General features: G+C 36.5%; 2 long non-coding RNA genes and 1 pseudogene across 2 annotated transcripts; 2 read left to right on the top strand and 1 right to left on the bottom strand.

Moving 5' to 3' along the window:
• Positions 1-37,154: 37,154 nt before the first annotated feature.
• On the bottom strand, positions 37,155-81,974 carry LOC143660337 (uncharacterized). Its single transcript, XR_013163964.1, has 3 exons — positions 81,910-81,974; positions 39,065-39,107; positions 37,155-37,219 (listed from the first exon to the last, which is right to left on the bottom strand). It is a non-coding gene; the product is annotated as an uncharacterized LOC143660337 (long non-coding RNA).
• On the top strand, positions 39,624-80,307 carry LOC143660336 (uncharacterized). Its single transcript, XR_013163963.1, has 2 exons — positions 39,624-39,871; positions 80,058-80,307. It is a non-coding gene; the product is annotated as an uncharacterized LOC143660336 (long non-coding RNA).
• A 42,832-nt stretch (positions 81,975-124,806) lies between the features above and the next one.
• On the top strand, positions 124,807-126,001 carry LOC143660335 (obg-like ATPase 1; annotated as a pseudogene).
• Positions 126,002-144,179: the final 18,178 nt, after the last annotated feature.

Below are 144,179 nucleotides of genomic sequence, written 5' to 3'. Positions count from 1 at the left end.
TAATTATGCAGTTCAACGAATGTCACAAAATGAATACATTTATGACAACAGCATCAGGTGAAAAAAAAAAGAGAGAATATTACAGCTAGCAAGAATTTCCCCACTCTTCCTTTCAAGCTCTATCAATTACCAGGATAAGCTCTATCCTGGCTTCTAGAAGCATGGCTTATTTTTGCCTATTTTTTTAATTTATAAAAGAAATCATACGTTATTTGCTCTTGTGTCTAGCTGCTTTCTCCCAAAATTATGTTTGGAGGATTCATCTGTATCCTTGTATTTAATTGTACATTGTTCATCCTTGTTGCTGTATAATATTTAATTGTTGTGAATTTATTACAATTTATTTATTCATTCTACTGTCAGTGGGCATTTGAGTAGCTTCCAATCTTGTACTATCACAAATGGTGCTCTATGAGAGATTTAATACATGCATTTTGGCAAACATGTATGTATTGCTTTTATGCATATGTAGAGATTTAGTATATAATTCCCCCAGCTTTTTTTTATTAATTAAAGAAAAAAAAGAAATTAACACAACATTTAGAAATCATTCCATTCTACATATGCAATCAGTAATTCTTAACATCATCACATAGATGCATGATCATCATTTCTTAGTACATTTGCATCGATTTAGGAAAAGAACTAGCCCCCCAGCTTTTTGAAAGTGACTGTATTAATTCACTCTTTCATTAGCAATGCATGAAGGTCCCAATGCTTCACATCCCCATCAGTATATGGTATTGTATGGTATTGTCAGTTTTTATCGTTTCAACCACTTTGACAGGTTTGTATTGACATCTAATGGTGATTTAACTATGAATTTCCGTGATGACTATTTAAGGCAAGCACTTTTCCGTGTAGACTAACCATTAGAATAGCTTTTTTTTATGAAGTACATTTTTAAGTCTGCTGCCCCTAGTTTGTCCTTTTCTTATTAGTTTGTTGAAGGTTTTTAAACATATATTTAGTATTCTCAAATTAGTGAGTGTGTGTGTGTGTGTGTGAGAGAGAGAGAGAGAGAGAGAGAGAGAGAGAGAATATGTTCTTGCTGCTCTGTGGATTGCATCTTCAAACTTTTGATGGTGTCTTTTGATGAATAAAAATCTTTGATTTTAGTAAAATCCAATTTATCTTAAAAAAATTATGATAGCAGTTTTTTCTTTGGATTAAGTAATCATTACCTACTTGAAGTTTATGACACATTTGAGAATGAAAAGTGGTGCTATAATATTCAAGGATAAAAAGGATAAACTGTATTTTACTAGACAAGTTCCCACTAAGTTCTCCCTGATTTGAATTCTACCAGACTGCTGGTCTCAACCCAGTTGGCAACATTAAAATTACCTGGGAAGCTTTTAAATATTATTTCCACCAGGGTTTCCACCCCATACCAGTGAATCAGAGTCTTCATGGGTACGGCAAGATGTGGGTGCTTTTTGTTTTCATTTGAGGATTCCCTTGGTGATACGGGGAAGCTGTTAGTGTGGGGAACCAGCATTCTATATACTGAGTATAGGAATCCACTGGAATCTTGTTCAAATGCAAATTCTGATTCAGTTGGGGAGGTGATGGCTCTAAACCCAAATTTCTAATATGCTCCCAGGCAATGTTGATGCTGCTGGTCCATGTCTATACATTGGGTAGGAGGGCTCTAGACCAGAGTTTCTCAACTGCTCTAGACCAGGGTTTCTCTACTGCTCTAGACCAGAGTTTCTCAACTTGGATACTTTTGATATTTGGAGGCCCCCAAATTCTTTCTTGTGGGGGGTGCTGCCTGTGTGTCATAGGGTGTTTAACCATAATCGTTGGCCACGATTCACTAGGTGCCAATAGAATCCCCCAAGTTTTGACAATTGAAAATGTTGCCAGACATTGGGAAATTCCTCTCAGGGGCAAAAACAGACCCATTTGAGGATTTTAGGAGCCAGGTCCAAACTGATGAGAAACCTAGGAGAGCCCTAGGATACATCCTGGGCAACATTATTACATAGTTGATTAGATCTATTGTATGGCATTTTCTTCATTCAAAATGTCAAAGCATGCAAGCCAAATCTGGATTGGTTGAGCTGCTTAGATATTCGATTATTTCCTCTAAGTAAGGGGACAAAACATGGCCCCTGATATGTGGATATTTCTTCATTTGTGTCCCAGGTATAACAGATGCTCTTGAGCAGTACAGGGGGAGAAGAGAGGTGGGGATGCAGACAACCATTCCTTTTCAATGGCTTCAAAACGAGCAGACAAAACAATATCTGAGTGTCTATCCCAAGATACAGAAAATGCCTTTCGTATGTGCCTGCTTTGGCACATAATCACTTCAAGACATCAGAGTTTCAGACTCCAGAAAGCAATTTTAATTATATAAAGCTCAAGGTCCTATAGATGACAAGATGCAGCTCTGCTTTGTAGGCTGGGGAAGACTTACACTATACACTTTTTCCTACTATTGAAATTGTCTGCCTTGTGGTTCATATTATATCTCTGTTTCCTTAGTCACTCTTCTTCCTTTACTTCCCTGGGACAGCATAGCTGGCTTCTTGTTCATTCCATCCGTATTTGAAAACAGGATGCTCTGGTACCTAGAGGAATAATAACTCACCTTCTTTGCTTCCTTGCACTTTAATTTTCTAGAGATCAGAATTCAAGCAAGTTCCAAATGATGTAGCACAACGGACATCTTAACAGCCACAATTATTATCATTAGATATCTACTATCTTTTTCTCTTACAAGAATGCTTTTTGCTACATTTATTTTACGGTTCTAAAGAAAGAAAGAATATGCCAGAGAGAAGAGAAATAATCAGAATTCTGAATGCCAAATGGGATTCAAAATACCTATGAATAATCTCAGCTTAATATGTTCTTAGCTTTGCACTTAGATAAGAGGTCCTGGCCATAAAATAGTACAAGTAAATTGACGTAAAGAAATTGCTCAAAATGTAAAGCCTATATCTTTTGCATTTGCAAGCCTTCCATTATCCTTACCCTGGTAGTTTCCAAAGCTACAATCTATCTTTGAAAGATGGAGAAAAGGTCTAAAGAAGAGTTTCATTTTGCAATGAAAACACATCTGAAGTTTCAAACACCTAATATACCAGGGACCTCGAATGCTTTGTTTGCATTTTCTCAATGCTTCACTTAATCTAATTCAACCAACATTGTCAATCACCTGCTATGGGCCACTCAGCATGCTAAATATTAACATATACTTAGCTCCTCCTTTAATAACTTTACTACTTAATATTGACAGTGACATGCAACTAAATCATCATCATCATCACCATAGTAATGATAGACATTGAAATGTGTTGTGTCATAAGAAATGGACAGATAGAGGACTTCAGGGTCATAGTTATTATTATTTTAATTTTAGTATTGTGTGCAAGTTAGCTTATAGATGCAAAATTCAGGAAAACCTTTTGAAAGAGTTGCTATTTTAGAAGGATGTTCATGTATCATGGGAGTGCCAAAATGAAGGGAAGAAAGACATTTGGGCAAATCAGGAATTGTTAGCAACAAGGACAACAACAACAACCAAGAGCTTATGCAATGCATGGGGAGACGGGAAAAATGGTAGGCAAGGCTGCCACATTGTTCAGAGGGACTAGAGGGTGGGATATAGATAGGGCATAAAGACAATCAGAGGGCTTTGGGCACATATTCTTGGGACCTTCAACACCTGGATGCATAGACTTTTATGTGTTGGTCCCTCTGAGTGACATACAATGTGAAGCTCACAGATGATCTGGAACATGCATAGAAAGTGCCTAACATGAAACCAAACCCGTTAGTCACTGTGTTTCTCCAAACCGCCTGGTCTTGCAGGTACGCCCCCTAACAAGCTCTTGTGAAAAACTCTCCCATGCCACTTCTCTGAAAGGCAGTGAATTGGGCTCTCACCTTTGAAGAAAAAGGTTCTGGAGCCTGGAGAGGCATCAGGTAGGAGCAGAAGTTTGGCAGGACCATATTACCCACCAGCATTTGCAAACTTTCCACAGAGGTTCGGTGATGTCATCAGGTGAACTTAATCGAAGGCATTTGTTTCCCTTGGAGAAGATCTCTGGTGCAGCTGAATGGAAGGGAGAACCGTCATTATTTCTGTTCTCTCTCTTAGATTTGTTTTTCTTTTTGAAACAAGCAATTTAAGCCTGAGGCTATTTTTAGTCCCTTGGCTGAGGGTGAGTGATAGAGTACATTAGTGCTTTGGTGGGGCTGGAGGTGAACTCTAAGTGGGTGCCTGATGGCAGACCTGGCCGGGCATGAGATTGGCAGCCACATTACAGGGACAAACAATATCCGACCAACATCCTCAGGGACTGTGATTTCAAGTGCTGCTGCAGGTTGACTCTGTATAAATGGAGGGGAAAGAGGCAGAGTGAGGAAACAAGTATTAAGACTGATTTCTTTCTGATTTGGATGCACAGATTCAAGAAACAGTCATGTCATGGGCAAAAAGGATACCAGTTGATGAGCCAAGGCATTTTATGGGTTGAGCTTATGTATATAAGTCTCAAAAATATTTGAATTTATTTTCATTCGTCTATCTAATTTTACTCATTTTTGGTTTTTTTTTGACACTAACTGGTAGAGCTGCCCTGAACCTAAAGTCATATTACCTTCCAGCTGCAGGAAATCTCGTTTTCTTCTGTAACTAAGAATGATAACAATAGCTAATCTTTCTATCAGGTACTTACTGTGAACCTGGTCTGTATACATGATATAATTTACTTGTATATTCATAACATATACATATATAATTTAATATCCAGCAAAACCCTACAGTGTACACAATATTACCTTTAATTTATGGGTGAGTAATGTGAGACCTTCCAGAGGTTATGAAACTTGCCTCAGTTCCCACAACCAATATGGGGTTGAACTGGGATTTGGACCAGATCTGTTTGCTTACGTATTTTATGTGTTCTTGCACAGCCTTGTACTACCTGTTGGTTTTGTGTGCATAGGGTAGTCAATCCAAGGGCTTGTTAACATATCAAGGTTTAGAGAGATGATGAGAGGGGATAATATATGAGCTTTGGTGAAGAAATGAAGATGATTCATAGTAAATGGCATGCACAATAGTTGTTAAATAATCATTTTCCATTTTTAAAAATGTATCAACCCTGATAAAAAGAAGGTTATGAAAAGTAAAAGTTGGCAGAATTTGGTCAATTAACTGATGAGACACTAACTAAACTCAGCTAACAGGCTCCATGCATGAGCTCCAGATGGGCCAGTTACACGTAGCAGGCCAGTGGTTGTGGATAAAAGGTTACTTCAGTTAGAGACCCAAATTTTTCTAGGGAAATTCATATAGGGGAGGAAGGGCAGAGAACAAGGAAGAATCAGACCTTCCTGCTGCCCAGTGAAGGAATTTCAGATGTATGGGTCTAGACATGTATAACTGCAATGTGGTACCTGCTTTTCAATTCACCGTGTTATGAGGAAACAGCCCCTAAAGGAAAGTTGGGCTGGCATAAACTCTAATGCTTCTTATAGGAGCATTTGAAGCCAAACCCAGAAATGGCTTGCCAGCCTCAGCAATATGGCCAAATGTCAATCAGCGTAGCAGGCGGGAAATGCAAGGCACACTAAGTGTTTTACATCAGAATTACACAACCAGGATTAGCCAGACCTGCAGCAGGCTAGTGGCAAAAAAGCAAGAGTAGTGAACTGGCAGCCAGGGTTTGGGCCTGATTAGAGAGTGTGGTTTGTGCGAGCTGGTTGTTTGCACAGGGCTCCTGTTGAGATCCTGAGGTCTGCCCTGAGGGCACACTTTCAAAAGGCTTCACGCCACTCACTTCACTTTCTTTCCTAATAGTCCCCCAGCTGAGAAATGGAGAATCTTATCAGGAATTATATTCCATCAATTGTCCTACCACAGAACATGCAGCCCACTCACCCCTTTCCACCCACCCCTCCCGCCCCACAATATACATCTAAGGCACACGCAAACTCTTTCTATAGATTGCAGTCAGGTCCATCTTGAGACAGAGAATGGAATCATCATATGCAAATAAGTATTTGTTGAATGAATACACGAATGATTGGAAAACAGAGAACCACATGTCTGCAGGGTGTGTGTGTGTTGTTCATATGCATGTGCACCTTACTGAAGCAATACCCTAAAACCTAAGATAAACCTTTTACTCGTGTTAATCTCTGAAGTTTTGGAATTAACAGGCACCCCTTTCTTGAAGGCAAAGGGGGAAGACACAAATGTTTAAGGAAATACTCAAGTTTAAAATAATCACAGTTATGTTGAACTTGCTCCATTCTGGGAATGGAGAAAAAATAATAACACCAACAAAAATCACCAGCAGAATAGGTAGGAAATTTTAGGAAAATTCCACATTTCTTATCTGTGGGATACATCTATCTATGCTCATTAAACCCCACTGAGCATAGTTGACTTTGAATAAATGCTTCTTACTTCAGGATACCACATGTCATTTGTGAGCAGTATCCCTTCTCTTTGCTGACTTGTTTCCCAGAGAGGGGCTTGTCTATATAACCCTGGGGTGGGGGCGTGGGGGGTGGTTCCCCAGATTTTGCACTGGAAATGGAATATGCATCTGCTTGGCTATGTGCCTTCCAGATTGTTGAGGGCATCAAAGTTGGGGGTGAGACAATGGGGTCAGACCCCACATTCATAGTCTTGATGCGCTGTTACAATCAGATGAAGCCTAAGATGTGTAATTGGGTGGAATGCACAATTTATAAAGCCTGTATACAGCCTTTAAAGAAGACTAGAAGCTCTCTCTTCTTGCTGACTTCATGACATTTTCAACAACTTCAACTGCTCGCAGAGACGGAAGAGAATATAGAACAAATGAAAATGAAGTCTAAATTTAAGCTTAAATGGTCGCTTTTGAGCTCTCTTTAGATTCAAAGAGTTAGTAGCCCAGAAATTTTTCAGTACATGTTCAAAGTAAAATATATCCCATGGATGAATTTTTGTTCTAGAAATTTGGACTAATGCCTTCGTCTGTTGAATGGGGAAGGTGACAAACGCTTCCATGAAACAGTCACAAAAGATTGCTTCTATTCAGATTTTGAAACTGACTGAGATTTGTTTTGCATTTTATCACAATAAGAAAGAAAACTCCCCTAAAGTTTATATTTCTTTGGTATCCACCCACAGCAGGGACTCATAAATGCCTGCTAATGAAATTAAAGAGAACTATGCGCTCAGGCTCTATTAGCCCCAAGCACTGAAAAATAATTAAATTAAATACTTAATGAGAGGCATTCTTTTTCACTTGGTTCTAAAATGCTTAGGTTAAGGGATTATGTTTGACCTCATTGCATCTGCTTGACTTGGGCCCAAACTTCTGCATTATATTTGCTCAATAAATGTTGCTTGATGATGAAAGCCAAATAATTTTGAGTATTTTAACAACAGCTGCAGCAACAACAGCAAAACAATTGCGATCATAGTCTATTTTTTATTGGCAATGTCCTTGAACTACTATCCCACAAAATCACCCATGTGAATTGAAAAAAAAAACAACTATAGACAGAAAACAATGACTTTTTTGGGTACATTTTGGAAGACTCAAAATCCACCTATACCTATATTTTCAAATTACATCAGGATTTTCTTAACCTTTCTGTAAATTTCAGAGGAGAGTATTTAAGGTTGCTTGTATGAAGTCTTCTACAACAGATTTCAACTTTCAACTCCAGTGGCATCACTTTTCTCCACAAGCGATCACTGCTCCCTACATTTGACATGTAACAAGTGTGAAGTACTTATACATCCACAGCCTGAAGTCTTAATCTAATGAACAGACGTGCTTTGTTTGATTTTCTGATATTTTAAAAATGGGATATTTTCACTAAAAAGCTAGAAATTGGCAGCATTCTGAAAATTGAAAGGTCTGGTAATAGTAGGCTCTTATTCCTGGCAGGTAATAATTAGTTGCTACTGAGTAACAACTGAGCAGTGTAGATGGGGCAGATTCTCCTGTTTGTCACAGTTCATCTTCTCTCTACTGTAAACCATCTGGGCTCTTCTGTTCATGTCCACTATTCATTAGACCCTTAAAAAGATTTGAATTTGCCCATATTTTATTTTTCTACCTTTTTTTTATGATACCCTACTGAACCGCCTCCCTGCTTTTCTCTCTTTTTTTATGTTGAGAGATGCTTCCTCAGCCTTTTCAAAGGTCACTTTTTTTTGTACCTTTTCCTGATACTTATACTCTTCACACAGAATTGATTATACCCTCAGCTATCTTTACTCATTCAACAAACATTCAGGCAGGACAGGTCATAAGTCAGGCACTCTGCCAAGCATTGGCACGTCAGTGATTGGTGAAAACAATGCTGTGTTTCACATGCATCTGGGCTGTGTTGGGACCTGGTCACACCATTTTTAATTCACTCTGACCAGGTTCACACACCTGAGGACAAATGAGGGCCTTTAAGACATTGCAGTTCCCCAAATAGTTGCCGATTTTCTTCCAGGCAGAGGGATGATTACAAGTATGGGATGGTCATTTAACTGGTTTTGGGTAGTGAAACTTGGGCAATACTGAAGGGTGTCCCTTTTTAGGGGAAAATATTAAAAAGCAGTGAATGATTTACTACACTTTCTCCTTCTCTCTATTGTGGTGACCGGTAGCAAGTCATGGCTACTCAAATGGCCCAGGTCCTTTGTGAGATTCAAAAAAGTCATTGGATGAGGAGAAACAGAGCAAGTCCCCGCTAACTCATAGGGGAGATGGACCCCAATGGAGAGATAAATCATGGGCCCCAGTGGAGAGACAAATCGTCAGATTTGGATGGTTTCCACAGTGTATCGGATCCTAGCCTAGCCTAAATATAGATAGTGTTTCTCAATCTCAAGAGTAAAAGATTCATTAAAGTTTAAATAATAATAATAATTTAAGATACATTTTATCATTTAGGACAATAAAATTTCTTATTTTGTTGCTACTACATCAATTGAAAACATTCTTAATACTCAAAATTTTATTTTCTTATATTAAATATTATTCATTCTATGGACAAAGTAAAGTCTAACTTTAGGAAGTTAGATTTTTTGTTTTATAAAATATTCCATATAGTACTTAAACTTGAGAAATGTATTTCTGGGTGAAACATATCCTCTTTAACCCTCTTTAATTCTAATGTTGCTGTAAATTTTTTTTTTTAAGGAGACTTGACCTTTTTGGGGTTAAATTTCATATGAACATATGGGTGCTGAGCCCCCAGTCTTGGGGTTTGTTGCTGTAAATTTTAAAGAAGTATGAAACATATGCAAAAAATTGCACCAAATATAAGCCCAATGATTTTTTATTAAATAAGCACAACTGTATAACCATCACCAAGATCAAGAATTACCAGCAATCCCCCAGCCTCACTTTTACCTCTTTTCAATCAATACCTTCCCTGCCTGCTGCCCAGAATAACCCCTGTTCAAGTTTCTAACAACATAAGTTAGATTTGCTTATTTTTGAACTTTATACAAATGTCATCACACAATATCTAATTTTTTGTGTAGGGCTGATTTGCCTAATCTTTTCTTTCTAAGATTCACCTATCTTGTGCTATGTTCAGACAGTCTCTCCATTCTCATTATTGTATTGTAATCTATTGTGTAGATATAACATGATTTATTTGTCTACTCTACTAGAAATGGACATTTAGATTATATCCGCTTTAATTATTAAACAGTGTTGCTATGAGTACTTGTTTTGTAAGTGTATGGGTTTTTTATGCATCTTTTAGTGAATCTGTGAATGGTTGTATGTATACATGCCTTTGCATCTTGGAGCAAATTACTGTTACAAGGTATGAAAAGCACAGCATTAGAAGACATTGTCCAGCGGTTTTTCAAAGTGGCTTATAATATTACATCTCTACCAGAAGTATATATGCTTTTCAGTCACTCTAACTTGAGTAGACAATACTCAACATTGTTTATTTCTTTCCTTTCCCTTCTTTCCTTTTTTATCCCCTCTTGTCCCCTCCCTCGCCATCCCCTCCTCTGCCTTCCCATCCCCCACTATTTTCCCTTTAGTCCTCTTCCTTTCTTCCTTTCCCTGTTTCCTTTCCTTTCCCAGTCAACAATGCAATACCACAACACATCCAAAAGAATGGGAAAGAAATGGTGTGTTTTACGCTGTGTGTTGTATTGATCTTTTGATTTGTGTTTCTCAGCTATCTAATGAATTTGAGCATCTGTTATATGTTTTGCCTAAATTTTTTCTACTTTGTCTTTTCTTATTTATTTGCCTTATATACTGTGAATTAATCCTTTTTTAAATATATGCATTGCAAATCACTGAATAAAAAACAGTGATTACTAGTTACTTAGATTTTCTGAATTAAAGTTAATATTTTACTTCATATACATAAGTACTCTCTCTCTCCCTTATATCTAGGTAAATAAATATATTCATTTTAGATACATTTATATCTATCATTCAGTTAAATTGATAGATAGATTTGGCAGTGTCTTTTATGAAAGCTCATTTGATAATTTTTTTGGAGTCCAGTTAATCATTTTTTGTTTCTGTATGGGTAGGGTTTTCAGTGTCACATTTAAGAAAATGTTGAATGCTTCCAAATCCATGAATATACAGTGCTAAACTTTCTTCTCTTCTGGTTTAAAGGAAGAAGAGTTCTAATCTAGTTGGTTAGATTCCTGGGCATTTATTAGGTGGCAATGTGAATATTAGGTAGATATGTGATAGAATTATGGACAGTAGTAAACATCATTCTGATTCTATTTTTGATTCTATGTTTCTGTTTTTATTTTATGATTGTATGTTCTTATTGTGGTTTCATGTAGTTATTTAGATTCAGTAAAGTGATGAACTCTTAAAGGCAAGTTTGAGTATAAAAAGAAGAGGTCCCATTGAAAGTTTTAAACCATAGCAAAGGAGATCTTCACATAACTCAGCTCAATTTACTATCTTTAAATCAAAACCAGCCACGTGTAAAGACATAAGCATTTGCCAATCTTTGCCTTCTTTGTATATCTATCCTTACTCTACAGTAATAGAATTCTGGCAGGAGACTTTAGGGTTTAGGTATTTTTAGGACCTGTGGAACAAGTATACTTATTAGCATCTGTGCTGGTTTGAAAGGAAGTATGCTCCCTAGAAAAGCCATGTTTTGATCAAAACCCCATTTCATAAAGGTGGAGTAGTCCCTATTCAATACTGTATGTTTGAAACTGTGATCAGATTATCTCCCTGCATGATGTGATTTAGTCAAGAGTGGATAAACTGGATTAGGTGATGACATGTCTCCACCCATTTGGCTGGGTCTTGATTGGTTTATTGGAGTCCTATAAAAGAGGAAGCATTTTGGAGAATGAGAGATTTGGAGAGAGCAGAGAATGTTGCAGCACCACGAAGCTGAGAGTCTACAAGCCAGCAACCTTTGGAGATGAAGAAGGAGGATGCCTCCCAGGGAGTTTCATGAAACAAGAGGCCAGGAGAGGAAGCTAGCAGATGACGCTGTGTTCGCTGTGTGCCCTTCCAGATGAGAGAGAGGAACCCTGACCGTGTTCACCATGTGCCTTTCCAGATGAAAGAGAAGCCCTGACTGTGTTCGCCATGTGCCTTCTCACTTGAGAGAGAGTCCCTGAACTTCATCGGCCTTCTTGAATCGAGGTATCTTTCCCTGGATGCCTGTGATTGGACATTTCTATAGACTTGTTGTAATTGGGACATGTTCTCGGCCTTAGAACTGTAAACTAGCAACTCATTAAATTCCCCATTTTAAAAGCCATTCTGTTTCTGTTATATTGCATTCTGGCAGCTAGCAATCTAGAACAGCATCCAATCCCCAAGTCCCAAGAACATGTCTTTTTGAGCTAGTGAATTTTCTGATAAATGAAGAAAAATCCATTAGAAGAAGGAAAATAATAGTTTGATACACTTGAAATGAACTTTTGGGGGAAATCAAATAGCTTTGAATGAGGGAGAAGGAAAGCAAGAACTTCACCTTCTTGACATAATCATGCATTAATAAAACATATGGAAATTAAATGAACTAGACTAAACAGCCCACTCTTTCTTACATATCCCATGAAGAACTGTATTATCTTACACTGGGATAAAACCTTCCTGCAGTATGCCCAAATATTTACTTTCTCATTATGAACATTTGAACTCTTTTGACATTTTCTACAAACCTCAGAGCATTCATTTAAGCCCAACTGCTCACTTCTGCCTTTTAATTTCTTCATGCTGTAGTTTAACACTATAGTTACTTTTCTGATGTAGTTCTTATGAATAAATCATACTCTACAAATGTTTCAAACATTCAGTAGGCTCTAACTAGCCATCATCTATCTATGAGTACCCTTTAGAAAAGAACAAAATGCTCTTCATTTTTTTTCTTGATTTATACGATTTAAATCTAAAAAATGTGCAATTATGTAAATATGAGATTAAGGACTTCTCTCATTGCAAATTTCTAATCCTCCTGCTGGGAATTAAACTCCCATGTTGCTATAAAGTTTCTCTGTACGCTGCAGTTTCATAACAGACTGAAAGATTGAACACTTTTTTTTTCTATTTAAATATGTTTGAGTTGTGGGAGTCCATTAGAAAAATATAGCTCCATTGGAATTAGGGGAAAATATACCCTTTGTTCAACATTCTGTATTGCATTTCCAACTCACATATAATTGTTTGCATGATTTTCAGTCTCCCACAACCTAAATAAAAGAAGTTTTATATTCTATAGCTATAAATTTCAAAATACAGCATCAAAATACTCAGTAGAACAGAACTTTCTTATCTCTCCCAGCAGACCCTCAACTCCAGTATGGCTTGGGGAGAACCAGGCTTAATTATATGTTTCCTATTACAGTAACATACCGCATGTTGCAAATTTAACAAACACGAAAAATACGACTCCTATTTCTTTCTGTTTATTTTTCCAAGATTTTGAGGAGGGGTCTTGTACCAACAAGCAGAGACATAGCCTTTAGGGCATCCACTAGTGATTGCTAAATTCACATTAAAATGAACTATAATAAGATTAACAGTCTTCATCCTGTGTACACTTGGATTCAGTAGATCTTAAATGTCAGTCTAAATCAGGCACGTGTGTGTGTGTGTGTGTGTGTGTGTGTGTGTGTGTGTAGAGGTATTGAGAAGAACTTCTTTCCTGAGCCTGAACGTAAATGTAGTGATGAAAATAGGAAAATAAGAAGAGCAGTGTATTCCATTTCTTGTTGACTTAATAGAAGAGGATAAAGTATGAGGAGAGTCACAGGGATTGCTAATATGGACCTTGGGATATGGCCATTGAAAGAACCCTGCCACATGGGCTTGTCCCAATATCTATAATGAAGAACGAGGGAGAGAAAGAGAAAAAGAGAAAGGAGGGACAGAGGGAGGGAAACCAGGGTGGATATCTTCCCATAGTGGTATTTGTGACTCAAGTCAGGAATGCCTGGATTTATTACCAGCTCTGTCATAAACACTATGTGAGGCTTCGGTCAAGACCCTTCACCTCTCCAGGCATCAGTTTAATTCTTGTTAAAGAATGGGAGGAACGATGATGACTCTCAATGAAGTTCCTTCTAGCCACGCCTTAGGTACTAGCCAAGGAATCCAGAAGGAACCAGAAACCTGCTTTCCAGGGATGATGGCTGTACCAGGGCAGTGGACTCACTCATGTCAATAATGTGGAAATGCTAGGTGTAAAAGGAAGGTTCATGAGCTGAACTCATTGCTGGAAATATTTTTTTGCTTTTTTTTTTAAATTATTTTAGCAATCTATGGAGCTATGCATGTTAAAAAATTTTAAACAAAAAAACTTAGACGGTTGACAGCTGAGTCCAGGAAGAATCAAGATGACCCAAGAGTGAAGCAAATTCAGGAACAAAATAATAGCCTGTGAGGGGCACCCATTACCATCCATGATGAATGATTATAGGTCTTAAATCTGCTGTCTTTACCAAACTGACTGATGGAGAGCAGGCAAGCTAGTCGCCCTCATCTCCCAGTTGTCCCTTAATTTGGGCTTCACCAGAGTCAAGCTGCTGACCGCAGTGACCAAGCTCAGCACCTCCACTGCCCATGTGTAGTGAAAGAATACATTAAGCCAACCAGTAAGAAATGCTTTCCCCAGGACTTCTATGATTGGAGCCCAGCATCCAGCCACATAATAACTGAATAGAGCCTCATGAAAAGTGAAAACAATGGAGGAAAAGGGGAGAAAGTAGAGAGTTTGGTGCAAAAAACTTGGCTTTAGAAGATATGGACTAAAGAGCAGCATGACATTTTTCTGCCCCATTCTCACTTCCTTTTAACTTTATTTCTCCCCTTTCATTTCTGTCATGCTCACGCTCATTTTTATTTACATATTATTTTATTTGTCGCTTTCACTAGGCATCACCATGAGGGCAGGGGTGAACAAGAGAGTCATTTTCCCTGTCCCTGTACAGGACCATCTTCTATCAGTGGAGGCAGACAGCAAAGAGGCCTCGGGAACAAGCATATCAGAGATGATAGGTGATCTGTGAGATAAGGGCGAGGCCCTAAAAAATCAATGATATTAAGGAAAACCATAGGGTCTTACAAATTCGTGTAATAAGTAGAACCTACTCTTTTTCAGGGAGGTCAGGAAAGCATCTCTGAGGAAGCGGCTTTTAAAGGTGGGGAGAGCCACAACATAAGCAGGAGTCAGTGTCAGGTTCCCAAGCTACTGAGAATCAGAGACAAAATTTAAGCCTCTATTGCCTTCTTTTGCTGTTTTTTTCCTCACTCACCTATGTGTATGTATTTGCATAGCCAGAACATATGCAACTGGCTATTATTTCAAATGCATTTTAAGTCCTTTTTCTCTTCTTCCACTCTTGGTGGTTGAGGTTTTCACTTCTACAAACCTTACGGATGTTCTGTTTATGACCAAAAGGAGACTAATGATATGTTTACTCCATATAGCTGAAAGTTTCTATTTGTACAAAGAATCAAATCAGCCATTATTGTCCATTTTTAACTGTCTCATGCTAGGCACTGTATTGAGCATGTTAATACATTAGCTGATTTAATCTATATGCAACCATGCCATATATTTACTATTTTCCCATCTTTCAGATGATAAAACTAAAGTAACTGAGAGATGAAGCAATTTATCTGCAAACTAGTGAGATATTGATCCTGGAATTAACATCCAAGGATTTCTGTAGCTGGCATCTGTAGAACTTTGTGAGGATACTGTCCTTGTATCTATACAATCCACTAAGGGGAAGACATAAAGTTGATTTAAGATACAAGCTCTCTCTCTTTCTTTCTCTCTCCAGATAAATTTGATTGATAGTTTATAGATGATAGAGAGATAGGAAGTTAATAGAGCTTAATTTAGATATATTTATATTCATCATTTGGATAGATCAATAGATACAATTGAGTCTTTTATAAATGTACAATTTGAATTTACTGTAGTCCAGTTTATCTTTTGTTTTCTGATTTTATGATGAGAATTTTGGGTCCAGGATTGGAATTTGGGCACCATCACTCTTTAACTGTGTGAATTTTTGGCAAAGCCTCTTAACCCTCTACCCCCCATCTTCCTTTCTGAAAACGTTAATTATCTCAGGTATCTACCATGAAGTCTGGGGATTGATGGAATGTGCATAAAGTGAGATCCTCAGTGGTGAGGAAAAAGTAAACATCAATAAATGTGAAATGAAGTTTTTGTGAACCCATCAAGCAGGCTTGAAAGGAAAGAGAATGAGAGAGCAGGTAGCCGACTGTTAGAGGGACGCAGAGGAAGAGGGTGTAGCATTTTTCTTTCTTTCTTTTTTTTAGTAACCAACTGCTCTGTATTTTCTCCTGAGGCTTCCTAAGCTGGAGGCATTGCACGAACTCTAGCAATGTGGGGAAACCCCTTCCCCAATTATAAGTACATTTTCCTTGCAGCTAAGCCAGCTAAAGACGCTTAATCATTTCTGAAATCCGTTCCTTGTCTGCCCCTCAATGCAAATTTCTCTGCATTGCTCTCCCAAAATGTTTCTCTTCCAGTCATCTGTTATATTTATTTGTGACCAAGGCCTCTTTTTGCCATAATGGAAAGTGAGCTCTTTGAAGACGGGGTCAATGTAATCTTTGTCTCTTCTCTCTGCCCTAGCACCAGGGTCACATTTCTCCCTTGAAGAGTTGATTAATGAAGGTTGGCTAACTGAATACAGAGAACTTTATTCTTTTCACACTCTTCTTTCTCTCCCCTGCCTTTGGCTTAGGGTCTCCATCATGGACAACCTTTTCTGCATTTCAGCTTTCTTTGCCCCCAAGTCACCATGACCTGTTTACAGATGGTATGTCCAGATTTCTAGTCATGTGATTGACCATGACGTGGGGCAAAGTTTCCTGGACTGGGACTCAAGATAACCTTTCCTCTGGATCAGATTTTGGCACAAAGCTAGCTGCATAGCCTTGAACAAGCCACTGTCCCTCTCTGGACCACAGTTTTCTTATCTGCAAAGTGAGGACATAGCCTCAGCTGATCTCTAAGTCTCCATTGATATCTAGATTCCATGGCTTTAGGACTGCCACCTTTATCGCAGTAGTGAGCTCTGAAATAAATTGTCAAATACAAAGGTTTCTGGTGAGCAGACAAGAAGGTGTAGGGAGTATTCCTGGTCTGCAACGGTGTCTGGAATTTGCCTGGATCTTGTGGCTATAGCTCTCTTTCCAGAGAAGGCAATAGAAAGTCATCTAAACTGTTGCCATGTACCAAATTATCTCTTCCCTTTACTTCTAAAAATGAACCCATAGCCTGGACACATTTTAAGAGGTGAGATACACATACTGAGTAGATACTTCACTTTCCACAGAAAACAAAAGTTTGGAAAGTAAATAAGATGTTTGCCAGATTATATTCACCCCATTCTTAACTTTAAAATGGCATTCGCTTCTGTGCAGAAAACAAGAGTTTAGTTAGGAAAAAAAAAGGCTTCTGGTACTAGGGACTTGTGGTATAATTTGCTCTAGTTCAATAAACCATGTCATGTGAGTATTTGAACAACTTGCACTTCCTTCTTTTGCTTCAGCTGTCTTTCCCTAAAGTGGAGATAATATTTTAGTTTGTTCCTGAGGGCAAGGTCAGTACTACATGGTGATAGCAGGAGGGGGGACCTGTGTTTGAATATTGTCTTTATCACATACTAGTCATATTCCTGGGAAAAATCAACAAATTTGTTTGAGCCTCCTTAAGATCATGAGACCTATTTCACTGGTCTGTTGTGAGAATTAAAATATTGCAGCTTAGTTTCTAGCCCTTAGTAGACAGTAGTAGCTGATGCCTTGAAATTTTGTTGACATTTAAGGTCTATATTGTTTTAAATCCTTGCAGCAGAACAAGATGACTGTTGCTAGCCGAAGCATGAGGAATGAGACGTGGTGGGTCCAGATGTCCCTTATCCTGTCCCTTCTGAAAGAATACATGCAATACATCTAGAAACACATTTGGCTGGGCTCTAAATGCCCTGTGACTTTTTGAACATCATTTGCATTCTCTTGTCCTCCCTTTTTCTTGCCTGTAATTTAAAAGTTTCAAAGAGGTGATTGTCAAGGTTTCTTTTGGCTCTACAATGCTATAAAAGGGTAAGAGATTGAGTCTTTGTCTTTTTTCTGGAGCAGCTGGTAGGGATTTGATAGTTTCAAGATTTAAGTGAAATGTGGCTGTGCCCTGGAGTTATTATGGGGAAATTCAGCTGTGTTAAATCCATTGTACAGAGGGGAAACTTTAGTTTCAAGGATGTCAGCAGCGATGTCCTATTTGTAATTCTAGTAGCTCATGCATTTCTTGACCAATATTTTCACCAAACCTCAGAAATATTTACATCATTTCTTGTTCAACTCAAAGACCGGAAAACTAAGCCTATCAAAGCAACATATGCAGGTTTATTTGTATGTGTGTGTGTGTGTGTGTTTTGCACTGGGTCTTGAAAAACAACAGGGTATGCTAATAATAATCATTATGATGATGTTTTATGATAAAAGTATATCTATGCCAAATTCTCTAGGTACCTAAGAATGCCAAACCGAATATATTGCCTAATAAAAGGGCAGCCCGGCTCTATAAATCTCAAGCACAGTGAAGAAAAATCCCCCATAACCACCATCAACTGCATAATAAATAAAACAACTATTCACATGTAAAACAAAGGAAAGAAGGCGCTTTAAAAAGCATGAGAATTTTGTATTTGAGGACTTAAAAGCAGGAACAGAAAATCTAGAAAGGTGTTATATGCCTAAATAGTCTAGTAGGCACTCTGAAGTTAATCCAAACTGCTTCTTAGGAGCTGGGCAAGTCCATGATTCACAACTTTCTAACAACTAAATTAGTTAGAATGGGATAGGCATGTTGCAGTAACACCTCCATATTCCCATCCCACCCCCAAATTTCAATGTTTTTCTCCAATTATAATTTCATACTCATACTAAATGCTATGCAGGTTTGTGGCTTTCCTGGGTCACTGTCATCCAATATCAACTTGGAACCCTGGGCTAGGTGGTGGCTGCTTTCTTCTAGCAACTCTAAAAGCCTGGGGTTCTTCACTTCCACCCATAAAAATAATACAAAGAATATAAGAAAGCACAAAGGACTACCAACATTTCTTAACTACCCTGGGCTGAAAGTAAAACATGCCAATTCTGCTCACAACCAATAGCCCAGAACTAGCCACATATCCCCAAATTACTACAAAGATGATTGAAATATCAGGAACACCTGGTAAGCACTATTGATTTGCTTTAGCAGATCTCCTTTCTCCACAGGGTTGGATCCTGCATATGTCTCTTACCTTGCAGTGTGACCTTGAAAATCTCACATGCCTTCTTGGACACAATACACTGATAATGGGAAAAATAATTTTTGTACTTGTAAAGGGTCAAGATTGTGCCACATGTCAAATGGAACAGTGAACACGAAAATGTTGAGCCTGCTATAAAAAGTAACATACAAATATGAATTTATATATAGCTTAAAGAATGTGGTTTCAGGTGCCATGGTGCCTTTCCTCAAATTCTGACACCAACACTTATTTATGAGATTTTTTCAAGTTATTTAATGTTTGTAAGGTTTAGATTTCTTGTTATTTAAATAGTATATTTCCCCGAAGGTCATCATAGGTGAGTTATGAGGTTTTTTTTAGATAAAAAATGTAGGCAAGTGATCAAAATCATTTTGTACTAAATAAGTGCAATACATTGGTAGATAGATTGAGTTGAGGCTTTTAGGTCCCCAATGATCCTCTTGAAGTCAGATAGAATGCTTCATGCAGCAAGTCAGATGACCTCACTCAAATAGGCATAAACAATGAGGAAACTCAACCTTTCAGTGCGGGAAATCCAGATGAACTCTATGTGGCAGACCTTTAATGACCCAGGTTAGTATCATCTTAGTAAGTAAATAACTAAGACCATCCATTCATATGAGGAGCTGGGTTTGGAAACCTATGTATTAGCCCCCATCACCCATTTTTGGGCCACTCCAATTAAGTTTCTCTTTCTAAAGAAATGACTGAGTTATGGATTAATTGTTGGGAATATTGTAGAGATGATTTAAGTACAGAGCCAGATGAGTTTAGTGGTTTCAGTCAGTAAAGAAACTCTTTGATTCAATGAAACCCCAAAGTGGTATGTTGTGTGCTTTGGATTTGAGTGTCTCCAGTAAATAAAATTGATGTGCACGTATGCGAAATATAAGTTTCTGGTAGGGATGAAATGGGGCTGGTAAATGAAAGTTATGAGAACCAGATGGTGGCATTAATTTTCTGATTGCATTGCTGCATTGGCAGAGTAGATCTTGGCTAATTCTGATGGAGAATGTTGTATACTCAACTTCCCTGTTCATAGCTTCTTGTTACACAACCATGGGGATACGGAAGCACTTGCCTTTCAGCCTATGGGGTAATGCTTTTTAACTAGGCATAGAAACTGCTTTTTCTTGAAATGAGATACCCATGATTTGTTTAAAAGTCAGATTATTAAAGTTACAAATCAAGCTGAGATGGCACACTTGAGGCATACCAGCCACTAGTGTTGGTTTCATCAAGAGACAATCTGGGCTGGCATTGTCAGGACCCTGTGGCTCTAGTGAGAGGTCTCTAGTGGCGGGCAGCAGAGGGAAGGTTCCTGAGTTAAATTATACAGCCATAGTTAAATCTGATCTTCCATATTTCTGTGATGTTTTTGGATATGCACAAATGTAATGATTTGGCTATGCAAGATTGCTCTTTGAATTCAGTTAGGCTCTAACTGTAGATGGTTTGGAAAAGAGAGTACTCACAACAAAACCCCATGCTATTTCTGCCAGTACCTGTGGATTTCTGTATGTGTAATATTGCATAAATACAAACGGAAAGACTGTGCTTATTTCTTATAGATCAATTCAGATGACATGAAATGGACAGAACCCAATGACTGCAATGTGTGCTGTGCAACACGATATTTTTAAAAGTTAATCTCTAACCATAGATGCCACCTGAAACAAAGTATGAAATGGAAGTGAGGTTGGACATGATCTTGACACACTTAAATCTTTGAGATCATGATACAATCATAGAAGAATTTTGAGGATATTTGGGATTTGGTTTCTTGGGAAAAATATGGTTAATATTACTTAAGATATTTATTGTTCCTTCCTGCTCAACATCCAGCCATATTTCTTTTAGTAAGTGTGCCCAGATTCTGGAATCAGTCTTTCTGGACATGGTGGAGCTGTTCCCATTTTTATTTTTTATTTACTTATTTATTTATTTATTTTTGCATGGGCAGGCACCGGGAATTGAACCCAGGTTTCCGGCATGGCAGGTAAGAATTCTCCCTCTAAACCACCGTGGCCTTCCCTGATTCCACTTTTAGAACTAAGAGTTGAATAACTAACCAGGGCTGGTCAACCAGAGCCCCACAGCCCACAGGCCACAGAGATGGATTCAGCACTAGCGATATGGCCCCAACCAGGACAATCTGAATCAATGAGTCTCAGTTGCTGAATAGTTTTTTTTTTTTTTTTAATTTTTAGAGGAAAATACAATTTTCTGTCAAAGTTAAAAATCAGAGGATATCTGTCTTCAACTGCTAGGTGGGAATTAGGCAATGTAGTGGTAACTTTTCTTAGAGCAAAGACCACACATAGGAAAGCAGAGTGAAAATGACAGGGAAAAGCCATATCTCAAATGTGAGGAACGAGCTGCTGGATTAAACCAATGCAAGCATTATACTCACACCTGGACTTTTCAATTACATGAGCCAAAAAAGTCACTTTGCTTCCAGTTCGGATTAGTTTCCTTTCATGCAACCATAAGAATCTGCGTTAATAATATCAAGTTGTATATTTAAGCGCCTAAGTATGTGTGACGTGAGAAAGGGTCTTAACGCAGTTGAAAAATTAAACTGGGAAATGACAAACATAGTGTTGTAAGTTGTACATCAGAAAATTTGACACTTTTTCATAACAAAATAGAATGATTTGTTTTAGATTTAACAAAAGGAGCCAATATCTCTTGCAACAGTTTATGGGGATATCAAGATTTTTCCTTTGAAAATGGATGTTCAACTGAATGAGTCAAGGACAGCTGATAACTGCCTTCAGCTATCAGTGTTTTGTAGTCCACAAAAGAGAAAGTGATCAAAGCAAAGGCATGTGTTATGAACCATTGCGTTTAAGAAGAAAAGATAACGATGTATTCAAGTTTATCAGAGGCTTCTGATAGAAGCATAAAAACACAATGCAGTATATGGATTGTTCTCCACCCATGGTGTCCCCACTGAGCTTGGTTAAATTCCAGAATTGTTTCCTAAGTAAAGGAAGTAGTACCTTACAGCTTCATTACAGATTGTATATTGCACAATCACGAAAAGGCTGCAAAACCCATTCATCATAATCAAAGGATGCTTTGCTTGCTGCAGTGAACACAGTCAGTTTCAAGGGAATTATCACTGGTTCCATTTCTTTTGTTAATAAATGGATGCAGAGCTCTGCTTTTCTTTTCTTTCCTTGAGAAGTGAGGTGACTTTCCTGAAGCCAAATAATTACTTCTATATATTTTTTCAAATGAGCCAACTGAAAGTCTGTTTCCTTACAGCTGAAACCATAGTTTAGTGGATGATTTGGAAATAAACTTGTTTAGCAGATACTCTCAGACAATTGCATGTACTAAATGCACATTATCCAAAACTGGGATAGACACAACAACGGCAAGACTCAAGTCACATTCCTTCATTAAGAACTGTAAGTGGGATAAGTAGTTGGAAACAGTAATTATTCCATTAGCTTATTTTTGTCTTAAAGTGTTATTATTGCAATAGAAGAAATGACCCACATTCGCAGTATTGGAGATCTCTGTATCATGGATATTCCCACCCTGGAGATCTTAGTGTGGAAAAACTAATTGTTCTGGATCTTTCTCTGACATGGATATTACAGAAGAAGCTGGTTAAATGTAAACTTTTGCACCTTTGTGTCCCAAATGCTAGCATCTAGATCAGTAGATGGCACCTAGCAGGCATGCACAAATAACCTGTAAAAGAAAGAAGGAAGGAAGAGCCAATTGTTACAAATGGAGAGAATGATACTGAAGACTAAGAATCTCTCTTGTGCTCAGGTATCATCTTTTCTTAACTACTTGCAAAGAGAGCGCTGCAGATCTGGGTGCTAGACAGAATTTTCATCACTTTGCACATACAAAGACCTGGAAGCACTTAAATGTGAGTGATGACGTGCACATGTCTGTTTCAACAAAGTTTCTTTGTTATCCAAGGTCTTAGACAAGGCTTCCAAAAGAAGAGTGACTGGCCTGTCAAAATCATATAACAGATTAAAAAATTGTGTTTTAAAATGTATTTTTCTTTTTAAGATTCTTTTGAAAATGACCATATAATATAAGGATAAATCTTTCATTGCATACCCGTGAAATATCTAAACTTCAAATAACAATCCCCTCAAGTGTTATTTAATAAGAGGTGTGGGAACATATTTTGAGAACAAAAGACAGGGGTGTGGGAGGCTGCAGTGAAGGATAAATACCACTGATAAGGAATAAGCCAGCGCAGTGGCCTAAAATGCCCAGAAGCTGTCAGAAAGTGGAGACAAACTGCTCTCAGGTTATGCCACGTACTTCTCTCTTATCAGCCTCTGACCTCGCAGGGCATATTTAAGGAAATGGGAGAATTTGTGTTTAGCCTCTGAATCTGATCTTTGCCCTCTCCCTCCTGCTATGGCAAGACCTCAGTTAACTTGGACTCTTCATTCTCAGGATTCCTGTGAGGCAAGTGACAGGATTCCAAATCTACTTGTCTGTTTCCAAAGAAGCCCGGCAGCAGCAGTGGGAGCAGTGGGCTGAGCATCTAATCTGAGTGGAGAGTTCTCACAAAGAGCAAGAGAATGCAAGTCAGGATAAGTGAGGAAAGAAGTGTGCACTTGCTGTGGGGATGGGGAGGGGCAAGGGGAGAGGAGACTCCAGGTGTTTGTTGACTGCAACCTCATTTTAGCCCCAGAAATAGACAGAATATAGGTGCTACAGCTCACAAAAATAAGTACAAATGAGTACTTTTAGGATAATCTTGACTTAATTTCCTCTGCTAGGTATAGCTGGGATCGAAAATCTCATGTGCATCCATGCTATTTCTCGATCCTTCTAATTGGTCGCACAAAGGCTGTCACCCTAATGCACAGAGTGTGCTTTTAATTCTGCCTATGGAAACATCATGTTGATATTTATCAGACCCTCTTAGTTTCAGTTCCTTCCCCGATAGGACCCCAGGAGCCATCCACCTGGTCTAGATGCTCTCAGGTTGAGTTTAATTCCTTCTCCCAAGACTTACTACAAAAATCATATCTCCTTCCTTCCTACCTGCAATGGAGGAATTTCACTTTCCATCTGCCAAATCTCTCATTTTTAGTTACGCCCTAAAAGGGTAACAGATTGACAGGTCACTGTTGGTCATGCCATGGCTTTGTGCATAGTGCTCATAACAACAACAACAATGAAATGACAACGTCTGAAGCGAAGGGAATGGAGCTTCTGCTCTGTGCAACAGTGGGCATTTCGTTCTGGAGATCTGGTTTTCATTCTCGGTACTACACTAAATGAACCTTAACGGATGAGGGAATTGGCAAGAATGATAAAGTAATGAAATACAGACTGTTTATGGAAAAATTGAGGCGATGAAGCCCAGAAAAGAAAATGAGCAACAGAACATAAGGTCTGGTTTGAGGTGTTCAAAAATGCATCCTATGAAATTGGAATTTTTTTTTCAGTAATTCCTAAAGTTTGAATACATATTATTTCAATAAATTAAAATTACTTTGTAAAGATCAGAGTTGCCTGTAGATTAAATATATATATATATATTTTGGGCAGTGTGACCATGGCTCAATGGCAGAATTCTCTCCTGCCATGCCAGAGACCTGGGTTCGATTCCCAGAGCCTGCCCATGCCAAATATATATATATATATATATATATATATATATATATATATATATATATATTTTTTTTTTTTTCCAGCATATAGTGGGATCTCTGTCACTAGAAGGTACAAGGGGAACTTGGAAAAGCATCTGAGAAAGATGCTATAGAACAGGACTCAGCCACAGCACACCTATTTATTTACAATATTTTCTAGGGATGCTTTTACACTATAAACTAGGTTTGAATAGTTGAGACAGAGACTGTATGAACTGCAAAGTCTAAAATATTTGCTATTTGGCCCTTTATTGATGTTGCTATAGAAGATACTCAAGTGCAATTGTATAAATGAGCACATTGAGACCCTGGAGGTTAATTTTTCTGACTATGCTTAGATGATTTTTTAAAAGAGAGGAATTTCCATTTGGAAGCAATGGAGAAGAAAATGATTTAATTTCCAAAAATATTTTGTAGAAACACACCCTCATAAATAAGTACTATGCAGGGTATTAAACTTGATGGAGAATTTCTGGATTACCATATTAAAGCAATCATGAGTGAGAGACGTTAATATTCCAAGTTTAACTGTTCATAATAGCTACTATGAAGTCATCTTCATGATCATCAACAACATATTATTACCTATTTCTTTTTGAAAAACTTGGGAAAATTTTAGATTTCATCTGTATAATGTATGAATACAAAGCATATTAACAGAGGAAGCAAGTCACTGAAAGAATACTTTTAAAGGAATAAATGATAAATCCCTATGAAAAAACATATTCTAACTATTATAAAATCTTATTCATAGACTTGGAATACATTTGAAAGGTTTAGGCATATTTTACTGTACCTGAAGTCAAGTAAGTCCTTTAATTGCAAACATTATGTTCATTTCCATATGCTCATAACTTTGAAGATGGTGAATAGCAGGCATTTTGCAAGATTTATTGGAGTATTATTTCCTGTAGGCATTCATTTGGTGAGCTTTTATGTGATGAATGCATTTCTAATTGGGATTATTTACATAGGCATCTGGGTCCCAGCTAGGGATGGAAGAGAGGGACAGGGAAGCTGAAGTTTAGTTGATTTTATGTTTGATTTAACATTTTTTGGAGAGGAGCAGGGTTCACATTATACCATTTTTGCTTGGGGTATTGTGTGGTGTCTGGTAGGTTTTATGGTTCCTTCCAGCTCTTGGTTTCTGTAAATCCATATCCCAGCAACCTCTTGCATATTTTTTAAAAGCCAAAGATAATGAGGCCACAAAACACTAGATTATTCTGAGAATATGTTGATTTTGTGAGTTATCTTTGGATGGGAAGGAAAATGCAAAGCTAATCCAAAGAAACAAGAATTTAATAAATGCTGATGGGACGCCCATCCTGATAGGGCATAGGAATAAAATGGGGATAAAAAAGGAAACAAAGTATTTTTTCTACTGTGGGAAACTGCTTACGGCACCGGCAGTGTGCCGGCCATCTTGTGGTCTGATGCCATCTTAGGTATTAACTCAAGTTAAGTTTCTATCTCAAAGTTAAATTTCTATTTCCTCACTTCTGCTCTACCCTTCCCTGAAATCAGCTGACCAGCCTTGGCTGATCTGCCTTTCCCAACTTAGTCTCTGCTGATTGGTTGCTTTACTGCAGGGTAACACCCAACCTCTGCTGACATCTGATACAAGTCACCTTCCCTTCCTTACTGCATAAATACCCTGGATTTGCCCTCAATAAACGAGACTTGATCAGAATCCTGTCTTGTCTCCATTCTCTGTGTCTTTTGTCCCCCCAATTCTCACTCCCTCCCTCAGGTCCAGGTTCGTCTGTCCCGCGGGTCAGGTCATTCTACAAAAGCTTACAAGTTTGCAAATAGATTTTTCAGGAAACTATTTTAGTATATCCATTGTTTGGGCATCCCTCCACTGAAGCAGCTCTAAAAAACAAATTATATTTCTGAAAACGTTGCAAGGATGGAAGTCTATCTCACCTAAAGAAGTTTAGCAGTTCAGACTAAAACAGCAGCAAGATCAAGAACAGCAAATGTAAAAATGACTTTTTATGCTTTATATACTTATTTCTAGCCTGTATCTTGCTGTCAAAGCCCAAAATGGGTCGGGTAGATTTTGAGCTCTCTATTGGCCTATAGAACAGGCATGTCTGATAGGAGAGATGAGGGACTGACCGGGAAGAGCTAAGTGGAGAGGGAAACAAGGACATTGCCTGCAGAAGGTGGAGCCACCCATCCTGGCGAATGTGCACTCCGTAGGAGTAATGGGTACAGCAGGAGTCTGGGTAACCCTAGCAGAAAAGTGGACAAATCCCAAATGTTGTGTGTCAGCTCAAGGCAAAGAAGATTCTCCTCTCTATGACTGTGCAATTTTTAAGCCTAAGGCCACCTAGTTTTCCAGTGTCCATGTACTGTTTAAATTGAAAGAAAATAGAAAGTTATAAATGGAGGGCATATTCTGGATTCTTTTTTGCTGCCTGAGATAATACTAAGTTTTATGTATTTCTACAGAGCAAACCACCCCAAAATGCAGAAGCTTAAACAGGACAGCATTTTAGTGTTTCTTGTGATGTTGAGGCTTGGCTGGATGGTTCTTCTCTGTGTGGTATTAGTTGAGGTCGCTCCTGCAGCTCATTCAGCTGGGAGCTGGTAGGGTTGGAACATTTGGGATGGTCACACTCGCAGATCTGGGACCTTGGTTTTGCTGTTGGCTGGGCGCCTCCATTCCTCTCCAGGTGGGCTCTCACGGTATGAGTGGTCTTTCATTATTCAGTAGCCCGGACCCAAGTTGTTTTATATGATGTCTGGCTTCCAAGAAAAGCAAAAGTGAAAGCTGACCAGAACAATTAATGGCTAAATGCCAGATCTGGAACAGTGCCACTTCTGCCACATTCCATTAGCCGTGTAAGCCCAGGATGAATAGACTCAGTCTTTGATGGGAGTAGTTCTAGGCAACTACAGCCTTCTCTATTATTGGCAGCCTTCTATCTACTGCACTTCCATTAATGGAAATATTCAGGAAATGTCACATTATGGTCATGGAAAAATATTTTCCATGTCTATGATGATATATTATTCAGAGCAAGATCTGGGCATTAGAATGAGGGAGTGAGTGATAGGTGATAGGATGTGGAGGTAGAACATCAAAGAAAAAACTTGGTTCTCTTGGGTTTGAATGATTGTCATTGGGGAGAATACAGAAAGCTCTCTGCAGAGTCAGGTAAGTTTGGAATATGCGAGTTGAACTTAAAGCAGCTTTCTTTAGTACAGGACTTCTCAGAGCTCTTGATATGCTAATGTGCATTGTGGTTATCAAACTAAGAAATATCATTTTTGAGCAATGGATCTCATTTTTTGTGGAACACTGAAGAGGATTAATGCTCCCTGAAATACTTTTTGGGAAAGGCTGAAGCAACATGAAAATGTCGGATAAATGAGATATACAGCATGCCCTCCAAAAACTCAGATAAATAGGGAAAGGAAGGGGAGACTCCCAAGCATAATGGGACATTGAAGAAAATGCTTAGTAGTTGGGGTCAAGACACCTGACACTCATTTCCAGCCCCAATGGTCCTTTTGGTGTGCTTGGGCAAGTGATTTCAATTCTTCAAGCCTCAGATCTGAAGTATAGAAAATAATATCACTAAGAGTAAATTTGATACACTCTAAATATTTTTGAACATGGTGGTGCATTTGATTTTTATTGTTCAAAATTATTAAAACATTCCATCTTTTGTTCATCTGGCGCCAGCATTGTCACAGGACTGGATGGATTTGGAGCAGGTTAATTAGATCTCCAGTTTGTAGCCTCTTTTATCTCAGTTTTGAAATCTGCTCTGCTCTTCATCTTCATTCCTGCAGCTGCTTTCCACAAAAGGCTGCAAGAAAGAAGAAGAGGAAATATTCACTTCAGACTACAATAATCCTGGAAACAGTTTTTAAAAAATGGTGTAAAGAAAGCAACAACTTTTAAGAACTGTGAATTATGGGCACCCAGGCAATTGTTCCATATGACTGATTTTTTTATCTATACTCCCACCAGGACACCTGGGAATTCTTTATCTATCTATCTATCTATCTATCTATCTATCTATCTATCTATCTATCTATCTATCTATCTATCTATCTATCTATCTATCTATCGTTTTTCTGTCCATCTATTTATTTTCAACCAAACCTCTTTTACTCTTGAAAGATATCTTCATCTTATTCTTTTCTTTAAGGGTCATCATGTTCTTAATCCAGCTGCTTCAAGACTTCAATTTAGTTATGTTAACATCACCTGATATAACAGAACCTGTCAATTTGTTATTGTTCAGCAGCTTCTACTGTTTTGAACTCTAAATCTAGAATTTCGTCATGTTAATGCTGGATTCAGGTCATGGGACCAACCCAGACTTGGTATATAATAGATGCTTATTATATTTTGTGGATTTGTTGATGTCATTGCCTGGTTTCCAGAGAATGTAGGGGATCTATCATTATTTGTTCTACACAGTGGTTGGGGAAAAATCCATTGAATAATGTATTTGTAAAGAATGCTCTCTTCTTAAAGAGCCTCACCATATCTTATGTTCCCTTAAAGTCTCTGATAATACTTAATGCAAAGAAATGAATTTACCTTTCTTTAACTTAGATTTTTCAAATGTATTTAAACATGGGAATTTTTAAATGAACACCTACCAGTATCCCAGAGTGGAGTTGGAGGATAACGCAAAGAGTGTTGGGGAAACTTGCTCTAAATGTTTTCGAAATTCTTCAATTCAACGAGAGCATTACCTAATGAGTAATGCTTAATCGCATTCATTGTTTTTGAAAGGTAGAATCCTTTGGTTTTGTACCAACACTCATGTTGGTGTATGAATTTTATTATAAGTTGAGTCTTCATGAAGCAGTCATGTAGGATATAAGCGGACATTAGAATTTGGGATTTGGATGAGAACCCAGAAACTAATTCCTCTCAGTTGTATTAGTTAGTTGCAGCTTATTTTACTCAGTTTCTCCAACCATCAGCTTCTCCATCTTAATTTCAGTAAAAATACCTGTTTTGTAGGTGTCTTTTAGGATTAAACAATAAAATATAAGTAAAAACAGCCACAAAGTTGATACAGAATCGGTGCTCACTAAATGGTGATTGATTCTCAGGTCATTAATTCCAATTTCTCTTTTTACTTTTAGGATAAGTGTTTTGGATAAGCCTAAAAATTAAATAAGAAAGCTAATAGAAAATTTTCTTTTAATTAGGACCCTGGAATTGTGACAGAATATATTTTAATTTTTTAATATTGCCTCTGTTCTGTTAAATATTAGAGAAAGTCTTTAGTTGCTTATTTCTGAACTTTTAAAATGGAAACATTTGAATCATTCATTCTAAAATAGTAACGTGTTTCATGGTCCCTCTACAATCTTAGATTAGTAAGGTGGCATTAATGACTTTCTTTTTTCATTAGTAAATATTTGAAGAAGGATATCATGCTTGCTGGATATGCACAGAGTCTAGGATGGTTAAGAAAACAAGCTCACTATTGATGTATTAATACATTTAGATCTTTAATTTCTCACTTAGTTCATCTTTAATTTTTATTGTTTCAGATATATGAAAAAATTCAAATTTTTGGATTTGAATTTCCTATACTGTTTAATTGCTCAGTAGAAAAATATGTCCTTGCGCCTCCATGATATATTAACTACTTATATTTGCTCCTTATTTTAAAAATATATTTTTGAAATTTACATTTAATAGTTTAATTTATCAGGAATTAAGTTTACAGCATGTTAACCATATTGATTTGGGGAAAACCTATAGATTTTTAATATTGGTAAGTAGAACCATATTGATATTTTGTAACAGTATTTAGAACATATTTGACCTATAAAAGTAGTGTTGAATTATTTTCTTGATGGATATACCAACTAATCACTATATTTAAAAATAGATTAGCAAACATAACATACGGACACAGCGTGGCACACAAGGTCCTTCAAAATTTAGTCCTAGCTGCCTTCTCTGACCTTCCCCCATTGACCCCTAAAACGCCTTCACCACAGGGAGCATACTTCTGAATTTCATCCATACCTTAATGCGTTTATCCCCACACTGGTGCCTTTTCTTCATCTGAAAAATGTATAAAGACAGATGGACAAAAAAATCGTGTCTCATGGGCAGGGCACGGTAGCTCAACAGACAGAGTTCTTGGCCTGCCATGCCAGAGACCTAGGGTTAGAGACCCAGGTTGGATTCCTGGTGCCTGCTCATGCAAAAAAAAATAATAAAATAAAATAATGTCTCTCAGACACTTACTGCATGCCCAAATATATTAATTATCTTTCTGGTTTCTTTTAATCTCATAAAACTGTGAGTGGAAATTACATTCTTCCCATTTTCACACCTGAGATATCTCAATCTGTGAGCTTTTAAGACTATCCAAAGTCACAGAACTGGCAAGTGGACAAAATGAGATATTATAATCCAAATTTGTATTCATTTAAAGTCTACTTCCTTTTATTCCATGCTATTTTGCTTCCCACTCCAACCACTTCAATATGCCTGCTTGCCAACTTGGACTTCTCTACTCATGTACACTTGAACATATTTCTAAGCATCCCTGATTTATCACATATTATACTGTACTGTCAATATGTGTGCCTACATCCTTACGATTTTATGAGCTCGTTGAGGAATTATGCAGGCGTCATGTATCTGTCTTCAGCACTCAGCACAAGGCTGGACACAAAGTAGTCTGAATGATAGAGGTTGGCTGGATTGATGGATGGATACAATTTGATTGGACACTATTGTCTCTTCTTTTATTTTGCTCTCTTTTCTCCTTTCTACTTAGTATAAAATTATTATCAATCTAGCATCAAAAATGTAACATCCCAAATGGTTTACAAGGGACTTTTGTTTTAACTGAAGACATATAGTATTACAATTATGTGATATTACACTTCTGCTAGAGACAGAGTCTATTCTTTTAAAATAGATATTGAAGAGTTTGCATAGGAATTGTTTCCAAGCCATAAAATTATTTACTGCTGCAGTAAAGAGAAAACAAAAATCAATTTCTCTCCAAAAATTTATGAGTGGACTAGATAGAGCTTTAGCTAATACATCTCAAGGAGATCTTTCAGTGGGTCCTCGCTGCCACTGTATTTCTTTTGAACTACACTCCACTTTTCCTAATCAGCCATATCCAGGTATACCCAGACATTAGAGTAAAATTTATGATAAAAAATAGAAAAGTCAGCAGTCCTTGAATTTCATCAGTTTGAATAAAAACACTCCTTGACAAAAGTATTCAACAGTTGATTTGCCCACTAATTACCTTATAGCAATGTATTTGTGAGTCAGAGAAATACAGCTGGTTTTATAGACTTTTATTCTGTCAGGTCTAAAACAGATTTTAAAAAGTCTCATTACTTATATCCCTCACTTTAATTAAACTCATTTTAGGGTATTTGAAATTAAGTAAAGTGGCACAAGAAATTATTTTACCAATACCAAGACTCTATCTACTATGAGGGATTAGTCTGGATTATCTCTTTGACACTGCTCAGTTAGAAGTGTTAGAGCAAACTATTTCTTTATTGTGAATATGAAGACTACATTGAAAAGAAACCAACTATAAAAATAGACTCAGAAACATATATTTTACAATTGAAAATACTGAGGAGGTTCGCATTTTATCCAGTGATCTTCTTTTGGAGAGAAAAAAAATGAAATGGAGGACTTATTCTTACAGAGAAGATAGCTGTATAAAACAGATGAATGCTGGATTGTCCCGAATGAAGCAAGAATGGATATTGAGACCTGCTCCAGGAACCCTCTCCCAAACCCTATCCCTCAACTCCATAGGCCACTGTTAAATAAAAACATTGAAGTACCATCACTTTCTTCTAAAATTGTGGAAACTGAGACTGAAAGAAATTAGCAGGCCAGCCTCAGTGAAGAATCTATTTATGTAACAGAGCCAAGTCAAGCCTAAGCATTTTAGCTTCCAATCTGACAACTTTGAAAATGAAGATAAAAGTATAATTTCTAAGGAAAAGAAAGTGAAAGCATGGGAAATGCACAATTTACTCCAATTTAAGAACATTAGGAAGGTAAGAAAGGTTACATTTGTTCTGACCTTCTAATTTTCAGCACAGAAAACTTTCCTTATTGTGGTAGAATGAATTATGGACCCCATTCTTACGTGTTCTTCATCTGCATTCTTGTGGGTGGAAATCCATTGTCAATAGGCTTTCTTGAAGATGCTGTTTTAGTTAAGGTGTGGCTCAAATGAACGAGAACAGGCCTTAATACAGATTAGTGGAGTCCTCTATAAGCAGGAAAATTCAGATATAATCAAGGAAAGCCACAGGATGAGCTGGAAGTTGACAAGCAAGGACCAGAAAGAGAATGGGAGAGAACATTGTCATGTGCCTCAACAGTACTGACTCCGGGGGACACAAGTCTTCTGGCCTCTGAAACAATGAGCCAATAAACTCCTATTGTTTAAACCAACTAACCCATTGTGTGTTCTTTGTTATAGTAGCCAAGGGAACTGAGACACTTAGAATGGAGAATTACCATAGCCCTTCTTTTCATTCTCTGACACAAAAAACAGAGTAATATCTTAGGCCTTAAAATTCATCTGTAAAAAAAGGGCCAAAGAGTTTGAGAAATGCCATATTTTAAAGCCACAAGAATGAGAAAAAGTTTATAAGCATACTATATATGCATACATGCTTATATACATAAATATAAATATATATTTTATATTTATATATATAAAAATCTATGAGAGAGCTATTTTCTTCAGTAAGTTATTTTATGAAGGGAAAGCCTGTTCTTCCTATCATTGACTCTTCGTATTCTATTCTTTTCACTCCTGCGTATGTACACAGAGGGAGACGATGCCTCAAGAAAGTTTTTCATTGGTTTTGCCTTTGCTTTTGCCATTTGCCAATGATAAAACATGTGGATTTATTTTGGTCTTGCTATTCAGTTCAGCGCTGTTTGGGCTCTCAGGGTCCAAGGGACATTTTGTAAAGCACAGTTCAACTTTGCTATATAAGAAGTGATTGTTTCCTATCTCCAGCACCTGGTTCTCAAGGCTCCGAATGGGTGGAATGGACAAAAATTGATACATGATGAACGCTCTTTTATTTATAATAAATTATTTCTATCCCAGCAGAATAATTACCCACTGTTTTCTTTATTTTCTTTTTTTTACATGGGCAGGCACCGGGAATCGAACCCGGGTTCTCTGGTGTGGCAGGCAAGCATTCTTGCCTGCTGAGCCACCGTGACCTGCCCTCCTTTACTTCTTGCCCAACTGACTTAGAGTTTCACACTCTGATGAACATAGGAGAATTTCTTTGTGGGAGGGGAGTTAAAAGTAGCAGTATTGGGGAAGACACATACCAAATATAAACAAAATGGCATCCAATTTTGGGGGTGAGGTGGGGAACAGTTTGTCCAGTATACAACATTTTACAGAATATAAAATTGCAAAATAAGGACCAATTAGAGTTTTTTTTTTTTTTAGAGTAAAGAATCATAATCTATTTCTATTCTTTTTCCATTACTTGCCTTCAGTCATGTGAAATTCCTCCCAAATTCTGGTAGTAAAATAGACAGTCATGTCTAGTTTTCAGATTGGGGTTTTCACCTCTGTTGCTGTCTTCATACGTATGTTGGCAGAGAGGTGGGGAAGCTGCCATCAAGAGTTGATTTCCGAATGTCTTTTTAAACCATCTTTACAACTCTTTTTCAATAAAGGATGAGAATGTTCTGTGGTCAGCCACAGAGGATTTTCTCTCTTATGTAAACCACTCAGGTCAGAATAAGAGTTTATATAAAATTGTGCTATATATACCAATCCTAAATGACTTAATTTTGACTATATAGACATTTTCAGTGATTAAATATTAACATGTAGAAATTGAAGGGTCTCTCAGGAGCGACAGAGTTCTCAACCCTACTTTATGTTTTGTCTGAAGCAGGATTTAAAGGTCTTTAATAGACTTTAGAAGGGCCAGAAATCCCCATATATACAGCCTTGCCTGCTCTGATTTATTGGTGGATTTCCTGTGGAATTTTTACGCAACACTTGATTTCCCCTGCGGGGCTTGTTAACTCTTGATTGGGTAATGAAAATTTCCAGCCAAGATTAAGCACAAACAAAACCAGAATTCATTTATTTTAATAAGGGAAATTGAAGTTCTGAAGTCTTTGTATTTTCCTTTTCAAATTAATCTGTCAGGCAACTCTTTTTTAAATATTTGGTGGGAATTAAGAAAAAATAAATTTAATACTCTCATTTCTGGGTTATTCATCAAAGTTTTGAAATGAATAATGGTTCTATATGCAATTATTCTATTTGAATCTCCCCCATTTCCCCCTTTTTGTTCATACAGCAAACTGCTGGGAGAGAAATATTTCTATTTTTCCTTAGGCTTCCATCCTTTCCATCTCAAATGCCTGGCTATAATCATTTTCAACATAGAGGTGGCATTTCTGCAGGCCTTTAGCAAATGAATGGGAACTTTCTATCCAGAGAAAAACTAATGATATACTAGAACCAGAAACCATATAAGTGCTTTACGTATTGTTTCATCATTTATTTCCCACAAAAATGGCTGTTATAATACAATCAGGGACCTTCTCAAGAGTAGTAATTATACGTGAGAGAGAGGAGAGTATAGCCTGGAGAGACATTTAGGAGACAGATTGGTGGCCTGAGAAGGTTGATTGGAAATGGAATAGGAGAAGAAGGAAGAAATCAAAATTCCAGATTTCCAGGCATGGATGAGTTGGTGATGGATTTGCAGATGGGAAATGCATGAAGAGGAGCTGATCGTTAGTTGGGATGTGGACAAGTTTAATAAACTAGCACGTCGATATGTTGAGTTAAAGATAACTTTGGGACATTCACGAGGTCATGCTGACATTTTAAAATATGTACCTGGGCATGGTAGAGAGAAGGAGGGCATATTTTGGTAGCATTTGCATGAAAGTTCATTAGAAACTCTAGATAGCAAGACTATAATGCTCCTGATAGTTTGCTTTCTGCTGTAACTTGGCAGGTGAAGATAAGAATTACTCAATATACATTTGTGAATGAATGAATAAATAAGTGAATCTGAATGAATGGACGTAATATTGCCAGAGGAAAAGAGTTATATGGGAGTGATAGAGACACAATATTTATTCTTATTGTGGTAGCATATATAGTTGAAATTTCCATTTTAACCATTTTTAAATATAAACTTTGGCAAACTAATCATACTCACAATACTGTGCTACCACTACTACTAACCATTACTAAGACTTTTTCATAACCCCAAACAGAAACTCTGTAACCTATTAAGCAATCACTCCTCATTCTGTCTTCCCTTTTGTCCCTGGTAACCTCTAATCTTCTTTCTGTCTCTATTAATTAGTTATTTTAGATATTTTATATGAGTGGAAATCATACGATATTTGTACTTTCACATCTGACTTATTTCTCTTATAATGCGTTTGAGGTTCATGCATATTGTAGCATTTTATTGTATGTATATGCCACCATTGTTTGTTCATCTGTCCATGGACATTTTGGTTGTTTCCTCTTTTTGGTTATTGTGAATAACACTGCTATGAATGTTTTTGTGTAAATGTCTGTTTGAAATCCTGCTTTCAATTATTTGGTATACAATTAGAAGTGGAATTGTCAGGTCATGTGGTAATTCTATGTTTACCTTTTGAAGAGCCCACTTGAATATTTTTGAATGAAGGTATGTTTCAATACTCTATCATTGCTTATATGCTTGCAATTTTATATACTTATTCATTCAGGAAGTTGGATTCTTTTAACAATTTTAACTATCTATGCTAATATCTTTTATTTACTAGTCAGAAATTTCCACACTGCTGTTCAACAAACCAACCTAAACCTTAGTGTCTTGTTTTTGCCCCTGTGTCTTCAGGATGGTTGTTGTTAAGTTGACCATGACCAGGCTTCATTGGGCTTGGTTTCAAGTTCATAGTGGATCTAGTTTTGCTCAGGTATCTCTCATCCTCCTTGGACCCACAAATAACCTTTCACAGCAGAAGCACAGGAGGCAAAGTCCTTCCTGCCAAGCACATTTTAAAATCTGCTTGCATCGTGTCCCACATTGCCTAATGAAAGTCATATACTTATGTTCACAATTAAGTGGTAAGGTAGCCCATTTCTCAAAGAGAGTCTTGGAGATGGTTATTTCTCTTAACATAATCCTTTCTACCACATTCTCCAAAATAAAATCCTAAAGTTTTGTGCCTTCACAAAGCATTAGATCAGTAAATTTCTGCAAGATGTCTGTCCTAGGATGCACCACTATCATTTCTATGAGACATCACCTTCCATACTCCTGTAAAAATTTCCCCTTCCACCTTTAAATTTCCCATGATTTGCATGAGCTCTCAGGCAACAAAGCACAACCCTTTAAAGCAATCAGTCATCAAATATTTTTCAATTTTTCTATTATATTTCTTTTCAACTTTTCCTTTTATTCTCCATTCCAGGCCTCCTCAGTATACTCAATCCCTCATTAGCTCTCACCAGTTAGCCACCCAAATTCTATCCTAACTTTAGTTGTCTCCTGCTCAAATAAGCCTGCATATCATTTTCGCTTTCCCATTCTACAACTTTCTTTGTGTCAAACACCTTGTATAAACTTTGATTGAATATTTTATTAATCCATCAATTACCTATTGACCACTACTAAGTGTCAGATGCACTGCCATTTATAAGGGTTAAATCATTAACAAGAAGGCAAAGTCTCTTGGCTCGCACACAGCTTCATTCTGTTGGGTCAGAAATAAAAGAAAAGCATGAATATAAATAAACAAAGAAACAAAATATTAGATAATGATAAGTACAATGCAACTAACCAAAGGGGATGATTTGACAGAGAATAAATTGGGGTTTTCTTTAGAAAAGGTACGTGAATGGTTTCTCTGAGTAGATGCTCTGAGTTAACACTTGAATGTCAAGAAGTACTAAGATCAGAAAGTACCAAGATCAGTGGGAAGAACGTTCTATGTAGGTTGAAAAGCAAGTATGGAGGACCTGAAGTGATGAGAATGATCTTGATAATGCTTATGGAGAGCAATAAGGCCAGTGTGGCTGGGGCATGGAGAGTGGAAGCAAGCAATTGATAAATATTTGAGATTTGAATGGGGAGGGAAAGTACGATGTGAGTGTCTGAGGGCAAGGAAATTAGCTTTGGATTTTATTTTAAGAATGATAGAAGTAGATTAAAAGATTTCATAATGGCATTGCTAAACATAAAGAGAAGTGAAATGATTCAAGATATATGGAGATAGAGCTGTAAAGGAAGAGAAATCAAGAAAGGTTCTCAGATCTTTGGTCTGAGAAACTAGGTGAATGTGGATGCCATTTGCTGAGATGGTAAAGAACTCATGATGATCAAATTTTGTCTTATGGTTTATGTTGTTTTGTTGTGTTAAGGTGCTAAAATCAAGAGAGCCTTTTAGACACTTTAAGTTTGAGATGCCTATTCGATTTTGATATGTGAAATTAGCAGTTGAATTCAAAGGTCTGGAATTCTGGTAAGAGATCCGAGCTATAAACTATAGTTTTAGAAATCATACAAAGATTATATTATGATATCACTACAAGGCATAAAGACATTTTGGATCAGGAGTGGTTCAGTCACAGGTATGTGATGAAGCTAGAACTGAAACTTAGACAATTAAGGTCCAAGTACTTCAGTCTGTTGATTGACATTTTAGTTTCTATGGGGCTTAAAGCAAATACCATCACATGGGGTGAATTTAAACAATGGGAATTTATTAGTTTATACAGTTTAGATGCCATCAAAATGCCCAAATCAACCGAAGTAACTGCATCAAAAAAATCTTACTTATGGTGGGTCCACACCAGCAAGAATGGATTAGAATTATGAACATGTTTTTCTGGAGTACACACTGCCCTACTCAAGTTGGTTACTCTGGGCAATCTTCCCTCGTCATGTCCAAAGTGAGCTTTCTCACACCCAGCCTTTTTCTTTAGCTGAAAAGCCATTTATGCTTTTATTAGTGTCTCCTAATTTCACTAATTTTTTTTCAGGGTCTTAAGTATACTAAAAAATCCTGTCTTTATTTCTTTGAGAGCACATCAGTATCTCACTTCTTTTAATTTCTTTACCACATACTTCAACACTCATAGTCTTTAATGTGTCTATTTAATTGTCCTTGAGTTCTCAAGTGTTTTTTTTCCTCCCCAGTCAGATTATACCCTCCTTGAGGGAGGGATATTAATAAGAAATTATAGACTTTGGAATTAGTATGATTTAAGCTCAGATACTAGCCCCAAGGCTTACCAGCATTGGGCCCTGTGCAACTTTAGTTATTAATGTCTTCAATGTCTCAATTTTCTTGTAAAATCATCCACATTGTTCCCACATCATAAGGATGTTATGGGCAGGATAAGGCTCTGCACATTGCAAATTCTCCATATATTGAATTCCATGTTATTTTCTTTCCCTTAGCAAAGCAGTGCCTATCCCAAGAACAAGGGCTGTGATAGGAGCCACCACAAATCAGGAAAAATCTAATTAGTGATGAAATTCTATACCAAAGATATTTTGTTTGTTTTTCCATTTGAAACACCCCACTGTGACTCACTTGATTTCCTGAAATGTCCTTCTTAATCAAAGTGCTGCGTGACCTACAATTTTGCAAATTGAAGTAGATTAAAATTAGTTTAGTGAAAGAATTTCAAGATACCCTCCACTCCTACCTAGAAATAATTGGAGAAACCCTGGGGTATCATAGACCAGGCGCAGGAAACACCAACCTCTGCACTTGTGTTTTTTATGAGAGCTTAATTGACAGCAGCAGTTCATTAGGGGAGCGTGATTGAATGTGGATAGCTTGCTGATAAACTTGCAAGTACTTGAGAAACCATGAAAAATGCCTTCTTTCTTTCCAAAGAGGTTGAGCAGAGAAGGTCAAAGTGTAGGTGTATGCATGCATGTATGTTTAATAAAAATGAATTAGAAATAAGATGCTTTTGACATCTAATTTTAATAGGAAATTAGTCAATATTAAGATAGACATTTACAGACTTATTTGGTACTGTATACTTCTTATCATATGCTACCTAAAAGAAGTAAGAAAATCACACCCCATTACTGGATTTGTGCCTGTAACATGTACAGAATTCAACGGAAATAACGGAAAGAAGGAAGGGAGGCTAGAAGGAAGGAAAGAAGAGAAGGAAGGAGGGAGCAATATCAGCTCCCAGCACCATGATGTGTTGACAGAGCTCCCATAAATTAAGCAGGAGACTTCTGCTTAGCACTGGGATGCTTGGGGTGTGGAGGCAATTAGACCTGAATCGGGCAATTACCCATGATGGATTTCTGAGGAAGAGCTATCTCTCTGCTTACTTGCTCATAAAAAGGTGGAGTGCCACAATCTTTATTAATGGTAAGTATCCTGGGTATTTACTAGAATTTGTGCTTATACAGTCATCTTTACCTGTACTTGCTTTTTGAATTGTATTATCTTGTTTCACACCACACCAAGTCGAAGTAGGCACTCAAATTGAGTCTCTCCAAATCCTTTGAGCTTTTCAAGGTAATTCTATGGTTGTGCCCATACTCATTACCAAATGATCTATCTGCCTATTAATTCATCACCCCACTGGAATCACAGCACAAAGGGCTCTCATTAAGAAGTCCTCTGACAGTCCCTTCCTCTCCTTTACTTCTGCTCACCTCATCCTGAAAAGGGTGTGTGCCCCTTCAGCTCTGCCTCCTTTGGACAGTCACCTAAACTCCTTGAAACCAGCCATGTGGAAAATATGGATTCCAAAGAAGCTTCCTCCATTCCAGTCCCCAGGAGCTCTTTCAGTACTAATTACCACAAATGTCTCAGGCAGGCATCATGTCCTAAATATAGGGATGGTAGGTCAAGGGCCAAAGCCGTAGGAGCTTCCCATTTTGCATTTTCTGAAATGGTTTTGATCATAATGTTTTCTCTTCCATCTTCCCTACTAGTATCCTCATGAAAGTAAGAACATGAGGACAAACTGTGGTCTGAAAAATGTTGTCACTGTAGCATGTGCACATTATACAATAGCTTATATAAGATTACTAATAACTAATATTTATGGATTATTTAACCTTGGGAAGGCACTTTCCCTGATTGCTCTAATTTGATGCTGATGGTGATCCATAGGCACTACTGAATTTGAGGCCAAAGACATAAGGCATGATTGGCTTTTGAAAGATCCCTTCCATTCAAGAGAAGTTCCTCTTTGCTGAGAACCTTCCCTCAAGTTAGAAACTGGGATTTTGTGCCTGTTTTTACCCTGGTCATTTTGTCCTAGATCAACTCTCCTCGTGCTCCAAAGTATAAATCATATTGACTATGTTGACTCTTGTAATAAGCTCTGAATTGGTTCCCATCTGAGATGTGTCCTTCGATAATGATTGGTTCTTTCCTCAGATTTCGTTGGCTTTGGTATGCTTTCCTTTTAGTAAGCAACATGTAATTAAATTTGGAGGCATTTTTTAACTTCCATTCCCCAGTGCCTCAAACTTTCTCTTCCAAATCAATCTAGTCACAGAAAATGTTGCAACTAAACTAGACCAAGGTAAAAACAAAAGCATATGGAGAGAGGGTTGAGGCTCCATGGTGCTGAGTAGTATTCTGCAGGATGAGAGAGCTGAGAGTGGATGGGAGTAATGGTGAGGAAAGAAGAGATAGAATCAAAATGAGACTATTGAGAACCTATCTCACAAAGAGAACTTTAAAGTCTCCCCAGAAGCCCCTTCCCTGTGCCTTGCCCAATCACAAACCCTATCTTTTACCATGAGGTAGAATTCAGGAAGCTATTCTAACTTCAAAGAGCCACCATCACCCCCTCTCACTTTTGTGTTTAATTTTTTAAAATAGGGATTCTTGCTCTTTGAGTTTTCCAGCTTTGTTCTCCTCCCTCACTTATCTGGCCCTTCTCTTTCTTTTTTCTCTTCTAATTTTCTAGCAGTTCCTCTTCATTGCAGGGCTCTTTCCTGGAATGGAGCCTGTCTTGTCACTTTGGAAATCTCACAGGCCCTAGACTGCTCCCACTCCTGTATGTTCCTAGTCGTGCCCCTTCACTCACCCCTACTAGAGAAGTCAGAGTTCCTCCCAGTTTTAGCTGCTATTCCATTTTTGCGAATAGGAGGACAAAATATTGGCTGTTTTTATCAATACTGCTTTGTTGGTTCCTTCTTTCTCCTTTGACACCAGAGACCAAACAGTTCTTGTGGCTAGTGAAGGTTTTCCTTGCTCCTTGCATTTTAGTGTTTGTGGAAATACTTTGTCATACAGGATGGTTTTAAATACCATCTATGCATTTGTGTTCTCCTATCTAGTCGCTCTGTTTGTTTTTATGTGATATTTGGGGAGATTGAAATTCTTTTCTTTTCCTTCTACACCAGTTACCACAGGGCATTTAGTTGAGATGGGCTCCTTCTTATCATCATTGCTGGTGTAGACTACTTATTTCTTCTCCTCCCTCACAAACTTCGAAGCACAGAATATCAGACAATTCTACTTACTACCTTTTCATTAGCATTCTAGCCTCATTCATTACACATATTAACCATTAGATATCTAGATGATTTTCACCCCTGCTCCTTCATTATTCTTAGAAAATTCGTTCAACACCTCAGTCTCATGACTCTCTGAGCTCATTCCTATACTGACCTCCTAAGGTTTCTCACTGCAGGAAACCTTCCTAGGGTCTTGACTGATGCATCACTAATAACAACAGAATTTGCAAAATCTTAATTTCAAGAATAGCGCTCTCCACTCACCACTTTTGATCTTTCTATCTCATTTGTTTGTTACTCTTAATTCAAAAATTCTTTGGACTTTGTTGATACTTCTAATCCATTCACTATAGTATTTTTCACCACACATCCGCTTCATGTTTTCATTATCATTCTTAACCAATTTAGAGGACTTGGCTCATAATTAATTCACTCTCTTGAATATGCCACCGACCTTCTTATCTATTCCTCCCACCACTAAGCATGTATGGATACCTCTAATGCTGCTTAAAGTGTACTCACTACCTACTCTGTGACAGTACTAGGATCACTGAATGTTTCTGGGAAAAAAATAGAAAAATAGAATTGTGCTCACTGAACCATGCTATAAGACATGGAATAAGCACTCAGATCAGAACTATCAGAGACTTGTACTGTACCTCTTAATTTACCTGCTCCTTCTTGGAGACGTCAAACTTCCAATACCTCCTTTCTCTCCTCTTGTTCATATGGTGAAGTCATTTTCTTTAAAAATTGCAGTATGTAGATGAAACAACTTTATCTTTCCACAACTAAATTTAGCCAACTGTTTGAATTTGTAGTCATGTTCTCTGTCTTTCCTCCTGTTACCATAGATGAATGTTTTGAGTCCATCCAAGATTAAGTCCAAATTTGATCACCGGATTCCATCCTATTGTGGTGACTCAAGAACTTTTACATGGCCATATCTTTCCTTCCTACTTCTTTAATCTACAAACACAATCTAATATGACCCATGTTAAAGTAAAACAAACTATTTGGATTGTAGTATTCTTTCTAGCATCTGCCTCTATTCTTTTTCCTTGCATAGGATGAAAAAAATTTGTAAATAGACCACATTAGTTATTATCTCTATTTTCTCACTTCAATCACTTTATTAATCTACTTCAACGAGGTTTGAGTCCATATAACTCCCCAAATAGAATTTTCTAGAGTTAACAATGATCTCCATCTTGTGAAATCAAACGGCCAATTCTTAAACTCATATTTCCTGCACTTCCACCTGTATTGAGCAGAGAACATCCTTTCCATTTGAAGCTCTGAACTGGGGGGGTTGGAGGCTCCAGAACAGAACATCCTCCTTCTCATTACCCTATTCACTGATCATTTCATTTCAATTTTTTTTCCAGTTTCTTCCTCTTTCATATCTTGAAATGTTTGTGGGTTCTAAGGCTTTGATTTAGGTCCTATTGTTTCCTCCATCTTTACTATCTCAGGGTCAGGGATGCTACCACTATGCCTGCCCTAGAATCTTGCCTTTGACCCAGACTATGATCATTCCCCTTATCATCCTGGATAACTCTAATTTCTCCACAAGTGTGAGACAGAAGACTCAAGTTTTCTCTAAACACAGTCCCTGTGTTACTGAACGATGGACCCACTGGCCTATGCACAAAGAAACCAGTAACATGATGCTATGAATTTGAGAGAAAAAAAAAAAGAATTTTGTTGCAAAGTCAAACAGCAAAGAGACAGGAGCCAAGCCCAAATTGCTACTCCCCAACCAAGGACTAAAGAAGCTATAAATCCTATGCAGGATGTTATAAGGAACTAAGGGAGATATGAATCTTATACAGGATGGAAAACAAAGGGAGGTAAGGACAGTGAAGAGGATTCAGGCTGACATAGTCTGATCGGTTGCTTACAGGAATGTCTACATATGGTAGAAATATGCCATGAGCTGCAAGTTATCTTCTTTTTGAGGGACCCTTCACATTTTACTGGCTTCTGATGACTCCTAATCTCCATAATTTTGGTTCTGAGGAAAGTGATTTCTGTTCCTAGTTCCTCAAAAATCATTCAGGGGTCAAGAGTGAAGTGTGTCTGTGTCAGTGAACGTTCTGTGGGTGGCCAAGCTTAACTGTGGCTAAGTTTGACTTCAGGCAAGACAAACTCAGGAAAGAATATTAGGAATGGGTGAAGAAGAAATTCTGACAATTAGTAAGTTTGGGCCTGAATTGCTATTTTTAATCAGGGATCCTGGCTATCTTACCTACGGTTCACCTGGAGTATAGTAGGAATTTTCTGACATCCTTCCCAGTCTCTGCTCTTCTCCTGTGAATAACTATTGGGTACTTGCGCCAATGCTGCCTCATTGATTTCTCCCTCCTCCTCCCACACCAGACACCAAGCAGGTTTTGTGGTTACTGGTGGATTTTCATCATCCATTTGTATTTTAAGATTTATGATGATACAGTTGACTTTGTTATTTGTGGTAGTTGTGTTATATAAAGTCACCAGAAACACTGAATTAGCAAATGCTGAACCATTGCTCCAAGGGGGAAATGAAGGATAGATTTTAAACAATGGATTATGATGCTTTTCATTTTGAAGTCCAAATTCAGTCCAAGTCCATGTTGCCTTGGAGGACTGTGATGAAGGATTTGGGAGGTAGCATGTGGGATCACTACTAAAAATTACCATGACTAATTAACAGAGTTTTTCATCGATGTGATAGCACACATACCACATATTGTATATCATTTTCATAGAAATTCCATATTTAAAAGCATGAGGTAGGAGCAAGATACTTTTAAGGAAACAGGAATTTAGGGGTCATATGATTTTTAGGGTGAAGAAAGTGTTAAGTTGAAAAAGTACACAGAGACCAGCTAATAAGGACTTTCAAAGCCATGTCAAAGAGCTTGGATTTTTTTTTAAATGGTTGCTATTGAATGCTAATGAGTTGTTCCTGGAATTTAGCTTGTCCTTAGAGCAGCTAGGATGTAGCCAGGAATGGTACAGAATAACTGCTGGGGAACTTTAGTATCTGGACACATCGTATATACCAGTCAGGACCAGGTGGAACGACTGAGATCTCACACAGAACTGGGAGTCTCCCAAGCCATGGCAGCACAGCAGGTGTGTTCCCCAGGTGGAGAAGAAACAGGCTTTACTAGTTCAAGGGCTTAACTCAACCCACTCAAGCAGTGGAATTAACAAATTCTGACTGCCGAAAATAGCCCCCCTGCATAAATACCCTAGAATAAGCACTAAAGGAACTAGGAGTTTTTGTTGCAGCAGAGAGGAGGCTGGACAGAAAAAAAACAAAACAAAACCACACAGAGGCTTTTTGAGTTGAACAGCACAAAAGGCTGGACCCCAAGAAAAAGGGGAACATACAGCCATGTACCAACTAAAGCTCTTGATTGGCAAACCTGCGCAGCATGGTCCTGCTCTTAAAAGGTTTTTTTTCTTTTTAACTTCTTCAAAAGCTCATTAGCACTCTTAGGCTCCAACACTGCCCCAGGCAAGGGCCAAACTCAGGCCTCTCTGAAAGACAAAGCGACTAGTGAGGTGAAAAGTGTTAAAAGGGGATATCTTCCCTAAGAAAAAGCAGGCAGAGCCTAACTCAAGGGAAATCACTCTATCAAGAAATTCAGGTCCTAGAGGCTGGAAAACACAACCACCGTAGTCCACCATGTACCACAGCCTCTGTCTCAACCATGTCCCTGTCAGGGAGTGCCTGCTGAAATAAAAGACACCACATCCCTTTAGGCTGCTGGGAAGCTGGAGGCAGACAAGCACCACCAGCTGGGCTGGACAGGAAAAACATAGAGTCAAGAGGCTCCATAGGGAAGTCGGACAACCTGCTGGGTCTCACCCTCAGGGAAAACTGATGCTGGCTGCTCTCTCCTCCTGAGATGTGGGCATGTCTGGTCTGGGAAAATATGACTTGGGTCAACAATATCTGAGGAGATGTTCCTCAAAAAAAGAGGCTCCATACAGACTGGGTAAGAAACAGCAAAACAAGAACTGAAAAATTATGATCAGTTAAACAGAACCTATGCTAAAGTTCTCAGAATAAGTTGAACTGAATGTCAAAGAATAGATAGACAACAAAATCATCCAGCAAGAAAATCCTATGTAAAAAGAGTGAAAACAACCTTCAGAATAAACTAATTAAGGAAACCGAATGCCTAGATGCCAACAAAATATAAGGAGTCATACTAGGAAAATCAAAGATACGGTTCAGTCAAAGGAATAAAGCAACACTTCAGATGAGATACAGGAGTTGTATCTAATTCAGGATGTTCATGATGAGCTATGCAAAATCCCATCCAAAATCAAATTAGTGAGTTGAGGGAGGATATAGGGAAGACATTGGGCAAGCATAAAGAAGAATGCAGAAGTTTGAAAAAACAAATCTCAGAACTGATGAGAATGAGAGTCAAATAGAAGATGTGGAAAAACAGTGGAAACCAACAGCAATAGATTTATAGAGGCAGAAGAAAGGATTAGCGAACTAGAGGACTGGACATCTGAAATCTAACACACGAAAGAAAATAAAGGGAAAAGAATGGGGGAGGACGAGCAAGGTCCCAGGGGCCTGAATGAGAACATGAAGCAGAAGTTTCAGTGGCTGAAAGATTTCAAGCAGAGTCAAGAAGTTATCCTGGAAGTTATTCTTGCACATTATATAGATATCCCTTTTGAGTTTATGCTATATTGGAGTGGCTAGAGGGAAGTACTTGAAACTGTTGAACTGTGTTCCAGTAGCCTTGATTCTTGAAGAAGACTGTATAATTATATAGCTTTTACAATGTGACTCTGTGATTGTGAAAACCCTTTTATCCAGGGTATGGACAGATGATTAAAAAATGATGCGAATAAAAAAATAAATAAATAATAGGGGGCGATTAAAGGTAAAAATTGGGTAGACTGAAATACTGTGGGTCAATGGGGGGGAAATGGTATGGGATATACGAGTTCTTTTTTTTCTCTTTTTTTTTGGAGTGATGCAAATGTTCTAAAAATGATTATGGTGATGAATATACAGCAATGTGATGATATTGTGAGCCATTGTATAATATGGTTGGATTGTACATATGTGTATATTTCTCAATGAAAATATTTTTTTAAAAAAGAATGCATTCTCTACGAATGTGATGAATATGGCAAACCTAATGACAAAGGGCTGATTAATAGCTGGGAGAGAGACTACAACGTAAAGTGCTCCTGGCACTCAATGCTCACGCAGAAGGTCCACATGGTGGGAAAGAAAACCAGAGCAGAGTACAGAGATGGAGGCTGTACCTCTTAATTTCCATGGGCGACACTCAAAAGGGCTTCCGTTTTCATGTCTGGTAGCTTTCACCAAAGTAAGGCCAAAAGAAGTCAAAGTAATTTAGATTCAATCTTCTCTCAGAAATGAAATGAACAGAAGTTTTATTAAAAGGAAATGAAGAGGAAATTGAACTTTCATATTTCATTGTGCAATTGCAATGACAAAAAACAATATTCATGAACAGAAGTTTGAAAGATTGTTATTTATGTATCTTTTCTTCCCCCTTGCATTCACCTACACTCTACTTGGTCTTGTGAAAATAGGGGGCAAGGCACTTTTTTTTTCTTTTCTGTCTCTTAAGAGATGAGTCATGGTAATAGCAAGGCTTGCTCCCTCTAAGGGCTCTGCATTAGAAAAAAATATATTTCCCACACAGATCAAATTTACTTAAATTTCTTAATCGTGGAAGATAGAATAAACATCACAATTTATTTTGAATATGATTATTAGCCACAGCATAGGCAAAGAAATATATTTCTGGCCTTTTTAATCTCTTCTTGGGTAGGAGCGTATGCATTAGAGCATGGATATAGGAAGTAAAATCATAAAGGGTTAAGAATTTCTTTGGCAAGTTTTTATTTTGAGACATTAGAAAATGTAGTTTTAGGATTCCATTTCTATTTAGTTTCGTCATTCGGTATAAAGATAGTCTGATCTCAGTTAGGCTTATTGTGACTGATTTAAGAGAGGAGGATGGTTCCTTCCATTATTTGAGCTACTCTGGGAACTAAGGCGTTGACTTTCATGATCAGGCAGGCTCTCAAGAGGAAGAATCTATCATAGAGTCTTAAGGGATGCCTTAATATAGGACTTTATGAATATGTAATGCATCTGTTGAGAATAGTTGAGAACTCATTTAGAAATGGGTCCCGTGCACTGCTAGCTCTCTGAAATCATTGCCACTCTCCAGGTAAGTTTCAGCTGCGTAGGACTGGATCACAGTGTGGGGTTAGACGAGAGGTGAGGGAGGGAAGGATGGAAAAGAGTCTGTAGTCTGTAATGGTTACTATTTGGGAAAGTGAATCAGGAATCGAGGCATTTTCTTGACTTGTTCAACCATAAGTTGGTTACATTTTCAACTCTGTCCTTTTTGTCCAATTATTCAAACCCATAAGCACTACCTCTATAACTAGCAACCTTTGGGTACTAAGGGGGAAAGAATTGGTCCTTAGTGGGAAGAATCAAAGAACTAATGTTTTAGAGAACTGTGACCTGCAACATTTGTGGTCTTCTAACTAATTAAAGGGATGATTTCTGATAAGGACGCTGCCATGGGTGTGGCTCTCAAAGTTCAAAGAGGAGCTAGGAAAGAGGGATGGATTTTCCTTAAGGCTGGGGTGGGGGGTGGGTTTGTGGTCTAAGTAGAGGAGCTTTTGCCCTTAAGTATGCAGAAATGGGTTAGCAGCGTTAAGAATTTGGAGGGGAACACTATATGTATTCTTAGAGAGCAAAGATCCTGAAATTTAGAGTTGAATGTGTCCCTGTCACCTAATTCATCTCCTTCATCTTGTTAGTGAAACCTGAACACCGAAAGAATAAATTTGGTGTTCTTCAGTACAGTTTAAACACTAATGCTGTTTTGAGGAAAGAAGATATATCTGCAATTTTTTATCCCCATAGAATTCTTCAGTGTGAGCTGTTCAAATATCAGTCCCAGAAATAATTTTATTAGGGGTAATCTTACCTTTATCATCTATAAGCTCTTTGATTTCTTGGTCTTTGGGTTCCCTATGGGAATGTAAACCTCGTGGAAAATGAAATGCTCAACCAAGCTTTTTACCACCCTCGTCTAATGATTCATACGGTGTGCATATGTGCTGGTGTGTGGGTATGTGTGTGAATGCCTACTGGGACATTTGCAGTTCAGCTGCTAATCATTTCCAGTTATATAGGGATTGTTGAGTATTTAAGCAAAACTAAGACAAAGAGATCCACACAAACCTCACTGTAAAGCCCTCCATTGCATGATCAACATTGGACCCTTTTTTTGACTTCTGCAATATTGATGGAATAAAATTTGATATTGATTTTGCCGTGTTCACTCTGGATGGAGTTATTTATTCCTGGACATTTATCTGATGTTTTCGAACTACTGTAATCACAACATGTAAATGAATAAACATATCAAGTTCTGTATACATAGGGTACTAGTAGGCGCAATAAAAGAAGCCCCATTTTCCAATATCACAATTCATCATTGGCTCAAACAGGTCATTTATGATTCTGACAGACAACAGTGAATGGATACAAAGGAGCTGACATTTTAAAGTTAAGAATACATAGATAAAGACTCAGAATCAAAATCATAGTGCCCCCAGACAATGTCTTATTTTCTTTGATTGCTTAGAAAATTTGAAAACTGCCATAGAAACATCTATTGTGGTTCACTCATTTAGTGATTTTTTTTTTTGTCTCTGAAAGCATTAAAAATTTTAGCTAAAATTAAAATTCAATAAACGTCAGTTCCCTAGGCTATGAAAGAGAAATCAGAGCATAAGAAGAGCTAAGTGGACCCCACTATGCTGACCTATAGTAGTTAATGATAATGCTTTCCAAAGCAGGCAATACACTACTTTTGTGAACAAAATGGTGAAGCTGTTTAGAAAAGGGGCCAAGGGAAAACAAATCTCCTTTGTTAACATAATTAAATGTCTTTCTTGCTGGGGTCATTGCTAGAATAATTGTTCATAATCCTCTCATTTTTATTAAAGCAACCTCACTTTTATTCGTGGTTAGATTATATCAATGGCATTAGGGACTTCCAAATATATTTCAGTAACACTTTTTACAGAGATTGTCTTTAAATCCATTGGAGAATTGGAGTAGCCTCCAGAACTTTTTGTATGTATCAAAAATGCAAAAATCTGCCTGGAATGCGAAAGTCAATACATTTTGCTAGGGACCACTTGGATCTGCTAATGAAACCCAGTAAATCACTTTATATTTCAGTGAAGCAATGAGCCACCAATGGTGAGTTGTTTTTCTTGTTTTTACTTTCTCTTCTGGTTTTGAATGCAAGGATGTGAAACAAAAGGTTTATAGGTGTGCATGTTTTTGTAGTTGGGTACAAAAGAAGTTGAAATCATCTGAACGTTTCCATGTATGTGTCACTTTGGACTAAATTATATATCTTATATTGAGATGTAGTAAAGAATGAATGCATTGTGTTTTTAAGGGCATAGTTTATAAGAAATTGAAGTACCCTTGAGATTATTGAGAATAATGATACTTAATAAGCTTGCATTTCTCATGCTAATCTCTACCATATTCCTATGAAGTGAGCATTATTTTATCCTTTTTCTATATTGGAAAGATGAAGATTTTGAAACTTTCATTGAAAATTCATAAGAATCTAGTAAGTTTTTAAAATCCACTTTATGGATATGATTTTTCATTGCAAGGATAAGTAAAAGAATAAATGCTAAAGAGAGTGAAGCTGGCTTCATCTCCCTATTTAGAAAGAAAATGATTTATCTTCTATTTATGGTATATCATGACTATGCAGATTACTTCCTGAAGCCAGCACTTTGCCCTCCATTTCAGAGTTTTTTCAGTCTTTTCTTATGTGTAATATACTCATAGCTATTTATGATTGGGTTAATTCTCAATTTACTTTACCAAGGATATTGAAAGCAAGATGACACAGAAAGCAGGAGCCAACCCATTCTCTTGGCTCTCAGAGTCTCAAATACACTCACTCTTTAGATAGGAACATGCTAGAGGGAATGTGGGATTGAACAGGTACAAACTATTGCTGAAGAACCTTATTTCTACTTATTTCATACCTTCCAAGTATGTAGGGGGAACCAGAACATTCCATAATCCAGAGCCACTCAGGAAAAGATTCAGCTGGAGGGCAAGGGAGGATCAGTGCCAGCACGTCCTAGGGTGTCACTTCCACCTCTAGTTTTGTAATACCCTAGAATCCTGTTGCCCTGTAGGTGGATATCTATACCCACTCTCATGTGTATTTCTCTAATCTTACTGAAACATACATTTGATGAGACATGGTCGGTGGCCTTTTTGTGAAACTCCGTAGTAGCTAGAAGATTGCCAAACACAGAGCGAAAATTTGATGAACATCAACTGAATGAATGAATCATCTGCCCAGGAGATAATAGCTCTGGTCACAACCAACCCCTTTAACACAGAATACGCAAGAACTTGGTGAGGACTCTTACCTTCTCCCTCTCTCCAGATTTTAGCTGCCTCCTACATAACAGACAGAAACAGAGTCCTTTTCAGCTTTCCCAAGTCTGAATTTAAAAATTAAAATACTCCCACAAAGCTATCTACTTTACTTCCTCCTCTTTTCTCAAATGATAATTCCTTCTTTTTCAAATCTGTAGCAATATGAAAAATGTAAAAAGATTAAATTTCTTTTTCTTTCAAAGACATTCTTTCAATAGTAGCATTTAAACAGTAATCAAAATCAAAAGAAAAGTGCATTTTAAAATTTCCATGTTTATGTTGTACTCCTCACAAAATAAATATATTTTCATCATAGAAAATATAATGTAAATAGTAGAAAGTTAGAAATCCCACCTCATTATACTGTCTAGACACTATGCATGATTGTATTGTATATCCTTTCTAACAAAACTCATGCACACACACAGAGGAATACGTGTATACACACTGTTGTAGTTATCTTTCGCTATTTTCTCTACAAAATATTCTATTACACAAATTCTCTCCTCGGAATTCCACATTGTTTTATACTAAGAGAATGTGGCGTTGAATTTGCCTATTTCAAATATAAAGAAACATCAGACAGAATTTTATAAGCCTTGGTCAGTGCCAGCCAAAGTGATGCTAGGTCTGTGAACAGATAGCAAGGGGAGAGAGCAGTAGAGTGGGAGCGAGGGGGAGAAGGTGCAAGCTGAAACTACAGGCATGGGAGCCTGTAAATTCCAAGGCCAGGTAAGGACAGGAAACAGTCTTGGGCTCCTGTGTGCAAGGGACAGGGGTGAGAGAACCTGCAGATGGGAGGGGCACAGACTTGGTGATTAGACCACGAAAAATGCTGCCAACTGGCTCGACTAAGTGGCAAGGAAACTTGTTTCTCCTCAAGATTTCGTGAGGATATATATTTTTCTAAAAAGGAAGAAAGAAATCCCCCACAAGGATTTGAAAGCCCCCAAGCTTGCACCATACAGTGGTATGAAGCATTAAATTTTCAGAACACATGTGCCAATATTCCTCAACAATATATTCATGTAAAAATGGTGCCAGATCTAAGCAGACACAATCTCTGCTTTTCAGGGTTCATCTACAGCACAGGGTGCAAAAATTACCACTGATAACAGTCTCCGCCCCCCACCTTCTAGGGGCCATAATTCAATAATTACAGAAAAGGGGATGAAACAGTACTCCCTGAAAGAGAGAGCCAGCAGACACAACTGACAGGAAAACTAGCACGAATGCCTATCGAGCGCGTTTGACACACAGATGCATCATTGTATTTATAGTTCATTCTTCTGTACCACAAAATTAGTCTCAGTAATACTCCTGAAATGGAATGATGAATTTGGTCAGTAAAATTGTAGATGGTGAAAATTTCTTTCATTGAGCTTTGCATATATAATCATGCCCATAAAAAATAAAATAAATTTAGTAATTCATAAATGAAAAAAGTAACGGATTGATTTTTAATTCTATGAGTGTAATTTTTTTAAAGGGGAAAAATATGTATGCAAGAAATATTTTCCGTAGAGAACTCTCCACAGTTCACAAAATGATTTGCCCACAGAATGAGAGAATTGATATAAATTAAGCTCCGTTTGTCTTTGCAATCACTGTGCCTTCATTATTTAGTTTTGAATCAACTGTTTCCACTCAGGAATAAGCATTATCATGGGACTAAAGAACCAATTATGCCAGAAGTCAGCCAGTATGATTCTAAGCCTTATGAGATCACTCTTAAAACAAATGCATGTAGCTGGTTTTATTTGAATGGAGAACGAGGTACAGCTGAAGTTCTCCAGATTAACTTCTATGTGGAATATAATGTTCATTAAAAGATAAGAAATGAAAATGCCCTCATTTAAGCTTATACACACCCACACACATATAAATATAAACTTGTATGTAAATGTGTGTATCTATGAAGGAATATTTTTATAGTTGATATTGATTAGAATTGACTATAATTACAAGAAAAATTGGTAATGGAAGGTATACTGATTTATAGTTGCTTTTATATTTCTTTTAAATTCTCCACAGACAACATACACTTGATTATCTGGATTCCTGCATGATCCTTGATATACCACTGATTAGCACCTCAAAATCGTGACTTAATCAAATAAACTGAAAGAAAATACAAAAATAGGTGAAATACTAAGATAATAATAAGTTTTGTTTTTTGTCATTGTTGTCATTTATTCTCCCTGTTTTAAACAAGGAGTAACTAAACTACTGGCCCACAATTAATTGAAGAAAAGAGGGGGTGGTTAGAGTTAAAGTATTCTAAAGGCTCTTGAATTTTTAAAAGGATAATAGAAATATAGTTTAATTAAAGACTGTGTTAAGTCAAGTATACATGTCAAATATTGAGAGTACCAAACTGAAACATGAAAATACAATAAAAGAAGTGTGGATTCATTAAAGATTATTTAAATAATACAAAGGAAGGTAGCAAAGAAAATGAAAATAGCAAAATAAATCATGGTAATAGAAAACACAAAATAGGATGGCAGAATTCAGTCCAGATATATTAGCAATAAGCTGATATAGCAAAAATATTTCTGGCAATAATTATTTTTAAGGATATGATTTGTTATAAAAGGAACAATTTTCAAGAAAAATATTACCATATTCAACTTACAGGCCTTACGTTATGTATGGCACTAAAATAAATGAGTAAAATTCAGAATACAGAGAGAAAATGACAAATTCATTTTCACAGCAGATGAAGTCATATCAGTCTAATAGAACCCTGAAGAAAAGAGAGAATGAATATATTTCCTTAAGGTTCCTTTCAAAATGCAATAATTTACTTTATACTAGGCTGCAGAGAATGTTTTAATAAACAGCAAATCAGGACTCAATAAGAGAAAAGCTAAAGTCAATAGAATGTATACAGAATTTTAAAAGAAAACACAAATGAAAAGTAAGATTATTTTATTTGAATCACAACAAAGTGCTTCATATTAAGATTTGTATACAGCAGCTAATGCAATATTTAGAGGGAAAGATATAGCCTTAAATGTGAATAAGGAAAGAAAACTATGAAAAATTAATGAGTTAAGCATTCAGCCCAAGATAATTATAGAATATTGGTCTAAATCTCAAAAAAGGAGGGCAAGTGTAGTAATTATAACAGAAGACATTAATGCCATTTAAAAAAGGCACAATAAAGATCATTAAAACTAAGAATTTGTTTTATGAGCTTAAAAATTCCTGGGAGGACTTCCGGAGAAGATGGCGGCTTAGTAAGGTGTGCGCGTCTTAGTTCCTCCTCCAGAACAACTACTAAATAACTAGAAACAGTACAGAACAGCTCTTGGAGCCACGACAGAGACCAGACACACAGCGTACCCCAGTCTGGACTGGCTGGACTGGCTACGAGACTCCGCTGCGGTGAGGTCACCGAGCAGTGCACACTTCCCCGGGCCGCGGCGACTGGCGGCCGGCCCCCCTCCCTCCCTCCTTCCCGGTCCAGCTGAGAGACTCGGATCAGCGGTTCCCCGAGCCGCGGTGGCCGGTGACTGGAGCCCCTCCCACACATGTGGCTTCCCGGGCCGGCTGGGAGCCTCGGATCTGCGGTTCCCCAGGCCGCGGCGGCCGGCGCCCCCACACACGGCTTCCTGGGCCGACTGGGAGCCGTAGATCGGCGGTTCCCCAGGCCACGGCGGCCGGTGAAAGGAGCCCCTTCCACACACGTGGCTTCCCAGAGGGAAAGGAAAGAGTCTCCAACAGTAGTAGAGACTGAGTCCAACCTAACATCAATAGTGGCATTAATGAACAACTTCTGACTACTAAAAATAAACCCTCAGCTCAGGCAAAACTGATCAAGGCAGAAGTCGCCTATTGGGCTAACTGAAAAAGAGGAAAGGGGGCAAAACAGAGCCTTCTGCAGCTGTTTCTGCGGAGGCTTGGTTGCCTCTGGGCTCAGCGCTGGGATTACACAGGTTGCAACTGCCCCGAACTCAGAGGCGGGCTGCTTTCAGGGCTCTCTACCACCTGAACCTTCCCCGCAGAAGAGGGGAAACGCAACTCAGGTGGAATCCCTCTCTCAAGGAATTCAGATCCCAGGACTTCACAATTTGAAGTCATTAAAAACAAACCTACAAACTTTCCTCTGTCTCCACCACACACCCAGCAGCGAGAGTCTTCGAAAGTTAAAGGAGCCACAACATCTTTGCTGGTGGGACCCGCAGACAGACAAGTACCACATACTGGGCAGGATAAGAAAAACAGAGCCCAGAGACTTCACAGGAAAGTCTTTCAACCTGCTGGGTCCCTCACTCAGGGAAATCTGATTAAATGCCCAGACACCAGCAAAAAATAACAAATCACACAAGGAAAATTGAAGATATGGCCCAGTCAAAGGAACAAACCAATAGCTCAAATGAGATACAGGAGCTGAGACAATAAATTCTGAATATACGAACAGAAATGGAAAACCTCTTCAAAACCAAATCAATAAATTGAGGGAGGACATGAAGAAGGCATGGGATGAACAAAAAGAAGGAAGGAAAAGTCTGAAAAAACAAATCACAGAACTTATGGGAATGAAAGATACAGTAGAAGAGATGAAAAAAACAATGGAAACCTACAATGGTAGATTTAAAGAGATAGAGGATAGAATTAGTGAACTGGAGGATGGAACACCTGAAACCCAAAAAGAAACAGAAACTATAGGGAAAAGAATGGAAAAATTTGAGCAGGGGCGAATGAAAACGAAAACACAACATATCAAAACTTATGGGACGCAGCAAAGGCAGTGCTAAGAGGGAAATTTATTGCCCTAAATGCCTATATAAGAAAAGAAGAAAGGGGAAAAATTCTGGAATTAACTGTCCACTTGGAAGAACTGGAGAAAGAACAGCAAACTAACCCCAAAGCAAGCAAAATGAAAGAAATAACAAAGATTAGAGCAGAAATAAATGAAATTGAGAACATGAAAACAATAGAGAAAATCAATAAGACCAGAAGTTGGTTCTATGAGAAAATCAACAAGATTGATGGGCCCTTAACAAGATTGACAAAAAGAAGAAGAGAGAGGATGCAAATAAATAAGATCAGAAATGGAAGAGGAGGCATAACCACTGACCTCATAGAAATAAAGGAGGTAATAACTGGATACTATGAACAACTTTACGCTAATAAATACAACAATGTAGATGAAATGGACAAGTTCCTAGAAAGGCATGAACAACCAACTTTGACTCAAGAAGAAATAGATGACCTCAACAAACCAATCACAAGTAAAGAAATTGAATCAGTCATTCAAAAGCTTCTGAAAAAGAAAAGTCCAGGACCAGATGGCTTCACATGTGAATTCTACCAAACATTCCAGAAAGAATTAGTACCACCTCTGCTCAAACTCTTCAAAAAAATTGAACTGGAGGGAAAGCTACCTAATTCATTCTATGAAGCCAACATCACCCTCATACCAAAACCAGGCAAAGATATTACAAAAAAAGAAAACTACAGACCAATCTCTCTAATGAATATAGATGCAAAAATCCTCAACAAAATTCTAGCAAATCAAATCCAGCAACACATTAAAAGAATTATACATCATGACCAAGTAGGATTCATCCCAGGTATGCAAGGATGGTTCAACATAAGAAAATCAATTAATGTAATACACCATATCAACAAATCAAAGCAGAAAAATCACATGATCATCTCAATTGATGCAGAGAAGGCACTTGACACGATTCAACATCCTTTCCTGTTGAAAACGCTTCAAAGGATAGGAATACAAGGGAACTTCCTGAAAATGATAGAGGGAATATATGAAAAACCCACAGCTAATATCATCCTCAATGGGGAAAAATTGAAAACTTTCCCCCTAAGATCAGGAACAAGACAAGGATGTCCACTATCACCACTATTATTCAACATTGTGTTGGAGGTTCTAGCCAGAGCAATTAGATAAGAAAACTAAACACAAGGCATCAAAATTGGAAAGGAAGAAGTAAAACTATCACTGTTTGCAGATGATATGATACTATATGTCGAAAACCCAGAAAAATCCACAACAAAACTACTAGAGCTAATAAATGAGCACAGCAAAGTAGCAGGTTACAAGATCAACATTCAAAAATCTGTAGTGTTTCTACACACTAGCAATGAACAAGCTGAGGGGGAAATCAAGAAATGAATTCCATTTACAATTGCAACTAAAAGAATAAAATACTTAGGAATAAATTTAACTAAAGAGACAAAAGACCTATACAAAGAAAACTACAAGAAACTGTTAAAAGAAATCACAGAAGACCTAAATAGATGGAAGGGCATACCGTGTTCATGGATTGGAAGACTAAATATAGTTAAGATGTCAATTCTACCTAAATTGATTTACAGGTTCAGTGCAATACCAATCAAAATCCCAACAACTTATTTTTCAGAAATAGAAAAACCAATAAGCAAATTTATCTGGAAGGGCAGGGTGCCCCGAATTGCTAAAAGTATCTTGAGGAAAAAAAACATAGCTGAAGGTCTCACGCTGCCAGACTTTAAGGCATATTATGAAGCCACAGTGGTCAAAACAGCATGGTACTGGTATAAAGATAGATATATCGGCCAATGGAATCGAATAGAGTGCTCAGATATAGACCCTCTCATCTATGGACATTTGATCTTTGATAAGGCCATCAAGCCAACTCACCTGGGACAGAACAGTCTCTTCAATAAATGGTGCCTAGAGAACTGGATATCCATATGCAAAAAAATGAAAGAGGACCCGTATCTCACACCCTATACAAAAGTTAACTCAAAATGGATCAAAGATCTAAACATTAGGTCTAAGACCATAAAACAGTTAGAGGAAAATGTAGGGAGATATCTTATGAAACTTACAATTGGAGGCGGTTTTATGGACCTTAAACCCAAAGCAAGAGCACTGAAGAAGGAAATAAATAAATGGGAACTTCTCAAAATTAAACACTTTTGCACCTCAAAGAACTTCATCAAGAAAGTAGAAAGACAGCCTACACAATGGGAGACAATATTTGGAAACGACATATCAGATAAAGATCTAGTATCCAGAATCTAAAAAGAGATTGTTCAACTCAACAACAAAAAGACAGCCAACCCAATTACAAAATGGGAAAAAGTCTTGAACAGACACCCTCAGAAGAGGAAATACAAAAGGCACATGAAAAGATGCTCAATGTCCCTGGCCATTAGAGAAATGCAAATCAAAACCACAATGAGATATCATCTCACACCCACCAGAATGGCCATTATCAACAAAACAAAAAATGACAAGTGTTGGAGAGGATGTGGAGAAAGAGGCACACTTATCCACTGTTGGTGGGAATGTCAAATGGTGCAACCACTGTGGAAGGCAGTTTGGTGGTTCCTCAAAAAGCTGAATATAGAATTGCCATATGACCCAGCAATACCATTGCTAGGTATCTACTAAAAGGACTTAAGGGCAAAGACACAAACGGACATTTGTACACCAATGTTTATAGCAGCATTATTTACAATTGCAAAGAGATGGAAATAGCCAAAATGTCCATCAACAGATGAGTGGCTAAACAAACTGTGGTATATACATACGATGGAATATTATGCAGCTTTAAGACAGAATAAACTTATGAAGCATGTAATAACATGGATGGACCTAGAGAACATTATGTTGAGTGAGACTAACCAAAAACTAAAGGACAAATACTGTATGGTCCCACTGATGTGAACCGACATTAGAGAATAAACTTTGAATATGTCATTGGTAACAGAGACCATCAAGAGTTAGAAATAGGGTAAGATAATGGGTAATTGGAGCTGAAGGTATACAGACTGTGCAACAGGACTGAATACAAAAACTCAAAAATGGACAGCACAATGCTACCTAATTGTAATGTAATTATGTTAAAACACTGAATGAAGCTGCATCTGAGCTATAGTTTTTTTGTTTGTTTTTGTGTTTTGTTTTTTATATATTTTTGTATTTTTTATTCTTATTTTTGTCTCTATGCTATCATTTTATTTCTTTTTCTGTTGTCTTGCTATTTCTTTTTCTAAATCGATGCAAATGTACTAAGAAATGATGATCATACATCTATGTGATGATATTAAGAATCACTGATTGCATATGTAGAATGGAATGATTTCTAAATGTTGTGTTAGTTAATTTATTTTAAGAAAAAAAAATTCCTGGGAAGGGGACAGTGGGAGTGAGAAATTCACTGTATAAATATGCAGTGTTAAGGACTTAAAAGGAACATAATTGAGATGTTAATATTTTTTGTCGTATTTAAGTATAATGAAGTCTTCTCATATCATTATTTTTGCTCAAAATAACATTTACTAAGTGCCATGCACTTGCAGACTGGTTGCAGGACAATTATGCAAAACCTTAGAGTGTATTTGAAATCCTTCTCTAACCACTTCTAGTGTCCAAGTTAAAAGAGCACATTCCTGCCAAGCTGACATAAAGGAAAAGGAATAAATGGCAGGTACCCTGCCATTCTACTCTCTCACACAAGTCCAGTATATGTAATTCTCCATTTGGAACATTTTTCTTCTGAAAGGCATGCCAATAAGAAGGAATATTCATAACCCATTTTGTGTTGTAACTGCCATAGATTCACTTTTTCTATTTCTTTTAGCTACTGGTTTGTTTCTCAGGTGAAGTGATATGGGCTGAGTTAGTTTGCAAAGCATTATCTGCTAATAAAAGGTCTACTTGATAAAAATCCCATCTGATTGGTAATAAGGATTCTCCAGTCCCTTAGGAAAATTTTCGCTACTGGTACTATTTTAAGTTTTTTTGTTTTTTTTTTTTACCTTAGAATTGGGACCTCATTTTCCAAAGAAAGAAAATGATTTGTCAATATCTAATGGAAAGTTTCCCCTAAATAGGTGGGCACCTGCTTTCACTGTCCTCATTCCCCAACTCTACCTTAAGCCAAACTCAGATAATCAAGAATAGACCATTAAGAAATCAATTGAGTGTTCAGAAATAGACCCTCTCATCTACGGACAACTGATCTTTTAATGAGGAAGTCAAGCCAACTCAACTGGGACAGAGAAGTCTATTCAATAAATGGTGTTTGAGGAACTGGATATCCATATTCAAAACAGTAAAAAAGGACCCGTATTTCACATCTTATTACAAAAATTAAATAAAAATGGATCAAAGACCTAAATGTCAGAGATAAATCACAAAACTTTCAGTGGGAAATATCTTATAGATCTAGTAATAAGAGGTGGTTTCCTAGACCTTACACCCAAAGCCTGAGCACTGAAAAAAGAGTAGGTAAATGGGATCTCCTCAAAATTAAACAATTTTGTGCATCCAAGGACTTTGTCAGGAAAGTAAAAAAGGCACCCTATGCAATGGGAGACAATATTTGGAAAACACTTATCAGATAAGGGTTAGTATTCAGAAAATATAAAGAGATCCTACAACTCAACAATAGAAAGACAGACAACCCACTTAAAAAATGGGCAAAAGACATGGACAGACACTTTTGAGAAGAGAAATTACAAATGGTTCAAAAAAACATGAAAAGATAATAAACCTCACTGGCTATTAGGTTTATGCAGACCAAAACTTGCCATATGACCCAGAAATCCCATTACTAGGTATATATTCAGAGGGACTAAAGACAGGGACACAAATGGATATTTACACACTGATGCTTATAGTGCCATGGTTCATGATTGCCAAGAGATGGAAACAGCCCAATGCCCATCAATGGATGAGTGTCTGAGCGAACTGTGGTGCAACATACAATGGAGTATTATGCAGCTGTAAAACAGAATAAAGTCATCAAGCATGTGACAAAATGGATGAAATTTGAGGGTGGTATGCTGAGTGAAATTAGCCAGAAACAAAAGGGCAAATACTGTATGGTTTCATTAATATGAACTAAGATTAATGACAAAATTTGAGAGTTAAAGTTGAGACCACAATTTATCAGGAGGTAGAAAGAGGGTAGAAATTAGGCATTGGATGCTGAATAAGTACAGAATGTTCAACAGGACTGATTGCAAAGACCCAGAAATGGATAGCACTATACTATCTGATGCTAGCACAATATTGTAGGTACACTGACCAAAGCTGAGTGTATGGTTGAGGGATAAGGGCTGGGGGCATGTATGACACCAGAAGTAAAGATAGAGGATAATGACTGATGTTTATGGTGGCAGTGTTCATGATTTGTAATGGATGGAAGTGGCCTAAAGTCACATCAATTGAGGAATGTTAGGGAGAACTGTGGCATACGCATACAATGGACTGAGTGACTGCAAGAAAGAATGAAGCTGTGAGGCATGCAAAGAGGTACGTTAGTCTTGAGGATATTATGGTGAGTGAAATAAGTCAGAAATGAAAAGACAAATAAAACAGCTCACTGATATGGACTAAGCATAATATATAAACTCTGAGAACTGAAGTTGAGAGTACGGGTTATCAGGTGAAGGCGTATTATAAAGGTTCCTAGATTGTAAACTCTTAGAGCAGTAACTTCTATTCCTGAGTTGTAACTGTTATTTCTAAATTCTGAGATGCTGAGATCTTTTTGTGTAATCTGGTCGGTCCCTGGAACTTCAGGTATTTGTGTGACACCAGAGACTCAGAGCTAGAGTTCTGCAACCCATGAAAGTCAGCATTAGCCCCTACAGCAACTGTTAAAAACACTGAAAAAGTGATCAGACTTCAATTAGAGACATGAATGCAGCTGATCTGAGTAGGGCTAAGGTAAATCAGACTAAAGGGTAAAGGATGATATTGACTGTATTTTAACACTTCAACTCACAAAGGAAGAGATCTTTATTTGGTGCAAAATTTAAACTTTTCTTAGCACATTAACTAATTTAACTTGTATGGTCAGCTTATTCAACCATCATAATTACATAGCACCTTGAATAGGCATGAGATCTTGTTGTTCTGTCCAGGTTAATGTGATGCCCCGATACATCCCAGAGTAATTTGGGCAGAAAATTAAAGTCCCTTAAGGGACTAGGGAAAAAGGTGGAAATATTATAATTCCCCATCTGGTAAAACTTTTTATTTTTACAAACATTGGGAACTGCCAATTTAATGGGCCAAGTCCTCGATCTTGTGGCTTGCCCTTATGAAATTTGTTTCTGCAGAGGAGAAGCCAAGCTTATTCATTATTACGCCTAAGAGTCACCTCCAGAGAACCTCTTTTGTTGCTCAGATGTGGTTTCTCTCTCTAAGCCAACTTCATAGTTAACTCGCTGCCCTTCCTACTGTGTGGGATATAACTCCTAGGGGTATAATTCTCCCTGGCAATGTGTGATATGACTCCCGGGAATAAGCCTGGCACTGGCAATATGGGAGGGAGAAAGCCTTCTGGATCAAAAAGGGGAAGAGAAATGAAATAAAGTAAGGTTTCAGTGGTGGAGAGGTTTCAAATAGTGTTGAGAGGTTATTCAGTAGGTTATTCTTTTTTTTTTTTTTTTTTTTTAAAGGAAAGACAGAGAGAAGGAAGGAAGGATAGAAGGAAGGAAGGAAGGAAGAAAGGGAAACATTTTTAAACATTTTCTTGTTTTATTGTATTCTGTTTCTCCGTTTTTTTGTTACATGGGCTGGGGCCGGGAATCGAACCGAGGTCCTCCGGCATAGCAGGCAAGCACTTTGCCCGCTGAGCCACCGCGGCCCACCCCTCAGTAGGTTATTCTTAAGCAATATATAGATATCCCTTTCCAGTTTTTGGTGTATTGGAGTAGCTAGGGGGAAATATCTGCAACTGTTTAAATGTTATCTCTCAGCTTTGATTTTTGAAGATGATGGAATAACTATAGAGCTTTTAAGGTGTGACCATATATGACTGTGAAAACTTTGTGATTGCACTCCTTTTATCCAGTATATAAATAAATGAGCAAGAAAAAAATAGGCAAAAAAATAAACATTAGGGGGAGTGGGGATTATGGGATGTTTTGGATGTTCTTTTTTCCTTTAATTTTAATTTGTATTCTTATTTTTATTTTTAGAGTAATGAAAATGTTGAAAAATCAATTGTGATGATTATTGCACAACTATATGATGGGACTGTGAATGGCCTATTTATACTTTGGAAGATTATATGGTGTGTGACTATATAATATATCTCTATTAAAAAAAAAGAATAGGTTATTCTAAGAGCTCTAATATAAATACCTACCTACTCTTCTAAATATTCTTCTAATGTTTAATTATTTTAGCTCTAATTTCTTGCTATTGTAAACATTTTATAATAGAGATCCTTGTACATTTATTATATATCTCTCATGTCTTCCCATAGAATATATTCATAGAACGAGAACTATTGATTCAAGGTTGACAAGTTTTAAGGAATCAGATATATACTACTTTATTCATATCCATAAAATCTTCTAATTTATACTCTTATCAGCTATGTGTTGTCCATCTCACTGCAGTCACATGAGCTTGAGAAATAAAATTTTCATTTTTCTCTAATTTCATAAGAAATATGCATCTGATTATTGTCTTCTATTTCATTTATTTGACAACCAAAATAACTTTGATTTTTTATGCCATTCATGGTCACCATTTATATTTCTTCATCTATTTTCTACCCATATAATTTGTCCATTTTTCAATAGGGTATTAGTATTTCATACTAATGTTTGAAGCAATTTATTTATCTATTAAAGCTTTTAATCTGTTGTCATATTTGTCACAAATATTACAAGTCATTGTTTTGCAATTCAATTTTTATTCTAATGTTTATTTATATTCATTCTGTTTAATTATTTTGTGGTTATTTTAATTATTTTTATGCTTTAGCAAATCTTTACTATCTGGAGATCAGTTAATTATTCACTTTTATTTCCTTTTTCCTTTTTTCATTTATTTAGTGTTTTGTTTGTGTACATTTAGCAACATTTAATCAACAAAGGAAATATTTAAGTGTGAGTTGAGAGAGACTATTTTTAACAGTGGATTTCATCTTTATTGTGTCCAAATTCATAATCAAAGTAGTGTTATTATATGCATGCTGCATCTTTTAAATCATTCCCATGTATAATGCTTCCTGACAGTCATTTTTCATTTCCTGAAGAAGTCATGTCATTTCTTTTAATGACATGGGCTCCTAAACGTGGTCTTTGTTCTATCTGTTATAAGTTGTTTGGTCACAGTTCTCTTGAGACATAAGTTTATGTCCTATAAGAATATGTAGTGAATTCAGAATTTGTTTTCTCGTTTGCAAAGGTGAATCCACAGATATTATGAATCGGTGGGCACAGATGGAATGTTCTTGATTACTTTTTAAAATCTTTCAAGGTCCTTCTGCATGATTTCATGCTAAATAACATCCACTTTCAGTCCATTTCACACTGATAAAGGTTTCTTGATAAACAGTCATTTCCTCTTCTGTTTACCTGAGAACAACTTCTCACATTCTGAGTACTTTGATGTGTTTAGGTAAACTCATATCTAAATGACTTTAATGGATGCTAATGATTATGGTATCAAGGGAAAACTTTACTGGTGGGGGGGAGTTACTGGCAAATTAAAGCCTACGTTAACCCATGAAAGTGTCCAGGTGCTGTGATTAGAGGTAAAGAGAATGTGGGGAATTCAAACCTCCCCCCAAAACTGTTCTTTCAGTAGCTCCCAGAGCAATATCATAAGGTGGCTCTGACCACAGGCTCTGGGGCCGGTCTGCACTGGGGAGACCCCGGTTCTAGCATCTGATTACTGAATGCACTTGGGCAGAGGGTGCCCATTTTCTGAGTCAGCTTTGTCATCTGTGAGGTTTAGGTGAATACATGTATTACATGAGCTTGTTAAAAGGGTGCAATGAAATTATTTATTTAAAGTGCTTGCAACAGTTTTTTACAGGTCTACATCTAAAGGTGTAAGATTGCATTTTAGTCTGGAATAGGGGCGCAATGAAAACTTTCGATCTTTCCCTGGCTTCTGATCTACTCAGCCGGGTTAGTGGCCAGGTTCTATCACCCCTCGCTCCACTCTGTTTCCAAGCTTCTAATTGATATTAGTTCTCCTGAGCTGATGTGATTTTGACCACCTGGTACCTTCCCTGTGCATTAGTAAACTCAGCTGCTTCTTGGTTGTTTCATGTTCATCTGACAAATAATCATTCAAGAGGATGTGGCAGAAAGATTAAAGTTTTTATAAAGGCCAAGTTTTGGCATCTTGATGAATTGTATAATTCCTCCTACAACTTAACATGCTTTTGTCATCTTTCTTTCTTTTTTCCTTTGGTCTCATAACTTGTTCTAAGCCAATAATCTGTGGAGACGGGATTTGAATTTATCTGAGTGGAAATGTTCCTGCAGCATCACTGCTGAACCAGGCTGCTGGAGATATGCCCCCTTCAGCACTGCCCCGTAGAACTTTCTGCCGTGGTGGAGGTGCTCTACTCCTCGACGTCTACCATGCCTGCCATTAACGATTTACGGCTACTGAGCACTTGAAAGGTGGTTAGTGAGATTGATGAACTGAATTTTTAAATTTTATTTAATTTTTTAGCAATTAAGATTTAAACTTAAACAGCCATGTATCACTCCTGTATTGAACCGAACAGTCTCAGAGCTTGCCTGGGTCCTGGCATCGGAGGGTTCCATTCTCTCAGTTCCTCTCTTTATGACAGCAAGAGTCTGATCAAGGTGACATTCCCCCAGGAGTCTATTCTATTCCACGTTCCTGGACCTCAGAATGCCATGTCCAAATGGGCCCAAATGTACTTCTGTGGCTTGTGAAGACTATTTATTTTCCAGGCTGTCCTCTATGGGAAGTTCTTATTCGGTTCAGGTGCCTGTGGTTAGAGCTTTTGAATGTGGGTGGGGTTGTCCATATAAGTGTGTGAAACCAGTAGAGAAGTGGGACAGAGCCAGATATGGGAAGGAATGAGCAAGAGGGAGGGGCCAAGGAACTGCTCTTCCTGTTCCATTAAGTTATAAGTATTCTAATTTTGATTTTGGCTTTTGAGCCTCAGGGTCCTAAGGGGATATGGGTTGATTGTCTCTTATAGGCAACTGTGTCTTGTCTTGGACTGGGCTAAGGGTGGAGAAATCCAACAGGAATGGTGGAAGAGTTGTTAGGTGGTGGATAACTCAGCTTGGGTAGAAGGAAAATGAGCTTGCCCTCAGCCCAAACTAAAAAGAAGGAAAAGAAAGTAGAATTTTGTCCTGGAGCTTGCCCAAACAAATAGATGAGAAGATTGAGAGAATAAAAATGAGCAATCCAATAAGGATTTATTCCGATTTTTGTTATGAATATATGTTGGTGAATGTGGAAGGAAAGAACATAGTTTATTGAACAGTTGTTAGCCAGATTTATTACTTTTAAATATTTAGTAACTAGCCTCCATTTGTGCATTGCCTCAGGTCCTGCACCTGTTAGGGGTGAGCCTGGTGCCTAAACTGAAAGCCCCCATTTTATTAATTCAGATTTTAATTTCTCTCCCACTAAATCGGGAGGTAATCTATTTCCCAATGATGGTTGACATCTAGCATATAATAGATACTTAACATATCAGTTGAAAAAATGGATAAAAGTTATATTTTAAAAAACACTGATTTCCTCCCTCAGTAAGGAAGACAGGAAGCACCCCCAGGACTTTTACATATCACTAATAATTGTTTTTAAATCTTAACATTTACATATCATTACAATGATCATCTCACTTTCTCCTCCATCAGCCTAATCCCTGGTTGTAGAGATTTCTTTATCATTTCCTACAAATGGCTTTAAGGAAAGTGAATGCAGGCAGGGAGGGAGGGAAGGAAAATGGTATCAATTACAAGGAGCTCCACATTTCCTCAAGAACTGCCTGTCTCTTTTTTGATAAAATTGTCAAGACCAGCTTGTGTTCTGACACTTTGGAGTGTAAATTTTCCTAATTTGGTGGGAAAATTCATCAGTTAGTAGAGGTTTGTGGTCCTCTGTTTGGTAAAGTCAGCTCTATTTTATAAATACGTTGATTTGGTCTTGATACAGAAGACAAGTACATTAAAATAAACACATGCCATTAAGAACTTAAGAACCAAGAGTTAACATTTCTCTCTTTTGACATCACTGATTTTTCCATCAGACATTTTGTAATTTAGTATTGTCTATTTACTAAACCTAGAGCATGATTAAGGGGTGGGCTAGTGGTGCTGATTAAACACTTAGAATAAATCTAAATATAGTGCCAAATAGGTTCGGGTTTCTATTCACAAATCTATACCCAAATGGTGAAATATAGGTTCCCTCTATTCCTTTCAATGAATATAATAAATCCTTTGAACACTGTGAAGATGAATCAAGAAAAAATAGTTATTTGTCATTTATAATTCCCATTCTCTTTAAGAAGGGCAGATACTGGCGGCTTGTGCTTCTTTACTTGGCTGATGACAGAATCACAATCCTCTGGATGGTGTTCAGTGCCGTATTTGATGACTTTTTGAAATACGGTTGCAAACATACAAGTTTGGCAATAGAAATGAGGAGAGAGTTAATTGCTGTATATATGAAAGGGATGGGAAGCCGTGGGGAGTTCCCATAAGAGAGGCCAGGAAGCAAGGAAGGCTAAGCAATAGAGACATTATAGAGAAGACACAGTGGTTGAGAACTGATGAAACCTGGGAACGAGAGATGTGGGTAATATGGCTTTTTGCAAGTGAAATAGTGTACACTGGAGGGTACAAACTCTCTCTCTCACATCCTTTATGTAATTCGCAGCAGTGTGCATTGGTCTTTAATTATTTTAGGCAAAGGAGATTTGAAGGGGTCAGGGAGAAAGGGGCAGTGGTTGAAGAAGAGGTTAAATTAATTACAAAACACACTGAAGGGCTAGACGTGTTTTATTAACAGAAAATAAGTATTTCTGTATTTGTGTCTTTGTGTGTATATGTGGGTTTTCCTAACCAGATGGCAAATCATTAACCTGCCCGGGACACTCATTTGTCTTGTTCTGACCCTGGGTGAGACTGGGACTCAGAGTTTGATGGAAAAATATATTCAACAGCAAGCATTCCTTAAACATCAGCTGTGTGTAAGCTGAGTTACACAATGTGTATTGCGTTCTCTCATAGCTATCGAATTTAGTTAGTTAATTCAATGAGCGTTTGTAAGAAGCCTATCCAAATATATTTCCCTTCAAAGGTATCATTTACTTCTGACAGAGTAGAATTAGGGCCCCTTATTATTTCTGAGATGGAAAACATTGTCACAGTGAGAGAAATTTTGGCTTTGAAATTTTGAAATTAAACCTAAATGTAACACATACTTCTGAATTTCAGGAAACTGTCCTGTATAAAGGTACTATGTTTACATCTTGGAAAATAATGAAATAATTAGTGGTTCTTTAATTTATTCAATGCCAGAGTTTTAATTATCATTTTATATTTCTGCAACAATTTATCAAACATCATTTAAGCGTTCCTGCCACTTGTTATTCACCTCCACTCTAGGACTTCACACTCAACATGTCCAAAACAGATTTTACATGCATTTCTTCAAAAATGACATTTGCTTTGACTTCTCTTCCATGGGTGTTCTAGTTTGCTAGCTTCCAGAATGCAATATACCAGAAATGGAATGACTTTTGAAAAGGGGGATTTAATAGGTTGTTAGTTTACAGTCCTAAGGCTGAGAAAATGTCCCAGTTAAAGCAAGTCTATAGAAATATCCAACCTAAGGCATCCAGGGAAAGATACCTTGGTTCAAGAAGGCTGATGAAATTCAGGGTTTCTCTCTCAAGTGGAAGGGCACATGGCGAATGCAGTCTGAGTTTCTCTCTCATCTGGAAAGGCACATGGTGAACACAGTCAAGGTTCCTCTCTTATCTAGAAGAGCACATGGCAAACACAGCGTCATATGGTAGATGCTTCTCCTGGCCTTCCTGTTTCGTGAAGCTCACAGGAAGGCATTTTCCTTCTTCATCTCCAAAGGTCTCTGACTGGCTTCCTGTGACTATATTGTTCTGCTTTGCTCTCTCTGAACCTCCTTCATTCTCCAAAATGTTTCCTCTCTTACAAGACTTCAGAAACTAATCAAGACCCCACCCAGACGGGTGGAGACATGTCATCACCTACTCCAGTTTAACAACCACACTTGATCAAATCACATCTCCAGGGAGATGATCTAATGACAGCCCCAAACATACAGCATTGAATAGGGATTAGAAGAAATGGCTGCCTTTACAAAATGGGATTAGTATTAAAACATGGCTTTCCTAGGGTAGGTACATCATTTTAAACCAGCACAATGGGATTAAAACTCATCCTTATGACTCCAAAATTCTCGGTGACTCTCCACTCTCCCTTTCTCTCTACATTAAGTCACCGAATTTCTCTGACTGTATTCATTCATTAGATTAATTCATCTAATTTCCTGTTGCTGGATGAGATCTTGATCAGTTCATAATTAACTACTGAAAGAGCATCTTAACGAAGTTTGCCATCTTTACTCTCTGTTCCTGTTACCACATTACACGTAGATGGTAGAATAATTCTAAAAGATAGGATCCCAACACTCCAAGCCTCCAAACCATTACTTGTTTTCCCTTTGCTGCTAAACTTAATCTCAACAAACATATTCATTCTTATATCCTATCACATCTTCACCTGAACCTCACCTCCCTCATCTAAACTGGCCTCCTTCCCACCTCTCTAACATGGTCTGTTCCTTTCTGCTTCCTTACTTTGACTGATAAAATGCCTACCAACTAAAACACTGTTCTTGCTATCCTTACTTCTTAAAATTGTACCCATTCTTCCCTTCAAAACTCAGTACATGCAACATAAATTTTAGTATATTACTCTGTCCCTTGTTTCTATTCATTCATTTATTCACTTTTTTTTTCCAGATATTAAGTGAATCTGTACTGTGTGTCAGAATGTTCTAATTAGTATTCTTTGGTGTTCAAATATGAGAAACTCAACCTAAACACCTTTAAAAGAAGGATTTATGTGAATGGCAGTGAACACATTATGAGAAAAAGTAGAATTTAAACAACAATGTTTTCTTTATACGCATTTGTGCTTTTGGTTTATTCAACAGCATGGCAGATTTGGACTTCCAAAAAAATAAATCAGAGTTTTTTTTTTTTTTTTTTGCATCTGTGTGGCAGGGGTCACATTTCATTTTTTTCTTTTTTACATGTGAGTATCCTGTTATTGCAGCACCATTTGTTGAATTTTGGTTGGTTGATTGTTTTTTCCTTTGTTTTGCTTGTTTGTCTTGGAGAAGTGCATGGGCTGGGAATTGAACCTGGGTCTCCCGCATGGCAGGCGAGAATTCTACCAGTGAACTATTCTTGCATCAGAGCATTTTAAATTAGTAATTCAAAAGGAGTTTTCTGTAAAAGCACTGAGGTGTTTCAGAGTCCAAAACAAAACAAGATCACAGTTTAAGTTCAGGAAAGCCTGGATCCTAGAACAAAAGTACCACGAGGCCTCTCTGCCATCATCATCTCCCTACACTGGCAGTATATCCCCATCCATGGAAGCCTTTATTTCCTCTTTACACAGTCCACATGTTGGAACATGGCGAAAGAAGTTCCCAATATCACATCTCCCAAATTCAAGGCAAGGTGGCCCGACCATCTTGATATTTCAGCCTATTCCGAATATCCAGTAAAGTCCCTGATTGGTTTGACTTGGGTTGATTGCTGATCCCTTAGCCAGGGGAACATGCAATTCCTCTACCTTCCATGAGGGGTAAAGGGGCTGTTTCAAGAGAAGTGGCAGCTGTGGGCACATGGAATCATAGATATCCATTTCAGAAGTTATAAAGATGAAGGAAACCGAATGTTGACCTCAAGAACATGAGAATAAGATGAACAGATAAGGGGCTGCTCTCTGGACATACTTAAATCCTTTTCAAATCAAACAGGATATTTTACTGAAAGTTATTTTTTTCCTACCCTTTTGGGCACAAATTTGTGATTTTACATTTCTAACCATTAATCCCAATTTTATCATTTTTGTATGGTAACATCTAATGTGAATTCTCTCAATAGCCATACTTGTAGGGAAACACAAGATTAAATTAGACTTGAATATATTTTTCAAGTAACTAAGTTTCATCAGCATGCTTTCACTCCTTCCATCCAACCTTAGTTCTCTTGAGGACTCTTCTGAACCCTCCTCAGTGTAATGAGATTACTCCAGTTAAATTTTCTAAAACACCTTGAATGTTACTGTCCAGATATACAAAAATGTTTGGAACAGATTTACAATTCTACCAGGGAAACAAAGCTGGCAACCCTTCCTGCATTCTTACTTTCCTTCTTCCGTTACACCTGTGCTGTTTTATTTATCTAGCAGAATCCTTCTTGCCAAAATATATATTTAGCACATCTTACTCCTCTAATTATCGTAGCAGAGAGAATCTTCTCAAAGAAACTTGGAGTGGGTCCCTACACAAGAGCCAAATGAGGAGAGGAGTGAGCTGCTACCCAAAAATGTGTTGAGTACAGATCTGTAGGCGATGGTGGGCAGGAGACAAAGCAGACTTGAGGCAGCTGTGGCAAGAGCACTGGACATGGCATCCAAAGATCAGAGAAGTTGGGAAAACTATAGTAATAACATGTGGATTTTTTTTTGGAGTCATTTGAACACTTTCTCTGTTTCAGAGAAAGATCAGGGTAGAAAGCATAAAAACTATAAGATTTACCAAACACTTCCCAATTTCCCTTTCTAAGTCATTATTTAGTACAGTGATTTTTTTCCTTAATTAAAACAATTTGCAATTGATCTTTTGTAGACATGCTTACTGAAGGTGACTAATCTCTGTTTAGGGCCCATCTCTGTATTATCTTTCTCCTTGTCCCTTTATTGATCATCACTACCAGACATTATTCTGAATAACCATCTGTCTTGAATAACCCCCAATTTTTTAATCTTTTAATATTTCTAGAGAATATATGAATGCCTTTTTCATAGGATATGTAATACAAGGCTTTAAATATTACAAAAGTGAGCTATAGTTAACAAAAACAAAACAAGTAAGTTAAGATCCTTAAAATCTAAAAGAATTTGAATTTCAAATGTTATATAGCTATAATATTTGAGAATAAGAAAAATGCTTTTTTGATTGTTAAGATGCATACAACAGCAAGTAAATAGAGTTTTCTAGGCAAAATGAAAAGGACACTATATTGTTCATGAAATTTTGTTGTTGATATTGTCCCTGGAGTAGATTAATTCATAAACTGAGCATGTTTTTCTCTCAAGTAACATATTCAAATCTCCTCTGTGCTGGTTTGAAAGGATGCATGTACCCTAGAAAAGCTATGTTTTAATCAAAATCCCATTTCATAAAGGTAGAATAATCCCTATTCAATACTGTATGTTTGAAACTGTAATCAGATCATCTCCCTGAGTGGTGTGATTTAATCAAGAGTGGTTGTTAAACTGGATTAGGTAACAACATGTCTCCATCCATTTGGGTGGGTCTTGAGAAGTTTCTGGAGTCCTACAAAAGAGGAAACATTTTGGAGAATGAGAGATTCAGAGAGAGCAGAGAATGTGCAGCACCATGAAGCAGAGAGTCCATCAGCCACTGCTTTGGAATGAAGAAGGAAAACACCTCCCGGAGAGCTTTATGAAACAGGAAGCCAGGAGAAGAAGCTAGCAGATGACGCTGTGTTCACCATGTGCCCTTCCAGATGAGAGAGGAACTGTGACTGTGCCTTCTCACTAGAGAGAAACCCTGAACTTCATCGGCCTTCTTGAACCAAGGTATCTTTCCCTGCATGGATACCTTTGATCAGACATTTCTAAAGACTTGTTTTAATTGGGACATTTTCTCGACCTTAGAACTGTAAACTAGCAACTTATTAAATTCCCCTTCTTAAAAGCCATTCCGTTTCTGGTATATTGCATTCCAGCAGCTGGCAACTAGAACATCCTCTAATTCAGAGTTTGAAGATTTTTCTGATTTACTTTTGTTTATACACTGGTGTTCATGTGGTGACTGCACTTTTGTTTCTCATATCTTCAGAATTCCAAAACTGATAATATAATTTAAATCAAAGGGAAGAGTACAGGATTTTTGTGTGTTTTTCATTTGTGACAAAGCCCATAATTTTTCTCTTTTCTTTGATTGAATCTTGTATATACTATTTTAAATGGAAGAATTGTTCTCCAAGATAAGCTGGAATCTTTTAAAGAAGTGTGAGTGTGAGTTCTTGATAGTACATGATTGCTCAGATCATCTTCTCTCAGCTTTGAAGTTTATGACCTATTCTGAGAACTTTGACAGTTTCTAATTTCTTCCATCACATTATCTGTGATTGGAAATCATGTATTCAAAAAATGATTGTCATTTCAATACTGTCTCATGGTGTCATCTGGTAAAATATATTTTAAGTAAGAATTAAAAAAATAAGTTCAAACTAAAATTCATCCACATAGACCACCTCCATGTAAATGCCCCATCTTGCCTCACCTATGCAGATAATCACATGAAGAGATACCTGTTTATAGTCCTAAGATTATTTGTGTGATATCACCCTCAATTTCTCATTCCCCTATATATATATGGCTTTTGACATCTAAGGAAAGACCTATTCTCATTTTAAATGCATTAAATATTGAAACATATATATATATATATATATATATATATATATATATATATCAGAATAAAGAAAATTTCAGCAAATACATCTTTTGAAAGAAGAAAAAAGCATTCAAATAATATAAACTAACCATCTAATTACCTAGATTAATAAAATTGAATTCCAGGTGGGCCCAAAGAAGTCATTAGTACCAAATATGTCACAGAAATGTAGGGACAGAGTCTGAAACAGATATAGATTATTTTAATTCTTACCAGGTGCTCTTTTCACCATGACTCTCTGCTATGCAAGTGTAAGAGAATTAAAAAAAAAAAATAGTAGAAATGAGAGAAGTAATTTGGATGCAAAAACACATACAATTCATCCCTACTGGGTATTTTTTCACTTTGGGATGGGGAGGAGAGGAGAACCTCAGAAGTAAAATGATAGTTGAAATAAAATGTGCTAGACAGTCTACCAGGGGGAAATGTTAAACTTTGTCAGATCATTAATTCCAGGAAAAGGAGAAACTGGGATTTCTCCGAGATTCATCAGGTTTAAAAGGTTAAAGGTAAGTTTTGTAGCCTGAAAGATGGATTGTATTCTATAAACCACTAGTTAATTTATAAAACACAAGTTTTATAAATAATGTAATTCCATTTAGTATCCATTCAATTAGCTGACCTTTTCAACCGGCACTCAATAAATCAATTTTGGGGAAAGGATTCTAAAATAAATTGCAAAATAAGTAACAATATGCTCGTTAAATTAAATTTTCCATGATTAGTTATAATAATGAAAAGAGAAATGGCTCAAATGCCTAAGAGCATAGGACTCCTTAAATAAGTTTCTACGTGTCTTCAAAAGAGAAACTAATGTGACCATTTATAATGAAAATTGTCTGGAGAATCATGAACAATTCTTTGTTAAAATAGTGAGAATAAAGGCAGAATGTAAAATTACCAAGGTGTTGGACATGTTCCAATTAGAAACACTTATAAATGCAAACTCTTAAGAACCTGGAGATTATATAAGTGAATGTTCAACTTTCCCTTTTCTCCCTCTCTTTCTCTGACTCACAACATCTTTAATAAATGCATTCCAAATCCCCTGACTCATCTCATTTCCACTGCTGTATCTCATTCCCTTTTCAATGTCTCCCCCCAGTAATTTGGGACATATCCGGAGTCACACAAGTCCTTTGGAGAGCTGACCCAGGTATTTTTTTTCCTCCTTTCTAGATGACCTTGGCTACCAACAAAAGAATCAGAGAGTCATCTTTGATATTGCAGCTGCTGTTGTAGCTTTCCAAGAGAGTAGTGCTTCTTTTAGGAATGAACTCCTTATTGACTATAAAGCTGTGAAACTAGACAGCAAACTCAGGCAGCAAACTAAATCCACTAGGAAATCTATAACAATCAGGCTCAATGAAAGAGTCAAGGCTCCACCAGACCCAGGAACACGCATTTCAGTCTTGGATGGATGCCACTCACCATTCAGAGTGCATTTAGGTTGCCCATTTAGAATTTGCCTGTTGCATGAAGTAAAGCCATCCACAAAGCTCTGAAACACTCCATGCACCCAATTTCTAGGCATGAGAAATGAGCTCAGACTTCTCTTGCTCCTTGTTTTTAAGAAGCTTATGTTTCACTGATGCCACCTGTTAGTGAGCCTTACACTTTCTCCTGCCAAAGGGAAACTCTCACAGGTCTCTTCTAGTCAGGGTTTCTTTAACCCATCTGTGCTTTATCACCTGCTGTTTGCTTTTCCTATAGAAGGCGCTCACCCAGCACCTAACACATAGTGGACGAATGTAGTAGATGAACTCAATGAAAAGTTTTCAGTTATTCAATCATTCATCTGATGAGGGCTTTCTTTAGGAAATGAAAAGTATAATTTGATGACCCTTTCTTACATTTAGAACACACTCATGAAAATAGGGGCTTCCCTTCATTTTCCTACAAAATGTTTATATATCTTAATTCATGTGAAAAAATATAAAACACTATACTTTCTAGTAATCTTCCCCTTATCTTAAGAAAAATATTGTTAACACTTTCTTTCAGAAAAAAAAAAACTTGTCTTATATATAATACAATCTATTCTGTTTTAAAATTATCATACATATATATTCCTAATTTCCATATTTTCTTTTGCATTTAATAAAAGCCCTTAGGAATATGCTATTTTATTAGCTCTTTCATTTTTTCATTCATTCATTTGGTCACCTGACAAATATTTTTTGAACACTCACTACAGGCCTTGCCTTCTACCAGTAGCCAGAGATTAAAAATGGACCCCGAAAGTCAAAGTCAAGGTCAGTGGCAGGGGGGAAACATAAAAGTGCATAAATAATGGGGTCCTCACAGCTTTATGAGTACTACAGAAGAAGGGCACAAGGTGCAATTATTTGACATAGTAGAGAAGGAACCCCTATGTAAGTTGTCTTCCTAACTGAACCCAGATGGTGGGGAGGAGTCATCTAGATGAAGCATGTGAGTGAAACCCCCTACACTGAGGGAATGGAATACACAACACTGCAGACATATAAATAAGCTTGGCTAGTTTGAAAAACAAAGGAAAAGCCAACATGGCTGAAATGTAGTGAGAACATTGAGTGAATAGAAACGATGCTGGAAAGAAAAGTTGGCTTCAGATTATTCGAGGCCAAATAGGCTAAATTAAGGATTTTAAACTTTATTCTCAAAGCAATGAGAAGACATCAATGGCTTTTAAGCAAGCAAATGAAATGGTTTAGAAATGGTATTTTTGACTGCCTCATTCTACCTGGGGCCCAGGTAAAAAGCCCTTCCAGTAGATGACATGAAGATGAAGAGGAAGGAAAGTCTTCAATATTTATTTTGGAGGCAGAGCACATAAAAAATGGTGATTTCTGATATTAGCAGAGTAAGAATTATTAATTTCATCTCAAAGAAAAGGAAATTGGTCCTCGAAGGTATATGTGCTAGGGGTTCATAAATCTAAAATGCATTTTTCTGCTATGCGGTAGTTTCTTTAGTTAAAATTTAAATTTATATTCAAAAAATGTTTAAGAGACATATGGTACTCAGCAGTGTTGTTCATCAAATACTCCTAGTTCTCCCAAGGACATCCTGTCCGCACTTCCCTCCATGTTATGTTTGGTTTGGCTAAAGAAATATCCTGCTTTGGCCAACATAATAGGAACATCAGGAACCCTTGCTAAGTCTGGGTGGGAGCTTTAAGAAAACCACATTATTTGCCCATTTTTTTTTTCCTATATAACACATTCTAGATGAAGGATGGTTTACCAGCCTGACCCTCAGAATGAAGTTAAAACATGGAACAGATCTCCAGCGAACCTGTGATGATGCTGTAGTAAGAACAAGTAATTCGTGTTTGTTATTTTAAGCTATGAAGGATTTTGGAGTTGTTTTTACTACAGCAAAACCTATCCTGTTCTGACTGTTACATTATATGCCATTATTCTCATTCCCATATTTTAAAATTAGGGGGTACACACACAGCATCACCAATAATTTGCAGAGAGGGAAGCAGAAGGCAAGATTATCTGACACCAGATACAATGCTTCCCTCACCATCACAAAAATCTTCCTCCAAATATAGCTAATACAAGGACCCAGGGAATTCAAGAGCAGCTTGGTGAATGAAGGAAGTTCTAGACTTGAATGTAAAGCAAGATGGGCCTCACGTCAGTTGGACACAAACAGTAGAGCTATTTTGACACTTTGAGAAATCATTGCATGGGTTTCTTGTAACTGAGAAGGGACAATTAAAAGGAAAGTTCTCAAAAGGAATTAAGTATTATAATGTCTATATTAAAATGTATGACACTGAAGAATCATTTCAGCTTGAAATGCATTTTAAGATTACAATGAAAGAAAAGTGTTAGAGAATAAGTGTATGACGTTCTAGGCAGATACAATCAGAAAAAAACATATTTTTGTTTTGTTTTGTTTTTTTGTTTTCATCAAGAGAAATATAGACAGGTTCACATATTAATGGGCTCTGGGACTAATGGCAATGGGGTCGCGGAAATTACTCTAACTTTGGCTTGTCAAAACAACTCCATCATTTCAGAAATAAATTCTACAGCATATGTCAGGGTCAGCTATGTGGCAGTAAAGAATTCCGTTTCAGTTCAAGTGGTTTTAAATGGCTCTGGCTGCACCCTTAGTTCTCCTTCCCCTAAGAATGGTTGTTAGGGAAGATCAACATATGGCAAATTTGGCCATGAAACATCATTAGTGACAAACACTCACAAGTGCAGATACTTGGAAGAATTTGAAAAGTACAAAGAGTTGTGGGGGCTCCGATACTATATCGATTTGGAGATGTTGCTATTTTTTTATGCCTAAAGGGATAGTATGATTTTTACCTCACCAGCATTCATTCTTTTACTGATCTAACTATAGTCTGCAGTTTTTATTTAGGGATCCATCCTAAATCTGCATGACTCATTTCTGTGGCCACAGTGATTGGCTTAGGGCCGAACCTCAGATTTTCTGGCCCTCCTTAAAAAGAGACTTTTCATGGGATTTCTCATTGTGAGGGTGTAAGATCAGAGCTTCTCAACCCACCTTATTACAGGGAAAGGAGAGCCTGCCTGAGAATAGAGCCAACTTGAAAAACAGTAAATGGGAGACAGAGTGAAACTGGGTCGAGTAATGATATAATATTTCACACATCAAATCATATCCTCAGCCTGGACTTGTCTGCGACTTGAGCCAATGAAAGTTATTTTTGTTCCTTTAGTTTGATTGGGTGTGTTTATTGTTATTGCTGCAGTTACGGTAGTATTTTTGTGTCTTTTTACTAAAAGAATACTAAGTGATACAATACTCTCAAGTTGGAAGATCTCTAAGAATATTTTATAATCATCAATTCGAAATCCCAATTGACAATGAAATATATTTAATTATCTAACCAGTAAATATCTTTGGAGCTCCTTCTTGCTTTTGAGACTGGCATTGGTGAGAGTCCTGTACAGATCTGACCTTCAAGAACAGCATTATTTAGCTGGAAAGGGAAAATGAATAGATGATTCGAAATTACAGAGCAATCAGGGCAGAGATAGTGGAATTTGTAAGAACACAGAGATGTGGCAAATAACCCTGTTCTGGTTTGCTAGCTGCTGGAATGCTATATAGCAGAAATGGAATGGCTTTTAAAAAATGGGAATTCAATAAGTCACAAGTTTACAGTGCTAAGGCCATGAAAATGTTCCAATGAAAGCAAGTCTATAAAAATGTCCAAATTAAGGCACCAACAAGAGGTTACCTTCATTCAAGAAAGGCCAATGAAGTTCAGGGTTTCTCTTTCAATTAGAAAGGCACATGGTGAACCTGATAATGTCTGTTAGCTTTCTCTCCAGGCTTTTTGTTTCATGAAGCTGTCATGAGGGTGTATTCCTTCTTCATCTCCAAAGGTCTCTGGTTGGATGGGCATGGCTCTGGCTCTCATCATTCTGAAGTTTTCTCCAAAATGTTTCCTCTTTTCAAGGATTCTAGTAAACTAATCAAGACTCCCCTGGAATGGGTGGAGTCACATCTCCCTCTAATTAATACCCACACTTCGGTGAATCACAGCTCCATGGAGATAAACTAATCATGTCTCCAATCTAAAGTACTGAATAGGGATAAAAAGAAAGGGCTGCTTCCAGAAGATTGGATCAGGATTAAAACATGGCTTTTCTATTGTGCATACATTCTTTCAAACCAGCACAAACTTTGCTGGCATTGGGCATGATATTCTTGAAGAATCAATGCCTCAGCTCATTTCTGGGTGCAGAAATCAACTCCTGAGTTGAGGTACTACTCCAGGATCAGGCTTATCATTTCAGTGTACAGGATGCACTTCCCTGATGCCTGCAACAGGAAATTGCTTTTCTGTCTTGGAATTTCTGATTCCCACAATTGCTACTTTCCCCATCCCATGAACTTAGCATCCAGGAAAAAGCTCCCACCTATAGCCCAAACATCTGAAGGTTGCTTTTCTACATCAACGCAGACAATCCTTTCTCTTTGGAGTGCTCTCTGCTTCAGTCTTCTTTTCTGTTTTTACAGATTTCCTTCAAAGTCTGTTCGTCCTCTGATCTGTATGATGTGGCCTGTCCCCTCTCACTGGATATGGAAGTCAGAGCCCTGTACAAGGCTGCAGAGGTAGCAAGTCCAAAGCAAGAGCCCTTGGGGCTTCCTTGAAGGATTTACAGTTTCCTTCAAATAATGGCAATATTGTAAACAACTGAGAAAGCCAATAATTTTTTAAACAAATTCAGGCTGTGGGAAGAGAATTAAAACCAGATGTTTGAAAATGCTTCTCTTGTTATGGGATTTTGTTCCTGAAAACAATATGTTTTACCTGTTGAAAGCTCATGCATTATAAAAAGGAGATAGAAAAGAAAGCTTCAAAAACAGTTAACTGGCGGGCCGCGGTGGCTCAGCGGGCAAGAGTGCTTGCCTGCCATGCCGGAGGACCCCGGTTCGATTCCCGGCCCCAGCCCATGTAAAAAACAAACAAACAAACAAAATATAATAAAACAAGAAAATGTTTAAAGATGTTTCCCTTTCTTCCTTCCTTCCATCCTTCCTTTCTTCTCTCTGTCTTTCCTTCCCTTCCTCCCTTTCTCTTTAAAAAAAAAAAAAAAAAAAAAAAAAAAACAGTTAACCTAGGAAATATAATTTACTTTTAAATCTATTTGCAAAAATTAATTGCTTTGAAACCAATCATTGGTTAAAATCATAGAAAATTGGCAATTTATCAAGTTCGAATCACTTGCCCCCTTACACCCAAAATTATACACGGATACGGAGATCACAATTTTATGCACAGACACACACACACACACACACACACACACACACACGGTTAGGTTTATTATAGAAATTAAAACTGAATTAGAAATAAAGATAAAAACTAAAATTGGAGTTAGATCTTAAAATAGCTGTATCATCCATTAAAAACTAATTTAAAAAATAATTAAACACATACAAACACATTTGTTGTCATTAAAATATTCTGTAAGTGATATTATATAATTTTCTATTCAAATATATGTATCATGTTATATTAATATTTTATATTGTTAATAAAGAAAATAATGTTAGACTATTTTATCTTATCACACATTACATTTTAGAGTATTTTATATTGAACTTTATATTATTGTGCTAATAAATATGTATTTGAGAAAGCATTTAAAAATATCTTGCCACTCAATGTTTGATTAAAAAGTAAAGGGTTGCAAGCGGGCCACGGTGGCTCAGCAGGGAGAGTTCTCACCTGCCATGCCGGAGACCTGGGTTCGATTCCCTGCCCATGTAAAACTAAAAGAGTAAAAGGTTGGAATTTCTGTGTTAGATTATTAACTGCATGGGGACAAAGATCCTTTATGTCATTGGTTTTCACCTCCAACGTTTAGCAGTGTGCCTTATACATTAGGTGCTTATTGGGTAACTGAATGAATGAAAAGAAGAAATTATTATTATTATTATTCTAAAGTTACCTAGAAATATGTTACCAAGAAAATATTATTTTCTAAAGTTACCTAGAAAATATTATTATCAGACAATCATTAATTTCTTGCTAAGAGTTTGGGCCTCAACATTTTGCACTGTGTCTTTGTTCGCATTATCTTTATCTGAGGCTAGATTTTTATCTTCCAATACTTGTTAAGCACAAACAATTGTTTGATGAATGAATACAGGATAAGGAGACAAGCACTATTATACTTGTGTTTACATCTCCTGTAGAACAGACTCAGTACCACATTATAATAAAGAGTTGTGTTGCCTCCAGCAAAATGCCAGAGATGTGAGTTCTCTCTTCCGTTTTTGCCACCCTGAGCTGTTAGATTTCTTATCAAATGATAGAGGTTTGGATTTGGAAAGCTTAAGCAGTTTAAAGAAACTTCATCACCTGTATTTGTTGAAGAGAAGAAATAAGTTTTCATCTAGCTTAAGAAAACTCTTTTACAATATACGCTTAACCTGCAGTGTTCCAGAATTTCATCATAGACTGTTGAGAGCAGATGTAACAAATGTTTCTAGAATCCAGGGGACAAGCACCAAGTTGAGATACTCGGGTCCATTTGATAATGGAGAATACTTGACTAAGATGTATCACCCACTTCTTAAATTATTTGCAGTAGTTCAGAGACAAATGCACAATCGAAGCCTGGATTTCAATATGAAGCATTAATTTAAAAGCTTCCCTTGGGGATTTTAAGTGAACCTCTAAGAGAATAGTAACTCTTAGCCTTTTATGATGATTTTGTTTGTTTTTAGATCATTTTAGAAAGGGTGGGATTTTGTGTGGCGTTTTCTAATCACACAGCTTAGAAAATATTTCTTTATGCGAATTGCATTAATAGGGTTAAAACAAAGCCATGATCTTGCCAATGAGATAGTAACAGTATAAACCATTTTTAAATAATTGCTTTTTTCCTTTTTCATTTTTAATGTTGGACATAGCAAGGAATAAGTCCTTTAACATATTTCTCAAGGGATTTCATCTTTGGATTCTCCATGTTTTGAGTAGTGGGGGTACTTATTCTCTTATTTATTCTCTGTCCTCTAGTGGGGAAGAAAGATTTTCTCTAAACAATCCTATCCTTTTGCCCCACCCTTTACTCCTCCTTGAGGAGGGTAGGAGTGACCTGATTGATAGGTGCAGCCAGCAGTCCCCATTTCTCTATAGGGTGGAGGTAATCAATTCCAAATCCACAACGCAGGTTAATTTGGTTTACGTCTGTCTTGTCTCCTTCCCTGACAACTGGAAGGGGACAGGGAGATAGTCTGGGTTTTGCTTCACATTCCAATTATTACAAATCTTGGGTTAATGTGTGTGTTGGGGGCAGAGGAGTGGGTAGTTCAGGTGATGAAAGTGGAAAGGATATTAAAACACCCACTACTGCAGCCATTCCTAAGCTAAATCTTCTAATCCACCATTTATTGGAAATAAAACTGATATGGAGGATTCTAACTCATAGCAATATTTGTCCATCTTGATTGTTTTCTAACTCAGGATAAAAACTCCATAATACTCTTGATCGGCTGCGCTGAAATCCATTATCTATCCATTACACCTACATATATCCTGCTTTGAAAGTAAACCAAATTATTTACGCTGTTCAAATATTCCGAATCTCTCATAACCTCCTTTATCTGCATGAGATACTGCCCCAATCTCATTTTTGTTGACTGGAAGACTCTTATTTATCTTTCAGGACTTACAGTATATGGTATTTGCTCTAGGGCAAGAGTCTAGAACTGGTGGTACAGCTTCTCTTGAAATGGGAAAATCCTGCAGCCTTGAACCTATTATCGCTAAGGTAAGAATTAGCAAACTATAGCCCACACATTGAATCTGGCTCACCAGAAGTTTTGTAAGTGGCCTTTTACTGGAGCATAATAATACCCCTTCGCTTATGCATTGTCTATGACTGCTTTTGTTAGAATGGCAGAGTTTAAGAGTTGCTGCAGAGACCATATGGCCCCCCCAAAGCCTGTAATACTTATTAACTGGCCTTTTACAGAAAATATTTACCAACTTTTCTTTAAGAAACAATTGGCTAAAATCAAATAGCAGCAATGCCTTTAAGATAAAAGCAGTATTTTCTAGTTCACTGCAAGCCCTGTCATCTCCTGCCGCATTACACCCATAGGGTATCATTCATTTGTGCTCTCAGCCTGGCTCCCATTTGCATTTGAGTGTAGGACTCCTTCTTAAAAGAGATTACCTTTATGACCACAAGCTGGCATTGGCATCTCTTCTGTGTTTCCATAAAAGCCTGTGCACACCTTAATTATGCATCTAGTATATTGTTTTGCTATCAATTTGTTTATCCCCCTTAGAATGTGAACTCTTTATATAAAGTATGTCAAAAAAAACTTCTACAACTTCTAACAGCAGCTTCTGACACCAAGATGGCTTGCAATAACTCAATTCCATTCAATTCTGACTCTGACTACCTGGAATCAGGCCAGGCTCCCCAGGGGATAATCCTCCACGTGATTGCTCTGCAGGTCCCAAAGTTTGGGTGCACAGCCCATAAGCATTCTGACCAGCTAGCTACTAATTCTGGGGTTCCCACCACCCCGTTAGGTTCAACAATGCACTGAAAGGACTCACAGAACTCTCTGAAAGTGCTCTTCTTACAGTTACAGCTTTATTATAACAAAAGGAGACAAGAAGTCAAAAGATGAGACACTTAAGGCACGATTTGGGAGGGTCGTAAATACAAGCTTCCATGTCTTCTCCACTTGGAGTCAGAAAGCGTCGCCTCCCCGAGGTTTTGTTTGTTTTTACCACCTTGTTCTTCAGAGTATATAATTTCTATTAAACTCATTTCAAGTTCACTTACTCTTTCTTTATCATCTCCAATCTGCTATTAAACCCATTCAGTGAATTTTTGTTTTTGCTTCCGATTTTGTAGTTTTTAGTTCTAGTATTTCTATATAGTTCTTATTTTAAGTTTCCACTTCGCTGCCAATGTTTCCTATCTTTTCACTCAGTATAACCATATTTTCCTTTATATTCTTGAGCTTAGTTATAATAGCTGCTTTAAAATCCTTGTCTACTAATTCTGACACATGGGGTATCTCGAGTTCAATTTCCATTGATTTTTTTCCTCTTAGGTTTCAATTTTCTATTTTTATGTTGAAGTAATTTGGGATTGTATCATAGACATTGCAAATGATAATTTGTAGAGGCTTCTGAAAAGTATTGTTTTATGTGTTTCAGTAGCCAGTTAACTTGGGTTACCTCAAACCGACAACCTCACCAGTTAACATTTTAGTTCTGTTCTTTTAACCTTACCCTAAGGATTAGCCAGAGGTTTGTCTGCAGGATTTCCATCCAGGTTGTAGCCACCCTGCAAGGTGCACACTGAGGCATACTAGCCTCATGACAAGGCTTAAGAGCAGCTTACAGAGTGCTATTCTTTTCTTCCAAGTGCCAAATAGCCTTCATTATTTCCCTGCTTTTGTTTGCTTTCCCATGACATTTTAGAGTTGGTGATTTAAAAAAGAATTGTTCTGTACTTACTGCTGTTATTTGGAGGAATGCTAGTTTGATAAGGGTTATTTGGACATTACCAGGAATAAAACAACTGCTTAATAGTTTATATTTAATAGTTTTATCCTTTGGGGGCATCTGTGCTAGTGTCTCCTGAAAACACCGTCTTACTGAATGCTCACCATCAGTGTCCCTGCTCAGTGCTTTGTCTCATATTTACTGATCAAGAAATTGAAGATTAGAGAGAATAAGGCATTGGCTAAAGATCCACAGAACATGAGTTGCAGAAATAGGATTCAAACCCAGTTGTGATGGAAGCTGGTGAGTAATCTTCCCACAGTAGCAAGCAGCCTCTATCTGTATAGCCTGATAATCTGTTGGCCAAAGAGCCCCTTCTATTTGGGGGCAAGCTATGCTCCATAGATAAGGTGTTCATTTATGGTAGGGCAAACGAATGAGAAAAAAAATTATTGTAAAAGCAAGTTCCGTGATTTAAACTTGTTTTCTAAGAATTTCATATATTTGCATTTATGTTTTTCTTCTTAATTTTCATATTGTCTTATTTGACAGGATGGTTAAAAAAAAAGTTACATTATCACTGTACTGCTTCTCCACCACTTATCCAAATCTAATTACCAAGAACATGAAAGTTTACCTTTATTCTTAAGCATTAAATGTCAAATCTTCCCAAATATGAGGCAACCATTGGCACGTTGTCACTAATTTGTGATTTTTGTTGGCTACACTTTAAAGAATTTAGCTACACTTCTATCTGCTCCCTCCAAATGAGTGGATTTTTCTCCTATGTGTTTTCTGTCATGGTCACTGCTGGGCACACTCCACAACCTTCTTCTATGTAGGACAGATTCACTGCACTGTCCACATGGGCAGGTCTATTTCCCCAGGTGGACCAATATGTCTTCTTGGGCATTTGGAACTTGAGTGAAAACTCACAGGGATTGAATTCAGTTGGGGCTAATCAATGGAGGAACTTGAAGATCCCCCATACCAGGCTGGTAAATTTTCTTCCTGAAATTTGCATTTGTAGTCATTCTTTGGATTCTTTCTGTGAGTAACCTTATTTTTCTCATATCAAATTCTTCTTTATCCTTACAATAAGGATACAAAAAAGGACTTTTTTTTTTTTATCAAAAGGGTTTTGGTTGTGTTTCCAAAAAAGCAAAAGAAGCTATACATAATGATATATAAACAAAACAAAATGTTCAAAAAGTAATTTAGTTATAAGATAATGGCAGTTTGAAATTGCCTCAGTCTGTTTAAGCAGGTTATATTCTGAGGAAGAAAAGATTAGAATAAGTAAAAGTATTTTGATTACCAGATCTAGCAAATAAAAATATAGAAAACCCAGGTAAATTTAAATTTAAGATAAAACACAAACACTCTTTTAGCATATGACATGAAGAAAATGCATATACACACTTACACTAAAATATTCACTGTTTATCTGAAATTCAAATTTGACTGACAACCATATATTGGCTGGTAAAGCACCAACACAGCTCAATTTCCCAGGTAATTGGCAGTGATTAAGCAGTAATATTCTATCAACATAGTCTTGCCACACCATGGAAAATTCACTAACATAAAATCTCTATCCATGATAATTTCAGGCAGAGGATGAGAGAACATGAAACAATCAATACTCTGAACAGACAGCCTCAAACCACTTTGCCCTAAACTTTTTTATCCCTAAGAGTAAGGCATGTGGTTTCCTTTATTTCTGTTCATTAATATTATTTCCTTCATTAATATAATGGTGAAAATGACTATTATCTTACAGTAATCAATATCTTCAAATATGTCTATGCCCATGAAAAGGGGATTGTAAATGAAGTTTTGTTATGGAGAAAAAAAAAAAAAGAAGACGAATATCTGGAAAGGCATTTTACTTCATGTTGATACCTTACTTACCTGTTACACTTGCACACATTTGCAGGGAGGCTTTCCAAATAAGAACAAATAAGTCAGAACAAAGAACTTAGTCCATGCAGTCAAAGGATTAAATAAGGCAAGAGATAGATAGAAAACAGGGGCCAAAACATAAGGGAAGGACTAAAACTAGAGGTTAAGAATGAAGGTTAATGCTGAGAAACCAAGATATATGATTGGGATATTGTGTAAGACTGTATTTAACTGTCAATTCCAAGAGTAGGTTCAATGAGGTGTGTCCACATACCATGGGAGAGGATTTATAGCTTAGCGGAACAATGGATGGTAATATAACACTCACCATTCACTCATTCATTCTCTTGTAGACATAATTATGGTACATTATACTATGTGCTGAAGATTCATGAGTTATCTCAAGGGACTGGGGCTATTACTCTCCACTGACTATAAATAGATCTAATACTTATTGACTTATTTTTCTTGGTTAAATGCTTTTTCTAACATTGTGTGAAGAAGGATTATAAGTGGAGTGCATACAGTTGTCTCAGGGAAAAGATGTTGCCAGCGTCTCTGAGGGAGGGAGCTCAATGAAGCTTTATACTTCCAATAAAGTTGTCTGTATCCTTCCTGCCAGAAGAAACTTCAACATAAGGCAGTGCATCAGTGATGCAAGTTTTCTTCCAGCACAGAAGTACAAGGGGGCGAATGAACATTATTCTGGACTAAATTCAACATTATGGCTCCTGCAAAATTGACCATAAGTAAGAAACATGGAAAGCACTCAGGGCTGTAAAACTGAGGAAGAATTTGCTGAGCAATGGCTGTATGTACTGCTTATGCAACTGGCATCTGCTTGAAAAATTGTATAAAGATAAAAGCTACAGAAAATTGCAGAGTCTGACATTTATGATGGTGAGGAATTCAATACATTGCTAACATCAGAGCCCCACTACTAGAAGATTAAAAAGATCTGGGAACGCTTCGCCCCTTTGAAATCATAAATGGCTAAGACAATGGTAAAAAATGAAGGGTGGTCAAGCTAAGCTTTATTTTTTATCTTTCAGAAGTGTGGGTTAGTGCAATAAATGTGATATGCACCTGGCTTCTAAACTAATTTAACTGCAGGGTGGGTTTTCTATAAGAAATGACTTAGTGTCTCTTACCTTAATTTCCTTACCTATAAAAGGAAAATAAGCCTAGGGTTACCATGAAATTTAGATGAGAGCATGAATAGAAAATGAGTGATAGGTAAAGAATTCTAGTAAGTTTGCACTCTCCTTCAATGTGTGAAATGGCATCAATGCACTCCTGTTACAACTGAACTATATTCTTTCACATTGTGTTAATTGACCAATTTAATATACCCAACCTACAGATTGAAACTTACCTCTGTCCATTAGAGGCAATATAATTTCAAATGAACTTTACCATTTTATGAGGCCCTTAGAGTTCTGGATAATTAATGGATTTTTGATAAGATAAGATTATCTTTGAGAATTTTCCAATTTAGAATTGTGTCTATGCTGCCCTGACATTTGATTGACAGGTAGACTAGTTACACCAGTTTTTTTGAGGGGCAACCCATTTTCATAGAAACTCAACATTATTTGACCGATAAAATCAGAAGCTACCCATAAATTTGGCACTTTGGAATTTTTTTTTAACTTCAGTGCTTATACAATTATTTTCCTTGAAACAAAAATTGTAAAAAGGACACGTGATTTTGGCTTATTAATTTCGCTAGTCATTTGATGTGCCCTGTTGATTTGCAGTCATCTTTTTTCCCCTCAAATTATATTTGATTGCAATCCCTTGCTCTAAACCCACACCAACTTTACAGATGAGGAAATTAAAGCCAGAAAGTTGAACACAATCCACAATGAATTTTGTCCTAGCTAAATTGGAAAAAAGGGTTACTTGAGCAAATTAGCAATTATACTAAAGAGAATACCCCCAATTTAATGTGAAATTCAATCATGTGTAAAGCAGAGAATTCAGGTTCCTAGTTCATATGCGCAATATTTTCATTCAAAAAGAGAGTTCATAATGTGTATATTGTGAATTTTTTTTAACCTATTACATGGGTGGGTAGGACATCCATTATCGTGTTCATTTAATAAAAGGGGACCCTGAGAGTCAGATGCACTGAGTAATTTATCCAAAGCCACACAGTGATGTGGGGAAGTTACAGATAAAATCAGTCACCTCTAGGTTGAGTGACCTTTTCCATTCTGCTATCCTTTCTTACTCTCTTGATACTGGGGTATAGTGGGGTCAGTGGGGGTTTTCATTTGTGACATCAAAGGACATAGTCAATGACTCAAGCAGCAACTACATTGCTTTCAACACATAACTTAAGAATAAATGGTTTTGTAGAAGTTAAAGTAAAGGGTAATTGATTTTACTAAAGGATCTCCTGTGTCAAAGTCAAAGGAAGAAGTCATTGTGGGAGTTTGGACACCAAGGCAGCTGGCTATGCAGGCATTTTCAACAAAGAGAATCAAATCAGAGTAGAACAGAAAATGCTTTGGAATCAAAGTTTGTGGGAAAAATGAAAACGTGACAAGTTGTTTGCATGGGAATTTGAAATCTACAAGTTGCTTGGGGATTGGAAAACCAAGCGGAGGAAGTGATTATTTTAACAGAGCTGACATGAGCTGAAAGTGCGGCTGCAGGACTGACAAATTGTTCATAACTTGACACAGAGGAAACTGGGAACTGAAGTAGCATTTTGCCAAAAAACTCACAGAAGGAGACTAGTCATCTAGTAGGATGGTAGACAGTGTGGGAGAATGAACAGACATGGTCTCTGAATCACACAGATCAGGATTTGCATCTTAGCTCCATCAAAGACTAGGTGGGTGATTGAACAAAGTCTCAAGCATCTATTCCCTATGAGAAGAGAATAGGAAATAGACCCAACTTTGCAAGCATTGAGCTAGGCATTCTATGAGACAAATCTCTAGCAAAGTTCCTGCCACACTGCCCCTCTAGGAAGTCCACAAATGGTGGTATTTATATTTTTTAAATCATCATCACCAATATCATCATTATTGGGTACAAGTGAAGTATGTGAGGATATCCTTCATATCCCAAGATGGAAAGGGAAGTTGCATCCAGTATCCAGCCATATAAGCATAGAATAAGATTCACCTTTTCAATTCTTCATTATTAAGAGGAATTACATACTTCTTAATGAATCATTGTTCATTAAAACTTTTAAGAACTGGATCACACTACGCTTATAAAGCATAGCAAACAAAGAAGATTTCAGGTTTTTCTGAATTAAAAGATTCTTTATCAGCTATCCCAATAAGTCACAGCCCTACTCTTCTTTTGAAATATTATTTTAAAATACTTAATACTCTAAGTATATAAGATTTAATCAATATTTCCTAAATATTCATTCATTAAGCTTCAATTTTGTTGGTTTTTCTTTTTATTTGTTTGCTCTTTGTTCTCTCTGATAATCATGGCTTTTTCATTAAATATACATGCAACACATATGTGTTAAATTTCAATTATTCAAGACCATTTTTTGATTTTGGGTGCACAATCATGAGTACGGTATGATTTATGCCTCCAACCAATAAATCTAATGGAATAAATATCTTTGCACAAACTAATTTAAGTGAAAACTGCTTCATCATGGAGTGATATCTTGGCAGTGTGCTAAGCTGTCCACCTGGGAATTGTTTAGGAAAAGCTTAAAAAATGAGCTGAGCCTTAAAGAACAAGTAGAATTTCACAGCAGTAGTGGACTTTCTTTACTTTCCCTTTCTCTCACCTTTCCTTTCCTTTCTTTTAAAAATAAAGTTTATTTTCTTATAATTATAACAATAATATGAGCAGACAATTTGAAAAATAGAGCAAAACAGATAAAAGATACACAAAAGCATCCATACTTTTCCATCCTGGAAAAAAACAACTACTGCCACTGTCATTGTTATTTCTTTTCTTTTGAAAAGTTCATTTCAATTTATTTTTAGAGTAATGTCTGTGCAACTTAAAAAAAAAAAAAACAACAAAACAATAAAAAAAGCTTCCAAAGGGATAGTAAATGAAAACTGAAAATGAACACACACACACACATACACACACCACACACATGCACAAACCTTCTTTAACGGCTGGTCCTAGACAAACCACAGAGTGCACTGGGTCTGGAGGTGACTGTAGCATGACCCAATGTCTGGCTCAAGTTCTCATTTAAGCTGAGTTCCAACAGATCTTGATTCTCCGTCACTGAACTCACTGCAGACTGCTGCTATTTAATGCCAGGCTTTAGCTTTGCAGTTGTGCAGTGTTTAAGTTAAAAAAATAAATCTCTCAGAAATTTGAAGGAAGTCCTCAATTTTCTTCAGATAAATTTTCTATCCTCTCCTTTTCTCTTCTCCTTCTTTTCCTTTCCCTTCTTCCCCCTTCCTTTCTCTTTCTTCCTACCTTACTTTCTTTCCTTTCCACCTTTGCTTACCTCTCTTCCTCTCCTCTTACCTCCCTTCCATTTTCCTTCACTTTTATCCCCTTTCCCTCCCTTCATCTTTCCTTTCCTTCTTTCTTGCTCCCGTTTCTTTCTTCCTTCTTTCATCATTCCTTCCATCTTTTCTCTCCCTCTCTCTTACTTTTTCTTTACCCCTCCTCTCTCTTCCTTCCTTCCTTTCATCTCTATCTTTCTCTTTTGTGTGAACTATTTTTAGATTTCTCGATCTCCTTGGAGCTCTCAAGAGGAGGAGGTAGGTGTGATCTTTTTCATCCGCATTTGGCCCTCAGAATATACATCCATTCTGAAGACAATTGTTTCTCCATCTCAAAGAAGTTTTCTTTGCAGTGTTGTTCTTATCCTCCCTACAGTGTTACTAAGATTATTGTTGTTGTTGTTATGACTTTGCATTTGGACAGTCAGTATTCCAGTAGACAGATACTAAGACTTCTTGCTTTGTCTTTCTTCTTTCTTAACTTTCCTTTTATTCTACCCTAGTCATTTTTTTCTTTATTCTGTCCTGTTTACCCTCTTCTGAGATATGGGGTAAAATAATTTTTTGAATTTTAAAGATGTTTTCTTGTTCTCTGGTTCCACTTTTTGAATAGTAGCCTGTTTTTTTTAAATTTATGAATGCACTCATCTATGACTCTCTCTCAGTTTATTAATTATTTCTAAATATACGTGCATATTTATGTTTGCATTTAGGCATTAATGCCTAATAGATGTGTGAATGAGTGGGGTGTTCATACCGACAGAATTTCATTTAAGATTAATGACTCTATCTGCCTTGGTCCTCACTGAACACATTCAAAAACAGCTACTACCACTGGCATTATTCTAAAAATGGCAAGCTTTTTTTTCTACTAGGAGAGGATGTTAGCGTATACTTCTCCTTGGAACAACTGCTACACCTTAAACTGATCCTGTTCATTTCTTCTGTGGAGAGTGGAGGTATCTCTAGCTCTGCTCGGTTTCAACCTTGCGTGTATCTCATTTGAGTTTCCATTGGCAAGAAGCTCACAAATTTTAATTTTTATATTTGGTAAAAGAAAATAGAGCATTCTCACTTAGAGAAGAGATTTGTTCCTTGCATCAGAGTTCATTTACAACTACAGTGATAACAGAGCAAATAAAACATTATGAAATGTAAAATCAGTCTACCTGTTTACTGCCTTTGGGGAAGACTAGATTGATTTATAGAAAACCGTTTTACAGACTTTCTAAACCACAGCACTACTACAGGAATTTTGCATGGTATATACCTTTTCTTCATATCATTTATTCTATCCTAATTTACTTATTTTAAACAAACAATTCAAAAAGCATTATTTCCGACTGGTGTTTCTTTCCCAGGATGTAGATATTGTCGATTTTCTGTACAACATGTTAATCAACCATACATTGCTTTGTCTCTATCACATAGGATAGTTTTGACCAAACAAAAAAAAATGTAGTATTGGGTCAAGTTTTCCAATTTTGATCCCATGACAGATAGATATTATGGAGAAACACAAGTAAGCATCATATTCCCAGGAAAAGCTATAGTACTGTGCTTCTGTTTGCTAAAGCTGCTAGAATGGAATATACCAGAAATGGACTGGCTTTTAAAATGGGGATTATTTGTTTAAAAATTTAAAGTTCTAAGGTCATGAAAATGTCCCAATTAAGGCATCAATAGGATGATATTTTCCCTGAAGAAAGGCTGATGGCATCTGGGGTTCCTCTGGTACATGGTAGGGCTCATGGCCAGCACCTGCTGGACCTGCGTCTCTGGGTTCCACTGTTTTTAGCTTCTGATTCCACTGGCTTTCTCTCTCAGCTATCTCTGAGCATTTTCTCTCTGAGTTCTCTGTGTCCTTTATTCTCTCACAAAGGACTCCAGTAAAAAGGTTTAAGACCCACCTTGAATGAGTGGGTCACATCTCAATTGAAATAGCCTAAGCAAAAGGTCTCACCCACATTAGGTCTGCACCCACGGCAATGGATTAAAAGAACATGGCCTTTTCTGGGGTACATAATAGCTTCAAACCAGCATGGACTGTGAGCACATCAATTCAATTACTTAAAAATTACTTAAAAGTACTTAAAATTAACACTAAGAGAAGGTTTTAAAAGGATGCATGGATCATACTGTCCTAGTTTCTGATTTAATTGTCCTAGAGCCCAGTGAGGGTATCACAAATTTGAGAATAAAAAATCCCAGATAAAGCAAGGATAAAAACTACTGCTGTAGACCAAAGACTACAAGAAATCAGAGATAGATGGGCCTGGTAGGCGCTGATGATTTAGCCAGCAAAACCTGCAGTTGAGGAAGGATGGCTTGAACAGGAGTTGGGAGAACCTGGATAGGAAAAAACAGAAAAAGAATATTCTCTAGTTGAGTCCAGCAAAATTAAGGTCCTCTGATGAACAAAAAAAGAATGTGATTATTTGATTTGTCTCCTTCCCTTCCCTTTGTTTTTTTCCAGTTTTCTTCACGTTCTGGTTTTTTTTTTTTTTTTTGTATGTTTTTACATTTTGTTTTTTGTTTTGATTTGTTTCTCTAATTTTCTTTCTGTTTTCTTAAAATAGTCATTGAACACTTACTCTGGTTCAGATGTTATTCTGGGCAGTAGGAACACTGAAGTGAGTATGATGTAATTTCACTGGACTCAGGATGTTTCCTATCTAGTAGCAACATTTACTGAGACAGGAGGTCTGCTCCACAGCACACCCTTACCAGCGTCTCCTGGGAGTTACCTCATTGAGCAACACAGCCACAACATATGATGATCTCCCCACTTCTTCTTTAATGGCCAAACCAATGGCCGCATCACATTTTAGTAATAAGGTCTGCTTGCCCATCATGTCATTCATCTCCATTGCTGCTACTGTCACTAGAGAGACAAATTCAGGTTGACACCATGGAGACTCTCATCAGGGTCCTTACAGGACAATAGGATGGCTCAAGTGAGTGATCTTTTCAGAGCTTTGGGTCTTCTATTTAATGAACCCTCAATAATAGGATGCAAGAGTCAAAGCAAGTCTTTTACTAGTCTAGGCAAGTAAATTCCCAGAGCTCCTGAGACTCAGAACCCAAGAAAGCAAATGGCACCCATGACATTATTAAGTAAAATCACTCATTTTAGAGTGAAGATTCTAGAGCTAGATAGGGAAGAAACCCGTATTAGGATTACTTTGTACTTAGTAACAAAGCCAAGACATAAATCTGGGCACATGAATAATTAATCCAAAAAATATTTGATTACATGAAGAGAAGTGGAGATGAAAACCCTTATTGGACTCCTAAAGAAAAAATGGTAAAGAAGGGAGAAAAAATGCTCAACTTTATGCACATATTAAGTATATGAGTTATCTGGAACAGAATACAGAATTGACTTGAGAGAAACATTTCTATCATCCTTAAATACTATGCTTTTATTTTCAAAAAACTTTTCATGATGTTAAAAATATAAAATAAAATAATAGTTTGTTCCTTCCAAATGATCTAAAGGAAAATTGAGACTAGAGAGAGAGAGAGAGAGAGAGAGAGAGAGAGAGAGAGAGAGAGAGAGAGAGAGAGAGAAGTGGACTCATTTTCAATGATGTTTTTATTTAGCATCTTAAGTCACTTGAGCTTAATTCTCATTAGCTTTATTGCTGAGGTCACTGAGAACAGTTCAACAGTTCCAGTTGTCAACAGTCAGGGTCTTCCATTTCTTTGGACAACAATCTTCTTTTTGGCCATCTGACTACAATTCTTGATGTCAAGTGATAAATATGGCCATTCCCTGATTAAACCAAGAGTTAAGTCTTCAAATCAGGGATTCTTTTCTTACCTAAATGAGTTAAAAAAAACTATGGCAGCATGTCTTTTTTGGCTGAATATCCACACAATTGCCTCAATTCTTCACATCACGAATATGAAATATTATCTTGCAATTCTTAGATTAACTTGTCTTATTGCTGATGTAACATTCAACTACTTCTTACAGTGCAAGATAGACAGTGTGGTATTAGCAGGTTAAAATTAAAATGCAATTAAAAAGTTAATAATTCTCATTCTGACAGGAGCAGCATCATAGACATGGTACTATATGAGAGCCTTAATTTTTAAAAGGAATTAAGAAAGAGTAAGATTCCTACTTCTCTAGCAATCCTGCTGTGTTAGTCTTTACCACATTGCTAAACATTGCTTTAGCTTTCTACTTTAATAGTGGCAAACTCTGAGGTCTGACATGAAATAGGCTATTTCATCTGAGATGGTTTAAGCTGGCCTAAGGAGTGACAGGAGAATATAGCAAGCAGTCAGTGCTAATGACAGCATACCATTTTTATAGACTTAAGGTCGAGCAATGAATTTCAATTATAGAGTGTCAGGATGACCAAATGCAGGTACCCGATAACAAGTCAGAAGCTCACAGTTTCTGTAAGGCTTCTGTAGAATTTCAATAAAGCTCTTAGCCCTTAGCACAGACTTTTTATGTTGTTTTTTTTTTTTTTCGTTTGCCAGAGACCAAGAGATGTAATCTTTTCTAAGCAACTCCATCTATAGCAGCCTTCAGCCATTCTTTTGCAATAGCTAAATGAAGCATGCCTTTCTAACATATGGGCTTCCCCTGTGGCTCATCTTCCAATGTGTTTGGGAGTGACATAGAGAGTAGGCATAGATTTTCATCTGCACCATTTAAATGGAGTTTTCCAAAAATGTATTATTAGTTCAGTAATAGCAAAGGCTTCATGATGACTTGATAAGGCCATTTTCCTGCCAAATATTTGAACAGGTTGGAGGAAAAATGCAATTTTGAGGGACCATAGTACTCACTTCACATAGGACAAGTGAAGATTTATGCCCAAAAAGGAGTAAATATCACTGAAGCTATTACATCCACTTCCTATATTGCTCTGGGGAATGGTTAGGAAAGGCAAAATGAGAGCATTCAATATTTTCCATCATTTTATGTTGAAATAAATGATAAATGGGTTGAGTTTACCATCTATTTCATTCTTTTTTTATTATAATATGCCCAAAACCAACTTCTGTTTTACCTCCCTAAACTTGCTTCACCTGAAGTATTTCTCAATTTTCAGATGCTGATGCCAAAAGCGTTGGAGACTTTCTTGATTCACTTTTTTCCCTCTCATACCTATAGAATATCCCAAAAGAAATCCAGGTGGCTTAGGCTTCAAAGTAATCAGGGGGGTGCACAGGTACAGTGGTAGAATTCCCATCTGCCATACGTGAGACCTGAGTTTGATTCCCAACCCATGCACTCAAGAAAAAAAAAAAAAAAAAAACAAACAGTTTCCCCCAACCTCTCTGCCAGCATCTTGGTACCGTTAAATGCATGGATTTGTCCAGTAACCACCATGCTAACCTCACTTCTGCTCTTGTTCCAAGCCCTAGCTGAGTCTTTTTACAACATAACAGCATGATCCTTTAACATTTAATCAGGTTACTTTGTTCTGCTCCTCACACTCTACGGCTTTCTCTTTTAACATACAGTAGGAGCCAAATCCTTTAAAAGCCCCTCAGACCCTATATGATCTGGCACCCTACTATTATTCTTACCTTATCTTATACCTTTATATTGCCCCAAATAAAACAGTATCTTTGCTGCTTCTCAGGACTTCTGAAATGACTGTTCCCTCTGCTTGGACACTCTTAACTAGATACCTCCAGGTTTATCCTTGACTCCTTCAAATATGGCCCCAAATTCACATATCACCTTCATTATGGGACCTACTGCCTACTGTACCTAAAATATTGCCAAACCTCTGTCCCCACCCCCATTATGCCAAGCCTACATTCTCTGTTTCCTCACAGTACTTATATTCAAACAAGGTATTTGTTTATTTTAATGTTTTAATGCGCACTTGGATTTTTATATGAACCGCTTTCCTTTGTTAGAATGCTAAGCACCATGAGGGCAGGAATTATTATCTGCTTTGCTCAATAATGTATACCAAAGAGTAGAATAATGCCTGGAATAAGTAGCTACTCAAATATTCATTCAACAAATGAAACAGGCACCATTCTCCATCCCTACCTAGTTAAATATTCCTAAACAGTTTGATCCCTCAGTGCAATTAAGTTTAATAAAGTATTTTAAGGAATGTTATCTAATTAAATTATAATAATGAGGATGCCAACATAATTTTACATTTCTATAGAGGCCTTATGTGGGGAAAAGCATTGATTTGGGCTTTGTCTTGAGTTAGCAGCATTGAGATGACCAATTCTCCTCTCTACTGGGTTCCATCTCTATTGCCCAGAAAAGGAGATCACTGAACTATGCAACCTCAAAATTCTATAATCAAAACAAAAATACCTTTTAAATAGAACATCACTTTTGATTCTCACAGTAGGCCACTGGAAAGGTCAAGTAAGGATTGTGATCCTTTTATCTAAATTGTTTATAATTAAGAAAGAGCAGTTATACAATTTTTCCAAGGTCACAAAGTAATTCTTTGGAAGAAAAAAAGTAGGGCCCAGATTTCAGATGTTTGGCCTTTTTTCTGGTATACTGTGATGATTCTTTCATGTCAAACAATCATGTTATAGGGAGATATTCAAATTATAAGAGTAATAATAGGACAAATGCAGAGAGTTTGCAATTTCAATTTAATATTTGTAAATTAAAATATTCTGATGTCAGGACTGGGCTCTTATACTCCAATATTCTCATTTAATTCTGACAATCTTGTTGCCCTCCGATTTTTGGAGACAGAAATTTTACTTTATTGAGCCACAGTCAAATCAGGCTTATGCTACCTAGTAGTAGAGTGGGATCCCTGCACATTATTTGTTTGTCTATATTTTTAAAAATATTTTTATTGACAATTCTTCATATACACATCATTCATACATGGTACACATATTGCAAGGCTCACAATATCATCACATAGTTATTCATTCATCAGCGTGATCATTTTTGGAACATTTGCGTTACTCCAGAAAAAGAAATAAAAAAGAAAAAGAAAAAACTCATACATTCCATACCACTTATCCCTCCCTTTTAATGACCACTAGTATTTCAACCTACCCAATTAATTTTACCCTTTATCATCCTTATTATTTATTTATTCTTTATACATATATAAAGAATATATATGTTTATATATATATATATATAAACCTCAGAAACAAGGTTTTCACAATTGTACAGCCACATTGTAAAACCTATATCATTATACAATCATCTTCAAGAATCAAGGCTACTGGATCACAGTTCAACAGTTTCAGGTACTTTCCTCTAGTCACTCCAATACACCATAAACTAAAAAAGATATCTATATAATGCATAAGAATAACCTCAAGGATAACTTCTTCAATTCTGTTTAAATCTCTGCCACTGAAATTTTATGTTGTCTCATTTCTCTTTATCCCTTTTGGACAAGGAGGCTTTCTCAATCCCATGATGTCAGGTCCCAGTTCATTCCGGGATTCTGTCACTCATTGCCAGGCAGATTTACACCCCTGGGAGTCATGTCCCACTAGGTGGGAAGGGCGGTGAGTTCACCTGCCAAGTTGGCTTAGAGAGAGAGACCACATCTGAGCAACAAAAGAGGTTCTCTGACGGGGTGACTCTTAGGCCTAATTTTAAGTAGATGTAGCTTATCCTTTTAGGCATAAGTTTCATAAGGGTGATCCCCAAGATCGAGGGCTCAGCCTATTGATTTTGTTGCCCCCACTACTTGTGAGAATATCAGGAATTCTCCAATTGAAGAAGTTGAATATTTCTTGCTTTTTCCCCAAGGGGACTGTGCAAATACTTCTTTACTTGGGGATATATTGGATATCATATTAAACTGGACAACCCAATAAGATCTCACATCCTATTCAAGATTCCACGTCCTTACAAATTAAATTAAATCTCCTTTTCAACTTTTTAAACAGTTCCTGTATGAGCTAACCTGCACATTATTTAAGCTACCAAAAATGGGTCCTTTTCATTTAAACAATCCAAACACAGAGAGCCCAGAATAAGAATGAGAGCCTTTAATCCTGTATAGCTTAATGTAATGCCTGGATACATCCCACAGTGTATTAAGCAGATAATCAAAAAATATTGGCAATGTCCCTTGAGGGATGGGAGAAAAAATACGGAAATGTTAAAGTTTTGCCACAGGGAAAATTCTGGGAACTGTGCCAAATATTAAGGACACCCAAATCAATAGGCCAATCCCTTGATCTTGAAGCTTGCTCTTGTGAAGTTTATGAATGTAGTGGAGAAGATTAGCTCGCCTATAGGTATGCTTAAGAGTCACTTCTGGAGGACCTTTTTTGTTGCTCAGATGTGGTCTTTCTCACTCTAAGCCCAACTCTGTGGGTGAAACCTCTGCCTTCCCTCCTACATGGGACATACCATCCAGGGGGCGAAAATTTCCCTGGTGGTGTGGGAGATGTCTCCCAAGAATGAGCCTGGCCCTGACACCGTGGGACCAACAAGGCCATCCTGACCAAAAGGGGGGAAAAGAAGTGTAATAAATAAAGTATCTGTGGCTGAGAGAATTTAAACAGAGTCAAGAATCTTCTTGGTAGTATGGGAGATGACTCCCAGGGATGAGTCCCCTGGCACTGTGGGATCAACAATTCCATCCTGACCAAAATGGGGAAAAGAAGTTTAACTAATAAAGTATCAGCGACAGAGGGAGTTCAAACAGAGTTGAGAGGCTACTCTGAAGGTCACATTTATGCATGCTTCCATTAACATTGCTACCTATCATAACTTGCTAAACCCCAACCAAAACCATCCCTGCCAATCTTAAATAATATCTAGGGCACTATATAAGATTCTATAAAGGTTCCATATACTAGGATAACTCTCCAAAACCTACAACCTCGAGACAGGTCCCTGGACCAGATAAGTCCTGAAATGCAGAGGGGCCAGCCCTTCCAGAACATCAACCAGTTCCATCCCCCTACCTCAGATTATTGACAGCCCCTACCAACATGAAAAATTGGAATTGGCATAGCCCAAACAACACTCAAGAGTGAGAGAAAGATCAGAGGTGATGGTGGAGTTATACAGAAAAGATAGGATTTAACAAATGAATATGAATGCTGAATCATTAAATTGACATCTCTTTTAGTCTCCAGTACCTTAGAGCAGAGAGAAATAAAAACCTAAAATTGTGGAATTGTAACCAATAACCAACTCTGAAATCCATTCTACAAGTAATTGTTGTAATATACTTTGAAATTTATTGCTTTTATGTATATATGTTATTTAAGAGGAGGGAAGAGTACACTAGAGCAGATAGGATTTAACAAATGAGTATGACTGCTAAACCTATATACTGATATTTCTGTTGGTCTCTTCTGTGTTGGAGCAGCTAGAAGAAAAAACAAAAAATCATAAAACTGTAACCTACACGAACTTTAAAATCTGTTCTATAATTACTTGTTAATATGTACTTGGAAATTTATTGCTTTTTTTGCATATGCATTATATCACACAATATAAAAAATGGGCTCTTTATCTAAGAATTTCTCCTCCACCCCGCCTGAGATGTTATAACATGAATATTCATGTATAATAATAAGTTGTTACTTTAAAAACTTCTGAAGAAAAATTAGTGGTATTCATGTACACTATTGTAATTAATGGTAATAAATTTAATAAGATTGCTTTCCTAGGATCAGATGCACTGAGGGATTAAAAATTTAATAAGTGGCTAAATGGGTAGCAAGGGAGGATATTTGATTTTGGGGAAGAAACAATTTGAGGGTAATATGACCTAACGTCTAGTGGAGCAGCCCCTATCAGGCCTTTGTCTTTGGAGGTAAGGGCTATCATAGAGGGAAAATAAGCTCAATTAGAAGCTTCTGAGACTTCTCATCTCCACATCCATCCATGCCAGGAGGTTATTTAAAAAAAAACACATCAAATCCAAGGAATTATGAAATGTCACCGGTAAAGTTCTAAGTGATGCAGTTGTGAGTGTACTGCTGAACCTGTTACCTCTTTGTTTATTTTGACAGGCTGACTCCTACTAAAAGTTCAAGCAACTAGAAGCCCTGGTCACAATTTCAGTGATTGATGTAATATTTTACTAGAAGAGAATAAAAAGTATTCAGGTAGATGGTACACATTGATTTGGTCAATGTGTTTCTTTCTATTCAAACTAGGAAGAGAACATGCAAAACAGTTCTCATTAATGTGGACAAAATGCTGCCTCTGAATGATCATTTGTCAGCAAAAGAAATCAAAACTGAACTTTGATGTGGGACTATTCCTTGAGAGGATCAAGTAGTCCACTTGGTAGCAAATTGACAATATTGGGCTCTTCCATCTTAAAAATGTTACTAGTTTGTTATGACATAAATGGATACCCATTCCGAATTTGGATTTGCTTTTCCTGCCAACTGAACATCAGACAACACCTCTACCCAGGGGCTTTAGGAGCGGCTACTCTCCAGACATGAATCACATTCAACATAATAGCTGACCAAGGGAGCTACTTCATAATGAAGGTGGTGGAGGAATGGGCCCATGATCATAGGATCTACTACTTATAAGATATATCATACCATGTGATCATTGCTGGCTTGACAGAGCATTAGAATTGCTTACTAAAATTATAAGTGGAATGCCAGCCCACTGGCAATTCTCTGCAAATTTGGATGTCATCCACCAGAATCCAGTATCCTCACTGAATCAGGGACTATTGGGTAGCACTGCATACTCAAGAGAAAGACTACATGGGTCCAGTAGCCAAGAGATAGAGAGAAAAGTGATACCACTTATCTCTCTGAATGACCTATTGGGGGAAATTTGGTTTCTTATTCTCACACCTCTGGGGTCTTCAAGATGAGAAATCTTGGGCCCCAAAGGGTGTACATTCTTGTCAAGAACACAGCAAGGGTCTCTGAACTACAGCTGTGACTGCTGCCTGACCTGAGCTATTCCCTGAACATGTATTGACAAGTGGACCTGTGTGTCCCTCCTGGTGAATTGTGGCAAGCATGGAGGTGTGCTACCTAGATACTGCTTCTTTTAGAGAGCCTGTCACTATGCATGCAGATAGCTGAGAGCCTCCAAAAGCAGCACCTTCAGGGCATGCCACAGCATTGGAGTTGAGGCCACACTCTCCGTGGGTAGTTCTCAGCCAGGAACTGGACACAGTGGGTAGAGTAAGTCCTGGTCATTTCTGACCAATGGAGTCCTCCTCTATAGGTAAACTTTCTCAGCCTGAGGCTCCCCTTTCCAATATTCCTTCCTTTCTTCCCTCCTTTTACAGATGTCATTCCAATATCATTTTCTGAAGGTTTTCCCTGCTTACTCTTCTCCCTCTTCCCTATATCTTTCACAGGTGTGGATGCAATAAATCTTCCATACTGCTGACTGTGTTTGAGTCTGCTTACTTTAGGATCTAAACTGTCAGAATGAAAAAACTATTTTGAAGCTACTTTGTCATTTTATCAGTGTGCGTGTTCTCACAAAAAACTAAAAAACAAGCAAACAAACAAAACTGCTATGAAACTACTTGGGCATATCATTTGGTGGACATATGCAAACATTTTTCTTGGATATAAACTTCATAATATCCTTATGTGGTTACCTTCTAGTTAGAAATATGCATAAATCATTTTATACACCGAACATAATTAGAATTTTACTACTTCTTGCGCAATAACTTAAGTGCAGTTTTAATTCTATTGCCCCTCCTGACTTTTGTACTATTATTTGCGTATATTTCACTTATCCATGTTTTAAACCACAGAATATATTATTTTTACTTTTTTTGTATAGTGAATGCCGATTTCTATTTTACCACATATTTGTCTTTTCCAATATCCTTCACTCTTTCCTGCAATTCTGCATTTCTTTCTGGGATTATTAGCATATTGTCAGAATTTTTTTTAATGAATTTATTTATATGCAGATGTTTTTTGGTAATAAATTTTTCCAGTTTTCATTATCTGAAAATGTCTTTATTTCACTTTCATTTTTGAAGGCTACTTTCTTGAAGAAAGTATCATGAGGTTCTTTTTGACCTTAAAGATGCTATTCCTTGGACTTCTGGCTTCCATAATTTCTGCTGAAAAATCAGCAATTTTCTTTGGAGGTAATGTATATATTTTTTTAATTTTTAAATTTTTCTTGTTCTTATACAACGATCACTCTGGATCTTTAAAAATTTCACTATCCTGTCCCTTGTTGTGGTTTTCTTTGAAGTTCGTATAGATTCTTTAATCCAAGGTTTTACTAATTTTGTCAAATCTTTTATCAGTTTTGTGAAATTACTTGCCAATATTCCTTCAAATATTTATTCTCACATAAATAGGTGCCTTTCATTCTGAAACTTCAGTTGTTCATAGGGTGAGCATTTCACTCTGTCCCATATGTACTTCATGGGTATGCGGATGTGCATCTATGGATAGATACACTTTTTCTCATTATTTCCATTTGCTTTCCTTTTTCTTTCTCTTTTAATTCATCTATTTATAGTTTTCCCACTGCTAATCCAGCTGACTTATACTCTATGTTGCTGTATGCAATATTCCATTAAAACTAAATATTGAGCCTTTAAATTTAGTTACACTTTTTCTTGATTCTAGAACTTCCATATTCTACTTAACATAGATCTCTACATTCAAATATCCATTTATCAGTTCTAAACATTTCATCGTACTTTCTGAATTTATTTAATTAACAGGTTTTTGGCTCCTTTCTAATTGTCTCCTCTCAAAGATTTTGCCACCTTAACTTCACTTTATATGGCAGCCAGGGACCCTATTTTCTGTTTCGTCAGCAGGATTGAACTTTTCCACTTAGGTTCCAATTCACCTTGCTTAAAGTTAGCATAAAATCCTAGCGAAAATATGAGATAGAATGTAGAGCTCATGTACAGGTACTTGCCTTTTCTCAAGGATTATAGCCCTTGAGGTGTTTCTGTAGTGGCTTTAAGCAGGTTTATTATAAAATTGAATTGTGTCCAGAAGTTAATTCCAGTAGTAGGTTTAATCCATTCATGCTGGATTGGCTAGTCTTGGAAATCCAGCTACCCCTTATTTTTATTCATGACTTCTATCTATTTCAATGTTGTTATTTTGCTTTTTACTATTCATGTTCTCTCATGGAGGACACGGCCCAATTTAGAAACCATGATTATCCAATGAAGTTAGAGATCAAGTCTGTCTTTTAGATTTGAAATAAACATTACCAATTTATCAACATAAGGTGATCAGTCATTGCAAAGCTTTAATCTCAGTTTCCAGTATTACAAATTCAATACTTACAAATATTTTTATTGGTTACGTCTTTCCACTCCTTAGTTCAGTCTTTCCATTGCGTTATTGACACACATCCTCTAAAAAAGTGAGGAGAATTTTTGTAATAATTATTTCATTATAATAAGAATAACATAAGGAAATTGAAAATGTGAGCTCTCTTCTAAGTGCTATTTTTAAAATCTGTTCTCAGTATATCTTATCAAGTGATATTTCCTCCTTATTTGAGGCCCTTGATATGCCAATAAGAAAATGGAAAGTGTTGGAGAACTGTAATATGTAGCTAAGGAAATTTAAAATATTCATAGACATGAATCCTCTGACCTATTATCACCAATCGAATTCTGAGTGAATCTCTTCCCTGTTAAACTTGTATTAACAATGTTAGTTTGTTTTCAGATAAGAGAGTGGTTAGAATAAGACAAAATAGAACAAAACAAAACTTAATCTCTTCATTTCCATCCTATCTTCTTTTTGAAAAAATCTTCTTATGTAATTCTGCTTGCTAACATCTCCAAATACTGTCTTGGAGATATTAATACCTAACCTCTACTGGAGATTCAATACAAATTTCAACATTGAGCTTGACAGTATGTAAGCAATTTGCATGCATTTGTAATTTCATAAAAATGCTGGTGTTTTGAATCTCACTATTACTAGCTTTTCCACAGAGTCTCAGGTTCTTAAAGACAAAGTATAAATTTGATTGCTAATACTTTTAGAAACTATCTTCCATTCTTCCCATATTACTTGGCTTTTAGTAAGCTCAAAGCTCTATCCTATATTCAACTGCATGTCTTCCCAATCTAAATTTCTGGAATAAATATTTTCCTTTCCTTCCAAAAGTTTTCTTCTTTTATATATACCTAAGTATGTATATGCATTGATTGATACTAAATTTTAATGGTAATTTTATTCACAATAGCATTTGTGAACTAAAGTATGTGTAAGTAGTAAGTAAAAGCAAAAATGAATATTTTAAGAGATTGAAACTCCAGATAATTAAATAGTTTTGTTATAGAACCTGTTACTTAATTTTGTGTGTGGCCAAATGCAAATGATGTCTGTTTTATGCAACTTTGACCTTGTTCAGAAATGAAATAATTTGGAGGAATATTGTTCTTAAAGTAATTATTAACAAGTAGCTGTTGCCTTTCCCCAGTTGTTGCCTGATTTCATATTTTACTTTACAATTTGCCTTGCCTTATGACCTCTGGAAACCAGTATTTTGTTCTTTCATTTCCATAGTTTCCATCTAGTTTGGATATTCCCCGAAATGCATACATGTAATTTGTGTGTGCTTATCTGCTTTTTGCCCATTCATTGTTTTCACTTTTAAATAATTTCAAAGGAACCATACTTAAATTTTTTCACATAGTTCATTTTAAATGTTCTCAAATAAAGCGGTCTTCAGGTTTAAACACTTTCAATGAATCATTGTAGCCATATAGGATATTTGAATGTTTGTTTTTAACATCAATAATTCAAATTTGCCAATATGGGTAGCTATACATCTTTTTGAAGAAGAATGGCAAGCTTGGATGACAAGTTGTAATATAATAGATCTGATATTTCTTTCAGAATTTTGATAAATAAAATGGAAGGATACCATTGGCGTCCACATGCTACCCATATCCTAGATTTGAGAATTTTCTTTTTTTGGATCAAGGTCTGCCAAAAAATATTGTGTAATAGTAGACATAGTCATTTAGATATTCTAAACGTGTTTCTTTATAGATGAGCCAATGTTTAAGCCTCCTCATTAATGGGAAATTTTTATGAACATATTTTATATGAAAATCTGGGGCTTAACTGGAAGGATCCCTGCTATGAGGTGCAAAATAATAATTGTCAGATTTGCTGGAAACTTTAATATTTCATCCAAATGAATATTTTCTTGTTTGTGGGACTGATAAAAAAACTAACATGCCTTAACCATAGCTAGTATCTGACTAAAATCTTATGACTATTATTCTATCCTTTCCTAGTCAAGATGGAGCATTCATGGCTAATGTCAAGGTGAGATATATCACTTTTTTTTTTCTCCACCATGGTTTCTGGAGGTAGAACAAAGCAATCTGAATTCAAATTCAAATCCTTATTACACACACACACACATACACACACCAAGTTATAGGTACAAGGCACTTGTGCACAGACATGTTCTCTGCAAGTTACTTTATAAAAGTAAAATGTTAAAAGTTAAAAATGAATTAAACTTCAACAGTGGGTAAACAATGAATAATCAAGTTTCTTCAGCATGATAGTAACTTACTTAAACAATGATAAATTGCAGTCTGTGATAGTATAGGAAACCTATATGGAACTGCAGAATGAATGTATCATGTCTATTTGGTTGTAGCTGTGGATGCGTGCATTTGGACAAGGTTGATTTTCACAAATTAAAAATCACAACTAGCTAATGTACTAAGAAAGCAAAATTACATATAATACGCTTTAATGGGCAAATGTTATAACTTTTCTGACTTTCTTTTTCTTCATGTACATCATGAAAAATTATATTCTTTTTCTCTCCTCAGTGAAAACATATTTGTGAAGATGTCATGAGGCAATGGAAATGAAAGAATTTAGCTCATAATTAAATGTTAGGAAGGTGTAAACTTGAAAATAAAATGGAGCAAAGAAAAAAGTCCAGCAAAACATTTTTTGTTCATTTAGAACAACTATTTAAGAAGGTGTAATTTAATAAAGAGTAGTGCACCATTCTTTTATTTCCTTTCATTCTTCCTTCCTCCCATCCTTTATGTCTTACTTTCTGTTATTTTTCTCAAATTTGGAAATATACACCAGTGTCTCCAGAACAATTTATTAAACTACAGAGTTCTATGCCCCTTCCAAGTCTTACGGAATCAGAATCTTGGGCCTGAGAATCTCAAGTTTGCCAAGAAATTATTGGATAACTTTTCCTTTGAAAACCAACCTAAGATGTAGAGTGCCAAGGATCTGAGATATAAAGCCCCGTAACTTAAAGTTTTCCTCATCAAGGAGCTACCAGTGAAAGGAGATGACCAATAACGTGACGAATACCACAGACTGGTGAACACAGCAGAGGATAAGGGAGAGTGAGAGAGCAAGAGGGAATCAGTGATATTCCTGATAAGAGCGGGGAGTATGTGCTTTTTGCTTCAGATTGATTGGTTTGAGGGTGCTTGTGGGAGACTGGGACTAGATAAGTGGAAAAGGTAGGAAGTGTAAGATTCCAAGTGCCTAAGCTCAGGAATCTGGATTTTATCCTTAAAACTAAGTGGGCAGGGGGTGTGAGGGTAGCTCAGTGGTAGAATTCTCACCTGCCATGGGTTCAATTCCGCCCCATGCACTTCCCAAACAAACAAAGAAACCAACAAAAGCAAACAAACAAATCCTACTGCAATAATGCAATAATGGACATACTTTTTCTGACAAGAAGCAGTTTTTATTTGGGAAGGGATGAAGGGACACAAAGAAACCCTTAGGAATGAAGCAAGAATAACAAGATTGAGGTCATGCATTGCCATGAGGACCAAGCCATGGAGGGGCAAGGAGGAAAGGGGCTGTGAAGATTTCCTGGTACTGCTTGCTCTTTCTCCCAGGCATGTTGTCTAAGGATTCCACAATCTTGAAAGATGGTAGGCTTGGATCCTAACAAATTAGGAGGTATTCAAAAAAACAGCCTTCTTTAGAAACCAAATGCTGGCCTACTGGAATGGCTATGCAACAGTTGGGATAGGTGGGGACCTGCTCGGGGTCAACCAGCTGTCCCAGGCTGAGATGAGTGAGTGACCAATAAGGCACCAATGCTAACTATGGCCAATCTAAGCAGATTCCATCTGCTGAATTTATTCCTGTGCTTGTGCCTTTTGACAAAAGGGTATTTACTATCTAGAAGTTTCAGGTCCTCCTTGAATTCAGGTTTCCAGAGCTGAAATCTTGCAGAAAAGTTAACAGTACACCAGAAGGTTCCTCAAAGTGCTCTGAAGAGAAAAATGTTCAAATGATTCAACCCATAGTCACAGACAGCTGAACTGGGGCATGAAGTAGGTGTGTGTGTGTGTGTGTGTGTGTGTGTGTGTGTGTGTGTGTGTGTGTGTGTGTGTGTGTGTGTGTGTGTGTACATGCATGCATGCATTTGCTTTAGTGAAGGAATCAATTACAGAAAGTAAATATAGGAAATTCCCTGTAGATTCCCCTGGAATATTTTCCAAATACATTTAAAGAGATGTTTGAGGGCAAAAATACAAAAATAATGATGGCATTATGTGAGCCAAACAGGCCCCAAATGGAGAATAAGTTGCGATTCCAGGAGAAAACAAATGCACTGATGTGTGTTAAGTTATTCATAGACTTTTCTTATGATCCTTTTGAGGGCTGTAGAGACTGTTGTGACATCTCCCGTTTTATTCCTGATGATAATATGTCTTCTCTTTTTGTTTTTGTCCTGCTAGAGGTGTGTCAATTTTAGAGATATTTCTGAAGAAGCAACACTTTTTTCATTGATTTTCTCTATTGTGTTACTGTCTTCAGTTTCATTTATTTATGCTCTTTATTATTTCTTTCCTTCTTCTTGCTTTGGCTTTATGTTACTCTTCTTTTGCTAAGTTCTTGAGGTAGCTGTATAGATTTGATTTGAGATTTTTTCTCTTTCCTAATGTATACATTTAGTGCTATAAATTTCCCTCTCAGCCCAGCTTTAGCTAGGTCCCATAAATGTTTTAGTTGTATTCAGTTAAATGCATTTTTTTATTTCCTTTGAGACTATCTCTTTGACTCATGTATTATTTAGAAATGTACTGCGTAGTTTTCAAGAGTTTGCAGATTTTCCTATAATCTTTAAATTATTGGCTTCTAGTGTAATATTATTGTGGTCAAATATCATGATTTGTAAATATTTGAAATCTTTTAAACTGTTGAGGTTTGTTTTATGGATAGAGGTGGGGGCCACAGGTATTTGTGTGTGGGGTGGGGGCAGGTGTCTGGCTGTGGTGCAACAGTTATTATCTAGACGTATCCTATCTTGCTAGGTTGCATCTTTCCTGTCCCTTTTTCCTAGAAAAAGCAGGCTTTGTTGTGATTCTTTTTAGGTCCATGCATGGGCCACTCAGCATCTTCAGCATTAAATCTGGGATCTATAAGGCAAAAATAAAGTTCAGGGAACTCATTACTGAGTCCTAAAGTCCCTAGCCTGTCTGCCATTTCTCTCCACCTTTCAGAGCCTTTTTCTGTTAATTTTCTATATAATTTCCAGAATTTATAGTTACGCTTAGTGGGAGGAATAGGGGGAAGCATCTACCCCATCTTTCTAAAATCATGAGGGCAAATTCTTTTTATGTTGGGTATCCCCAGACTCCTAGTTATCACACCAGCCCACACTGCCTGCTAACACTCGCCTGATTGCTCTTGTCCCTACAGGCTCTTTGTCTATCGCAGACACTTTTCCTTCTGCCATTACCTAGAATAGACGCTCACTCTCAAGAGGTGGAAAATGCCCAGCTCTCTCCTTACCACAAAAGGGCTTAATTTCTCTAGAAATCATCCTTCATTTTTTTTTTTCTCTACCACAATCCAGTAGTCCTTTAGAAGAATATAGTAATTTTTACTTTGTCTGGGCTTTCCTACCCAGAAAAATTTTTTTCTATTTTTTTTTTTAACCATGGGAAGTCTTTCACTTCCTTGTACATCTTAACCAGAAGAGAAAATAGGCTTTCACATGATTTAAAAACAGAGATATTTTACAATATCTACTAGAAAGAGGTTGCACTGGCATGTCTGTCCATTTCTTTTGTGGTTGTTATTGGTGGTGGTGATGAAATGTATTCTAGATACATTTTTCATGTTTTAGTTTTCAGAATTATAAATATGAAGCACTTTTTAACTTCCCATAACTCGAAAGTTGGATATTCTCTAAAACACTTTTCGTTAAAATGAGAGCCAAGTGTTAACAGGATTTCTAAGTTTTTATAACTTAAAGAGGCATGTTTTATATCTAAATTTAAAGAACTGATTTAATAAAGTTACTTTACTGATTTCTGAGAGCAGACAACTAAAGCATTTAAATGGGAGATATCAGCTATTAGATATAAGCCTACTTAGTGAAACCAATACATTCCAATAACTTTGCAATTTCTTTTTATACTCAGCTATTTCTTAGCTTTTGTTGCTGTGATTAGATAGCATGGAATGCTGGTTAGAAGAAAGATAATGAAGGCAACAGAGATATGAATGTTCTCCTTAAAGTAAATAATCAAAATATTAGAGAGTCCAGAAGAAATATTGTAAAAGTTATGTTTTTTGTTTTCCTGTTAGGAAATGTTTTTTGTGTTTTTTTTTTTGGTAGAGTTAAAACTATTTCCAGAGACTTCCATTTTAAAGCTGAATCTTGCTAGCAGATCCAGAAAATACCTCTTAATCTTTCTCAAAACAATACTTGAGATAATTCCAAAAAACAACAACATAATAGTGACAGCAGTCTCCAGAACACAATGCTATATGCTAAATTGTGAGCAACCTATATTAAGTCTGAGATGATTTTATGCCACATTAAAGGAGAAATAAAGGGACTTTGGGAGCCTAAGTTGTTACTGATTATCTACAAAAATATGGAATTCTCACAAATAAATCTTATAGGGTTATAAAAAACAAACAAACAAAAAACCTTATAGGGTTATAGAGTTGCATCAAGATGGAAAATATTGGCAATCTTTATCTGCTTAGCTCTCTAGTATTTTTGCACTCAATAAATTCAGAGTGACAGCTAGAGATTAGGGCTGGAGTTTTCTCCCCAGTTCCAGAAGCAAGCAAGAAAAGAGGAATCTGCATCCAATTTATATTAGTGAAAAAATAATAAGTCTAGGTATATATGTACTCAATCAAAGGAATAAACAAAAGGATAAAACTCAACAAATAAGCAGAAAAATGACAATAAAGTAATTTTATCTCAGAAGAGTAACATAGTTTTGTAACTGAAATACTGGGGAATCAAATGCTTTAGAAATGTGTTTTTCCCCCTAAAAAGAGCACAAGAAGACAACTTCATGAAATTATAATTCCAATTCATAAACAAATAATAGTTCAGAAGAAAAGGCACATGACATTCCAGATTAAGACAACAGAGAATTAGTGATACCTGATCCATTCTTTCTCCACTTCTTCTGTAATACTCACATAATACAGGTGAAAAAATGCATGGCAGCAGCATTGAAAGTAAAGGTTATTGGCAGGCACTAGAGTAATTTTATTGTCGCCAAATAGTTAACTGGGGTCTTAAGGCGAGAAAGTGGACCCAGGTTGCAGATTGGTAATAATTGTGTATATATCTCCCCTGTACATCCCGAATGGACATAAGCAGAGTTCTAACATGAACAGTGGAACACGTCCAATTTGCAGAATTTGTTGCCTGGGACAAAAAGGCCCATTTCATATTTTCTACAAAGGTGAGAAAATCGCTGAGAATGTTACACTCGGGTGGTTGTAGTCTTCCCACCATTTTCCAGGCAAGAAAAATATTCACAGTAGACTTATTATTCAAAAATGAAGAGCCCTATGCATAGTCAGTAGCTTCTGCAAAAGTGAGAGAAGATACATCCTGATTCAGGAGAGCAACATTTTAAAGATGATGACTAGATATCCAGAAAATGGACAAGATTTTCTGTATACAGAGAGGAAGGAAGATTAAACCAAAGACCCCACGTTAATGAAGAGAAAAGCCAGGCTCTCCACCTATGTTGTTTATGGGCTTCGGTGGGATGAGTAGCCACTTAGTTAAGGACGAGCAGCAACACATGGGAGGGCGAGGGTTTGTAGAAGACCATGAGGCTCCATTGAAAAAAAAGGGTCTAGGAATTTACAAGGAAGTGAAAAGGCACACTTTTCAGGAAAATTTGCTATACAAACAGAAATAAACTGTGGAAAGCAAATTATCACCACAGAACATAAAATCGTTTTTAAAATTCTGCAGTGGTAGTGCTAGAGCTGGGGACTGTTGGAGTATAAATGCCTTGACTTTATCTGGAAAATGCACCAAAATCAATGAAATATAAATTGCCTGTAAATAATTTACACTCAGTGGAAGCTCGTGTTAGCCCAATTCACAGGCTAACAATTGTGAACAAATGTTTTCTCACATGAAATAGGACCTATGAAATATAAAAATTTTTATAATAATAATAATTCAAAACAAATTGATTAATTATTTACTCTAGGCCAAAAAGTAGTAAGTACAAATGAATCAACTGAAAACAGGATAGAGTGCCCAGGCGTGTGTAATACAGCACTAATGCCTAGGACCAGAAGCCTGAGTTTACATTCTCGTTCTGCCATTTGTTCTGCTATTTGAGTTTGGAAAAATTATTTAATCTCTCTGGATCTTACTTTCCCATTCTAAGTAGGGATGAGTTTATATATATGTATGATTACCATACAGATCTTTTAAAAGGGATAATTATATATACTTTCAAAATAATTATGTATATGTATGTGTACTTATGTGTGTGTATATAAACATATATATGTGTGAGTATAGATACATAAACAGAGAGAGAGTGCTTTCAATTGTACATAGCATGTTGCAAGTTCAATGAAAGTATGTAAAAATCATCATAATCCTCATGACCATCATTAAAGAACTTGCTAACTTATAGGACGTGCAGAATGTATAAATAAATACTTTTCATATAAGGACTTGGGCTTTTAATGGGTACAGATTATTCTGGTGGCTCAGAGGGTATCACTTTTTTTTGGGAAGTAAACAAAGGTTTCACAGAAAAAGAAAGGCCTTGGACCAGTGCTGGTCCTTTAGATTTTTCTAAATGGGGAAGGGGAAATAAAATTATATTTAATATTAATATTATTAAATAAAGAATGGAATATTCAGGGAATGGTGATAAGCTCAGTAGGACTCATAATAAGACATCAGAAAGAAAGTACTGAATTTGAGTCTAGCGGAATATTAGTGGCAAATTGTAAGTGGTAATATTTTCTTTTTTAAGTGGTTGAGATTCTCATTCTTCCCTGCAGAGTGATTAGAGGATTTAATCAGTCAAGTGTCAGTTAACAATGGTTTATCACATTGCCAAATTCATTCGACACCAATTTCCTTACCTGGAAATAGATCCATGCCAAATTTTAAAATAAATTCTTAATATTGCTCCTTACTTAAAACTGCCTAGAACTACAGAAGTTTTATCTAGAAAGATCCTCAGAGATCTTCAAGTAAAACCTTGGTCTCTTGGTCTTCTTCAATGCCAGATAATATATTTTGGTTGTATTTCTATTTTAAACATCCCTAACAATATAATACCCAGGGATTGAATATATATTAAATGACATAAAGGTACAGGCACTTGTTTTGGAAAGGACCTGATCTAGTATTTTATTTGAGTCTTTCCCAATAAAACTTGAGTAAGAGAAAGAGATGAGAGAGCAAGAGAGAGTGGTGCTATTATTACTACTCCTATTTTTCAGATGAGGAAACTGAGGCCTAGAATAGCTGAATGACAGGTTCGAGGTCATACAGACTGTGTTGAGGCAAGTAATTGTGAATGATCAGCGGGTGGCCTAGACTGTGAAGGGAGAAGTAGCTCAATCAAAACACTTTGAGAGGAAAGGTCTGGGATTAGACAAATTCTCAATTGGTCATTATCCAACAGAAAATATTTTGGCACCTTTTCTGGTACCTCTCTTTGCTATCAATTTCCATACCTTTTTTCCTGTATGGGATGCATTTTTAATGTAAATGGTAGTATTTCAAATCCAGTAAAGCAATGCTATTTTCTTCCCCACCATTCATTCCCCCACAGCCACTCTCAGTGGTGGATTAGTCCCTTGAACATTGATTAAAGTTAGTGCCAAGTCTTTCAACATCCAATCCTGTTGGAAGATATTCTTTCCTTTGGGGGAGCACAGAGCAACTAGAATTGTCTACATCTGGTGCCAGCAGCTGAGACAAACCTGATGATAAATGCGAGGTGCTGAAAGAGTGTGCTTATATCATAAAGGGAAATGAATTGAAGGGTTCACTTTAGTATTTACTTGTCATTAATTTCCCAAGTTGTTAAATGTTCCTTAAATCCATCATTTTTCTTCCTTCTTTCTATTCTCCCTCACTTGCTCATACTCTGTGTACAATTCATCAAATATTTACACATCTCTTCCAGGTAGCCCAAACTATATTGGTACAGGGGATAATGGCAAGTATACTATCTATAATGGACTGGGTAGCCATGTAATAGATTCAATAGCAGAGTGACTTCTGCTTTCTTACCTTCAAGTGCAAGTTTTGCACTCTGCATTTTACCTAATTACCATTACGATTCTTCTTCATTTATCCAGCAGTAGGAGTTGCCTTCCATGACCAGAAATTAAGGAATTTAGGGTCCAAATATTCCAACTGTAATGGAAAATTCATCCCTCCTGGAGTTTAGCATCCCAGTTCATGGTTTACTGTTCTCTGATGAGCAAAGTTATCCTGTGCTACTGAAGTATGTACATAAGAGAATGAATGGTTAATGAGATGGAATGAAAGAAATAGGATTATTATTATTATTTTAACATGGGCAGGCACCAGCAATCGAACCTGGGTCTCCGGCATGGCAGGCGAGAATTCTGCCTGCTGAACCACTGTGGCCCACCAAACAGGACATGTTTTTATTGTTACTTATATGTATGTTCTTGGGCCGGTCAGGAAACTTCCCTGGATCTTCATTTCTTCATCTGTAAAACAGAAATAATATATGTTTTCTTCACCTGTAAAACAGAAATAACATATGTTTTTCCTATCTTTCCCACAGACATCCAGTGGAAAAACCTTTGACAATATCATTCTATGCTGCATCTCCAACATTTGAGGCGGTGATTGTTCCTACATATATGCTTGGTAAATTTATGTCAAATAAATGAATGAACATTTTGACAATTATAAATGTTATATAGTATGCATATACAGAATTATCATTATTACTTAATTTTTTTCTAGAGCTTGTGCACTTAAGGATGTTTAGAATAGCCGGGAAAATGCTTTCTCTTGTCTTCCTTCTGCAGGCTATTAATCAGCTCAAGGGTAAGAATGTCATTATGCAAAGAGGACTAAAGCTGGGATCTGATATTCATGCATGGAAGTTCCCACACTGGTCAGGGGCATGGCACCTTCATGCATCAATATAATGGAACAATGCTGACAATAATGAAGATGAATAGCATGATTTTAGGCATTGATAGACTTTTATTTTCAGCCATGACAATGTAGGTGATCCAAAGCGTAGACGAAAGCAGATTGAAATTGCTTGATAATTACACATTCAAATACCCAAGAAAGAACTGCGCACACTTACTCAGTCATATTAAATGTTTTATAATGCCTTCCAAATGAATTCTATGTTTCATTATCATATGGTATGATGCCAGTAATTAACTGAACATGAAAATCTTTGATATTTGTAGTATTTCATTTCTGATTTGCTTGGTGGGGTGCTGAGAAAATAAAAATTTGGTCACCAACATCCTGAAAAAAACAACCAGTTGATTTCTGTCACCAAGTAATTGCAGATTAGAACAACAATCTTATTAACTCCTAGGTGTGTAAAGAGGGAACTTATATTAGACTTTTGGTTTAAGGTAACTATTGGCCCAATATAAAATGTGGGAGAATCTAAATATTCTTAGCAGAGCTTAAAGCATTCGCCTCGTGTTGGCGTCAATTTGACTCTTCCGTTCTGTGTTCTGGGTTAACCATCTTGAAAGACAGTGAACATTTCACTTATTCCCACATCTCATTTCACTAGTGACTGGAAGGGTTCTTAGCAAGTGATCAATCCGTTATGGCGGGATAAATACTTCTATAATAATTTCATCATTCCTAATACCTGGAATGCCCACACCCTTCAAAGTCTGTACCAAATATCTCTGACCCAATGAAAACGTCATCAGTCCTTCGAGATGAGCTCCATGTAGTAAGAACTGGTGCTCAGGGTGATGACTCCGAAGCTGCATCTATAAAGGAATTATTTCCAAAGACCTGTGGATGCTCCTCTTTTCTTCTCCGAGCTCTGCAAACCTATCGGTTTATAAGTAACTAACGAAGCTCGCATTGTATTATATATTTACTCAATTTTAAAAACTAATATATGCTATATTTTAAGTGTGATTGTTCTGTAGATCTTCAACTTCTCTAATACAAAGTATTATATGCTTAGCGGATAAAAGGTGGAAAATACAAAAAAGAGAAGAGAAAAATCTCAAAGTGAAAACCATTTATATCACGCCCCCCCCGCCCCAAGTGAATCACCCTCATGGTGGTTCGGGTTTTCACAATGTATCTTTTCCTTCACAGTTTCCTTTCCTTCAGAATGTGCGCATCTCATTTCACTGGTGACTGGAAGGGTTATCTTCAGAATGAGCAGTATCTGTGTTGTGTGTGTGCAAATAAAAATAGAGGGAGGGATATTTAAGGCTTGTTTTTTAAATTATTCACTTAAAACATGCTTCCTTATTATTATTATTATGTATTACTTACTGTTATTATTATGTATTTATTTACTATGACTATTATATACCATTTTCTGGGGTACATACAGATCCAAACCACCAAAACCATGTTATTTAAAATGCTCCTTACAAACCCTGAATTAGCAATATTCTCATCCCTCTACACATAAGAAGAGGCATCTCACTAAGTTTGTACACCATTTCCAAAGACCCAGAGTATACGTGATAAAACTGATTTAAAACTATGTGCATTTTATCTGAAAGTATATGCTCCTTTTCACCATAACCTGTTGTGTACCTATTTGGAAATAATAAATGACATCATTCTTGCAGGGCTGGTGTGAGGCTTGTATGTGATTACATATGTGACCATAACTAACAGTGCTTATCTCTTGGTACATAATTAACACATATTGGATGAATAAAAAATGTATATTCTGTGGAGCAATTTGCATATGATGAACACAAATTGCCCCAGCACACTCTCCACACGTTGAGTTTTTATTCATCAAAGATATCTTCTGCATAGATAGATCAGTTTCTTCTTCTGTAATGCTCATAAAACTAATTTACATCTTTCTATAAGAACACTCTGCTAGAAGTCTGAATCACTGAATGCATGTAGGGTAATTGTGAAAAGAAAAACTTTGCATATTTAAGACATTGTTTCAAATAAATAGTAATTAAGATCTACTAGCTGTTGAGCGGCATTAACCTTGAAATGCATTTTTGGCTCTGTATATCACAAAAGCATTATTTTATGATTGTTTATAAAAAACATGCATAGGCTTAGAAGTTCCAATTATTAAATGAATAAATAATGTGGCAAGTGCACAGAAAAATAACAATTTGAATAATAAACAATAGTTGTTTGGGTATTTCAATGATTTATTTATAAAGATAACAGTTTAAATTAGATACTGGGATATTCATAATCATCGTACTAACTCTGGTTGAGTATTTTAGCTCTATGCACTTAATATACTATATATTTTCAATGTAAGCCAATTTGTCTAATAAAATGTTGAAAAAAATCTACCAGTTCAATGAAGTTGCTTTATAAAGACTGTAATTTAAAGACATTAGAATATTAAGCAATCATTTCACTCTGCTGCCTGCCTGCATGTTGAGCAGTATACACACAAGCTTAATAATTCTGATGCCTCAGAACTGTTCCAAAAATTTAGAAATCAAACTGAAGTTTCTTTCATCCAAACAGAATACTCCCCAGGTACAAGAGTCAGAGCAATACGAAAGTTTAACTTGCATCTCTCACTAAACGACAGGCATTTAAAAATGAAATTAACCTGACATTGAATTCAGTCTCAATGGTTATGAGTTTGGTAATATGTTGAGCTTTTTATTTCTTGTTTTATTAGTATAAAAATTTTAATTTTATTGCTTCACAGTTTTACAAATTCTAATTTACACCTGAGCCCAAGAAATTTTACGTATTGACTTCTGAAATCAGGCCACATATCGTGTATGGAAGGAAAATATTTTATCTTGGAAGGGGGGTTTGTGTACACAGATGACTTTTCTCTAAATATGGCTTATAATATAAAATGACCTGCATAATCTCATTGAAATGTTTTAAAGGAATTGAGGGCAAAAATCAGTAAAGCAAAAAAACAAAAAAAAACTGTGTTCCCCAAGTCTGAAATAAGATATATTTGTATTGTACAACCATAATACCCTTGGGGATGAGAAAAACTTTACCTCTAAGCAAAAGGTTGAAGATCTGGTTGTCTTTGTTTTATTGGTGTTTTCTCTAAAACATGGAGAAAAGAGCATAGCCAGCACAACTCAAATAAACTCCAGAGAAATAAAACCTGAAAACTCAATCATGAGTAGAAGTAATTTGTGTTTATTAAGTTTCTCACACTTAATTATATGATATATATAAGCTTAAGAAGCAATTGAATGGCTGTTTATAAATATGTTCAAAATCACATTAGCTCAAGGTCTGGGTTTAGGATAATCGTAGCAAGATAGGTAGGAAAAGAGATAATTCATCTCTGGCCATCTAGGCTATCTCCTTATTGTACACATGGAAAAACATGCACAGTGAGATTTCCAGTAATCTTCTCAAAAACAAATCAACTCAACAAATATTTTTAAGCATTGTATAAACATATGGGATCTATAACTTGTCTCTTCCATCAGGATGCTTACAATCTAGTGGATGGTTCCTAGTTGTCTGTAATTCGAACTTCACATATCTTTCACTCAACTTAGTGCTCTACTCACTATATCACTCTACATGTAAACAAACAAATCTAAGGCAGACATACATAGCAAACCTGAACACTTTATAAAGAGGCTCAAAAAAGATATCCACCATATATTCTACGTGTTAATGTGTCTGCAGTTATGACATTCAATAATATGGTAAGTGATGCTTGAAGGAAATTGTCATAATATTCAAATGTCCAAGTGAACGTATAAACAAATTTAAAGCATTCCAAATTTGTGGCAAATTAAAAAAAAAAAAAAAGGATTGTGTATAGGTAGGGAATTGGCTTGTCTAAAAGATACATAAAATTATACATCCAAATTTAGGTTGTTCCTTTCAATGATCTGTACTTGATATTAGTGAACAATCAGTTCTATAATGTCCTTGAATTCTTAACACAATGCCCAGTGCACAGGAGATGCATTCAAATGTTTGTTTTAAGAAAGAAAGACTAAACAAATGGACAGATGGGTGTTTGCCTTATGGATGATATTCAGAAATATTTATGGTAAGCTAATGCTAGGACATATGAACCATTTTTTTAATTATGTTCACTGCTGACAAAAAAATTCTGAAACACATATAGTAGAGATACAATTAGAAAGAAATATCACAATAAGACAAATAACTGCCACAAAAGGCAAACTCTTAGAGCTAGCTCTCACAAATGAGCAGGAATCTGAGAGCAGAACTCAGAAAACCATAAAGTAGTTAGGCTCACGGACTAATGATGCTAGTGACTCCATGCTGCCTTAACTCAGAACACAATTCTAAACTCTATTGTCTCTTTCCCCTCACTGCTCAAGCAGGAAGTTCCCCAGAATATGTCCCATCAGAACTTTGACAGGTGGCTTCTGCAGAGCCCATTTCACTCTGAGGGATTACCAAGGCATCCGTTTCCTGTGTGCATGCAGTAGGATACAGAAAAATGATAATGGCTCCAGCCTTGAAAAAACAGTCTTAAATGCTCTTCATTCAAGGACTTTCATTACATTTAAGACTGAATTTTGAGTAGTAGTTGAGATGGCAAAGACAATGGGCTCTCTGAAAATTTACATATATATATATACATATATATATATATATACACACACATCTATATACAGATATATACACACATACATCTTCAACTCATTCCTAGAAGGGGCCAATCTATCTTTGAGAGTAGGAGTATTAATATCAGACAAAGAAACAAGCAGAGCCTAACAAAAAAAAAAATGTGACACTTCAGAAAATTGTAGTGTCACTAATATATGAGAAAGTTACTTGGGGACAGAAATTGTTTCTTTTTCATTGCTGTAACCACAAATCCAAGAACAGACACATAGTAAGTATTTCTAAATATTAGTTAACTCACAATGCCCTTTTAAGCAAACCCCTAATATGTGTTGGGCTGTTATATGAGTTTTTTTCTTTCCAGTCCCACAGCCATTCTTTAGAGTGGACACTATTTTAAAGACTAGAAAAACGGCATCCAGAGAGATGGCCTGGGGATCAAGAAGAGTTCGTCTGATGTGTGTTGGGTATGATATGAAACCGGTTGTGTCTGACTTTGAGTTTAATGTGCTTTCAACCAAATCATACTGCTAGAAACAGGTTTAATTGTGTGTGGCAAGAATAGTTCATTTACTTTTAATTGAACTTAAAAAATATTTTTTAAGCTTAAAAAATGAAAATTTAAATAATTCACTGATATTATTCTAGTTACAAAATAGAGATAGATAAAACAAGACTTCCCTCCATGCTGCAGTCCTACTTGCTTGTTTTGTAATTTTAATAAATATTTATTCTTTAAATTACCTGAACTTAATATGGCTCACTCTGCATGATGCAGTAACTGTTTAATAAATTATTTGTCACTAATATTTAATTTAAAATATTTCATTAATTGAGCAAATATTTACAGAGGACAAAGCAATGTTGCCTTGACTCCTCTCTTCTGCCCTAGTTGGGAAACCCAGCCAGTCTGCTGGGGCTACAATTGTCCCTGCCTACTGGACCTGCAGGGATGTCTTGTACAAGAGAAAAAAAGAAAAAAAAAGAAGCCCTAACATGCCCTGGGACAGTCATTAAGTGAAAGAACTATGATAGATGTGAAAAAAAGAAACAAGTAGCAAAAAGAGATGCTGAAGAATTGTGTTTAAGGAAACTTCTGGTTTGCCTGCTCCAGTATGTGATCTCACCCGGAATTCATAGCAGAGACTTCCCATGGTTGACATTAGATTTTTGAGAGTTCCCCAAGTTGGTTGGGAGGAATTCTAAAAAAAATCTAGCTTCAGCTCAATCTGATGGTCTTGTGTCTCCACCACATCAAAAATAAATAAATAAATAAAATAAAATAAAATAAAAAACCACATAGTCATCAGTATGGTGATGTAAGACATCTGCTGAAAACCTCTCTCCAGCGACTCAACAACAAAAAAAGGGACAGATATCACTTTCTCAAAATTCTGGAGAAAAGTAAAGATGGGAGAAGGCACAAATGTCAAAGAGAATAAAATGAAAAACATCCGGTAAGGAAATTCTGTCCTGGGCCAGCTTGTCCTCTCCCCTTCCCCTCATTTGGTCCCCCAGAGCACGGGAAATGCTCAGAGGCAGCAGCAAGGATCCCTCTCACCTCCCACCAGGGGGTAGATGGCCAACGAATCCAGACGCAGAGACCAAAGTCCGCAGAAATCCAGGGCAGGACACAAGCTGTAGAGGAGTACAGAATACAAAAGGGCCCCAAAATGGAGGATTAGGGAGGGAACCGCAGAACCTATTACTTTGTAAAAAGCAGCAAGCAGCCAGGCAGAAAGTGTCTGAATCAATTATTTGGGGATTCAGGAGACTGCGGGGGACTTTTCAATGCCCAGTTCACAGTGGAACAAAGAAACTGAGAAAATGTGGACAAAGACTGTAATTTCAGCCATGCCGTCTGATGCCCGTCCCCCAGGCTCGGGGGAAGCAGCCGTGGGTGGCCTGATACTTGCTCAGCTGATGGTTACAGACAGGTGGTGGTGAGAGCCCAGTGCAGCCAATGAAAAGGGGAACGCTGACCAGAACTGAGCCGGACACTGGCAGGTGAACTCAGAACATGGGATCCTTGCTATAGATATATAGATTTATATATAGATAGATACAGTTAGTTAGATAGATAGATAGAGTTAGCTATAGCGTGGGTCCAGAGTTTAAACAGCTGTGAGGAGGGATAAGTAGCCTAGGATTGCCAACTTCTAGATGGTCAGAGAGTGCAAGGGGAAAATGTAGTACTCTTTGGGGCCTCTCCAGACTCCATCTCAGGCCCATCTGAGCTGGTCTACACCCCCTATATGGGTATCTGGCCCTGTTTTGGCTGGAAAATACTGATGACCCAACTGTCAAACTATGCCCTAATACAAACCCAAGCAACAACTAAATCCTAGACAAGAGGAAAAAACAACTTTACAATAAACCCGACGAGGTGATCAGATGACCAGATATCAGCAAAAAATCACAAGGCATAATAAAACACAGGAAAATATAGCCCAATCAAAGGATCGAATTAAGAAGTTGGAAGAGACACAGCATTTGGAACAACTGATAAAAAATGTTCAAACAAAAAGAGAGAAAGGATATTAAGGACACACTAGATGAGTATAAAGAAGAATTTAAAAGCACACATAGAAAAATAACAGACTTTATGGAAATGAAAGATACTAGGTGAAATTCAAAATATACTAGAGATACATTTCAGCAGATTTGAAAAGGAGGAAAAAAGGAACAGCAAATTAGAAGAAAGAACAACCTAATTTGAACAGATAAAAGAATAAATGGGGAAAAATGGAAAAAAAAAACAACTGAGCAGGCTCTAAGGGAAATGATTAACAACAAGAAGCATATAAATACACGCATCATAGGTGTCCCAGAAGGAGAAGAGAAGGGAAACTAGTCAAGAAGAATATTTGAGGAAATACTGACTGAAAATGTCTCAACCTTTATAAAACTGATAAATATGCAAATCTGAGAATCCCAATACACTCCAAACAGGATAAATCTGAACAGGCCTACTCCAAGATACATATGAATAAAACTGTCAAATGCCAAAAAGAAGGAGAAAATTCTGAAATCAACAAGATAAAAGTGAACCACTAGATACAAGCGAAGCCAAATATGACAAAGTGCTGAATCCTCATCAGACACCATGGGTGCAAGAAGGCAGCAACAGGATATTTTTAAGATACCAGCCAAGAATTCTCTATCCAGCAAAGCTGTCTTTCACAGAGTTTAAATTTTCTTAGATAAATAGAATTTGAGAGAGTTCATTAACAAGAGACCTGTCCTATAAAAACTATTAAACGGAGTTCTGACAGTTGAAAACAAAAGACAGGAAAGAAAGGCCTGGAGAAGAGTAGAGAAATGAAAAGTATTATGTAGGGTAACTAAAAGGATAAAAAGAGAGAAAAATTAGATCTGACAAATAAAAGTCAAAGGATTAAAGGGTTGAAGTAAGTACTGCCTTTGCAGTAATAACATTGAATGTCATTAGATTAAACTCCCCAATCAAAAGACAGAGATTAGCAGAATGAATTTTAAAAAAATAGGATCCATCCTATGCTGAGAATCATCTTAGACCCAAAGATACAACTAGGTTGAAGTTAAAGGATGAAAAAAAGATGCCATGCAAGCCATAACCAAAATTAGTGATACTTAAATCAGACAAAATAGACTTTGAATGCAAAACTATTCTGAGAAAAGGATACTTTATGTCAATAAAAGGAGCAATTCACCAAGAAGAAATAAAAATCACAAATATTTATGCATCTAATCAAGGTACCCTAAACACATGAGACAAACACTGACAAAACTGAAGGGAGTAATAGACACTTCTATAATGACAATGGAGGCTTCAACACACCACTTTCTTCACTAGATAGGACATCTAAACAGAGGATCAACAAAGAAACAGAGAGTCTAAATAATATGATAAGTGAACTAGACCTAACAGACAATAGAACATTGTATCCCAAAATAGCAGGATAAACATTCTTCTCAAGTGCTCATGGAAATTTCTCTAGGATAGACTACGTGCTGGGGAAAAAAAACAAAAACAAAAACAATTCATATATATATAAATATCAATAAATATAAAAAGATTGAAATTATACAGAATACTTTATCTGATCATAATGGAATGAAGCTAGAAATCAATAACAACCGGAACACTGGAAAAATTCGCAAATATATGAAGGTTAAACAACACATTCTTAAACAATCAGTGGGTCAAAGAAGAAATGGCAAGAGAAATCAGTAATTATCTCAAGATGAATGAATACAAAAACACAATATATGAAAACTTATGGGGTACAGCAAAAGCAGTGTGCTAAGAGGGAAATTTACAGCCCTAAATGACTTTATTAAGAATGAAGAAAGAGCCTTCCACCGCACTTCCTGCTGCCAGCAGGACCTGTCTCCTGCTGCCTCTGGGACCCTGTGCAATCTTCTGCCTTGAGCACAATGCCTCCCCAAAAGAAAGGTGATGAATTAAACCACCTTCAATTATTAGAAGATTTGGAATATCACTGGAAATTGGTATTGATTGATTGCCAAATGTTGGGAAATCCACCTTCTTCAGTATATTAGCTAATAGGCTTCAGCAGAAAACTTCCATCCTGTACTATTGATCCTAATGAGAGCAGAATACCTGTGCCAGATGAAAAGTTTGATTTTCTTTGCCAGTACCACAAACCAGCAAGCAAAAGTCCTGCCTTTCTAAGGGTAATGAATATTGCTGGCCTTGTGAAAGGAGGTCACCAATGGGCAGGGGCTGGGAAATGCTTTGTTATCTCATATTAGTGCCTGTGATGGAATCTTTCATCTAACATGTGCCTTCAAAGATGATGATATCGTGCATGTTGAAGGAAGTGTAGATCCTATTCAAGATAAAGAAATAATTCATGAAGAGCTTTAGCTTAAAGATGAGGAAATGATTGGACCCATTATAGATAAACTAGAAAAGGTGGCTGTGAGAGGAGGAGATAAAAAATTAAAACCAGAATATGACATAATGTGCAAAATCAAATCCTGGGTTATAGATCAAAAGAAACCTGTTCATTTCTTTCATGACTGGAATTTCAGAGATTGAAGTGTTGAATAAACACTTATTTCTGACTTTAAAACCAATACTTCTTGGTTAACCTTTCTGAGAAAAACTACATTCGAAAGAAAAACAAATGGTTGATAAAAATGAAAGAGTGGGTGGACAAGTATGACCCAGGTACCTTGGTCATTTCTTTCAGTGGGGACTTGGAATTCAAGTTGCAAGAATTGAGTGCTGAGAAGAGACAGAACTCTCTGGAAGTGAATGGAGACAGTCGTATCTGGAAGCAAACACGACACAAAGTGCTTTGCCAAAGATCATTAAGGCTGGGTTTGCAGCACTCCAACTAGAATACTTTTTCACTGCAGGCCCAGATGAAGTGCATGTATGGACCTGATGAAGTCTCCTCAGGCTGCAGGAAAGATTCACATAGATTTTGAAAAGGGATTCATTATGGCTGCAGTAATGAAATAAGAAGATTTTAAAGAGGAAGTTTCTGAAAATGCAGTTAAGGCTGCTGGAAAGTACAGATAACAAGGTAGAAATTGCATCATTGAAGATGGAGATATTTTCTTCAAATTGAACATACCTCAAAAACCAAAGAAGAAGTAAATTTTAGTTATTGCTCAGGTAAACATACAATTCCCAAAAGGCATACGACTTTTCAAGTTAAAATTTCTGAAAACTGAGGGGACAAGGTAAATTCAGGGGATGGGGATCTTCTACAAACAAAATTATTTTGATTTGTTTTAAAATTAAAATACAGTGTCACCTCCAATGAAATGCAAATTCAATAAATGTGAATAATTTTGCTTTTCACCATAATTAAGACCCTACTCCAAATTGTAGAAGCTTTTCAGGAACTGTATTACTATCATGCAACTATATTTATCTCCATTATGTTTGCCAAGTCTGACACATTTGACAGTGGGGACAATGTGGCTTGCTCCTTTTTGAATCTACAGATAACGCATGTTTTACAGTACTCCAGAAGTCTACACTCAGTAAAGCATTTGATGAAACAAATAAACAAAAAATTAAATGAAGAAAGAGCTAAAACCAAAGACTTAATTGATTAACTGGAGAAGGTATAGAAAGAATAACAAACTAAATCCAAAACAAGCAGAAAGAAAGAAATAACAAAGACTAGAGTGGAAATTAATGAAATGGAGAACAAAAAATAGAATCTATAAAAACAAAAGTTAATTCTTCAAGAAGATCAATAAAATCAACAAACACTGAGCTAGACTGACAAAGATAAAAAGGGAAAAAATGCAAATGAGTGAAACTATAAATGAGAGAAGAGTCATTACCATGAACCCGGAATAAATAAGAAAAATCTTAAAAGGATACTATGAACTGACAAACTAGACAACTCAGATGAAATTCCTAGAAACACACCAACACCCTATACTAACTCAAGAAGAAATGAAAGACTTCAATAAATGGATCACAAGTAAAGAAAATCAATCAGTCATCAAAAAACCTCCAACAAAGAAAAGCCCAGGACCAGCTGACTTCAAAGGTGAATTTTACTAAGCATTCCAGGAAGAATTAATTCCAATCCTGCTCAAACTCTTCAAAAAATTTGAAGAGGGAACACTACTTAATTCATTCTGTGTAGCCAACATCACACTAATGCCAAAGTCTGATAAAGACTCTATAAGAAAACAACAGACCAATCTCTCTAATGAATACAAATGCAAAAATCCTTTACAGAAATACTTGCAAGTCTAAACCTACAGCACATTTAAAAAATTACAGACAATGACTAAGTGGGTTTTATTCTGCATGTGCAAGGGTGGGCCAACACAAGGAAATCAATTAACATAGCAAAAGGGAAAAACTGTTCATCTGTATGGATGCAGAAAAGATATCTGAAAAAAAAGCAGCATCCTTTCATGGTAAAACATGTAAAAGATAGTAAAAGAAGGAAACTTCCTCAACATGACAAAGGACATAATTGAAAAACCCAAAGCTAACATTTTACTCAACAATGAGAGTCTGGAAGCTTTCAGTCTAACATTGGGAGCAAGACAAGGATGCCATTGGCACCACTATTACTCAACATTGTGCTAGAAATTCTAGATAGAGCAATTAAGCATGAAAAAGAGATAAAAGACATCCATACTGGAAAGAAGCAAGACTTTTACTATTTGCAGACAGCATGAATGTATATTTAAAAAGTGCCCCCTAAATTATTTGAGCTAATAAATGAGTTCAGCCAAGTGATAGGATACAAGATAAATATAGAAAAATAAGGGGTGTGTCTATATATTAATAATGAGCTATCCAAGGAGGTAACCAAGAAAAAAAAAATTGATTACAATATCAACTAAAAGAATCAAATATCTAGGAATATACTTAACCAAGGATGTAAAGGATGCATACACAGAAAACTACAGAACATTGCTAAAACAAATTAAAGAAGATGTAAATAAATGGAAAGATATTCCATGTTCATAGATTGGAAGGCTAAATATTTGTTTAGATGTCAGTTCTACCAAAATTGGTGTACAGATTCAATGCCTTACCAATCAAATTCCCAACAGCCTACTTTGCATAAATGGAAAAGCCAATTGTCAGATTTATTTGGAAGGGTAAAGGGGCCACAGATGGCCAAAAACATCTTGAAAAAGTATGAAGTTGGAGGACTCATGTTTTCTGACTTTAAAGCACATTATAAAGCCACAGTGGTCAAAAGAACATGGTGCTGGCATAAGGATAGACATATTGGTCAATGGAATTGAAATGAGAGTTCAGAAATAGACTCTTAGATTTATGTTCAACTGATTTTTGACAAGACTCTCAAGTCCAGTTAACTGGGCTACAGCAGTCTCTTTAATATATGGTGTTGGGAAAACCGGATATTCATTTCCAAAAGAATGAAAGAGGACCTCTTTCATATGTCCCATACAAAAATTAACTCAAAATTGGTCTGGACCTAAATATAAGAGCCAGTACCATAAAACTCCTGAAAGCAAATGTAGGGAAACATCAAGATCTAGTGATGGGAGGTAGTTTCCTAGACCTTACAACCAAAGCACAAGCAATGACAGAAAAATAGATAAATAGGACCTCCTCAAAACTGAATAGTCAGTGCTTCAAAGGATTTTGTCTAAAGGATGAAAAGGCAACTGACTTAATGGAGAAATATTTGAAAAACACATATCTGATAAAGGTTTGGTATACAGAATACACAAAGAAATTTTACAACTCAACAATTCAAAGACAAACAACCCAATTAAAAAATGGTCCACTTTTCAACATGAAAAAGTAAGTATGTGTATAGCCCAAATGTCCCCAAAGATTGGGAGAAAGATTAAAGGAGAAAGTGGTGTTTTACAGTAAAGATAGGATTAACAAATGAATATGACTGCTGAATCATTATATTGATATTTCTTTAGATTTCCAGTGTCTTGGAGGAGCTAGAAGAAAAAACTAAAATTGTGGAATTGTAACCCATACCAAACTCTGAAATCTGATCTACAACCAATTGCTGCAATGTGCTTTGAAATTTATTGCTTTTCTGTATATATGCTTTTTTTCACAATAAAACATAGGCCAAAGATGTGCTTTTTAGCATATGTGAAGATGCTCACTAGCTTTACCAGCTATTAGGGAAATTTAATATAAAACACAATGAGATATCATTTCCTGCCTAGTAGAATGGACACTATTAAACAAACAGGAAACTACAAGTGTTGGAAAGGATGTGGAGAAATAGGCACACTTATCCGCTGCTGGTGGGATTGTAAAATGGTACAGCTACTGTGGAAGACAGTTTGGTAGGTCCTCAGAAATCAAGACATTGAGTTGCCATATGACTTGGCAATCCTGCTGCTTGATTTATACCCAAAAGATCTGATGGCAGGGTTGCAGGCAGGCTTGCACACTGATGTTCACAGAGACATTCACAATTGCTAAAGATGGAAACTACTTAAGTGCCCATTAACAGATAAGTGAATAAACAAAATGTGGTATATACACAAAAAGGAATACTACTCAGCAGTAAGAAGGAAGTCATGACCATGTGACAAAGATGAACCTTAAGGACATTATCTTAAGTGAAATAAGTCAGACACAAAGGATGAATATTGTGCAATCTCACTAGCATGAACTAATTATAGTATGAAAACTCATAGACACAAAATCTAGAATATCGTTTACCAGGGTATAGAATGAGGCTAAGGAATAGGGATTGGTTGTTGAACATGTGCAGATTTTTTAAAATTAGATTGAGTTTAAATGTTTGGAAATAGATAAAGGTGATGGTAGCACATTATTGTGAGAATAATATTGTGGGTGAGTGTGGTGGAAAGGGGAATTTAGAGTCATGTATGTCCACAGAAGGAAAGCTGGAGGTTAAAACATACGAATGTGTAACACAGTAAATCTTGGGGTGGATAATGACTGCGATTAATTGTACAAATAAAAAAAGTTCCTTCATGATTAATAATAAAGTGGTATATGGGAAAAATATACCTATTACAAACTATGGACTATAGTTTCCAGTAATATCTTAATATTCTTTCATCAACAGTAACAAATGTACCACATCTATATTAGGGGTCAAAAATAGGGGAAGTTAGGGGTATGGGATATTTGGGATTTTCTTTTTACTTTTATTTCTTTTTTTTTTTTTGGAGTAGTGGAAATGTTCTAAAATTGACCATGGTGATGAATGCACAACTGTGTGATGACACTGTGAGTCACTGATTGTATACTTTGGATGGATTGCATGGCGTGTGACTGTATCTGAATAAAATTACATTCAGGAAAACCCAAAAAACAAAATCCAATATCCGAGGGTTTTCTAGGCACTAGGATTATGAAATGAATAAGTAAACACACCATCTTTACCTTCAAAAGGTCTAAGGTCTAGAATTATATTTTTAGGTATGAGAAATCACTGGGGTCTTGCCAACAGCTTTTGAAAATCATTATCCTGCTACCTAGAGTGTGAAACGGTAAAAGAATCATATTTTACACAATGGCACCCTGACAATTATATAAACTATCACTATTTGTATGTAACACCACTTACATTTGTGAACATCTAAAAGTTTTTCAGAACCAATTTTGATAATTAGATTTGTTGTCAAGCTAATGTGTGGTCCCAATCCAGCATGAATATAAAGTAGTGAGACAGAATTTCTTGCGTGGCTCATAAAATATCTGTGAAAGCAATAACCACTGCAGAGTCCCTAAATATACTGAATCTTAGCTGCATCTTTGAAATAAGTGTAAACCTCACCAAGGGATTCCCTCTGAAGGATTCTGTTCTTTGTATGTACATGCACAGCATCTGATAGAAATACTCAAAACATTCATTTTTTATGTTCTGTGCATGAAAATAATTTCTTCTTCTTTTTCCCTGTACTTATCACCAAAGGAATTGCAAATTTATTGCACGTGCCAAGACACTGGAAGGCAAAATAATTTTATTGCCCGCTTTGTCCTTTTAAAAACCACAAAAAACACCATTTGAGTAATTTTGTTTTGTGGCTGTGTAGATTAGTTCAAATAGAATCTCTCGAGGCCTTTCCTGAAGAGCTTAATAGATTCTATTCTCCTTTCTTCAACTCCCATTCTCTTTTGCTCACTTTATCTGGCTTATTTTCTATTTTAAGAGTTTGTACATAAATAAAATAATTTCAAAATAGAGATATCAGATCACTTGGTTACTTTCTCCCCAGCAGAACATAAGCTGTATGAAAACAAACTTTTCCTGTCTTTTCCTCTACCTTATTCTATCTCCAGAATCTGAACCAGTGCCTTATACATTACAATACTCTAATATTTTTTGAATTAATAATTGAGTAAATAAAATTTTCCTATGCAGCAGTTTCCTTTTCCCTCACATTCTACATTCACTGGAAATTACTGCATGTATAAATGTAAAATCAAACCGGTGGGTCTCGGGCCATGGCGGCTCAGCAGGCAAGAATGCTTGCCTGCCATGCCAGAGGACCCAGGTTCGTTTCCTGGTGCCTGCCCATGTAAAAAAATAAATTAAAAAAAATTAAAAAAAAAACAAAACTGGTGGGTCTCAAATGCATGTCTTTCCATTTTGAGTAAAGCAGTTTTAAAAACAAAGGACAATGCCTTACGAAAGAAGCAGAAATAATATTTTAAAAAATGACTATTCTCACATGTACCAGTACCTGCCAAAAAGTAACAGAAAAATAGAAAGTCACAGACCAGTCATATTTTTGAACACTGAACAAAAACATAACATGTTAGTGAACAGAATCCAGCAATTTATTAAGAGAGCATCATGGCCAGGTGAGGCTCAATTAAAAACTATAAGAATAGTTCAACAGTAGTAAAACGTGTGGTACAGTTATCTCATTAGTGATGAAGAAGGCATTTAAGAAAATTCAAATGTCAACAGTCTGCCACATGTCTAACCATGAAATGTTGGAATATTTCTATAATAGTGCAAATAAAGATGAGGTTGTTCATTATCACCACCATGATGTAGCATTATTTTAAAATATTAGACAATAAAATTAAATTAAAAAATGAAATAAATGTGGTACAATTTAGGAAACAGTAGTTATGTGTATAATCATTTGGAAATGATGTGTCTTTTTAAAAAAAAAAACGAGAAAAGTCTAAATAACAAGAGAAAAGCATTGATGTTGTTGACTATGAATGAAAAATGAATGATAAAAACCCATAGTTTTATTTTGTACTAATAACAGCCTGTTAAAAATACAAAAGGAAAAATGAAGCCATCAAAATGACAAAGAGCATTAAATAATAATTAAATTGACCAACAATTGTCTAGGGCTTTTATGACATAAAGGATATAAAGAACAATTTGAATATATAAAGGGACATAGCGGTTTTCTTTTTAAGAACCCTCTCATGACATCTTCATAAACTATGTAAATTTAGTGAGATTCTCATCAATGTCCTAAAAATATTTGAAGGAAAAACATGAAAAAATGTTAAGTTAACGTAAAAGACCAAACTCATGGAACTAGCCATAAAGAAAACTGATGTAAGAAAAGAATAACAAGATGGTGCCAACTCCTTTAAATGTTTAGATGTATCATAAATGTAAATCAACAAAACCTACAATGGAATAAAACCCAGCCATAAAAAGGAGTGAAGTTCTGATGCATGCTACAACATCGAAGGAGCTTGAAGACATCATGTCGAATGAATTAAGCCAGACAAATGAATTATACAATATATGAAATGAAACATACATATTTCAATTAATATGCAAATTCATAGACTCGGAAATTAAATTACAGGCTACCAGAAGTGGGGGCTGGGAGGTGGGAACTTGGATGTTATTGCCTAATGTGTTCAGAGCTTTGTTTGGGGTGATGAAAATTTTGATAATGGATGCTGACGATGGTGGCACAACACTGTGGATGTAATTGATACCACTGAAATGTACAATTGAAAGTGGTTAAAATGGGAAATTTTGAGTTGTATATATGTTACCACAATGTAAAGAAAAACAAAAACAACTACATGGGTAATACCATATAAACATATCAATAGAAAATAATGTAAAAAATATAACCAATATATGGGCAAACTTAATATGTGAAAAAGTGTAAATTTATATAAAAAGGGAGAAACAGCTACAAATCAATAAATAATACAAGCCCTAGTGGAGGGAGCTAGATTCCTATGTGACCCCATTCATCAAAATAAATTTCAGACACAATGGATATTTAAATAAGGAAGCACAGATAGGAAAAAAATTTAGATTTTTAATCTTTTTTTCAAATAAATGTTTATATGCATCTTATGAAATAAAGGACTTATAAAGGTGAATTTGATGACTCTGACATTAAAATCATTAAAATGTTTTAAAAATTCTAAAAAATAAAATAAGCCACAGCTGTTTAAAAACCGCTTACATAAAGCGAGAGAGAATAATGAAACACATGGCAAATGACGTTTTACTACTTTTAAAACAGAAAATATTTAAACAAAACAAAAAGAACTCAATAGCAAAAAAAAAAGACCAATGATAATAACAGTACATTCAAAGAACATTTATAGATTTACAGTCAGGAAAATATTGTAATATCAGAAATTTAAATCCATACTCCAGCCTCCACAGAACATACAGCCAACATATATACATAGAACATAAAATAGAAGTCAATAAAGTCATCGCAGCACTCAAACAAAATGAAACAAAAAAACAAAAACAAAAACAAAACATTTCCAAAGAGCAGGCTAGCACAGAATGGCAAAGAGGTAAGCGCAGCTAAAGTTGTGGTCTTACTGGGTTCCTGGTTCATCAGCCAGCGGTTCTGGTTGGAAGTGTTGGCACCTGTTCAGCCATGGAGAAAGTGGCCATATGTAGCCGAAGCTGGAGCCAGACTTAGTGCTTGAGTCTATTAGCTGGACCGGCAGGTCTCTGACCCTGAACATATACTGATGAAGGTTGAGATTTGCTGCAACTTTGGCTTATGTAAAAAAGGAAAGAATGAAAGAATGGAGGGAGCAAAATTAGTCTCACAGTCAGGATCAAGTCAATCCATGAACTGGGAGAGTGACAGAATATTTCAGATTCCCTTTATGCGAGGAGTAGAAATCTGAGTGTCTAACCTAATAAATAGGGCTTCCCTGGAAGGAATAAGAAAACACTGCAGAAGGAAGCACAGGAAAAACCACTAGGAGATAATGAGGTGAAAGCGAGATATTGCAAGACAGTGAGAGTGGGAGAAAGAGACAGAGATTGATTCCCAATTCTGATAAACTTGCATAAATTATGCTAAAGAGAAGAATGAGTAGTAGCTGAATAACCTTAAACACCTTAGAAAATATTATAGCTAACAATATGTAATAAAAATTAAAATTAACACCAAAAAATTAAAATAAAATGTTTAACTTCTGGAAAGACATAGTGAAGAAAAAGTGGGGTGTTAAAAGATAATTTGTGCACACTTATAATAGCTGTAGACTTCAAGACACCACCTTCATCAATGGACAGAGCATCTAGACTGAAGATCCATAAGGAAACAGAGAACTTGATCAATACTATAAGTGAAAAAAACTTAATGACAAATACAGAATACTGTGTCCCACAATGGCAGAATTCAGATTCTTCTCATATGCACATCGATCATTCTCCAGGTTAGACCACATGTTAGATCACAAAATAATTCTCAATATTTTAAAAGATTGAAATTTTGTGAAGCAGCTTCACTCATCACCATGGGATGAACCTAGAAATAGATGATATAGGGAAAACTGGAAAATCTACAAATATATGGAAGTTAAACAACATGCACCTAAACAGTCAATGGATCAAAAAAGAAATACAGGCGAAATCAGGAAATATTTTCAGATGAACTAAAATGAAAAAACAACATACCAAAATTTATGGAATACAACAAAAGCAATGCTGAGAAAAAAATGTATAGCTCTAACTGCTTACATGTAAAAAGTAGAAAGCTCTCAAATCAGGGACCTAACCTTATGTCTGGAAGAAAGAGAAAAAGTAAAGCAAAATAAATCCAAAGGAAGTTGACAGAAGAAAATAACAAAGATTAGGGCAGGGACAAATAGAATAGATAATTCAGAAAAATAATAGAATCAATGAAGAGTAAAATTTGGTTCTGTTAAAAGAGCAATAAAATCAACAAATCTTTGCCTAGATTGACAAACACAAGAGAGAGATGCAAATAAGTCAGAAATGCAAGGAGGGCTTCACTACCAACATCACACAACTAGAAAGAATTATAAGAGGATGCAAGGAACAATTATATGCCAATAAATTAGATAACCTAAAGGAAATGGACAAACTCCTAGAAACATGCAAACCTTTATGGTTTCAGGAAGAAATGGAAGTTCTCAACAGATTATAATGGAGATATCCCCCAAATTAATCTAATAATTCAAAGTAATTTTAATAAAAGACTCAGTAGGATTTTCCTGAAGATTATAGTTTGTAACTATAGTATAGAGGAAGAAGAAAAAAACCCCATAATATTGACATACATTTTTAAGAAAAATGGGCTTTGGATTGTGAATTCTTGCACAAATGTGTGCCAAAATTTATTATGAACCCATAGTATAGTTTTACTTCAAGAATAAAAAATAGCACAAAGTAGGTTCCGGAAATCTACAATAATAGACATGTTTGGAAAATCAATATCTAACTTGGGATTCCAAATCTGTGGAGAAATATGGATTATTCCATAAATGGCACAGGGAGAAAGTGAATATCTATACTGAATTTTTTTTAAATTAGATCTTTACGCCATCCATCACCCAAAACCTTAGCAGATTCAACACCTACCTTTGAAAATAAAATATTAAAATCATTCGATGTAATATAAGAGAATAGTTGTATGACCTAATTGAGCAGAAGTATTTCTTAAAATGTGCACACACATATGCACAACAAAAAGAGCAAAAATAAATGATAAACTGCATTAAAATAAAAATATTCCATTCAATGAAAGTCCCTCTGATTAAGTGAAAATTATGTTTACAGTTAATGAGACTGAGGAAGAAGTAGTGTTCTAATGCCAAAGTAATATGATTAATTTTTTTTATAATCAATGAAATAATTATAACAGACTAGCAGATTGTAATCATTACAATAAATATGAAGCAAATACTGTTTGATAAGTAAATTCAAATGCCTATAATAGACATGAACATTAAATACAATTATCCACAACAAATGATCTTGATATTAAGAGCTCTAGAACAATAAATCGTTGTCCTTTGGTTTGTTTTGTTTTAGGAAGCCAGCATATCAAAACAAAATGTCTTGCCAAAAAAAGTAAATATACAAACACAAAATAAAAACAGGCAAGACATGTTTTATAAGACCCAGAACATAAGTAATTCTGAAAAGGAATGACCTAACACAATTTGGCTAATGACTATGTTATGATTGTGTTCATATGACTAGTCAAGATTTTCAACCTCATTTTAGTCTTCCTTTCTGTCTTTAGACTTCGCATTAAGTACTGAAATATTTTTCAGTAATATTGGCAGTCAACATGCCATTTTTATAGCATGCTCTTTTGTGCATTAAGTTCTCAAGTATTTGTGTCAACAGCCCAAAGTTTCTCTTTCCTTCAAGGCTATGGCTATTGAAATCTTTGGCATGAGGTCATAAGTTTATTTTATTTAAGGGCGAATTTAATTTTTTTATTTGGGTTTTATACTTATTTACTTTCCACCATATCACCAGGCAATCCACAGAAGATAAAAATTGAATCGCAATATATAGGAAAAGATGATCAACTCTACTAATGATCAGGGAAACATTATCGACACTACAGTAAGATGAAGTCCATGCATATTGGGGTGGGGTATTCAGAAACTATCAATTATGTATTTCTGTTTAATTACTAAAATGTCTGAAAGAAAAATAGAAAAATATTTGAATTTGATAAAGCTCTGTGGTTTGCAGGTGTTCATTATATTCTATAAAACTTTCTAATTATGTACATCTTGTAATAAATATAAATTTTAAAAAATTTTATACTTGTTCAATTTCTAATTATGATTTATATATTTTAAAATATTCATACAAAAATACTTCTAAGTGTAAAATGAAGTTTCTAAAAATATGTATGTCATAATTTTATACATGCACACACGACATATACATGTTTGGGGAGAAAAGGAGAGGAGAGAGGCATAATGAGAGAGAGAGAGAGAGATAGGGACAGGGACAGGTGGACAGGTTGTTAAGACACATACTGAGATAGAGAGACAGACAAATAGAGGGGAATATAGCAGAACACCAGATAAAGACAGAGTGACAGGGAGAGACAGACCAACACACACACACACACACACACACACACACACACACAAAAACACACAATGAATTTACTGAACAGTGCAAAAAATTATGTGCATTATTTTCCCTGGGGAATTCACCTATATATTTTAATTTCTATTTTTCAATTCTTTATATAAAAAATAACTTTAAACTAAATAAACATGATTTAGAACCTTCAAAGTGTTTGCAAAAAAAAAAAACATAAGCACAGGTCTATTCATACCAATATCACTTTTTAGAAAATATGCTGAAATCCTCGAATATGTCCCTCCCCACAACAAAAAATAATTTTAGAATAGTATTAATTTTTATAAGAAAATTAATAAAAACACACAAGTGGATCTTTTCACACCAACATCTCTTTACAATACATCATGAAAGTCCTGGGCATTTCATACCCCTTGATAAATAACATAATTAGCTCTTTTCATGTCAAATTTTTTAAAGTTTCATCAGTCTTCTCTTGTTTTTTTTTCTTTTCTTTTTTCTCATCAGTCTTTTTTTTTTTTTAATAAGAACGTGTACCAATTAAATGATTCAATTATTGGAGCTGTGACTGCGATAAACTGTCGAAAATCTTTAGTCTAATTAACCTTACTAATTAGGTATATATGTAAACTCATTTATATTTGTATTAAAATCAGCCATTATTTATGCAGTGAGTCATGTGTTTGCATGAAGCCAAGGATGTCACTCTGTCTTTAAGAGTTTACTCCTACAAACATACCCATGACATTTCTTCACTAAGCAGGGAACATTCGTCATGAAAAGTGAAACTCCGGTTTCAGCCCTTTTACAGAACCGGAGATTTAAGGCTGCACATGGTAGTAACTTGCACTTAACCTTAGCTGCAAACTACTATAGACTTTAACAATAATTTCCAGCAATACTAATTGTTAGGAAATCATCTCAACCCTCTTATTTGATACTGATTTTTTCTGCACCTAGGCTATTGCATTCCTTTACCGAAAGTATTGAGTTAACTTTCCAGATGCTTTTGAAGGCCTGAAGAAGCTTCAAGTACACACTTGGCATCAACTCTCTCTGAAAATGAACTTTCTGTCTCACCATAAATTTGGAAGTAAAGGTAGACCTGAGGGACTCCTGGATACAGGCTTGATCTTCTTCCCATAAGACATATCTTGCTGTGTTAAGAAAACCTGTGAGACTCTGCAATGGTCCTTGAGAGGATCAGGTCCTTGTATAATTGCCTCTTGGGTGATGATTAAAGACATAACTGAAAAAGGACAACTGTGTGTCAAGAAGGGGAACATCAGATAGGACAGTGTCATTTGTCAGTGTCGTTGAGACAACCTCGTTCAGATCTTAGGGACCAAGGAAACAGATATTCAGTATTTTGCATCTGCTCCTGTGCTAAGGGACTTCCACAAGGGGACCTTCACACTTCTCCTGATTTTCTGAATTTTTAATTAAAAATTCCATAACTTAATCTTATCTTACAGTGTGTATATATAGCCCTCCAGTCAAATGCAGAAACTATCATTTCCAAATTTATATACATGAAAAACTGATACCCTGAGAAGTCAAGCAATTTGTCCAAGGTTACGGTACTAGTGACAGTTTGTGTAACTTCAGGAAATATCTAAGAAATACAGATAAACACTCTGTATCAGGATTGCTGAGTAGTTTAAAGAACAATCACAGGCAGCTCTGCTATAGTCTTCCTACAATCTTAAGATAATTTAGAGACAGACCCTGTCATATACGAGGATGCCTGGGACAAAGCATGAGAGAAGTCAAGGATTAGAATGAAATTTTAAGTTAAACATCATTCTTCCTGAAAACATGCTTAAGAGAAATTAGACAAACCAATTAGAGTGTATATATATACTATTTTAATGATGTTAATTCGTTTTCTAAGAAGTTTACACATTTAACATTCTGTGATTTGGATCCTATTAAAAAGTGTATTAAACTAAAATGAAACATTCAAGGAATCATTTTGTTGACAGAAGAATATTTTAGCCACAGCTAATTGAGAGTACAAATCATCCCTTTTAAAACTGTGCTAAGTCTAATGAAATTGTAAATTAAATTGAGAATGATCTGGGTGTTTCTGATTATTATTCTCCGAGGGGGGAAAGTTAAAGCTGGATGAAGACTCAGAAGGATGTATAAGTTTAAGAGAGTGCTTTGAAATACCTGAAAGAATAATTGTACGCACTTCTATCCAATTTAGATAAATTGGAATTTCTTCGTGGTAAAATTCTCTTGATGTACTGGGAATTGGTTCTCGAACATTAATGATTATATTTTTAATAATCTGGGTATTTACCTCTTTTCTACTGGGGATTTTATAGACGCAGACCTTGCCAGTCATACATATTTTATAGAGTGGCAGGCAGTGGCCAGGACCTCACCTCCTGCCCAGAAAGCACAAGCAGAAGCCTCAGTGTATCCCAGGCTTTCATTACACCAGTGGCAATTCCTTTTACCATAATAATTGATGATGGGAGAAATGGAGAGGCAGAGCCCTCCAGGAAGGATTGACAAAGGCTCATTTTCCCTTTCTATCGAATTTTGTATGATAGGGTCTTCTCTGGCCTGACCTTACCCTTACCCTTCTCTATCCCTATTCTCTCTGAGAAATCCCATACAGTTGTATGTCTTTGAATAGCAACAATTTGTTTGACTCTCAAATTTAAATCTTTAGGCCCTTAAATTACAAGCATATATCTAGCTGTCTCCTCTCTTTCTAGCACACTAGGATTCTTAATATGACCAGAACACAACATTACTTCCACAAATCCCATCTCTCTCTAAACCATCTCTGTTTCAAAAAATAGCATCATCACTCACCCAGTCCTCAGGATTCAAGTTGACAACTTATTCTTAATTTCTCTATTTTCCTCACATCTCATATCCAATACATTAATAAATCCTATCAGGTCCAGGTGAAAGATCACATGTCAAATTTGACCATTCTCACCACTGCCTCTGCAATTCACCAAGATATATTGCTGGGGCCTTCTAGCCAATCCGTCTGTCTCTAACCTTGTCTCTTCTACAAAGCAGCCAGAGTGGCCAGATGGTTCCTTAAAACCCACCAATGCCTTCTCTTTCCAATCAGAAAACAAACAAAGACACAAACAAAATAACCCAAGTTCCTTATCAACATGTAGCAAAGTCTCACTGGACACTGACCAATGCCATTTCCTCTTCAGAAGTATCCTGCATCATTGTAACTTTGCTGCTCTACCAACATTTTAGAATTATCTTATTAAGTAATGACATGAAGCCATCTTGATATTTTGATAGGAGTTTCATGAAATTTGTGAGACAAATTTTGGGAAATAGATATCTTTATCATATTATCTTCCTGTTCATGTACATAGCACTTTTTAACCATTTATTAAGTCTTGAAATATCACCTCCTAAAGTTTTACCTGTAAAGATTTTAAACATATTTTTGTTAGATGTGTTCCTAAAGTACCTGATATTCTCTGATGCCAGTATATGATCAGCCCTTATATATTGCATTTTGTAGTTTCTTATCACTGTTGGAGACATACTTCAATGGCAGAGAGCTTTAAAGGCCACAAAATTATCTTTACATAAGAATGGAATTATTTTTTCCAGTTTTTCCTCCCACAGCTAAGTAAGGCTGGCTCCTGTCCCAGACAAAAGTCAACATTTCACAGACACTCACAGCAATTCAGGGAGCCTTTGGTGGGCATGGAGGTTCCATACAGTTCTCTCACTAACATGTATGTTTTTATTCTACGTTTCCTATAAGCATGCTCTGTAATCTTTTTTGTAAAGGACCAGATGGTAAATAGTTTAGTGTTCGTAGAACTTACAGTTCTTGTCCCCTCTTCTCCTTCCCCAGCTCCTCCTCTTCCTTCTCCTCCTCCTCCTCCTTCTTTTATGTGATTGTTTGTTTTCAAAACACCTTTAAAATGTAAAAAGTATTCTTAGCTTATGGACAAAAAGTACGTGGACTTCTGCTTTCAGGATCAATTTTTGTCGCAGGGGTCAGCAGCACTTCAGCATTTTGGACACTCTTAAGAGCCTCACGTTTACTTAGTTGGGCCCATATAACTGGGTCAATATGATGAAAGTGGAGGTGATGTAACTACTTCCAGGTGGGACTTCTAAAATATCTTGCATGATCCACCATATTTTTTTCGCTTCTCTCATTCTGTCTGAATGGAAAGGAATCAACCAAGGCCTTGAAGGCGGCCCTAGGGGAAAGACTCTGGATCCCTGAATCACTGCTTGGAAGAAAGCCACCTATGAGAGTTCGAATGTGAAATGCGAGATGAAATCAGAGTTGAAATGTTAAATATAAATGAACTCCCTTTGGGTTGACTTAATATGATTAGGTTGTTTGTTACAGCACTAGAGCTGCTTACCTTAACAATAGGCAAGGTTCTCAGGGCTGTATATGATCACTGAAAACCTCTTTAATTTCATCTCTCCCAGATTTCCTTCCAATTTACCACGTTTCAGCCAAAGGGCGGATTTCTCTTTCCTTTGAATATGTTGAGATGACCCCTTTCCAGGGCCAGTTCCCTTCTCAATCCTGATGGGAATCCTTTTCTAGGTCTCACGATGGCCCCTCTTGTTTGTCTTTCATGACTTGAATCAAATGTGACCCTCTCAAGGAATCCTTTCAAAACCACCATGTATAGAATACAGGCACCCCCTCCTTGTCTTTGCTAGATTATTATGTCTTCTTGGCAGCACTTATTACTAAACTGATCATATTTCTCTATGAATCATCTAGCCCACTCCCGACCCCGGCCACTGCAGTGCATGGAGGCGTGCTCTAGTCTGTTCAATGTTATAGGCACCTGGATATACCTGGTGTAAAAAATATACCCCAAAATATGTAAATTTTTTCACTGTCCAAGATATAATAGGGCTTTTTAATTTATGTATTTCAAATTGATTTTGCAAAGATGCAGCGCATAAATACAAAAATACATAAATACATAGATAAGATATGTAACATATTAATAAATACCTGTGAATTGTTACATTTGATCCAGCTTCTATAGCATATCATTACCCTCCACCACATATAGGATAGAGCAAAAATGTAGATAGCTATTAAAGGATTTACCTTTGACCCATCTGTTCTGGTTTGCTAGCTGCTGGGATGCAACACATCAGAGACGGATTGGCTTTTAATGAAAGGGGGTTTATTTTGTTGGTTCTTCAGAGGAAAGGCAGCTAACTCTCCACTGAGGCTCTTTTCTTACGTGGAAGGCACAAGATGGTCTCTGCTGGTCTTCTCTCCAGGCCCCTGGGTTCCAACAACTTTCCCCGGGGTGACTTCTCCAAAGGCCTGGGCTGAGCTGCAAGTGCTGTGATGAGGAATGCTGAGCTGCTAGACTGTGCTACATTGCGTTCTCTCATTTAAGCACAAGCCAATTAAGTTAAACGTCACTCATTGCAGCAGACACGCCTCCTAGCCGACTGCAGATGTAATTAGCAACAGATGAGATTCACCTACCATTGGCTCATGTCCACAGCAACAGAACTAGGTGCTTTCACCTGGTCAAGTTGACAACTGAATCTAACTACCACACCATCTGATCTCAATTATTATGTTTGGTGCTCTCAAAACTAATGAATGTTACATGGGTAGGAATAATAGCTAGAGATAATGGCTTCATTCACATTTATCTCAAATCATGTTTATGCAGTTATTTCAGAAACTATGTAGAATAGGGCAGTCTTATAGTTTTGTCAATTAGCAGAAGTATCAACCGCATTTAGTATTTCTATCAGAATGTACATGCCTGTGGGTGAGTGAAAGCATTACATTCGCCTCACAGCTCTTTCTCAATGCTTGGGGTAAAGATATACTCACACATTTCAGTCTGTGAAAATTAGCCTTTGCCATATGCTGTTCAGTATGCAAACTTTTAGAATTATGAAATGTGCCTGTAGGCTTATAAATTATTCCCTAGCTTTGTAAATTGTGAAGGACAGTGTTTTTTTTTTTTTTCTGTTTGTTTGTTTGTTCTACAAGCTTTTGACCACAGTGTGTTGCACATGAATCCCAGTATAAACACACCTATAGATTTGATTCTCGGTCAATTTCTCCTCTTTTATTCTAAAAGCAGCTTTTTATTTTTCTTGATTTCCTTTGAATTCTCCCTCAGGATTCGGATTAGATAGGGACTGTACATAAATTCTGTAGTTACTCAGTCACAACTTGAGTCATTTAGTATCACTAACAGAAGAACAAAGGGAAAGAATATTTGTGAGCATAACTGTTCCAAGAAATGAACAATATGTCATTGCCTTGGATATGCCCCATCGGAGTGTAGATTGAAAACATCTTTAAAAGCTTTAAAGTAAAACAGAACACAATGATATTAGCTAATTTTGTAATCATCATCACTTGAAGTGTGACTTTCTGACACTCTTGTCACATACTAGATGAGATGTCAATCACAATATCTGAATCAGAAACTCCCAAGTCGTCACTGAATAAAATATTATCTCTCAGGGTGAAGAAAATGTTTCTGAACTTAAAAGCTGCCAAGATTAGAATATTAAATGAAAATTTCTGATCGGCATTCATTTGGATACATTTTTTCCCTGACCCTTATTTCATGATAATATATTTTTCTTTCATTTTTCTCATATAAGTTGTCATTTGTCATATAAATTAAAGCTTACTATCTGCATGGTACTCTATTAGGACTTGGAATATAAAAATTAATGCAAAAGTCTGCATTAAATTCAGAAAGACAGATACTGATGTTATCTTTTTTGATAAGTAAAATAAGTCTGGTCTTATGGGAGAATAGTCTCATGGAAAGCTCGAGTTGACAAGAATTTCAAAATAGTCATCTCTCAATTATTCAAATAAACACTCTAACTTTAGATAGTTCATTGGCAATCATAATTGAATTTGAACTGTAGTATTAGCTAACGACAAAGTTTATGAAGCAGATATATTGTCAGCCATTAAAAAAGTTTGCATAAATGCTTACCTGAAAAATGTTCATT

Source organism: Tamandua tetradactyla, chromosome 16 (assembly GCF_023851605.1).
Source record: "Tamandua tetradactyla isolate mTamTet1 chromosome 16, mTamTet1.pri, whole genome shotgun sequence".
Taxonomy (NCBI): Eukaryota; Metazoa; Chordata; class Mammalia; order Pilosa; family Myrmecophagidae; genus Tamandua; species Tamandua tetradactyla.
The sequence above is the reverse complement of the archived record's forward strand: the minus strand, read 5'-3'. Positions and strand labels throughout refer to the sequence as shown.